The 144,179-nt window shown below is 45.1% G+C and overlaps 1 protein-coding gene across 1 annotated transcript; it reads left to right on the forward strand.

The window, feature by feature from the left end:
* Positions 1–28,851: 28,851 nt before the first annotated feature.
* On the forward strand, positions 28,852–99,026 carry GFRA4 (GDNF family receptor alpha 4). The gene is made up of 8 exons (XM_052681852.1): positions 28,852–29,378; positions 82,428–82,706; positions 85,566–85,646; positions 88,641–88,986; positions 91,971–92,080; positions 92,977–93,111; positions 93,200–93,357; positions 95,321–99,026. Exons 1-8 carry the CDS (start codon positions 29,339–29,341, stop codon positions 95,465–95,467), a joined length of 1,296 nt encoding a protein of 431 aa, XP_052537812.1. The 5' UTR covers positions 28,852–29,338; the 3' UTR covers positions 95,468–99,026.
* Positions 99,027–144,179: the final 45,153 nt, after the last annotated feature.

The following is a 144,179-nucleotide window of genomic DNA, read 5'->3' on the forward strand; positions in this document are numbered from 1 at the left end:
GCAGAGGATCAGGACACTCTAATACAGAGCCCAGAAAACCTGAGGAGACATTCAGCAAGGAAAAAATGGAAAGAAGGTCGAGGGACATCTTCATTTGCAGTCTGCTGTGATTTGAAGTCATGCCCTTTAGGAGGACTTGGGAAGAGCACACGTGCATTATCCCTGCTTGAATGCCCAACACAAAGTCAGGCTGACTTTGCAAAGCTGAGTCACGAAGCGCATAGAATGAAAAAGACAACATACTTTACTTTACATGCATGAGATATAAATGTGTGGAGAAAGGGAAAGCATGTAGATTCCTGAGACACTGAAGTTCAGCCTGCCCAGGGCTCCATCCAGCCAGGCCTTGAGCACCTCCAGAAGTAGGGCATCCACAGTTTCTCTGGACAACCTGTTCAAAAGGACAGTACATGGCTTTCAGATCACTTCTGGTTTCCCTCTCTGGGCACTGAACAGGACCCTCATTATTTCTAACCAAGGTTTATCTTGATGGGTTCTCAACTCTGCTCACTGACTCCCCTTTCCTTCCCCACTTGTCTTTTAAGGGCACGTCTCTTCCTCCACACTGATTTTACAGCAGTGGCTTCGGTAGCTTCTGTTCCCTGCAAAGCTGCATGAGCGCGTAGCCAAGAAAGCAATGCTAATTGTAGCAGTAATTAAAAGCCGAGTGTGAATACTCAATGAGGGGTCAGCCTGGGTGAAGCCACTGAAGTGGCTGCTTCAGGAGTGAAACATGCCTTGTGCCTCAGCTCTCAGCACTGAGAGCTCAACACAGAGCTAATTGCCCCTGGAGCAGTGCTGAGCTGGGAGGGCTGCCCGGCTTTCAAGTCCTGAGCCAGGCTCTTTACCTGGAGCCATGTGGTCACAACAGCTTGTCCTCCTCTTGAGCACAGAGACTGCATGGCAGCATGGAATCACTTGCTAAGAAAACTTTGTTTTGCTTGGGGCTTCCTAAGTTGAGTCTTATCGAAATATCGACTGAAGCAGACGTTCAGAGGGATGTTTTCTTCAATTGGTACTTCTGGGTCATGGGGAAGAGTTGTCCTAATTTCTGGAGGTAATTGTAGCTTTTGGGGCTCTCTCGGAATAGCTAAAGGTTTACTTTACATTTTTTGGTCAGTTTTAAAGGAGTGGATCACGTTTTACTCCTGGGAAGGTCAACCATTCCAATAACTTGAGAGCAACCTGTCCACAAGTCAACATCTGTGCATTTGCATTGTGATACATTATTAAAAAATGCACATTGCCAAATTTTTACATAACTTCCACAGAAGGATCAAGAGAATGAAGAGTATGTGACTTTGTAATAAAGTCTCTAGGACCAGCTCTGGCTAAGAGCTACTCCCAGTGTAGCTGGAAAAGTGCCCATCCAGAAGTGCAGCCAACAGGTATCAACAATTTTAGCATCCTTTAAGGGAAACAAGATGATTTCGTGAACCAAGATGAGACAGATCAGCTAGCTATGTCAGAATAGCCACTGATAAATTTGGGGTTTTCTCTGCATATGCCACCCAGGTAACCTACTTATTTCCTGCCCCTTGAACAAGAGCAGTATCTCAGATCCCACGTCTTGATCTTCATACTGTTTTATCCAAACCATTTTGAGACATCAAATGCTGGATTTAGGCAATGCCAAAGGCTACAGTAAACCCGCATAATTGGTACTTAACCAATAATAGTTACAGCTTTGATTAAAAGTGTGAAATTTCACTGTTTATTACATCAGGGTAATGAGGACTGATCCTCTCTCAGTTCTGAGTAACTCTGCCATCAGCCACCACCAGAGGGTCTCCAACGTGCACAAAGTATTTTCTTAGATAGTGATCGCAGCCCTGCAGCGTTGAGACCCTGACTGAGTATCTGTCCCTCCCATGTGTGCTCCCACTCAGGCACAGCAGAGCTTGGAGAAGTCACGTAGAAGCAAAGAAAACATCTTTTGTCCTGTTCTCATACTCCTGAGCCTCTTCCAGGAAAAGATCAGTCAGTAGATGATAACAGCTCTTGGGTTGACCTGGGGAGGGCAGGCCTATGATTGAGATATAGGTCTCTGGGGATGGCAACAGTTGAAGTCTTTCCAATTAGCAAGCTGGATCAGAGTCAAGAATTGTCAGGGTTTTAATTTACTAACCTGTGTCCCTCTCCCTGTATATTCATGTGACAGCTCGTTCACTTAAGGTTGATAGAGTGTGTGGCTGGCCTCTAACTGATCTCACATCCATCTCCCCTTTGCTCCAGTGTTCTTCCCCAAGAACATTTTCCAAAGTGGAACTTCCATGACTTGTGGACGTCCAGGTCTCTTTATGCCAAAAAGTTATTCTTGCTGAAAAAAACAAAAGCTCAGGCCTTTGTGAGTCCTTCAGATGTTTTGATGTGGGGATGTTTTGTTGGTGTCCACATCATGGAGAGAAGACAATATTTTTCTGGACTCCATGTTGAATGTTCTATTATTGAGCACTAGCTGGGCACTATTGAGCTTAGCACTAGCAGGACATGGGAGCACTGCTGCTCCTGTTCTGTAAGATCAAAGTAAGGGTTGAGCAAATGGCAGACAGGTGAGTGTGTTCCCTGGACTTCCTTGGAAGCCAAATGAACAGCATGTTCATCACGTGTAGATTAGGCTCCCACCTGCCTCCCATGAACCAGCATCTCCCATGAGCATCAACACCGAATCACCATCAGGATGAGCAAGCAGTAATACCCTTCTTTATCTTTTTCAGCATCTGTTAAATGTCATCACCTCCCAAGCCTGGCACAAATGGTAAATGCAGCTCAAAATTTAAGGATACAACAAAACACAAGTTTCCATCTGTATCTTCCTGAGATCCTTTGATAAGGACAGGTGAACAGCTGAAACCAGCAAACCATTGGTAGATAAACACTAGAAACTCTCCTGATTGCCCTGACGTTTCCATTCCTGTCCAATCATCCTTACATCTTTTTTAAACACTTCACGTTTTCCAACTCAGAGCTGTCACTGTGTTTTCTCTTTAGAGTGGTACACATCCAGCAAACTTTTCAGTGTCCTAAGTGACAGTTATAGCTGAAAGAGCCTGCTCAGAAAGAGCCACTGTCATCACTGTTTGTGATGTTCATGTAATTCAGACTACCAAGTCTTGTGTCTCAGTGTCCATCCCAAAAGCACTGGTTCCACTCAAATCTCCCCCAGGGTTAGATGACCTCATTGTACACATCTGCTCTTGAGCCAGTCATCTACAGTGGGATTCCTCTGGCCAAGCAGGAAGGTCTGAAGTACAGATGTCTGTGTTGGATCTAGCCCCTTGGGCTCCTTTTGTAGCCAATGGATTGAAACAGGATACAAGCCATCTGGTCTACTTCAGAAATGTGCTTAGGAGGCGATGAGTCATTCCTAGAAGTACCCATTTTGCTCCCTTGATTAGCAATGGAGGGTGGGCAGCTAATTCGGATGGAGATATATACACTGATTTCAAGTCTTAAAGTCTGAAGACTTCAAACGATTTGAATCCAAATGACCGTAATTACAGCGCAAATAGGAAGGAAAGACACTCCAGCATCATTATGAGGCTTGTAGAGTAAGGAGCAAGAATAAAAATACAGAGCCAAGACCACATGTTCTGCTATTACAGAGGCTTCCTAGGTTATCTTCCCAGCTGGTGGAAACCTGCTGCTTCTTTTCATTTCCATACTCCTTGACCCATGAACCTGAGTGCTGAAAGGATGCTGGGAGGAGGCAGAACAAGAGCAGTGTGAGGATGAGTTCGAAGATCAGCCTAAGATCCCACAGTTTCCCCACGTTGGTGAGATTTCAAGGGCACGGAGACACCTGTGCTTCAACGGAGACTGACAGGAAGCAAATCCCTCACGGTCCTCTGTGCCTTTGAATCTTCCCTGTTCAGCTGTATTACAACAAAAACTACAGTAAACTGAGAGCTGGGAGGGGGAGCAGGGATCAGAACGCAGTGAGCAAGATCAGTCTTGTTAGTTGTTCGAATGACAAGAATAATGGGACGGAGGAGGAGAGGGCATGAGAGAATACAAAAGCATTAGGCAGAAATTCTGCGAAGCTTATGCAACCTAAAATAAAATGCGATTTGCACGCAGCGCCGTTTAACCTCGTGCCCCTGTGACTAATGAATTTCTGTGTTGGGGGACAGAGAAAAAAACAAAACAAAACAAAACAAAACACCACCACAACAGCAGCAGAAGTATAAAAAAGAAAAGGAAAAGTGGCACCAACCCACAATTAGCTGACAAGCCGCAAAAAAATGGTGTTTTCCCCAGTCTACTTTGCAAAGGTTTCTTAGCAATGTATCTCAGGGGGCATCAGTGGGAGATGGGCAGGCTCAGCACAGGACTTTAATTCTCAGGCATTGTCTGACCGATAAAGATTTTAATTGGAGTATTTATGCTTCCAGTCCTCCAGCAACACAGATTTGCTCTGATAATGTGTTTTAAGGGACCAGAGGTAACATTTGGAAGATAAATGTGGTATCAGCTGCCCACAGGGTTACACAGACATTATAGCCCGCTGAGGATGCATTATGCATTGTATTTTGAGGGGTTTTTTTTAATGAGTTTTCCAGGCATCCACCTCTGATTTTATGGAACTTTGCCTCTTTCCTCTGCTGTTTGACAGCAGACTGGATTATTGTGTGATGTAAATCAAGGCCCTTCCTGTGATTGATCACTGTGAGCTATCAGGTACTATCCTGATCAGCAGAGTTTCCTTGAAGACAGGACAGTAGTCCTGAGTATCACAGCTCACATAGCTAGGGATGCCAACACCACAGAGTTGAGGAAGAGAAACAGCTCTTTGTTCTCAGTTATTGGACACAGCCCATATCTACAAAGGGGCAAGAGTCACCTTCTACTAGTGATAAGACGAAAGGTAATGCATTTGCACCAGAGAAAGTTCAGTTTTGATATTAGGAAACGTTTCTTCTCCTACAGAGTGATCAGGCACTGGCACAGCTGCCCAGGGGGTGGTGAGGTCACCATCCATGGTGAACTACGGTGATGTGGCGCTGAGTGATGTGGTTATGGGCATGGTGGGGAGGAGTTGACAGTTGGACTAGATTGTTTTGGTAAAGTGATTCTATGATAAAATGGCCTCTGTAGCCATCGGCATCTCGGAAACCATGGGTCAAGGGACACAAAATCCATGGTTCAGGTTGGATATCAGGAAAGGTTTTTTCACCAGATGGTGGTGGGGCACTGGACTGGTGGCTTCCCAGGGATGTGGTCATGGCACCAAGATTGCTGGAGTTCAGTAAGCCTCTGGACAACACTCTCAGAAATATAGTCTGATTTTTGTGTGGTTCTCTGTGAAGACAGGAGTTGGACTCAATGACCCTTACTGGTCACTTCCAACCCAGGATATTCTATGCTTCTATGGTTGCACTTCCACCACCAAGCAGTGGAAACAAGTTTGTGTCTCTAGACAGTGCTGGGTCTTGTTTAGGGGTAGGATTGGCTGTGCAGTGACATTTGGTTGTGCTAACACAGTCATGAAGCACACAGAGGTGTTAATTCAGGGATGGGTGCAGGCACTGTGCCACGAGTCTGGCCATAATTGGGGGGGGGTAGGAGTGCCACTGCCTCCCTGCTGAACACAAGTTCACAGGCTGTGTCCCACAGCATTTGTCTTCACATTCTGAAGTGACTTGGTTAGCATGAGAAAGTTGATCTCATACAGATTTGTTTATTTTAAGTGAATTTGGGACACGTTCCAAAGTGCCACATTGACAGCCTGGGAAAAAGGTGGTCCTGTGTTTACCCTCAGAAAAGGGACAGAAGAGAAAAGAGCCATACAGGCCCACTGTTCTCTGCCTACCATCCTTAATGAGGAGAAACCAGCTAGGAAGATGCACTTCCAGGTGTAAAATAATATCCCCTAGTACTTAAAGCCAACTTGCATTTGATTCATAGCAGCTTGCTGGGGTTCCTCTTCACCAGGCAGATCATTTCAGATGAGCAAGAATTTCCTGTGGGTCCTCAGCACCTGGATTTCAACAGCAGTTTATCAACAGGAGCCCTCCAGTTTGTCCCCCTCCATCTAAAAGAGGTAAGGAAACAAAAGGAATATTTTCCCTTCAGAGGTGATAGGAAATGCTTTTCTTTTTCTGAGATTCATGGTCTTTTCTGGTTGTTTCCTTACAGCTTACCAGAGCTGTCAAACTCACTTGAGCTTGGGAACATGGGGACATGAAATATTTAGGACTGGCTCTGGCTTTATTTTCAGTCTTCTGAAGGCAGTCCAGCAGGCAAAGTCAGACTTTGAAGATTTATGGGCTCTCTGAATAAGCACCAAACAGGGCTTTCAATTGGTTGCAGTTCATATTTTAAGTGAGTCGAACCCTTGGAAATCCCAGTGTCAAGGGCAAGATTCTCTCCTCCTGGAAAATTGCTCCTCCTAGCCTAGAGTCCCTTAGGGAGAACTGAGCTGGGCCATAGCACACCTGCAAGCTCATGGGGTAGATGCCATGTATCACAAAGCTCTCTTGTTGGTTGTCCCCAATGAATGCATTGCCCTCTCTCACTTTGATGCAATTATAGCAAGATGTGTGTTAGGAGCAAGAAAACCAGTAGAATAATGGCCTGTTTACAACAAGAGGAAGATTTACTTCAACCCAGATGATTATCCAATTTTAACTTCAGCCTGTGAAAGTGCTGCCTGAAGAGGGTTGTTAAAGGAAAAGACGTTAAAAAGAGGAATTTCACCAAGAAACAGACATTCTCCTTTACAACTTACTCCCGAGAGAGAGAATTCACCATCCCATTCTTTGCAGTCAGGGTGGCTGGTGAGGGTTCTCCACTTGCATTTGACCCCAAACTCAAACACTGGGATTTACAGGTCAAACATACCCCTGACGATGGGATTACCAAAGGAAAAGCTCTCCTCCTGCTTGTACTACCTTGGGCTTTGGCTGAGGAAAGAGTTTTTTATGTCATTTATCATTTTTTTTTCCTTCTTCTGTTTTCCACAAGGAAAGGGAGTGAGCTCTTCTCCCTCTCAGGTTGGACTGTGGTCCAACATCCACTAGCCTCATGGTTGCTGCATGACTGGTAAACTCCAAAAGAAGAAAACAGCAATTAGAAGTTCTTGTACCCAACGTTGAATAGAGCTCAGGGAGTCATTTTTCTCAAATAATTAGTCTGATGAAAGACGGAGGGTTTGGGGGCACTGGATTATTTGGGAGTATGGGTTGAGCGTGGCTGATGGCTTCTGCTGGAAATGAAAGCATGGGGATGATGGAAGGGAAATGTCAAAATCCTTCGTTTCACTCTGCCACATGTTTCACATCAGGAACATCAGGGTGATTTCAGAGCAAGACTTTTCAGCTTCTATTTGTCATTTTGGAGTGAAATTTCTCTCATAATGGAACTGTTTGTTTTTAATAGCTTAGAAATAAAGAAAAAATAATTAGGTGGCCAAGGGAAATTCTCGGGGTTGTTTTGTTTTGTTTTGCTTTTTTTTTCTGGCTTCTTTTTTTTCTTTTCATTTCTCAGGAAAAAAGAAAAAAGAAAAAGAGGGGGAAATGCTTGGGCTTGACTGACACCACTTTTTTTCTGATTTCCTAGTAAAACAGGGGATGTCAAAAAGAAGATTCCTGAGCTCTGAACTTTGCTGCATTTCTTGGTAGCGTGAGTGGAGTACCGTCTCCTGCCTATAAATAGTCTGTGTTTATAGACAGTAATTGAAAATACAAAGATTTCAGGAAAAGAAATCTAGTCCTTGTCTCTGCTGGGGCTTTAGCTGGAAGCACATCAGTTGTAGAATCATAGACTCGTAGACTCATTTGAATTGGAAGGGACCTTTGAAGGCCAAGTGGTCCACTCCCCTGCAGTGAATGGGGGCACCCATGGATCTGCCAGCTGCTCAGAGCCCCATTCATCCTGACCTTGAACATCTCCAGGGACAAGCGACAAGTCTTTAAGTGCTGGACAAGGGGGCAGTGCTGGGGCAAGATAATTGACAAGGAAAAGGTAAGGTGACCTGCCCTGGGGTTACTTTAATGAGCACAACTATGGGACTGCCAGATTGTTCTCTTCCTGTGTCAGAAGGAGCATGAGGAACAAAAGAACACATCTACAACAGCTCCCTGATGAGACCACCTCATCCAACTCCATTCTTAAAGAACTGGGATAATTTTTGTCTGCTTATAGGTCTTCTCTCTTCCTCTCTTCCTCCAAATGACTCCTGAAACTTATTTATCAATTTCAAACAATTTCACAGGGAGATGTTGAAAAGCTAACGAATCTTGGGAAAAGAAGCAGTCAGGTGTAAGGACAGAGACCCATAATCTCAGATGAAATAGGTGAACACAGGGTCCTGTATTAGACTTCATCTAGAATCATCATAGCCTGGCTTGAATTGGAACGGACCTCAAAGACCGTCAAGTTCCAACCCTCTGCTGTGGGCAGTATTGCCAACCACTGGATCAGGCACTAGTTCAGGTTGCCCAGAATCCCACCCAATCTGGCCTTGAGCACCTTCAGGGAAGAGGCATCAGAGAATCCACAGCAGGCAAGAGACCTTACATGTGTTTCCTAAAGAAATTCAGTCAGCTATGGGAAAGAGAATGGGAAATGCTATGGACAAAGGTCTTGGTCTCTACTGTTGTAAACAAAAAGGATCAGTGGATTTTGCTCTCAAACACAGGGATTTATTTGCAGAGGGATGTGGTTGACGGGAGAATGGCGTTCATATTTCATGACCTTGAGCCTCTGTACGTTCCTGCTTGTACAGCTGAACAACACAGACCAGCCTGGCTTTCAGTCACTAAAGGCATGGTTTACAATCTTCCCTGAAGAATAAGGCTGCATTTTGGGTATTTTTATTTATTTATATATATATTTTTTTAGTCCTGGACTTTGCTTTGTCTTGGCCCTGTGTAATCAGCACAGGACAGATTAGAGTGCTAAATACTACAGCACCACATTTAGGATAGAAGGAAGTCGCTGCTCTCCTGTTGACACTGGCTGTGATTTTTGGGACATGTCCGGAGCAGGATCTGGCCTGCTGCCATTGACAATGGGACAATGCTGTAAAATCTCCCATCACACAAATAAGGGACCACAAATATGGTGGTATTCAGCCGTGACGGTGAGAAAGAGAAGATATCATAGATTCATAGAATCATTAAGGCTGGAAAAGGGCTTTGAGGTCTCCAACCCCAACCCCAACCCATCCCACCATGCCCAATGATCATGTCCTTCAGTGCCACATCTCCACAGTTTTTGAACACCTCCAGGGACAGTGATTCCACCAACTCCATAGTCAGTCTGTTCCAATGCCTCACCACCCTTACAGAGAAGAAATTTTTCCTAACATCCAACCTCAACCTCCCCTTTCAGCCCCACCAATCCAAATCTCCTCTGTAAATCTCTGACACATGCTAGGGCCATTAGCCCTGAAATTCAAGCAGTCTGGGATTTCCTTTCCCAACGCATTTGTAGTGTCCTGAGAGAGGACTCTGTTCTGTGTCCTGTCAATTCAGCCATGAATCTACACTCAGCACCTTTCTTTTTCTACATACAACATTTTTATGTTCAGAAAATGAAAGACAGAAGGAAAGAAAGAAACGAAATACAAGAAGAATCATTGGCAAAACAGAGCTGATTCTGTAGCCTCAGAGGGGAAGCACAGCAAAAGAGCAGTTTTTAGAAGCCAAAGACCAGCTAAACTGGTTGAATTTCTATGCACCAAGGTGGCGAGCTGCAGTTTCCCATCCTTGCTCTCAGCCTGATTTCTGGGCAGCTGCATCACCAGTAAAGCTTGCAAACTAATCAAGCCACACTTTTGCTGCTTCTAGAGTACATTTTGGAGAAATTGCTCTTCTGTAATGTCTACTGGGAAAAAAAAAAAAGAAAGGAAGAAAGAAAAAAAAATAACTTTTTTTTTCACAGGTGTGTTTTATTTTAGAACATTATAGAAAGGACTAAAATGGACTGGGGAGGAAGGAGGTCGATGCTCACCTCAAGTGCATATCAATGCCAGGGGAGCTGGTGGATATACACTCATTTACATCAACTGAGAAATTAATCCTGAGGTTCTCATTATACAGAGAACGCTGAATCCTAATTTACCATCCCCCAGGAATGAAGTAAAGGAGATGGAGGGTCAGGCAGCATAAAATCCAGATAAACAGGAAAAGAGAGTCATCTAGGGTCAACTGGTGTTGTTAAAGTTTCAGGACAAGCCAAGAGTTTACTGCAGCACACCCTCCTTGTGCCAGAGCACCATGGAGTAAGGGAATGATGTCTTTTTAGGGTCAGGGAATATGATGTTGGAGCTGGGAGGCAGGGTGAGCCAGGTTTGTTGGGGAAGATGGAGGATGGAGGCTTCATCCTATTGTCCACGGAGCAAGGCCAGGTGTCAAGTGTGTTGATGGGAATACGAGAAGCCCTTCCAAATGCTGGAAATGGGGTGAGGGTGATGGAAACAACACAGAGTCATCAGAGAGAGATGTATTAACAGAAGGGGTTGGCTTGGAGATTCAGAGGACCCTGTTATTGCACCTCTTTAAAGAGACAGAAAAGGTGGCTTTGATATAATATTCAGCTAGAGGTCCTCTGGACTCTCTTCTCAAATTGTAGGAACTCTGGAACATGGCATAGATCAATTTTGGCATAGTTCTATATAAGTATGATATCCCTGACTCATCTCTGGCCTCTGGGGGTGGGAAAGGACTGGGCAAGCAGTATATGCCAAGTTGCAAGCACTGTTTTCCTTGGCTTTTTTTTTTCTAAATAAAAGAGAGAACAAGACGTAGATATCTTTTGTTGACCATGAGATGTGACTTTGTGCTAAAGTAGATAATTCAGTCATGGAGCAAAGCTTGGAAAACTCACATTGACACACAGCTCCAGGCTGGACCCTTCAGAAACATGCCCTGGAACTTGTGAGAATTATAAACCACATCACAGGAAAGGAGCTCTCTTATTTTTGAACCAGGATTTACTCACACCAAACCAAAGTGTATGAACCACATGACTTCACCTAGCCAGGCATTTTGGAACAGGCTACCCTGTGGGGTGCTGGGGTCACCATCCCTGGGAGTGTTCCAGAGCCATGGAGATGTGGCACTGAGGGACATGGTCAGTGGGCATGGTGGGGATGTGTTGAGTTGAGCTTGGAGATCTCAGATCTCTTTTTCAGCCTTTGTGATTCTATGATTTTGTAGGTTGCATCTGGAAAATGCTGAACGGACACTGGGGTGAGTGAGCACAGAGGAATCTGTTGGCTTTTTCATCTTGACAGAGCATCCTGATAAGGTTGAAAAGCTGATGACAAAGCTTAGCAACAGAAGAAAATCATTAATTTTTATTCAATAATTCTTACAGAAGAAAACCACAATTAATCCCAAGAATAGGGCTGAGGAGTCAGGCTCTCAGAAAAGTGGTGCCACATGAGGATCAGGGTTAGAACAGAGTGCCTTTCCTTTTGAACTGCAGAAAGATCTTTAGGAGTACAAGGAAGGAAAAAATAGCTCTTGCAGAGCTCCTGCTGACATCCTTCTCTGCTTCTGTTCAGCTTCCTGGAGTAGGTAGAAAAATATCACAGCTGATGAAACTCTGGAGCAGGAAGCCGTGCTTCTGTGCTGCTATCCTCCAGCCCAGGGGGGAGATGCACTACAAGGGGACAGAGTATAATTGCAATTGGAAGCAAAGAATATCCTCAAATGCTTCCCTGGAGGAAAGTCGTAATGTCACCTAATTTTAAAAGCTGAGAGAAAATAAGTTGGAGAACACAGGCCTTTAAAATAATGTTTTCCTTCTCTACTGGAGTGGTTATTGGAAACGTTAATGGGAGAGCACAGGGTAAGATCGAGGATGCCTCATGCTTGAAAAAGAAAGGAAGAAAAAGCCAACACTCACACAAAACAACATTCTGGTTAATGAAATGGAAGATTCCCAACTAATAAACTGGAAAGCACTCTCTGAAGTCGTAATGCAATGAGTCATCCTGCAGGAGGTGTTGCACGGAGCAGGGCTGTGCCCAGAGGTTCGATGGGAAGCCAGTAAAGGAGCAATTATTTGGGCACTGGCTTTGCAGAAAGCACAGAGTGCCAAAGGGGATGACTGTGGTGTGTGTGATGCAGTGAGCAACTCAAGAGTGAAGAGGAGTAGATATGACATCCATCAGCCACTGGATGCAGGATGAAGAAGGCCAGACAGTCAGGATTTAAGAAAAGCAGAGTCAGGCAGGGATTCTCCTTGAAGGTGATTCAATATGTTCAAATGTAACATTTCATCCAGGGGTTAGCTGTCAAAATGATCCCAATTACAGCATTTTTAAAAAAAAACATTTGAAAGAAATGAAACAATCCTATTCTATTTTATTTTATTTTATTTTTTTATCCTTTGCGTGTGCTAAGTGTCTGCTTCCTTTCAAAATACTCCCATTTCTCATCCAAGACTGTACTCAAGGCAGCTTTATGCCAAAACCTCAGAAAACACCGAGTTCAATGCAAGGTTGATTTTTTTTATCCTTGAAGAACAGAAGCTTTTCTGCTTTGATTTTGTCCCTGTTTTCAGGAAGGAAGAAAACATTTGCCAGCCAAATTCACCTTAAAGGATGGTTAGGGCAAAGGGCTGGAATATATGAGAAGGCTTGGATGGGATCTCAGAAGATTCAGTTCGAACTTGCCTCTGGGCTGTACTTACATCATTTGACATAATGAATCAATGGATGATACTATTATCAAGGCCCCAAAGACAAGTGGAAAAAAAAACCCCATGCCAGTTTCAGTCTCTGAATTCTTCAAATTGTGGAGGCAGCTGCCAAGGGCAGATCCAAATTCCCCTTAATCCCAGACAAGATCTGAGTGTTTTGAAATGCAACTTGATTCAAGGGCTGGATCTGAATTCTACTACAACACCTCCTTCCCATGCAACATTGTCTTCAAAAAGCATCAGAGGCTCCAGAGCATCCAATGAGAGCAAACACAGCTCATCCAGAAGTTTCATTGCTGCTTAGTGAGAGGGAGGACAGGAGGCATGACGAGTAGCATACACAAGAAGGTTGCCTGCCCAGCATCAGTCTTGGTTTGCTTTAGCAGCTTGCTGTCACAGCCACCAGGTTGATCAAACTGAGTGGTGTTCAGGCTGACTTGGACCTAACATGCCTTCTGCTGCAATAGATGACCCCTCTCAAATGGGAATGGGACTTATCCTGCTGCTGGGGAAATGTGGCCATAGGCAACTGTGCAAATAGGGAAACCAGGCTTCAAGGCTCTTGAACGGAACTCTCTGAGACACAATCACATCTCAGCATGGCATGTATCAACAGCCTCAAAAGTTATAGCTGGGCTCACAGGGAACTCATTTTGAGTTGTTCTTCGGGGTTTTAGTCATGTTAGGCAAAACTGTTAATCTGGAAAGACAAGGAGTAGAACTAGGAGGGTGAGTTTGTTCTTGCACAAGACACATAAGAGTCACCAGGAAAAATCCAAGAGTTCCTTAAGTAGGTGCATTGGGGAAGAAGTTCAGGGGCAATAGCTTCTTGGAATCAGCCTTTCCTGACAAACTGGTGACCCTCCCACATCTTTTCCCTTACCAGATCTGTTGGTTATATCAAGTGTATAACTACCTTTAAAAGTCTGAATTTGAATGTCTGAGGATGGGGTAATTTCAACTCACTTCTCCCAACTGTTTTCTAACCCAAAGAAACTGATCAGCTTGGATCCCACAGCATATTTCTCCACGACAAGGGCCAAGAGATGAAGAGTGACACCAAAACTGGCCACTGCTCTACCCCTGCAGCATATGGGACCAGTGGGTTACTTCTTTGCACCCCTCAGGTCATTCTCCTGGAGGTTTCCTTGCCCCATTAGGATGCTCCTTAGCACAGGGAAGGGTTGGGACTGCAACTAAGCATATCTGAATGCAACACCATGACTCATGTCTACAAGACTCAGCTTACTTTCCAGGGAGCCCAAATTCACCTCCTGTAGCTGCATGTACTGTTAGCAAAGCCTTTTCATGTGCAGATTAATATCCAACATTTCTGCAGGATGCAAACACAGTTAATCCCACAGGTAGGCTGTGGGCTGTGGGATGGAGTGGCTGGATTCTTCCCCACCCTTGCACACTACTCCATGACACTGACTCCATCCACTAAATGCATTTCTAGAAATTGCCCTGGCCCCAGGATTAGATGAAAGGAGAGCAGCCATAGGAGAGCCTGAACCTCCTTCACCAGCAACCTGAAAGGAATGGTGCATTTGCAGATGCAACTCTCCATTATTCAGGCCTGAAAGACAGAAAATAGGGCACATTATGATATCAAAACCCAGCCTTTAAAATCACTGGCTTTGTAGTCTGCAATTGAAAACATATATCTGCCCAGGTTAGGATGGAGAAGTTTCTTTATCCAGAGAAAGCCCTCCCTCCTCAGAGCTGCACGGGGTGCATCTTGCTGCCCATGGCTATAAATCAGAAGGTAGAACAAGACAGGGACAAACAGCTCTGAGCATCACAAGTGTGTACTTTTATAACAGACTCACGGTCCTTCAGGATTGATTCATTACAGATAGGATTGGGTTTGATTTACCTACATCATAGAATCATATCATAGAATCATAGAATCAACCCACCATAGAATCAACTCTTCATAGAAAGGTTTGGGTTGGAAGGGACCTTAAAGAACACTGAGTTCCAACTCGCAGTCAGAATCTCTTTTTGTTCCCTCCCAATGTCTCCAGCCATTCGCCTACCACATATTTTGAGTTTCAACATTGTCTTCCTTGTTTACCCAAAGAAGACAAACTGCCAAGAGTGCCTCTGAGATGCTGGGGCAAGATAGAGTAATGCCAGATAGAGGAGTCCTGGCAAAGAGGCACCTCACTGTCAGTTGGCTTACCATCCACAGAGACTGCCAACGTCTGTCTATTTGCAAACATCTGTAGGTGCTGACAACAACGAAATAGGAAGGGAATATCTCTGATGAAGCCTGGGAAACACATGGATTTGAGAACAACAAGACCGTTGTACAGAGTACACGTTTGTCCTCTTTCAAGAGCAAGTTTCATGAGCTTCTTACCTTCCAATAATTCTTAGCCCCCAGACATTCCTCCCCTTTTTATGAATTTTTATGATAGGGGAAACTGAGGCATATCTTATGGCAGGGGTCGGAACTAGGTGAACCCAAAGCCATTCTATGATTCTAGGTTGTGGCAGCAAAAGTGGTGGCTCCAAGGATATTAAATGTGGGGTGGTGAAGCTCTGTGCATGCTTTGAAAGTTAGAAAATGTGCTCCCCTGGATGTCACACTGCTTTCCCTCCACACTGGGAGGGAGAATATTGGCTGCAGATATCCTGCTGGCAGCAGCTGTATGGGGAAAAGGAAAAGGAGGAAGATTAAAGGACGAAAACAAAGCTCATCTCTTGTGGCACCTTTTACTCAACCATTTCCCATTACAAGGTCTCAGCCATACATTAAGGAAGCTTTTAGGAGCAGTCCTTTTCTGCCTGATGAGTGAAACCAGATGCCAAAACCCCAGAAGCGGCAGCAGCAGTAAAATAAACCCAGCCAGCAGATTCACCTCCTGAACCTGGCAGCAGCATGAGGCCACCTTAGCAAAGTCATCGTGGGACCATCCATCATCCCACAAAATTGCTGCTGCTCTAATTAAAGAGAGACTGTAACGATTTGGATTTATTTATCAAATATTGGAAAGCCAAGGCACTCACTTACTGCCAAAGTGATTAAAGGCTTCGTTGCTATTCACAAGCAGGAGTTGCACTCAATAAGCATCTATGATGGATGATAGAAGGTTGTTTCTCCTCAGGAGTTAAGGGGCCCAATCCTGGATGGACTGAGGCATGGATGGGCTTTTGCTCTGGTAGCCCTTTATGTTACTAGTTCATCTGTAGACCCAACATCTTATGGGAAGGGATTCCACTTCCCACCTTGCACTGATGTGAAACAGATCCTACATTTGTCCTTTCATGTGAAAGAAGTGTTTCAGAGTCGTTTTTTTTTCACTACCTTGTCCTGTTAAAACCTATATTCTCTCAATCCTTTCTACTGTTGCTGCAGCTTTGGCAGCAAGTGTCTCAAAACCAGAAACCTGAATGAAGTTTTGGGCAATCCCAGTGCAAATTCACACCTCTGGGTTTGGGGAGTGGGCAACAATCTCCTTCCAATAGCTCTCCTTTCCTGGCAAACCAGCTATTTACTTTCTGGTTTGTGAAGGTTCTGTGTCAGAGATGAAATCGTAAGCTTAAAAATGAGAAACGTTGGTTGTTTTTTCCTTTTTACTGGGAAAAAAAATGACTGTGGAAAAAGCGTTCATGTTTCATCATCAGAACAGGAAGCATCCTTCACTGCTCAGTGGCAACCCCTGTCAGCTTTCAGCAAATCTTTTGACTTGTGGAGGGGATTTCATACTTCCAACCATGTCACGAGAAGCCATTATTTCCCCCTCCTGTGATTCCACTCCCCAATCACAAACACTTTCCTGGCATCCTCCCCCAGAACCTCCTGCACACCACCTCTTTCTCCATCCCAATTCTCATTTTTCCTTCCCTGCTTGCATTTTTCCTCTTGCCTTTTTATTTTTGCTGCCAGGAGGGAGTTTGGGCAGCTCTTTTCCAGCTTTTTCTTTCTTTTCTTTTTTTCCTTTTTGGCAAAAATACAATGCTGGTTCATCGGGGATAAGTCAGAGGAACATTTCCATTTCACTGTGAGGGACTGAAAGTAACCGAGTGCCAATGCCCTTGAAGCCATGTGCCTCCCTCTGATTTAATATCGAGCCTTTATGTGAGTTAAGGACAAATACCTTGCCTTGCAGAACCACTCCCTGTGACAGCCTCTCTAATTAGTTGTTATTAACAGTGATAACAGAGCTATCAGATTTAATAGGCAGCAGATTATGGCAATTACAGTGAACTCAGCAGGTATGTGAAGTTGGAGGTTTGGCTGTGGGGACAAACGGGCACGTTTGTCAGGCAGGTCATGCAGGGCAGAGCTGCTGCACGGAAAGGCAGGAGTGGGATTGTGGCCGGGAAGAAATGATGGTCAGCCCTGCTGGGGGATGAGGGAGGGTAGGTGTCATAAACGTATAGGAAACCAGGCAAACTGGAAAGTGCAGGCTTGGAAAAGTAAATATTGAATGAAATAAAAATCTGGACTCATTCGGACTTCTGCTTTTCTTCCATCCTCCCTTTCTTCCTCTCCTTGTATACTCTTTTATTCCTTCCTGTTGCCTTCCTCCTCTCCTCTCCTCTCCTCTCCTCTCCTCTCCTCTCCTCTCCTCTCCTCTCCTCTCCTCTCCTCTCCTCTCCTGCCTTTGCTTTTCTTTTTTTCTTTTCTTCCTTTTTCTTCTTTCTCTTCCTTTTTTCTTCTTCCTTTCCTTCCTTCCTTCCTTCCTTCCTTCCTTCCTTCCTTCCTTCCTTCCTTCCTTCCTTCCTTCCTTCCTTCCTTCCTTCCTTCCTTCCTTCCTTCCTTCCTTCCTTCCTTCCTTCCTTCCTTCCTTCCTTCCTTCCTTCCTTCCTTCCTTTCTCTCTTTCTCTCTTTCTCTCATTCTATTTCTCTTCCTTTCCCCTTTCCTTCCTCCCTTTCTTCTTTCTTCTCATCTTTCTCCCTTTCACTCTCTCATTTCTATTTCTTTCTTTTATTTCTCTGCTTTCTCCCTTCGTATCTTTCTCACTTCTTCACTTTTCCAGCTCGTCTTTTTTCTTTCATTCTTTCATTCATTCTTTTCTTTCACTCTTCTCTTTCTTTTTCTCTCACACTTTTGCTATCCCTTTCACTATGTGCTCCTCACTGTTCACCTTCTCCAGGAGAAGATGAGCAGGGAAAAAGAAAGATGAGAAAATTAGACAAAACATTAGCATCTTATTATTTCGCTTAGTCCCTGCCTGAACTATTTCCTATGTGTGTGAGCTGTTTTCAGTCATGGTTGCAAATAGCAAAGCCAGTGCTTTTTGCAGGGTGCTGCAAAGGGCTGAATCCTTTTGTAGAAGGTGGAGAGAAGCAGTCTGAGGCCCAAGAACCACCTGGATGGAGGGATGGTGGTGTGGGAGGAATCCCAGTGGTCTCCTCACAATCATTTTGGCAGGTCCACCTGCCTAGCCCTGCCTAATTAAGCAGAAATGGGGGAATTCTTCTGAGGACCACCCCGTCCCAGCACATCACGTTCTCAGCCCCTCAGAGCAGCTGAGGCATTTCCTCCTGTATGCACTTTTCACATCTCCATGCTGAATTTCTACTCATTAAATCAGAAACAAACACGACACACGGTCTCAGCTGCCCATCGCTCTTCAGCAATGCATTTACCAGCCCTGGTTGCAGTGTTTTCCCCATTATCACCAAAGCTGATGAAGACATCCTTCTCTGGTTTCTGTAACACAAATCCTCATCCCTTATCCTTCCTTCTGTCTCATTCACCCTACAAGCAAACTGCTTCCATGGAAAGATGATACACAACATGAAGTCATGCTCACATGGACAGGTGCTGGGGCCTGCTCCTCTGCTCCCAGCAGTAGAACTGAGGGACCGATCCTCTCCTCCCCAGAGCTAAGGCCCCATGGCCTTTGAAATGCTCTGGGGAAGGTGGTTGGTCCCATGACCTATTGAGCACGTTGGGGAAGGTGGTTGGCACAAGACATGGGGGAAAGGCAAGAGGCAGAGGCAAGGCAGGTGTGCATCACTCCATGCTTCTATTTTGCACTTGCTTTCTTAATCATATTCCAGGAGTTTCCAGAGACCACCACTGAGATCAAAGACTTTGCAGCTGTGCAGCTGGATAAATAGGTAGAACCTACTCCAGAGAAATACTGATTGGAGAGTCAGAAGGGATAAGGGTAGGGGAGCTGCAGAGACACACTGTCTTGCCCTGGATCCGTTGTCTGGGTTACAGACAGGAGTACATCTCCCATGTCTTCTGAATCCTCCCCCTTATCCCATCATCTCCCCTGAGGCATAAAAAACTTTTAACGACAAACAAGGGGTGGTTAGAGAGAGTTTTACAAGGTGTGCTATGGAGAAAACCGTATCTATTGCATCATATCCATTGCACACACCTCCCATGAGAAGCTGGATGGCTTGAATTGGCTGCTGTGCTGCAGATTGCTGCGGCCGTGGGAGCTGAAGTGTCAGACTGTGCTATAAAGAGTGTATCAGCTGCTAACACAGTCCCACAGAGTGTGATGGAGCTGTGCTGAACAGGTGACATCCCCAGACCCGAAATGGGTTGTAAAGTGAGGTGTTAGAAAGTGCAGACCTCCCAAAGATGATTTTATGCAGCGCTGTGCTGGTTTGTGTTACAGCACATTTCTGCAAGGATTTTATGGTCTTCCATGTAAATTTATGGAGTCCTTTTTCTGCTCCTGTCTCTCTCCCAGCTGAAATCCCAAAACTTGGCTGACACTTGCCCACTTGCCATGGGTTGGGTAACTCAAGCTCTGAGGAAGCATCTGTTTGGTATATAGTGCAGAGTTAATATCTAAGATTTTAGTTCAAAGCAGATAGAATAAAGAAGGTGCAAATGCTGATAAATTATCCTTGATTTTATTTTTTTTTTCCTCACAAAGCGGGGAAAAAATGGCACAGACTCAATTTCTGTAACGTTCTATTTTCATCTGTAAGAAGAAGAATTTTCAAGTCTAGGTGCCAAAAGCAGGAAAATTAAATCTGTATTTAGATAGTTAAATAAGAGGTTCAATTTTCAAAGACAGCAATACCCTGCATCTCTAATTGCCACTAGAAGAGAGTGGGATCTTGCTTTACTTTTAAAAGAGTGATTTCCAAAAAGGAAACTGTCAGGGAATGAGGGGCAGAAGTCCATTGAAAGCTCAGTGTTCTCAAGCTTGTTCCTCCACTTAGTATCATAGTGTGAGATCTTGGCTCCAGGCAGATCTCTTTATTACCAATCTTAACTCACCCTCTGAAAGCAATTCGTATCAGCACATAGTGGACCAACTCCATTTATCATTCTGTCCAAACTAGAATGCACAGTGCACAACATTGGACACCACAGGAAAGCTGCAGTGTCTGCATGGGGATGGGGTTGTGTCAGCCAAAACAGTGCATCCCAATGGGAAGAACTCATGGCAGATGCTCCCAGATCTCAGCAAGAATCTCATGAGATATGCAGGGTTGTCTAAGGCTAAGAACTTTCCATCACTTCCCCCAGACGCCATGACCCAAGAGAGAACTCATTGGCATTGATGGAAGATAGCTTTTAGATAACTCTGAGATACTCTTAGATAACTTCATTTGTAGTGAAGTTGCTATCAATGTCCAAAAATAAAATACAAACCAAAATTCAGAAGGAAAATGGAGATATGTCACGGACCACTCAAAAACAGCCCGGCGGTGGAATGAAGTCCAACACTGGTTTTGGATTCCAAGGGCTTACCATTAGCTTTGAGGTCATTTAATCAGCCCTATGGTTTACTGAAAGGAAAAATAATTTGAAAAATAAATGCACAAAATTTCCAAGAGAGATCTCGGCCACAAAGAATAAGATTCTTTGCCCCAGGCCATGCTTTCTGCTGTGTTTGTGCTAATGCCAACCATGAGAGGAGGGCCTCAAAATGTACACAATATTGTGCAAACACTGAATGAGATAAATTCCTTTCTTGGAAAAGCCAGGCAGCTGGATCAAGTGCACCAAATCCACTCTGTAGCGTAAAAGTTGTTCAGGCAGCCATTATTTGTAGAAGAATTTCCCCTCACTGCAAGAAAGACATTGAGGCCCTGAAATGTGTTCAAAGGAGGGCAACAAAGCTGGTGAGGGGTCTGGAACACAGGCCATATGAGGAGAGGCTGAAGGAGCTGGGAATGCTCTCTATAACTTCCTGAAGGGAGGTTGTGGTGAGCTGGGGGTCGGCCTCTTCTCTCGTGTCATTAGTGATAGGACCAGGGGGAATGGCTTCAAGCTACGGCAGGGGAGATTCAGGCTGGACATGAGGAAGTATTACTTTTCAGAAAGGGTGGTCAGGCACTGGAATGGATGCCCAGGGAGGTGGTGGAGTCACCGAGCCTGGGGGTGTTCAAGGAAAGGCTGGATGTTGTGCTGAGGGACATGGTTTAGTGGGAGCCATTGGGAATAGGTGAACGGTTGGACTGGATGATCTTTTAGGTCTTTTCCAGCCTTGGTGATTCTATGATTTTATGATTCTACGATTCTATGAGCAAGTGAACAGGCTGCCCAGGGAGGTGGTGGAGTCACCAACCCTGGAAGTGGTCAAGAACCATAAAGATGTGGCACTGAGGGTCATGGTCAATGGGCAATGGTGGATGGTTGGATTAGATGATCTCCTCTCCAACCTTACTGACTCTATGATTCTAAGAACTTGCTGGCATATAACATTTTTCACAGAATCATGTTTTTTCCATAGTGTATGCTAGCTTTAATGATGAACCAGCTGAGGGTGTTTGCCTTCAAAGATCCTCTTGTGTTACACAAGTCAGTGAGCACAGCTAAATTATAAAACATGGTCACCTTGATTATGCAGTAGGACACAGGTTTCTCTCTTTGCTATTAGAAAAAAAAGCTTCAGAAATGAAAACAATATCACCGTGTTATTAAGGAAACGAGGAGGGAAGGATGCATTTCAGCAATAAAAATGTCAATCTCCTGTTTATTTAAAAAAAAAAAACACTAAAACAATGAGCTACAAAACTGGAAATCTCGAAAACTCCTTTGATAAATGTCACTATTTTTAAATTAGGACAAAGGAATTAGAAAAATGGAGGCTTATGTTTAATTCACTTGAAAGCAAATTAAAGGGTTCGGCTTATGGATGAAAGAGAAAATTAGGTTATTTTTTCCCCGAGAGTTACCAAGGCTACTGCAGACCAGAGAAAGCCACAGTTCAGCACACAGCTCCGTGAACTGCTATTATTGACAGGGCTGTTTGCACATCTTAAGTGGATTTAGAAGTGGCTCCATCTCGGGAGTCGGAAGCTGGACCAGACACTGTGTCACATCCTGCCATGGACAGCACTTGGTTGGGTTCACTTAATCCAGGGATCTTTTTTTCCCCCCAAATACATTCACTCCTCCCCCATACTTTGTAAGGCAGGTGCTGGTTGGATTAATGCGAAGCTCCCGGCAGCAGGATGTTTGCTTTTGAGATACTTTCTCCTACATTAGTGAAGCCAACTCTTGTGCTGTGGTTTCACCTGGTCTGAATGATGGGATTTAGCCAAGTACCCAGAAATGGAGCCCCTTGGTCTGTGTGTATCAATGTCCATTACGCTTTTTTACTGCCAAGGCTCAAGCTGGGAATGATTTCCAACAAAGAAATGGCTGAGAACAAATGCCCCATTTATGGGAACCCTTGCTTTCATATTCATGACTTCCCATTTCGTACTCTTTTGTTGTGTTTTTGCTCGTCAATGGGGTCTTCTTGCTATTCAGTTCCTCCCCACTGATGTCTCTCAGCTTTTTTTCAACCAACTGACTTCATTAGCACTTCATTTCTACCTTGGGGGCCAAAATCGTTATTGCAAACCTTAAACAAATCAATAGTAAGGAAGACCCAAGAGAAACTCCACTAATAGACGTGCTCCCCTTCCAGCACTGTTCAATATCACTTCCCATTAGCCACATTCTTCCTTGTCTCACAGTTCCCTCATCAAACTCTATCTTATCCTAAGGAACTAACAAGGTTACTCCATGGCACCTCATCAATTTCTCATTTCTCTGTCTTCCCAAAAAGGAGATTATTCACATGCCTACTTTTCATACTAAACTTTATTTCATCCAAGAAAATATCAGGTTCACATGCTAGGATCTCTTAGTTGTTCCCCGTGTCTTTAGTGCCTCTAAGTTGTAGCAAAGTGCAGCGAAGCTCTGAGCAGAAACAAGCAGCTCTATCGTATTTTAGATTTCCTCTCTCTTTCAGATACAAACCCTGTTTTCTGCTCCCCAGCCCAGAAGCTGCACCTTGACTCAATAGTGTTGACTCCTTACTTCTAAATCCAAAGTTGTGCATGATGGCCCTCGTATCCTAGAATCATTAAGGTTGGAAAAGACCTCTAAGGTCACCAAGCCCAACCCACCCCACCATGCCCACTGCCCACATTCCTCTGTGACACATCTCCAGGTGTTGTGGAACACATCAAGGGATGGTGACTCCACCATTCTCTGGGCAGCTGTGCCAGTGCCTGACTGCTCTTTTGGAGAAGAAATGATTTGTAACATCCAACCTTAACCTCCCCGGGCACAACTGATGGTCATTATCTCTCATCCTATATGATCAGGTAGATCATCTTGTAGATGTGTTGATGAAGAGTTGTTCTGATTTGAGCACTTTTTGGATTAGAGCTTCTCTGTAGTTCTCATTTCTGAATTCCCATACATTTCCATGACATTCTTGGCTTTTACCATCCTATTCTTCTTAACTGAATAAAGATAAAATACTTTCTTTGTTCCCCCAATACATTTTACCTACATTATGACAAAACGCATATATGGAGATCAACCATAATCATCATCTCTCATTTCACTGTATATTCCCTGCCTGGATTCTTCTGGGTTTTCATTTCAAAGTATCCCATGACTGAATATATTATGGTTGGACTTGATGACCTGAAAGGTCTTTTCTAAACATAGTGATTCTATATGAGGAATACAGGAGGACTGGGGTTCCTATCACTCTTCGTAACGTTCAGATGCCCTTTTCCTTTGGTTCACTTGAAGACAATTGCAAAGTGTGGCAGATTAATCCAGATGTATCTCACCCAAGGGCTGGTTGCACTCTAGTGGTCATAGGAAAGGAGCATACCATGAGGAGATTTGCTCTGTTTATTAATGATGTAATTCTGCAAGTCAGTGTGGTCCTCCAGCTGATTCATCTGAGAGTACAGGCTTTTTAGGATCTCAACACAGGAGCTCAGGTCCAGATTCTCAGCAGGTTTTGCAAAATGCACAAGGATTCCCAAACCCTTGCAGTTCCCTGTAAAGCAGCACTTGCTTGCAATGAGTTTAAACACCCTACAGGTGCTGAGACACTCTGGAGTCTTTAGATAAACGCTCCTGGAGTGTCCTTCTGAGAAACTGTTATTGCTGTTGTTATTATTTCTAGTTCTTAAATGGTAGCAATTAAGTTTCCTACTGTCCTCTCAGATCATTTTAACAGATGTGTGTGACTCTCCCAGAGGGTCAGCAGTCAGAGAACCCCAAATTAACTCATTCAAACAATAGAAAGGAGGTGGAAGAACACTCGAACACTTCCAAAACTGAAAAAAAAAAAAGCAGATTTAAAATTCACTGCCCTTACATGCTCATAAAACCCTGATAGCCAAGACCCACCTCCTGCCCTGCAGAGACAATACCTGATTAAAGAGGGAACACAGATACTGCCCTAGCATAGCAAACAAGGATGAATATGAGAGCAGCTTGGCCAGATCAGGAAAAATTTAATCTGTTTCTGATGACAGCCAGGCTGAGGTCATTCCATCTACAGAAGCTTTTCCATAGGCTGTGGGGTGACCTCATTGCAGCCTTCAGTACCTAAAGGGAGCCTACAAACAGGAGGGGAGTCAACTCTGTGAAAGGGTAGATAACAGCAGGACAAGGGGAAATGGTTTGAAGTTGAGGGAGGGAAGATTGAGGTTGGATGTGAGGGGGAAGTTCTTGACAGAGAGAGTGGTGAGGTGCTGGAACAGCTGCCCAGAGAGGCTGTGGATGCCCTATCCCTAGAGCTGTTCAAGGTCAGGTTGTTTGGGGCCCTGGTGTGGTATTAAATGTAGAGGTTGGTGGCTGTGCATGCAGGAGAGAGGTTGGAACTTGATGATCCTTGAGGTCCCTTCCAGCCCAAGCCATTCTATGATCCTATTATGATCCACATCTTGGATTGTATGGTATAGATGAAACGTGTGAGAACAACCTTACCCCCAACTGCAAGTGGAAATGGTTTATGAGAGATGTTATTCAGGAAAGGTCTAAAAGCTTCAGAATCCTACTGACAAGCATGCTATCTACATCACTGAAATCTGCTGCTTCTCTATGGCTCTGGCTGGCTTCTCTTGTCTCTGTGATTGGTAATCACTTAAGAATCCTACAGCTGTATGAATGCACGGAGGGGTATCAGCTGATACCAATAAAGTCAGCTCATCAGCAAGCCAATTTGAAGCCAGATGAAGGAATTTTGTAGAGCTGACCTGAAAGTGTGATGTTTTTTGTTTGGAGATTGGCCTATCTGTGTCAAAATTTCACCTCTTTCCAAAAGCTCCCAAGCAGTGAGGTCTAGGGGTGTTTGAGGCAGGAAATATTCTCCTCTCTCCTGGTTCTGTAGGCCAAGGTAGTGCTTGGGGTTTAATGTAGAGCTGCTGCCTAGTTCATCTTCTTCAGTTTCCAATATTCCCTGATTCACATTTCTAGACAGTTTTCTTCTTATTCTAAACAAAGATGGGTGGATGGAAGGATAGGGGATGGGAGGTTTGATGGATGGGAGGAAGGGGGGATGGAAAGATGCATGCATGCATTCATGTATGCATGTCCTGTGGTGATCCTGCCTATTTTCACATTTACTTGAATTGCATGGCTTGTTTAATATGTCTGTTTTCATTTCTCCATTCATAAAAAGAGACAATAGCAGTTCCACTGCCTTGTTTTTATGGCTACTTTTTGGATGATCTATGATCAAGGGAATGTGCAGAGCACAGAAGTGGCTTCCACAGTGATCTTACTCCAGGAAGACAGAAAAAAAAATGGTGTTCCAGTTTCCAGTGTAACCAGTTTTGCTTTTATAAGTGCATTTCTATTAATCAGCATATTTTGTGTGCTTTCCCTGCCCAGCAATTTCTCCATGGACTACCCAAACAATTCTTTCTTTCATTGGCATTGCTAAACCTCTCATCCGGAGCTCTGGGGAGAGGCTCTTTGGGATAGATCTAACACGAGCAACAATGGCATTATTTAGACCTGACTGATCAATACCTTGATTCCTTCGTAAGGAAAGGTAGCAGGTAATTTTAGGAGGGGTGTGTAGTGCGTGTGTTTGTGCATGGAAGGAGTGTTTTAATTAACTGCTCATCTCAGCATCCACCCAGAGATTAAGAGGAAGCCCAGATCTGATAAATAAGGCAGCAAGGAACAATGATCCCTCTCTCTTCATAGTATTTGTGGCATGTCTCTTCTGGGTGGTTTTTCCAGTGTTTGAGTCTCCCCCACATGCAGTAATCGCAGAAAAGGCAGGAAATGCCTCTGTATTGGGTTGAATGGTAGGGGTTGCCTATGTTTGGACTTTCCCCTTTTCCCAAAAACCCTACTATTTTTTTCTTTTTTCCTGCAAACTTAGGAAGAAATGTCGCTTTCATAGCACTAATTCCTTGGAAGCTTCCCATTCGTTCAGGCAGGAGAGGTTGGAGTTGGTTCATAGCCTGAGAGGGAACTGCAAGGGTTATGATCCTTGATTAGACTCATAGAAAGGCTTGGGTTGGAAATGATCTTCAAGCTCCTACTCTGTCTCCAGCTGTGCAAATGGAGGAGGTATTGGCAACAGAGATGTGGCCCTGAGGGACATGGTTAGTGGGGATGGGTTGATGGTTAAACTTGAAGATCTTAGTGGTCTTTTCAACTTCAGTGATTCTCTGATTCTACAAAGATGTTGATGTACCTTCTCTGATTTGACCTCAAGCATAGCAAGGGGACGAGATGTGGTGTCTTCACATCCATGCTCTCAGCATTGGTGAGATCCCTTCATTAATGAGTGGCCTTATAGGGCTCGGGTCACTTTCTTTGGTCCAGCAGCATCAGGTAGAACCACAAGATCATTAAGGTTGGGAAAAAAACATTAAAATCATGGATGCCCCATCCCTGGAGGCATTCAAGGCCAGGCTGGATGTGGTTCTGGGCAGCCTGGTCTGCTGGTTGGTGACCCTGCACACAGCAGGGGGTTGAAACCAGATGATCATTGTGGTCCTTTTCAACCCAGGCCATTCTATGATTCCATGATCATCCTTCTAGTCCAACCTCCAACATAGGACCTCATTCTTGAGGAGATGGCAGACACATTAAAAGGAAAATATTCTTTTATTTGTCATCGTAACACAAAGGATAACATATGTTCTAGTGACATTTATTTCATTGGTCAAATAGCTATGTCAAGAATAGCATGATAAAAAAGAATCTGCAAAATAATTAGAAATAATAATAAGCAGAAAAATGCAATTATTTCCCAAGTCTCCCAGTTAGACGTTTCAATTGCATCTCATTGCAATTCCATTTTGAAATCCGCTTAAGCATAATCATACTCTCTTTAAAGAAGTAAAAAAAAACAAAAACAACAAACAACACAACAACAGAACAGCTCAAGAGTAATGCTTTTTCCCTCCAAATGAGGCTTTATTAACACTTTATTTTTCCCCACTGAGTAACTCGGAAAAAGCTCGTTTTAGATGTGAAATACAGTTATTAAAGACATTCATTTATTTACAGCTTTCCCATTCTGACAGGGAACTAAAAGCTCACTAATTGAGCATCTCGAGACTGGAACACGGTAGATACTTTCAGAGGAGAGGAGGGTCAGGGAGCACCCCTTTCTTTTTGATCTGCCAGGGGAAATAAAATAGAGAAAATGTATTTTCTCAGCCTGCTTATGCTCTGTGCCTAAGTCCTACAGATGTGGCTTTATGAATTATTTCCCTTCTCTTTTTCTCACAAAAAAAAATTAAGTAGTGCCGTTCCTCTGCTTTTCCAGGAGGGTTTGCTGGAGGATTAATGAGGTGATGCCACGAGGAAGTCAAGTTAAGAACCCTGAACAGCTCCAGCAAAAAATAATAAATAATAATCCAAGAGCTTTTAAACATCTGTTTAGCCAAAATATCTGATCCAGCACTTGAGAAAATCTCTTGCTGCAAGTGTTCAAAAGCAAATTCCTGAGCTTTCAGGGAGGAAAAAGTGAGTGGTGCTTCTCTCCGTCCTCAGAAGATCCTCTGTGTTGGGAAGAGGGAGAGGAAACGAAGGAAAGAATGAGGGAGGGAAGAAGGGAGCAGGAGAGGAGTGGAAAGGGAGAAGTGAAGGAAAAGAAAGGGAAGAAATGGGGAAAGGAAAGGGCAAAGGAAAGAGGAAGGGAAAGGAAAGAAAGGAAAGGACTTTTGAAGCTTTAGGGCTGGAGGAAGAACAGGGGTAGCTGTATTTTAAAGGGTACTGAGTCTTCTTACTCTAACGGTCAGTTAATTACTGAGCGAACCTGAAGACATCACTTTATGTTCTGTGTCTCAGCTACTCCATGCATGAAATGGAGGTAGAGGAAAATGATGCTCACTCGTCATCATAATGATTAAGAGGTGGCTCGAGGAGCCAGGCTCTGCTGCTTGGCTTCCTACAGGAGAGTCTTATGCTGGGACATGGGGATGATAGGTGGGAGAGGCTGAGGACATGGGAGAAGCATAAGGGAAAGGTGGTGAGGGACATTTTGGTGGGGCTGTATGGGCTCAGGGCAGCACGGGGATTTGGGTGGAGGTTTATAGATTTATGGAGGTGGGAGAACATAATCTGAATTTACAGAGAGGGTTTGGGGAGGAGGTTTAGAGGATCTTATTCTAGGGGATTGCTTGAAGGAGGGTGTAGGGTTTGGCCGGAGACTTCAGGGCTCCAGCGTCAAGCAGCCAAGACCAGAATGCAGGTCACAAACGGAAAAAGCTGGTGTTGGTGCTAAGATGGGGGCTCGGGGACGCCGGGATCCCCAAAAAGGGCAGCAGGGAGGGGAGAAAGCACACCTAGGGCTGAAGGAATTAAATACCTTGGGATGCCGAGGGGCTTTTCTGAGACACAGATCCACCAGGCTGGGGGAAAAACCCCCCAGGACCACAAAGCAGGGGCCAGGGAGGCGGGGAGGAGCGGGGCCGGGCCGCCAAGCCCCTCCCCACGGGGCCGGGGCCGCGGTAGAGGCGGGGGCAGCGGCGGAGGGAGAGCGAGGAAGGCGGCGAAGGGCTGCCCCGGCTCTCCGGGTACGGGGTCGGGGCGATCCGAAGTTTATTGCTGAAAAGGGAGGGGGAAAAAAAAAGGGAAAAATACTAATAATTACAGAAGAGAATAAAATAAATACGGGAAGAATTGTAGATAGATACGGAGAGAGAGAGAAAAAAAAAAAAAAAAGAAAAAAAAAAAAAGAAAGGAAGAGCATCTCCTTGCAGTTGCCTCGGAGGGATGCGGCGGAGCGCGGCCGGCGGGACCCCCCGCTGCCCGGGCAACACCCGGGGCCGGAGCGGGGCTGAACCGTGAGTCCTCACCCCAGGAGGGCCGGACCGGGGCGGCGGGGACTCCTCCCGCCCTGCTCAACCTCCGCGCATCCTCCGGCGTCGCCGTGCCGAGCCGTGCCGAGCCGTGCCGGGCCGCTCGGTCCGAGCCGTGCCGAGTCGGTGTGAACCGAGCAGTGCCGAGCGGTTAGGATGAGGGGCATCCTCTACTTCTGCACGCTGATCCTCCTGGGTGAGTAACAACTTTCTGCCGGGGTTTGCTTGTCCGCCTCCGGGTATGGGTGATCTTTCCCCTCCCAGTACCCCGGGAGCATCAGCCCGCTTTCTGTTGTGCTCGCTCTGAAGCCAAGCGCTGGATCTTTGCTACTGTCACTCCGGATAGTTCTGTTTGCCGCGGGAATTGGCTAATTAGAGAAGAGAATGAACGCACTTCTCGCTGGGGAAGAGGAGCTTAGAGGGAGGTGTTGGGTGGGTGAGGATTTAGTACGGCGCCGGGTGGTGGAGGAGACGGAAAATGTCGGGGTTCGGTGCTGGAGGGTGATGGCAATGCGTGAGCCTCAGCCCCGCAACGTGTGGAGCTGTGCAGCGGGTCTTCCCGCAGGTCCTTCCCAAAACTGGGTGCCCTCAGGGCTTTTTGCACCGGCAGCTGCCTTCCTTTACTCCTATGCGAGCTATAAAACGGCTGGGAGATGCTGTCCCCCGTGGGATGCTGCTGTATCTGCTGCGATGCAGTCCGCTGCATCCGTGCTTGGAGCATCCCACTTATAACCCATATCTCTCCCATGTGCCATGCTTAGGGGTCCCCGAGTCCCCTGAGCAGTTTCCATGTGTCCGGCAGCGGGCAGCCACAGCTGGGAGCCGCACTGCTTTGGTTACAACCTCGACAGCTCCTCATAGGGTGTGTTTCCCCCTTGCTCCGTGCTTCGTTGAGATGGCAAACCCCAAAACGTGGGTTCGAATAAAGCAGGAAAGGCTGCAGAGAGGCAGGGGGTGGGATGTGCTGGTCCTCTTCGAGTGCCTGTTGGGAAGAAGGACTGGAAGTGGTTGGGCTATCCTGGTCGACCTGTATGTACCTTGAGCATCCCCGTTCTCATCCCACGTCCTGGGTGAAAACCACAGTAGGTTTTTGGTTTTGTTTTGTTTTTTTTTTTTTTGCTCAATGAAGATGGCTTTGTCAGAGCTCCAGTTGACTCCTCGTGCTCGCTTTCCCTGTCACTAGATGTCACCAGCAGCAACTCATGCAAGTCCCACCAGGCAGTGGGAGGTTTCGACTCCCAAGAGCAGCTGTCTCCAGCCCTGGAGTGGTTCACTCCGTGGGTTTGGGATGTGGACAGGACCCAGATTAGTTCAGCTCCTGATTGCAGGGACTGGAGCTGAGATAGGGAAGGTCTCAGGCTGCCACAGAGGTGGAGATCTCTCCTGTGAGGCTCGTGGAGCATCTGGGTGGGAGGTCAGGTCTCTGCATGACCCCTTTTCTATGTGGTTCAGATTGAGTGGGTAACTGATTGAGTGCCTGATTGACTGGCTGGTGGGCTGATTGATTTTCTCTAGAGAAAGCCGAGTTAGAGAAAAGAGCTTCTGCAAATGGCCAGCTTTCCATTGTCAGCAATGCAATTGGGATTAGTGGGCAGGATTTAAGGATTCGCCCATCATCTCACATCCAGACCAGAGCAAAACCATCAGATAGTATTCATCTTCTGATCTCAGGGACTCCAGAAGGACCTTTCAACCTCTGGACTAGTATTAGACTCTTGCAGGCTCAGTGCAATCTCAGCAGATGCCATCCCAAGCCCTCCATCTGCTCTATAGATGTTTCCTAGATGTTTGTGTTTTGGATGGACAAGAGCTGCTTGTTCAGATGTGGAGATATCTGTGATGGGGATCAGGACTGCTGAGGTTCTGGGCTGGTGGTGGAGCCTTTGCAGCTATAAGCACAGCACTATCCAGCTTTCAATATCCTGCAAACCGTGAGGGCTGCAGTGGGAATGCCTCCCTTTTTGTGTGTCCCCCCCCTGTTTTGGGATGATGCAGGGTGAAGGAGGCAGGGCTGGAAGCAAATAGGTTCTCTGGAGTGGGACCAGGCAGAATCTCCATCAGAGATGGAGATCTCCTGCTGTCACTTTGTACCCAGCTCCCCATTGGCACAAGCACGCAGGGGAAACCAGACAAAAGAAAAGAAAAAATAATGGAGTTGAAGAGATTTTTACTTTCTCAGCTACTTTTCATCTAGATCAGCTCCCTGATCTGTCTCACCAGCAGCAACGAGGATATCAGTACCAGCAGCAAGGAGAATGTAAGATCACATCACTGGGGACAGGGCCATGGTTTGTGGGCATTCACTGCTGACTCAGTGTCCCCTAATACTTGCTTGTATCTGTGGCAATGGTTGGAAATCCCACACGCAGAATACTGGTCAGATATATTCAGGTAACTGTGGAAGGTTTTATGAAGGGTGGTGAATCTAGTGGTTGGCAACCCTACATTTGGTAGGGGGGTTGGAACTCAATGATCTATAAGATCCTTTACAACCCAAACCATTCTACTGTGTATAGATATATATTCTATGATAAAACCCACCCTCCTGAAAGCATTAAATACAAAGAATGTCATTAATTTTGTGAAGATGTCAGACAATACCTCTGACCAGCTCCCAGAACATTGCCCATTCCTTATGCAGTAGTGGAACATTGGGATGGAGGGTGGGATCCCAAATGGCATCTGGGAAGTCTTCCTCTGACAACAGCTGAGTTTACCTGGGGAGTTTTATGGCTCAGGGTAGTTAGCATCATTCCTGGCCTATATTAACCACAGCCTCTTCACAGATGTGATCAAACACAAGGGATCATCTGGCGGATTTTCACCCGTTTTGAGAGCACACATCCCATGGGGAGAGCAAAAATCTCAACAAAAATGCATCTGTGTGCACAAGAGAGGGAAACAGTCCCTATATTAGTGCCTTTGTCAGCTCTGACAGGAGCAGTGCATTATTTGCATCAACAAGAATGTGATATTTATGCCTGTTTATTGGCACGGGGAAGAAACAAAACTTCTCTCTCCATGGTGCAAATTCCTCTGCAAGGAGATTGCCACACCCAGAACACATTCATTTGTTTTGCAGAGCTTTGGGCCCTAAAAAAAATAATTACTTCAGGGTCAAAATTAGTACTAGTTAAGTCTAATAATTAGTGTGAATTACTGTGTAATTCACACTAAAAGCAGTGCTTTATCTTGTTTGGGAGAAAGCAATGCCTTCTCTGCTCTCCTGGTAGTTTTCACAGAAGGTCATTATTGTGCCTGAAATTCTCTTCATCATTTCTGCTTGAGTTTTGTCACTTTCATAACTTTGCATTTGGTCATTTTTAAGCATGACTTTAATTGTGGGTGAAGCCAGTCACGTTTCAATGAAAAAACGTTGCAACCAAGACATCCGTGTTTTTTTTTTCCATTCAGTGGGCTTCATTTTCCTTTTGTTTTTTTTTTTTTAAAAAAAAGAAAATGGACCCCTTTTTTCTCAGCCCAAAGGTGGAAGAGAACAAATTCTAAGGGAGTTCTGCTAAAAAATAAAAATTAGAAGGGTACAGAATCATAAAATGATCAAGGTTGGAAAAGATCTCTAAGATCACAAAGTCCAACCCCAACCCATCACCACCATGACCACTAAATCATGTCCCTCGGTGCCACAAATATGCATTTCAAGGCACATTTCCTTGAAAGAAATAAAAAGAAAGCTTGTCCTTGTCAATCTTCAGTTCAGTCCTGTTCCAGTTTTTTTCCAAATACATCTGTCAAAATCCCCTTTGGTAATAACTTCTGACTTCAAGCCTGGCTGGGCTGATGCTGGGAGCTGTGTTGGTGAGTGAGGGAGCTGGGAAGCCATGCCCATCATTCTGTATGGACAGCATGCAACTCTTGTGGCTATCACAGCCTTAAAGGCTTAAATAGAGGTGTGCTGGGATTGGGCTCCCGTTGTAATCGTATTTGAAAGCCAAGGCTAGGAGGATAATATTGAAGAGGTGGATGGGAAGTGGAACCACAGGTGGGCATTGGGTCCTGGAGATGGACCAGGAGGAAACACATCTATGATGTCACTGTGGGTGATTGTGTCCCAGTGTGTTCACAAGCATCCATATGTGTCCAGGAGGAGTTGTGATGGTCAAGGTGATGTTGGCCTTGGACTCAGTACTGCTGTATGGAGAGCAGGATGGCTCTGCAGAAGGTGGAAACACCATTTCTCCTGGGTAAGGAGATCCTGGGATTGCCACAGGGAAGAGAAATGAGTGTGCAGAAAGAGTAAGCATCTTTTAAGGTCACACTGTATTCAAATCACCTGTGGCTCCTCCAGGATTTTGGTCTAATAACAAGTAATGCCACAGCTGGCATCCTTTGAGCTGTAAAGGTTTTGACAGATGTTCAGAAATGTTGGTGTCTTCATGAATATTTCCAAGCATCTTGGGTGAGCTATGCAGGTAGGAAGCTGTCATAGAGTGGCTTGGGTTGGCAGGGACCTCAAAGATCATCTAGTTCCAACCCCCCTTCCCCTGGGCAGGGTTACCAACCACTAGATAGGCTGCTCTGGAAACCATAAAGCTTGGCTTTGAATGTATCTCACAACTGAAGATCTGCTTCAGGGGCTCAGCAGTGCCACATATTTCCCTGCTGCTGGCATTGGCATCTATGCAAGACATAGGATGTAGTCAGAGCCCAGTCATCTCAAGCCTTTCCTTGTCCATCTGACTGGAGCTGTTGGGGTAACTGGGATTTAGATACCTGTAGATGCAGACCACAGAAACCTCTCTGGGCTGCTGCTCGACTGCCTGACTGTCCTCATGGGGAAAAAGTGTTTTCCTATATCCCATCGGACTAGATCTTTATTTCCCAGCTCAGGACTGCCTTGGCTGTATCTTGTCACTTATTTTTCACCTCCCTTCATGCGAATCCCTGCTCTCGCTCCGCAGGCAGCTCCTTGCTGCACACGTTGCTCTTTCTGTCCAAAGCCATCTGGGAAGCTGTTTGCATGAAAGATGCAGTCAAAACAGTTGTGCTGTTGTTCTGATTTATTGAACCCAACTGGTAAAACCTGTCTCTGATACCTGCCCTCGCTGAGTGCTTTGACAGGGCAATTAGCAGTGCTCCCTATGCGACTGCTGACAGTTGCATGGGTCATTTTGACATGCAAGTACAGGCAGTTGGTTTTAAGTTCATGGGTTCCTGTTTATCGAGGAGAAAGGAATGGTTTTCTGGTGCTTCTTCCAAAAGTAGGATCAAGTTGCTCATCTTTCACGCATGGCTGGGTCCTGCCATCTATTCTTGGTCCCCAGTGGGATGGCAGTACGTTTTGGCTATGGGGCTTTAAGTCCAGATGCTAAAGGTCTGGGAGTTACGACCAGAGAAACCATTCAGCTTTGTTTTTATTTTTCACCACCTCTGCTTCTTGTGCAAAGAGCAAAAGGGCATCACTCAAGTCAAGTCTCAACACTGAAACTTCTATCTGAGAAAACATATTGAGGGTGCACTCTATCCCCTCGTCTAGGTTCATGCTTGAGGCTGGTTTGCAGGCTGCCCTGTGAGCATGTGTTTCAGGTCTCTTCTCCCTTGGAGGAGTTTAGCTGCTAATGGCTGTAAATCCCACGAGGAGCGGAGGTGTCTGTGGGAAGTGCTTGTCTGCAAGAGGAATGTGTTTGGGAGTCCAGGGCTGTGTGATTTGAGGTCTCGTGGGACTCAGAGCTGAGCTGGGCATAGCAAATGCTCAGGGCAGGTTCTGGAGGAAGTCCAGGGCACAGAGAGAGCACAATCTTTGCGAAGTCATCAGCCTTTGCTTCAAGTTTTGCATCAAAGAAGGCTTGCTGATGCTTCTGCAGCAGCCACCTGGGAAATCCCATCATCCTTGATTAAACACAGCAAAGGAAACATAGGGCAGCTACAGCCTCATGGGAAAGAGCCTGTACTTGGATGACAGCTGTGAGTTTTTTGGAGCAAATCTGGTGTCTGGGCCACCACTCATTCAGGGTTCATGTGGTCCTGTCCGTGAGAGTTTTACATAAGCAGTCAAATCAATCTTAAAGGGTTTTGAGTTTCTCAATTCATCTTATTTTACTGTGGCAACCTTTATTGAATGCTTTGTCTTCTTTTTTCCTCCTGCTCATACTGGACCCTTCGATGGCAACTGATTCACTGTGTTTGCAATTTGTTTTTTCTTTCTGTCCATTGGTCACCAGCATCACCTGTAAGTGGTGTCCAGGAGCTCCAGACCTGCACCCTGGATGCTGGTTGTAGGCATATTTCCTTGACTTGCAGCCCACCTGCCCCTCCTACCAGCCAAAAAGCTCAGATCTGCTTGGGGAGGGAGGCATGGAATAATAGAATATCCCAAGTTGGAAGGGATCCATAAGGATCATTGAGTCCAACACCTTGGGAAGCCAAGGGGAAACTCATAGCTGCTTGGAGCTACTTCTTTCTGTGACTTTGGATAAAAAAGTTCTTAATAACAGGCTGAGTATTTCTTCTGAGGCTTTAACTTCCATGCGAGCAAAGAAAAATGCATCTCCCCACGACAGCCTTCACAGCAATCTTTCAGATATTATACAGCTCACTCCATTACCTGCAATCTGGAAATAGGTGGCAGAAGTCTGCTGTAGCACTGCATGTTTTTTCTTTTCTTGCTCTCTGTGTTTTCTTTTGATGTTCGGTGTGTACAGCACAAGGCACCTTAAAAAGGTGTCACAAGGCAACATAAATCCACGCACACTGACTCTTCTGTAATAAAGGCTGCAGGTTAGGACGATGTGTTTGCCATCTCCTAATGGAGAGGGGAGCAAACCAGGATGCTGAGTTATTAGACAGGGCTTGGAATGAATCAAAGCCATTTGACCTGTTTGTATAAAACCTCAGACAAGGCTGAGTTTGCCTAAGTGTTTCCTCTGCACGGTGAGGAATTACACTCCTCCTCTCAAGGGTTGGTTGATTTATGCCCTGGATTTGACACTATGAGTTATAGCAATTTCATGGTAGACCTTTTTTTTTCTTTTTTTCTTTTTTTTTCACTTTTTTTTCCTCCCTTTGGCTTGTTTTGTTTCTTCCTTTTATGACAGAACATAACCCAGCAAGGCTGGACTGCCTTTGCTTTCCTTCCAGTATGGGAGAAAGTGCTCAGGAGTCACTAAGGTCACAGCCTACAGGTACCCTAAAAGTAATGGGTAAGAGTTATTCTCTTTGCAGGGAGGAAACTGAGCTGTATATTAGGAATATATGCTTTGAGCCAACATCTGATCACTTAAAGGAAGAAAGAGGGAGCAGGTTCTCCTTTAGAAAATGGTAGGATCACTTTGAGGCTTGTTGGGGTTTGTAGGCATTAACAAATCTTATTCCCATAACCTGTGCTGCCCAGAGAGCTTCTTGTTTTTCCCAGGTTCAAGTTTGTGCCATTTCTGTGATAGTTCCCTAGTAACTGAAGGGAAACAGGAATGGAAATGACCTGAGACCCAGTTGAGCAGCCTTCTCATAGACCGAGCCTGTCTTTGGGGTTCTCTAGGGGAAAAGATAAAGCATTAACCTTGAAACTTAAGACTTCTCCCCATGGACTAGAAGGTGCAATAAAAAACAGAAGAGATGGAGCAGAGCTGATCTAGGACAAGAGGTAATGACCTGAAGTTGTGTCAAGGGAGGGTCAGATTAGATATTAGGAAACATTTCTTCTCCCAAAGAGTGGTCAGTCACTGGTACTGGATGCCCAGGGAGTGGTGGGATCACAATCCATGCAGGTGTTCCAGAACCATTGAAATGTGTCACACAGAGACATGGTGGGAGTGGGTTGGGGTTGGACTTGATGATCTTAGAAGTTTTTCCTGCCTGAATGACTCTATGATTCTATGGTTCTGGTCTGGAGATGGAAGGAGAAGAGAAAAGGCTGGAAGGGAGTTGGAGATGAACCTTAATAGGGGACCCAGGAACTGAGAAGAAGGAAGTGTAAGTTTGTAAGGGTCTGAAAGCAATTCTGGAACTGAGAAAGCCATAAGAGTTGGACTCCCCCCTCTGTGAATGGTGACACGAGTCATGCTGGGGAAGTGGGGAAGTGCATGAGAACTGACAGCTGGAGGACCCATCCATCTGTATGGTGTGCGGAGGCATACACATGGCATAAAGCAGTTCCAAGTGATCACCCTCGTGGGAGTGATTTGAGGAAATTTATCTCCCTCTGCTGATATTGCTTCACTCTTCCTCCTGCAGACCCAGGCAGGGCAATCCTTAATGTCTGCTGGAATGACTGTTGGTAATTAAGTACCTGACTCAAGGGGGTCTGGATCTCTAGTTGGGTTCCTTATATATAATTGCATTACCAATTAATTATTGATCATAATTGGTAGGACTATAGCAAAAATCACTGTCACCAACAAAGAAACAAACAAAGAAAACAACAACACAGAACCAAGGCAAACCAAAAACGCTCTAGCAAATAACGAAGAGAAATTCAGTGGACTTGTGCATAAGTTCCTAATCTGCAAGGCAAATGCTGTCCTACACTCAGGAATTATGACATCTACTTCTGAGTGTCTCTCAGCATTTGGGAAATGATGCAAACTCACTGCAACTCAGTCTAAATGAGGGATATTTTGGGGGTAGACAAATTACCACGAGGCAGGAGCAGGTGAGAGTGGTGTTTGCCCTGGGATGTTGTGCAGAATGGCTACCTACAAAGTGGGACTGACATTACTCACTGTTGTATTAGAATGAATGTGACTTTCAGCAGCACCTGCTGCTCACACAGTCGACTGAGCTCTTATTTTGGCACTTGTGCAGCTGCTGGCTAATGTGCTCTGAAAATCTGCCTGCATCCCCTACATGGGGATCAGTGGTCCTACTGTGAGTTGGGTTTAGAGATGTGCATGGCTAAAGAGAAGGAGATGAATTCAGTGGTGTGCCATGGAGACAAGGGAGCAGCTCTGGTGTGCAAAAACTAAAAGGCTCTGATAGCAGAGTAGGCTGGAAAACAGCAAAAAAACTGGGATTTTGGTACAGTTTGGCTTCCAAACAACACTGACAAATCAGGAATAGCAGGAACTGCCATAAAAGATAGAGAACAGAAAATTAAATACTTATTGAGGGTAATTCCATCTGAAGAAAATCAAGGAGTAAAATAACGTATTGGGTGTGTTTGTTCTGTTTTACCTGCTTTTATTTAAAAAAAAAAAAACAGCTTCCTATTACATTGCTCCTTCTGGAGAGGCACTGGACATGGAGACAAATGGACCCTGTTTCTCATCTGTCAACTGCTCACTTCCAGACATGGATGGTTCCAGCAGAAAGCAGGTATGGGTTTCATCCTACCTGCTGTTCATCTGGAGCCTCTTTAGTCAACAGAGAGGGGCTGCTGGGTCCAGAGGAGCATTTATCCTCTCTGCAGATCTCTATCAACTCCAGGAATTACAAGGAGAAACAAGATGGCAGTTTTAATCCTTTTCCTTGAATGTTAGATGTCCTAAGCTCATATGTACCTTTCTTAAACCACCAAGGCTGATGTTCCTCAAGAGATGAACTGGTGATGGGGTGAGCAGCCAAAGAGTCACTCAAACCATTCTATGATTCTGTGATTCTATGACTCCTTTCCCCAGAAAGCACCTGTAAACCACACGGTGCCCAGGAGCCTTTGGGGATGTTGAACTTTGGTTTTCAAGCCCATTAAACTGTCAAATGTTCCCTGAAATGGTTTTGGCCAGGGCCAACTAGCCATCTCCTGGGCATGGGTCAGGATCCAGCATGAGCCAAGGCCCATTAGCAGCAGGTGGTTTGCATGTGGATGCTCTGTTTTGAAGGGGAAGGGATTTTAATAGCATGGATGAGGCAGTTCTGGACCAGCATCTCGAGTTGTTTAATTACCAATCTTAGACCATCCTTTCCCTCCCAGACACTGGTCGTCTCTCAGCCCCATCCTGCAGTTGCTGTTGAGCAAATGTGCTTCAAGCTTAATCTCAGCCCCACACATTCATCTTCCTTTCTGCTGTTTCCAGTTCAGAAGGCAGAACACTGTCAGTGACATGAGATAATACAAAATAAATGATAGTGCTGCCTAATTTGATTGGGAACAGATAAATCCCCATTTCTAAAGCAAGCAGGTGCATGCAAGACCACACAGTGCTGGCAAGGGGCCGGGGCTGTGCATGCACACATTAGAAGCTCCATAGCTCTATCAACTCTGAAGTGTCCTCTCCATCACCAAAGTTTTCCTTGGCTTGTAGTTAGCATGACCTCATGAAAGATAAGGCACATGAGAGAAGTCTGAGGATTCTTGAATTATCTAGAGTTGAAAAGGGAAGAAAGACACAGGAGAGAACATGATCACACTCTATAAATACCTTCAAGGTAACAGAGCAAGGGGAGGGAGAGGATTAGTCACACTACTTTAAGACAGGGGATGAGGGGAGAGAGCAACAGTGTGAAGCAGAGGAAGAAAAAAGTTTTAAGCTGAGCAAAATGCCTAAGCTATTTTTCTTTCTCATTTGTACTGGAAAAAGAAATTGAAGTGCTGTAGTTTAGGCCACGCATGAAGCTTGATGCAACCATTTTTCAGGACATTTGGAGTTTCTGGCCATAAGGATTAAAGGCTACATCTGTTGTGTTAGATCTCTACATCATAGGTGCATCCATGAGCTAAACAAGGAGACTGTGTAACCTCCTAGACGAAGACAGGTCAAGGTCCCTCTCATTTGATTGAAAGAGAAGGTTGGCCAAAGTTCCTTCACCACCTTTTTCCCTCCACCCCCCGTATCCTACACTCATATTGAAGGTATCGTGGAAAAATGGTGCTGCTTGACCAAAGGTCTTCATAGTTGTGTGATGGTGGCTCAGTGGTGGGTGAATCTGGGACAACCAAGAGGTTTGGCTAGCCTCCAAATCTTGTTAACAGGTGATGAGGTGGCTGCTGCTCATCTCTGCTAAAGCAACCTTGCTTTTAGTGCCTCAGATCCAGCCCTGTCCTCCTTGAAAATGGAGATGGGGAAGGCAGGAGTTTGGATGCAGCTCCCTGATGGACTAGCTCCAAGACTGGCTTGGACAATCATTCTTATTGTCACCTTCTGTTATTCTGGGACTCAAAATTAAGCATTTTCCAAAAAATGCAGGTAGCTCCTGCCAAGATTCTTTCCTGTCTCCCCACGCAAGTGCCAAGAACTCCTTCTTCTCATAACAAATCAACAAGCCAAATATAGGTGTCCCTAGAGAAAAGCCTTCAGGCTAGTAAAAACCAACAAGTTGGTCCAACTAAAGATAAACAAGTTAATTATGCTGTTCTTCAGCCTGTGGTTTCCTGAGTAAGTAAAGCTTGTAGACATATCAATCATCCTGTCCACCTTAAATAACTTCTGAGCCCCCCAGATAGGTTTTATACATATTTGTACATATATTTATGCGTATCATTATGTAGATATATATAGATAGATATTTGATAGCAGTCTCCAAAGATGTTCAGGTCCCATGGAATGATGTGAAATCAACTGTGGAAAAAGAAGTGAGCTCCTCGAGTTGCCCATTGAGGGAGAAGTTAGTGAAATTCATGGCAGAAAAGGTGCATGTGTGTCCTGGCTTCAGATGGGACACAGTTTGTTTTCTTCATAATATCTGGTATGAAGCTATGATGTGTAGAGGTCTTAGGAGGAAAACAATGATGATATGACACTGAGAGACTGCTTTTATACTGTTGCTTGTTTTATTTCCAGCTAACCAGTAGGATGCATGGCACAGATCTGCATGTTGCCAAAGAAATGACTTCCAGGGTTCGAGGTGAGTGTTGGGTGAGATTGGCGAGAGCCCAACACCTGTTAACATAAAAGTAGTTCATGCAGTTCACAAATCCAGTGAGGGAAGGCAAACTGAGAGCTTTGTGTAGATCCAGGACTGCTTCTAGAAGGTAAAAGCTGCTGAGAAATGCCAAAGGGGAAGGATGGTTCTGTGGAAGCTAACCATGACGTAGTACCATAACTGTGGATGCTAATATGATGTGACTATAGAACGGTTTGATGGTAGGGACCTTTATGGCCATCTGGTCCCACTCCCCTTCAGTGAACAGGGACACCTACAGCTCCATCAGGTGCTCAGAGCCCCATGCAACCTGACCTGAGTGTCCCCAGGAGCAGGGCATCCACCAGCTCCCTTGGCAATTTCAATGCCCAGTACCTTTCTTTTGTGCCAGCTGCACATTCTAGGGAGGGCTTCATTTTCCAGAGAGATGGATGTTAGGATGGAACTCTGCAGGAACTCCTTCAGGATGGATTTACTTGCCAGGGTGACCCCTTGGTCATACCAAGGACACAGGATGCAGAAGGTAACAAGTATTGATGCAGGGAAATGAGGAACATAGACTGACAGACCCCCACTCTACTCTGCTCTTGTGAGACCCCATCTGAAGTACTGTGTCCAGGTATGGAGCCCCCAGTACAAGAAAGACAGGAAGGTGTTGTAGAGGGTCCAGAGGAGAGCCACAGAGATGATCAGGGGACTGGAGCATCTCCCCTATGAAGACAGACTGAGGGAGCTGGGCTTGATCAGCCTGGAGAAAAGAAGGCTGTGGGGTGACCTCATTGCAGCCTTCAGTACCTAAAGGGAGCCTAGAAACAGGAGGGGAGCCATCCCTGTGAAAGTGTATATAACAGCAGGACAAGGGGAAATGGTTTGAAGTTGAGGCAGGGAAGATCTGGGTTGGATATCAGGGAGAAGTTCTTTACTATGAGAGTGGTTGAGGTGCTGGAACAGCTGCCCAGAGAGGCTGTGGATGCCCCGTCCATCCCTGAAAGTGTTCAAGGCCAGGTTGGACCGGGCCTTGGGCACCCTGGGCTGGTATTGGTCTAGTATTGAATGTGGAGGATGTGCATGTGGCAGAGGGCTTGGAGTTTGATGATCCTTGAGGTCTCTTCCAGCCCTGGCCATTGTGTGATTCTGTTTTCGTGATTCTGTCATCTTCAGAGGATAATGCCAAGCTGCAAAACCCTCCAGGACAAGGAAAAGCCCCCCAAGATGTTTCCTTGTTGGGCAAAGCATGACAAGTGGGAACATGTAGTTGTAAGAGCTGGACTCGATGATCCTAATGGGTCCCTTCCACCGTGGGACATTCTGTGATTCTGTGATGTTCTGGCAGCCTCAGTACGCATTTCAGCACATGCCATGATTCTGCTTGCACCTCCCACGTGCTGCTCCACTCAGATGTGACACACAGCGTCCTCGTTCTCCGTCATCTGACGTGTTGGGTGGTAAAGGTTAATGGCATGGCATGCAATGGTCGATAGCTGTCAACTACAATAGTTATAGCGACAGCTTGAAGTGAGGAAGGGACAGGGATTAAGTGAATTGGCTGGTGCTTTCTCCTCTCCTGTGCACATGATTTGTGTGCGCCCATCTGAACCTCACTGCTCATTGCCGTGGTCCCATGTGCTGCTGCCTTGCAAACCCAGGGTCTGATCTCAAGGCATGGAGGCACGCATCTGCCCCATAGCATGTTATACAGAAATCACAAGGTAAACGATCTGAAATGAAAGAAGAGAGTGGAAGAGAGAGAAGGGGGGGAAAAAAAAAATTGTTCATGGTGCTTTTGTTTTCTAACAATGTTGACATTATGTAGAGTAACCGAGTATAAAATCTGCCTATCGTTTGGGAGCAGTGTGCAGAAAAGATGCTATTATGTGAGCCTTTTATGCCTCTTTACCCTGTCTGGATCAGAGGAGATAAATGCGTAGATAGGAGCTGAGGCTCCTATCTTTATTTAAGCTGTCAGGTATCGCTACGTTATTTTATGCTGATTGTTATAGAAAGCCTCCACAAAGAGATATATGTTTCTATATTCCCCCACGTTTGCTATTTTAATCTATAATTTAATAATAGAAGAGATGTATTTCCCTATATTATTTTTATTTGTGGTGTCAGTGCTCTTATTTTTCAAATAAACATTCGCAGACACAAAGCACTTAAAATATGCACATAATCAATCTTCTCTGTTCTCTTTTGGGTTCCCTTTTGACTATTATTGCAGTCATACTTTAATTTACGCACAAACACTGACATATTTTTAGTACCAGATGGGTTCCCCATTGGGATGGCAGACTTGCAGTGAGCACATACATGCGAATCCATGACTGTGGTAATATTCAAACATGTTCACATCTGAAGTTACATACATACAGGCATGAAATGGCTACACATTGGTAGATATGAAATGGTCAATAGGGCCAGGGCTGTTATCTAGTCTGGTACTGGCCAGTTTCGTTTGGTGGTACAGATACAACCCAAGCTTCCATCAGAAGTGAGAGGTTCACCTTCGTTTCCCCCAGAAATGTTTTACATTTCTTTCCAGTGCTTCCCAACAGAGTTAACCATTTCTCAGCTATTTCTCAGTGCATTGTGGGCACTCTGAGGCCAATTTACAATCGAAATAACAGCCAGCAGCTATATGGAGCAGAAAACTTTGCTTGGGCGGGCCCATGTTTGGTGTCCTGCTTTTTCATAAAAAACAATAGGACAGATTTTATCTTCCTTTCTCTTGGCTGCTCTGCTGTGTATGCAGAGTATACACCAATCCACGTGTTCACACCTAGATGACCAGAGCACCCAGAGACCGTTTGCATGGGTCAGTGCACATAAAGGCAAGCACTTCTGACATTAACCACTCTCAGATACTTGGCTTTCCATGTTCATCATGAGCAAGCGCAGTTCTGAAGCAGGCACTTCAGAATGTAAGCTCAGTGCTTAAGGAAGGGATTTCTGGAAGAGTAAATGATTGAGTCATCAAAGAGGAGGGAAAACACTGGTGCAGAATACTGAAATGTTGGGACCAGGAGGGACGATGAAGAGATACTGATTTGAGTAAATAACCAAAATTGCACCATTTCTAATCACAAAGCATTCAGAGGTCACTTGCATATTAAATGAGATTATTATCAGGTGGTCTAGCCATGAGAACTTGGGCAATATCTTGCAAAATATTGAGATTTCTACATGACATTAGGGCACTGACCTTCTCAGAGTTGTCTTAAGAGGAGGTAGGTTCATGAAGTCCTATGAGGCAAACCAGATATTGGGTGTATGAATTTGCTTCATTTGAGCCCAGAACCATGAATTCTCTGCAGATTGCTTTTTTTTGAGGCTGTTGTAACCTCATCTTCTGGAGACAAAGTCAAATGGCTTCAGGCAACACTGTAGGACCACTGATAATTGAGGAAAGAAAAGGGGCTTATGAGCTAGCTTTGTCTCAGGTTTAACAAAGCTGCTTGAAAACATTTCCTCTCACTTCTTTCCTCTGCAAAAAACAAGTCCTTCATCTGAAGCCAATAAGAGTCACTTGTCTTTTAGAAGAAAGTATCTGCTTTCAACCATAACTATTTAAAAACATATAATAATCTTTACCGACCTCAAATTTTTCAGTGAGCAGGTAGCACATCTTGGGAATCACAGTTTGATTGAGTTGAGGGCTAGCCAGGTTAGGCTGTATGACCAGACCACATCTCTTGAGGTGTGAGATGAATGCTTGCTATGCAAAAGTCCTACCAAGGAGCCCAGCCTTCAGAAGAGAAGGGCAACCAGAGCTGTCTGAACAATTCCCAGGCAGCAACCTGGCAGCATTTCAGATTTAAAATAGTGAGACAATTAGTGGAAGTAGTTTCAGTCTCGATTATTTTCCTCTTACGGCAGAAGAATCTGCAGAAAAGTAGGATGGTTTCTTTCTGAATGTGTTGAAATCGTATCAGAAGTGGAAAGAGTAAATGAGGGAATCCCAGCATTGGCCCAACACCTCCTACTCCTGCACATCTGAGCCCTGTGCTATCCAGCACCCAGCTCTGTTGAGCATCTTTGCACCTCTTGGCACAGGAGAAGTCAGAAGGGCTGCCTGCAGCGTTTTCACTCTATCTGGTCTAAAAACAGCCTCTAATTTCCAACCTGTAGGAGTTACGTATGTAATAATAGGAAAATCAAACAGCTGTATGAGAGTTTCCTTCTGCTCACTTGTAAAATGTGCAGAGAGTCTGGAAGGGAAAATTGCAAGAAAAAGCAAGCAGGAGTCATCCAGTCTTACAGAGATGTGTCTCTGTCTACTGAAATTCTTGTTCCTTGGGTCAATATTTCTGTGTTTAAGCCTCATGTTGTGCTACTGGTGTCAAGTCAGCAGGGCTGCAGGATGCTTCTGGACCTCCATCACTCCTTGTGGTAGCAATGGGAGGGCTGTTCATGAAGAAGTACAGGAAACCTTGTTCATGGAAGGACCGAGAGCACAAAAACTGCCTGCTGATTCCTTCATGCTGTGGTCGAAGCAAGGAACAAAGCGAAGTTGGAAAGGATAGCTTTGTCCTCACCCCACTGATACATAATTGGCATTTAGACTGGAAAGATTCACAAACCGCCTTTTCCAGCACATTACCCAAGTCCTACAAGAACCCATAGTGCAAACTATCATGTGGATGCCCCATCCCTGCAGGCATTCAAGGCCAGGCTGGATGTGGCTCTGGGCAGCCTGGTCTGCTGGTTGGTGACCCTGCACACAGCAGGGGATTGGAACCAGATGATCACTGTGGTCCTTTTCAACCCAGGTCATTTTATGATTCTATGATGCTGTGGTTCTATAAACAAAAGATCCTTCTATAAACAAAAGATCCCCTACACATGATGAATGCTCCTGCACACGATGCACACCCCTTGCGGTGTGATTTCAGCCACACACCCTCCAACAACGCACACCGATGACCTGATCCTCTGATGAAAAATGTGTATATTTTGTGCCCACACAGAGAGAGAAAACATGTGCCATTTGGTTCCGTGTGGAAGCTGAATCAAAAGCTTATGATTCAGCTTGGTCCCACTTTGATCTCCTGTCCTTCTCCACCCTTGGCAGCTCATGACAGCCGATTGCTACCCAATGGCTGTGTCACAGGCCCTGAAGGCCACCTGTGCCCCCACAGCTTGCTGAAGTGAACCTCAGTGTTCAGGTCTAATCAGCAAGTTTGCAGAGAAAATGAGATTTTTTTTCTTCCTGGCTGACTTCCATCAGCAGCAGCTCCAGCTCTCCAAGGCACATCTCAATTAATTAATAGAGTCAAACTTTGTTAGAAACAATCGTTGGCCAGAAACTACCCAGTCCCAAGTTCTCTTCTTTGCTTTTCTCTTTGTTGTTTCCCCCTGATGCTTTCTTCCCTCCTGCTTTTCTCAGCAGTGAAGTATATCCTGACAAAGCCTAATGCAGAGAGTGGGATCTTCATCAGTTCAACCTTTTTTCCAGCCCATTCAAAGCTGTGCTGGAATACTTTCCCAAGCAGACCTCAGCACAGAAGCTGTGCAGTCAACTGAGGGCAGGCTGCAGTGTATTACAATATTGGGTTCCTAGAAGATCTTCTGTCACTTCAAACTTGACATTATCTCCTCCAGTTTGGTGATTCCATGGTTTATGGAATAGCAGGAAGCTGTTTCTTGGAGAAAGTGACCCAGAAAGCTTCTGGGACAGAAATGCTGAAGGAAAGCTCTCTAGGCAGATTGATCTGAAGGTTTCTGAGGCTTGTAGAAAAGGAAGGGAGGAAGGGAGAAGGGAGGGAGGGAGGGAGGAAGGCAGGGAGGCAGGAAGGAAGGCGGGAAGGCAGGAAGGCAGGCAGGCAGGCAGGAAGGAAGGAAGGAAGGAAAAGTGGGGAAGGGAAGGGAAGGGAAGGGAAGGGAAGGGAAGGGAAGGGATGGGAAGGGAAGGGAAGGGAAGGGAAGGGAAGGGAAGGGAAGGGAAGGGAAGGGAAGGGAAGGGAAGGGAAGGGAAGGGAAGGGAAGGGAAGGGAAGGGAAGGGAAGGGAAGGGAAGGGAAGGGAAGGGAAGGGAAGGGAAGGGAAGGGAAGGGAAGGGAAGGGAAGGGAAGGGAAAGAACGGGAATGAAAGAAGAACGGGAATGAAAGAAGAAAGGGAGGAATGAAAAAAGGTTCACAAGAGGATCAGTGAATATGCTGAAGATGGGGATGGGAAAGAGGCTGAGATACCCCAAACCCAGACACACAGCTCACAGGTGCTCTGGCTGCCTCTGAGCCTGGCAAATGAGGTTGCAGACAGTAGAGATGTGGAATGGAGCTCACCCTCAGCATAGATCGATCATGTCCAAACCTAGGCTCATCCCTTCTGAAACAGCAGTCGCACAGCAGGAGCAGAGGTTGCTTCACTTCTGCAGGTAAATAAAAGACATTCTCCAGGGCTGTCAGAGAAGCACTTTTCATCAGCCTCAAATTATTATTATTATTTTCTTTTAACGTGAATGCAAATACGTCAGCTTTCCTAGGTGGCTTCATTAACTGCTCAGCACATCACTCAGAACCTTGTAATACTTGTCAAATATCAACAGCCCTGTCCCATGATTGTGAAGTCTGAATTCCTCTATCTCATGACAGAAAACCAGTTTAGGGGAGGATTAAAAAAACCCATATATCCAAAAGATAACAGCAATTTTTCTTCTTCCTTGCAGTTACTTAATAACAGGGCAGATACCTGCTGGAGTCACAGCAGCTTACACCCAGAGTAATTCATTGCTATATCGTGGTGATATAGGTAAAAATTTTGAACCATCCTTGTTTTCATTTTTTTTTAGGTTCATGTTGGAAAGACAAAGTGAAGCAATGTCTCATCCCCTGTGTGTGTGGGAAGATGAATTTCTTATATTCCCCATTTTGCCTCTTGAATGCCAAGGAGGGAAGCAGGAAAAGTGTTACAGGGTTGTTACAAAAGGTGATCAAACTTGAAAAAAAACACAACTGATAGCAATAGAAAGTCCTTTTGTTACGACACGCTGTTGATTTGTCTGCGTATTTTTAGAAATGTAGCAGAGTGTTTCTTGGAACCTCTGTACGAACCATTCCATTCCCCAGGAATTTTACCCATGCTCTGAAACATCATTAATTAAGGCACAGAGCTCTTGGATTGAGTCCAAAGGTGGGCCACTAAGATGATCAGAGGGCTGGAGCACCTCTGCTATGAAGAAAGGCCGAAGGGCTTGTTTAGCTTGGATAAGAGAAGGCTCTAGGGAGAATTCATTGTGGCCTTCCAGTACTTGAAGGGAGCTTTTAAACAGGAGGGAGAACGGCTGTTTATGAGGATGGATAATGATAGGACAAGGAGAAACGGTTTTCAACTGAGACAGGGGAGGTTTAGGTTGGAAATTAGGAGAAAGTGTTTTATACAGAGGGTGGTGAGGCACTGGAACAGGTTGCCCAAGGAGGCTGTGATGTCCCATCTCTGGAGGTTTTCAAGGCTGGATGTGGCTCTGGGCAGCCTGGTCTGCTGGTTGGAGACCTGCACACAGCAGGGGCTTGAAACCAGATGATCATTGTGGTTCTTTTCAACGCAGAACATTCTATGAATCTACGTTCTATGATTCTATGCTTCCATGATCATCGTATAGATTCACACCACTGCTAAAAAGTGTTTGCAGAATGGAACATGAGCAAGAAATAACGACCGCCCTTCCATTGCCTTTGGGATGCATAAAACCCTCCCGTGTGCCAATTCCTTTCAAGATATTTCCAGGATGACTGCTTCTCCAGCTGCCTTCTCCTCTTGGCTGCATGCCACCAGAAAGACCTCCTTTAAACTCCTCAAAATATGGGAGGATTCGATACATTTCCTGAACAACTGAAGTGTGAAGAGGTGGTTTCCAAACCCCCTTTGAGGCCTTGGAGCTCCTCTGAGAGATTTTTCAACATCCTGCAAGAAAACACGGCTGAAGAGGAAGTTTTGAGGAAGGGAAAGCTCTGAGCAGCTACATTTCAAGCCAGAACAGAGAAACGTAGCTCAGAGATGTTGAGAGAAGACCAAAGTCATCGCTTCAGATGTGCGTGGGAAAGAATACAACAACTCACGTGCAAGGAGAGGGAGTGTTAAGGGTTTTTTAGCAGCTGTGTCTGACTAAAAGGCCTGAGTCTTGGTCTTCAGCTGTACAAAAATCGAGATGCAGGCTCTCAAGTCTTTGATACTTTAATTCATGATGAAGGCTGGGTACTCCAAAAATCTTATAGCCTGATCTGGCAAAAGAAATGAAGATCTGAGATGCTAATTAAGCCACACTCGCTGTTTCGTTACTAATAAAGCCATGAAAACTTCAGAAAGCTCAGTCCAAACTTTACATTTGTTGCTGAAGTGGTGTTTGGCAGCTGAAGCAGATCTGGCTGCAGCCATGCATTATCAGCCTTCACAGAGCTGTGCCTGCCTCCCAGAGGCTGTGAGCCCCCTGCTCCCCATAGGGATGGAGAGCTGGCCCTGGTGACCCTGATCCAATGCAAGCATGCCTTTAGAGAGGTTCAGAGCATGTGTTTACAGATGAAATGTTCTTTGTGTGCTTCTTGGTAGCAGAGCAAAATGAGTGGGAGAGCACATTGCCAGCCTTTAAAAAAGTTAGAGCGCCATCATAGAATCACAGAATTGTCAAGGTTGAGAAAGAGCTCTGTTATCCCCGAGTCCAACCCCAGTCCATCCCCATCATGCCCACTGACCATGTCCCTCAGTGCCACATCTCCATGGTTTCTGGACACCTCCAGGGACAATGACTCCCCCACCTCCCTGGCTAGCCTGTTTCAATGCTTGACCTCTCTTTGGGAAAAGAAATCTGATATCCAGCCTGATCCTCCCCAATAAGGCATATATGAAAAAACAAGAGGAAGTCACATAGAGCTTGAACCATTGCAACATCCATTTGGTTGCACAGGGAGAGCAGCAGCCACCAAGACCAGATCCTGGTAGATGGATAGAACTCCTCTGAAGGGTTCCTCCAGTCCTGATACCATTCTAGTGCTTCATCCCCTCTTTCACAGAATCACAAAATGGCCTGGGTTGAAAAGGACCTCCAAGATCATCTGATTTCAACCCCCCTGCCACGGGCAGCGCTGCCAACCAACTCTGTGGTGCTGCCAGTCTTGCAGAGCTCCTATTTGTTTCATTAGATTACTGATGTTCCTTTGATGGAACAGCCGTGTTCAGAGAAGCATAGAATCACTAAGGTTTGACCTCTAAGCTCATCCAGTCCAACCATCCACCTACCATCTATATTTCCCCACTAAACCACATCCCTCAGTACACCACATGTATCAGACACTTCTTGTCTCTCAGTCTGAAAGAAAAGAGATTATTTTTTTTTCTTTTAGAAACAGTCTGGCGGAATGAAGATGGATTATTCCAAATCAATTAAAGTAGCCGTGTAAAATTTCAGCACAAAATTTAACAAGGTCGTGAGTTTTTCTTTTACAACCCGTAGCTACTCATCAAAGCCCCAAAGAGCAAAGGAAACCTCACACTCTCCTGACTCACCCACTGCACTGCGATTATAAGAACCGTATCTTTTAATGCAGGACCGGAGGCGGGAGCCTGTGGCTTTATGGTTTTTCTTTGCTTGTGTTTAGACCTTAATGTGAAGATATTTTATCCTTTGAGCCTGAAATAATTTGCCGTATTCCTCACGCAGCCCCGAAAATACTTTGTTTGAGAAGTGCTGCCACGCATATTTCCTTGCAGACTACTGCTAAAGGAGGTTTTTATCTGCTCTGTAAGCAAAGATAGGGACTCTGGTTAGCAGAGGCAATCCATGCAAAACCCAATTGCTGCGTGTGCAAACTGAGCTGTAAAGACGGTTACAGCTATTGCAGGGCAAGGAGCAGGAGCAGCTCAGGGAGCTTCGGGTTGGGCAGAGAAACAAATGAGGTGAAAGCAGGGATTTTACACCCAGCCCCCAAATGGAAAACCTGAATCAAGGCAGAGCACTGAAAATAACGAGAGGAGATGGGCACGGGCTGTGTGGGGAGAACACCATAGAGACCGGGTGCCTTCCATCCATTTCTGAGCATGGAAAACACCATCCCTTGGTGTAAAAATAGGAACTCTTCACACTCTTTTAATAGCAAGGAAACGCTGAAAGAAGCCACTGTTTTCAAGGTTATGCCCAGGGGGCCTGTCAGAGTGTATTTAATGCAGATTTTCTCAGCCATCCCAAGACTAAGAACGTGATGGGGTTTGAAAGGAAGAAGAGCATTCCTCTAATCCAGCAGAAGGGAAAACCTTTTTGATGCTGCCAGTCCTGCTGCTTCAGGGGCTGCAGCTCCAGGATGCCCAGTCTGGGTGGCAGAAGGACCACCTGCAGAAGGCTCTGGGTTGATGTGCCATGTGCCAGTGCCTGATGTAACTGATGGCAGCTCTCAGTGGGCCTGTCTGGGTTTGGGGTTGGGCTTTTGGTGTTGTTTTCACCTGTTTCAGTTCAGGTCTCCATGTCCCATTGGGAAGTAGAGTTTGTTCTGGGCAAATCTTGCCTCTAATCCAAAATCACAATGTGTTTCACAAAATTTGCAACGTATTCCCTCCTCTTTACATCCCCATTTTCACTCTTTTCCCCTAGAAGGTCTGATCATGACAGAAAGAGAGAAAGATACCGAGCCCTATACTTATGGCTGGAGCTGTACTGCAGCTCAGGAATTCAGGGCTGTTATTATCCAAATATTTCTCAATTTTTTTCCCTTCTAAGTTGATTTTTCCACAACTTTGCAGATGAGATCCACTAACCAAAGCCAAGTAGTTAAATCACCCAGCTCGTTTTCCCCCTCCTTTTCCTCTTGCTTGCACGGGACAATTCAGTTGGCATCACAAAGCAAGCTTCCTTTTTCAACTTTTCCAGGTTTTTTTCTTTATTTAAACTTCTTTAAGGTGTCTTTCACTGTCCCCGTTACACAATATTTTCTCTGCACATTGTATCAAATGTCCATCAGCTTTGTATTTGTATTGTTTCAAAAGTTGGGAGGGCTTTCATCCTCCTGAAAATCTTTTGACAGGGACAGCCCCAGGATCAGATGATCACAGAACAAATGAATCATAGAATGAGTGAATCATCACAGAATGACTTGGGATGAAAGGGACCTCAAAGATCATCTGTGTGGGTTTAATGTGAGCAGTGTGTTGCGTGTCTGAAAGCAGTAGTGGTGTTGATGAGGCTGAGCACATTTCCAGGTCATAGTTCTGTTTACAAGAGTGTTTTTGAGTGTTACTCAATATACACTTGTCTTGTTTGGAGATGCCTTGCCCATGAGAACCTTTGTCTTCCAAAGATCTTTCCCCAGAGAAGTGGTGGAGTCACCATCCCTGGAGGTGTTCAAGGACCATGGGGACGTGGCACTGAGGGACGTGGTCAGTGGGCAGTGGTGCAGGTTGGGCTTGGTGATCTCAGAGGTCTTTTCCATGTTTCTATGATTCTATGAGCTGTGGAACTACTTGTGGCAGGGTGTGATGGGTGTTTACATGGATTACAGGGCAAACAGACAAATTTCACAATGGCAAATACACTGAGACTCACTTCTTGTGTAGATAGCACTTCTGGCTCAGGATATCCATAGCCTGAGGGGTTTCAGAGGGCAATATTATGTCCTGGACCCAGTGTCTTGTCTTTCTTAGGCATATTCTGTTGGTCACTGCTGGATGACAAGTACCTTGGAATGGCTGTTCCTACGTAAATCTGGGTCAGGGAAGGTTAAATGCTACTTTGTGGAGTCAATGAGTGATTTAATGATGTCAGAGCAAGGGTCAGTCCAACAGGAGCCTTCACTGCACTTCCAGCTCAGCACTGATAGAAGAGAAACTTTTTAACACAGAGGCTGTACGGAGGCATTTGTAATAGCCCCAGGGGATGGTTCAGCTTCATCCCACCAGGACGGGTATCCACAACATTTTGCTTTTCTCCTTGCTTTCTGTGCATACCCAGTCCAAATTCCAAGGATGTTCAGAACCACATCTGCCATCCATCCAATAACAGGGGACCATGAATAGCAAAAAAAAAAACACGGAGCAGAAACACCAGCTCTTCAGACTCGTTCTTCCTTCACATCTCTGCCTTTGTAAGAAATTGATTACAAGCAGCAAAGCACCCGCACTCCAGAGAGGCTGCTGGGGGCTCAGCAATGCAGGTGGGGTGAGGCCAGGCTCGAGCACAAACCCAGCTTTGTGCTACAGTCCTGCTGATTCCCAGCTCAGCAGGGAGGGAAAGTGGACGGAGAACAGATGGAGAGATGAAACCAGCAGGAGGAGAAGATGCTCGGAGAAGAGGGAGGAGGGGGAGGAAGGGAGAGGAAAAAGGGAGAAAGGGGGAGGGTGTCAGCACAGGAGAAGAAGACGCGTCTTTCAGGATTAGTCCTTAGGCTGTTTGTGCCCAGAGTGCTATCTGAGGCTGATCAGGCAGGTGAGGGAAGAGAGAAGATATCAGCCTCTCTGCTGGGGTAAGGAAGGATGTGATATCTAACTAAGTGGGGAACAAGAAACAGCACAGCCACCTGAGGTCCTTGGCAGCTTGCACAGCACGGAGCCCCAAGTCAATAACTCGGGGCAGGAGGGATGGAGGGGTAGGACTTAAAGAGCTCTTTGATAAGCCTGGATTCAAAACAGTTCTTAGAGGCTCTGATCAAAGTTAAAGGCAATCCCTTTGGGACAAAGCTAATGACCTGCCTCTGAACCTGCCAGCCCCATGCTGTTTCCCTCCCCACTCCATCCTTGTCAAGCTGCATGGGCTGCTCCTCACTGGGCTCTCAGCTCTTTGCAAGGATGCAAATATGGTGGAATGGATGTGCTCAGGGCAGAGAAAAGTCCCAGGAGCTCATGATGTCACTAGGGAGGGCTTTAACCTGATACGTGTGTGTAAGGGTGGCTGCAATGGTTCTTGAATGGTTGAGATTGGGCAGGGTGTAAGGAGACTTTTATAAGCTTCTCTGGAATTATTTGCTCAGGACCATTGTCATTTTTGGTCCCAGATAGGGAATATTGCTATTTTTCTCCTCCATAAGCATTTATCAACTTAAGCTTTAGAAATCCAACAGGGAGCCCATGCATCATGGCATGTTACTGGTGGTTTCTTCCATGGAGTTCAGAATGATGCTAGGATTTTTGCTGGAGATAGAAGCAGCAGTTCCTACCCCAAACACATCATTTTCTAAGTACCTAAGTGTTCCCTAACTCAAATAGGGGAAGTTGTAGCAACCTTGCAAGGCCACAGCTTTGCAAAACTGCCCCATGGGGTGGTTTTCTGTTTGGCACCAAGTCTTCACAGTGGTGCACCATGATTGCATCTGCAGGGAGGTAACCTATCTCAGCACAGGGCCCTGGATCTCAAACAGCTGGGAGAATGAGGAGGGGTGAGGGAGAGCTGGTCTGGAAAGCCAAATTGAGCACAAAGAAGACAAACAAAACAAAGACTTCGGCTCGTGTGAAAAGTGGCACTGAGTGACCCACGCACACTTGGAGAGGGTGGAAGGGAAGAATGCTGCTGTTCTAGGATGAAATCAAGTCACAAAAATGTGAATGTAAGCAAACCAGTTGATTTCCAGTGGCCAGGAGAAAATAAAAGCAAATGAAAAAAAAAAAGAATGAAAACACTACAAAAGAACCCCACCAAAATATACCTTCCAATGAGAATTTGATTGGCACGTAAATAAATGTGGGCATCTCCAGCTGCAGCCCCAGCTCCCCAGCTGAATGTTTAGCTCTTTATCTCCGTATTTATGAAGGATCTCTGCTGATTCACGTCTGCCCAAGTTCTGGCTCACCACTTTCAAATGGCCAGCTTTCCTTTAAAAGATAATCAGCACCTCCACAAGCTTTTCTTCCTCCTATACACCTTCCCACCAGGATAAAAGATTCCCTTGCATAATAATTGGCCAAAATGGAAATTGCACACGTTCTTTTCCCTAAGGTATGCACAGCTGAGCATCTGTGGTCTCAGCTGGGAAGTTCGATTTTATTCAGCCATTCAACCCGGGTGCTCAATAAAAAATGCAAGAGCGACAACAACCAAAAAAAAAAGAAAATCAGAAATCAAAGGGCAAAGGAAGGTAATACTGCTGCCAGCTAAACAGCTCCTTTTAAGCTGGGCTCCGTCCTTTCCCTTCCGAAGGGGAACAATGTCGTTATTAAAGCCAGATGAGAGGGAGAGATGGGATCCTGGGTGTGTGGGGCTGGAGTGGTTTGCAGAGATAAGATTTAATTTCCAGAGCCAGAGGCTGGAGCTTTGTTATTGCAGAAGGATGTGCGTGTGCTGAGGGAGGTAATGGCGAGGTGGGGGCATACTGAATCTTCCCTTGGTGATCGACCAGAGGCAGACCCAGCTGTTAAAAAAGAGATTACTGCAGTGATTTTTGGGGGGGAGGGTGAGAATTTGGTTTAAAAGCTTCTTTTCTTTATTAAGAAGAGGTGGAGCTCCTGGTGATGTAACAACCCCGGTACCCTGTTTGTCTTCCCAAGGCATTGAAAGTGCATGGAGCACCACTGTGTAGGCAGACAGATCCTTCCCAGTCTCTCCTCTGGTTATAATGGATGCTGAGACAGCTGTGCAGCCTTTCAGATCTGCTCAGTGATGCCGAACTCCATGTTTCAACCTCAAACTGATGAAAGAAATCCCTTCTTGCTGGTGACAACAGGGATTCCTTGGTCCTACTGGCTGATGGAGGCTGGAGGGACATTCTGCCAGTGATGCTGGGGGTGGTTGGCCTGTTATTGCGAGGTGCTGTGAAGGATCTAGAGCACAGGTCTTATGGGAGCAGCTGAGGGAACTGGGATGGGTCAGTCTGGAGAAGAGGAAGCTCAGGGGAGACCTTATGACTCTCTACAAGTCACTTAAAGGAGGTTGGAGTGAGGTGAAGGTCAGCCTCTACTTCCAAGCCACCAGCAATGGGACAAGAAGTGATGGCCTCAAGTTATGCCAGGGGAGGTTCAGGTTGGATATTAGGACATGGTGAGATTCTAATCTTACCAAACTGTGACAGCTACCAAAGCAGACATTGGTATGAGACAAGGAGAACCTGCTGGACACTGGAGGGTGTAACATTCAAACACCTTCCTGCATTCATAAAATTGGGGTCAATAACTCCATTAATGATGCTAACTACTGCAGCCCCATTTCCCAGAGCACCAGCTGTAATAAAATAGCTCCCCAAATGTCAGCCCGAGCATAAAGGATATTAGAAACCTAATGGAGCACATTCATAGTTCTAATTGTGAGTAAAATATCAGCAAACAACTGGATACTTTGACAGGGTTATTTAATAATTAGGCCAGGATGCAAGAGACAGCATTTGGGTTGCTGCTGAAAATGAGGCAGGATTAAGATGAGGGAAGTAGAGAGAGCCTTTTGCAAAGGCATTTTGAGACTAAATATTGCTGGGAGAGGGCTGCAAAAATGTCACTGGATATAGACTCAGTGTTCAGATTCAGTGGAAAGGTGAGCTTGCTGCACTGATTGCCCAGGGAAGAGACTGCCAGAACAAGATGTTGGTGAATAAGCTAAGTTTAAATAGGAACTTCGTCATGTTTGCTTTCATCTGAATCATAGAATGGCTCGGGTTGGAAGGGACCTCAAGGATCATGAAGCTCCACCCCCTCTGCCACATGCAGGGCCACCAACCCCCACATTTCATACCAGACCAGGCTGCCAAGGGCCCCATACAGCCTGGCCTTGAATATCTTCAGGGATGGATGGAGCATCCACAGCTCCTCCTCTCTGAGCAGCTGTTCCAGCACCTCAACCACTCTCATAGTAAAGAACTTCTCCCTGATATCCAACCCAGATCTTCCCTGCCTCAACTTCAAACCATTTCCCCTTGTCCTGCTGTTATCTACCCTTTCAAAGAGTTGACTTCCCTCCTGTTTATAAGCTCCTTTTAGGTACTGAAAGGCTGCAAGGAGGTTTCTCAAGAGCCTTCTCTTCTCCATGCTGAACAAACCCAGCTCCCTCAGCCTGTCTTCACAGGGAGGTGCTCCAGTCCCCTGATCATCTTTGTGGCTCTCCTCTGGACCCTCTCCAACAGCTCCCTGTCTTTCTTGTATTGGGAGCCCCAGACTTGAAATTTGTTTTTTTTTTTACATCAAAGACCTCATTTATCCTCTTTGAGTAAAAAGCTACAAGAGGCAGAGCCATCCTATCACCTGAGCAATGAGGAAATGCCAGCAGCTTTGAGCCAGAAACATGAAAACCTATCTTTATAACCCATCTTTGACAGTCTCTCGAATCCTCCTCCTCCCTTCACTTCCGTGCTTCTCTGACTGCTGCCATCCCACTATGTGACTCTTACAAACTGTTGGTGAGATGTTTGCAGCTGTAGAAATACGAGAAGTTTTCTTCGTCCTGCCTGGAGTTGTTGCACTTGTATAGAATCACAGATTCATAGAATCATTAAAGTTGGAAAAGACCACTAAGATCCCCAAATCAACCCGTTCCCATCATGCTCACTGACCGCGTCCCTTGGTGCCTCATCCACCCTTTTCCTGAAAGTGAATATCTGAACATGAATATCTGTGACAGATAGAAAGATGTCTGAGAAGATCCCATTGGATTTTAGGGTACCATCGTCCCTGCTCCATCCAGTGCAGTGCCAGCTGGACTTCAGAACAGGCAACCAGGCATGCTTTTGCCACCGCTGACTGTGCTTGTGACAACTTCTGTGGCACTTTTGACAACATCAGCGGAGCTCATCTGCTGGTATCCTTGGCCCTGTTCCAGCAGTAATAATTATGTCTCCCCACGTTCCTCCTGTAGTCTCAATTAGAAAGAATTTTCTTCTTTGCTTCCTGACCCGAACAGTTGCCTCGATTAGTTGTGCAATGTTGATTAAACAAGCCAGTTCCTATAGACGGTTTCGGAGAGGGTTGGAAATCCATGGGGATTCGAGCACTGATGGAATGCACAATATTAATAGAAATCAATAGAATTAATGGATTAATTCCATACTAATACATAGTGCTGGAGGAGAAGTTAGGCTAATGAAAATGCATGTATTCCCTAAACTCTTTCATTTGCATCAGATGATTCATCCACTACTGCTTCTTTCAAACAATATTAATGAGATTAAAAGCACATTTGCTAAATGCACATGACCAAGAGGGGGAAGGGAGCGCAAACTTGCTCCCAGGGAGCCCTGCTGTATCCAGTTCTCTAAGCAAAGTATCCTCTCTGTACCTGGCTTTTTGCAGGTTAGTTAACAAGCAGAGGGAAACTGAGGATCTGTAGTAAAGGGGGAATTTTCCATGCTGAAGTCTGTGCTACAACTTGCCTTGCATCAGATTTAATTTTCTTATACTAAATAGACTCACTGAAAAACAGTTATAAAGTTTTACCTCCTCTGGTACTGGCTTGTGATTGCCAGTGGGTCTGAGAGTCTGAGGGTAGTAGTTGCAGATATCTGAGGCTGCAGTAAGAAATGCATATTTCTCATCCAGTTGGACATCCCTGGCTATCATTGAGCCCCGTCCCTTAGCACAGACTGAGAGGAAATTCTTTCAGAATGACGTTGCTTCTGCTGGAGAAGAGGTGCAGGTAGATGTGGTTGCAGCCTTGAGCAACTGAGGGATCATCCATCCATTGCAAAGGGCCAAGACATTGTGGAGTAAACATAAGGCAAGATCAGGAGTTGCAGTTGCTTTCCATAGAGCCTGTGATCAGATGCTGAAGTCACTGGGTGCACCAAGGGCTGGGTTCCATGTGCTGTGCAGCATACATAGTATTGCATGTGCTATAGAAGGCGTTCACACTGTTGCATCCTTACAATCAAAGAGCATTTTGGCCGTGTCCCTGTGTGGTCGCTCTGATAAAAGAGCCCTTTGTAGGCTGCATCCAAAGGCCACCCAGGCAGCTTGCAACTAAACAGCATCACTTGAAAAACAAGGCAATTGTTTGCTATGGGGCCGCCCAGATGTTGGCTGTGGGGTATCCTCAGCCCTATGACCAAACCCACTGAGCAGGCATTTATTCTAACTGAGCAGAACAGGTTGCAAAACCTTTGGAGTTTGTTTTTCCTCTGTGGGAAATATTGACAAAACCAGAGGCAAGAGAGGCACTCACGCTGAATTTTTGGCAAAAGAGAAAATGTTTTTGGCTGCAAACGAGGTGATTTGGATCCTGAACTGCATCTGTAGAGCATGCTGGGAGAAGAAATCCAGCTGTGAAACTCAGAGCAGAACTGAGCCCGATTACAGGACTCACCACGGCCACAGTTCAGTAGTTCAGAGACCACATTCATCTTGGTCTGGGGACATTTGGGCATTCAATATAAAGGTAAAAACATCCTTCCTTTTGTCTGTGCATCTCCACTTGCTCTGTGCAAGCCCATTTCACTTCTACATTCCTTTCCCTCAAACTGGAAAAGGAAACAGTCTAATCTGGACAAAAAGCCATATTGAAAGCACAGTGTCCCACACCTCCAGTTTTCCTTAAATCTCCTTTCCACCTCCACTTCCAATTAAAAAATGCCTTCTTTTGACCCTAAGCTATCCCAGCACATGCTTAAAACTGAATGCAGTTATCAGAGCTGATGTCAACGTACACATGGATTAACTCTTTACTGGCAACAGAAGATTATTCTAAAGCATTTGCTGCGTGGGATGGCATTTTCTCCTCAAAATATGCCTTGCCCAAAGTAAAACATAGGAAAAAGGTTGAAGAATTGTTTAGAGAATGTGAGGAAGCTTCCTCTCTTCTGGTCTGAATGAGATTTTTAGCCTGGGTCCCTTTCCCCAGTCACGTATAAAGTCAATGCAGTTATTTTCCTTAATTTACTAAAAGTGCCATTGATTTCCTGCTTGATCTATTGTTCTTCTGGACCTCAGCACCGCTGTGTTTTTCACATAATGAGCTCTATATTCAGAAACACTTACGTGATGCAGGCACCTCAATTTCCATAGGTGTTTTACGATTGTAGGAGCATGTGAATCCCAGGCTTTGTATAAATTATTAGATCATGGGAAATCTTTCATTGCTGTTCCCATTGGTGTACCTTGACCTGTCCCACCAAAGGCTCACCACACGTTGCTCTTTACTTTGAGCCACCCTTTATCTCTGTAAGAAGAAAATTTGGATGTACTGCCTGGAAGAATCTAGGCAACATTCAGGCCAGGAATGCTCATTCCTCTGATTGTGTGTTCGTTCTCTTGATGACATATGAGTGAGTTAGCAGTGTGCAAGTGTACAAATCTACCTTCACTGGGGCTACATTGAGTGGTAACTGCTGGGATTACTCGTGGATGGAATACCTTCTTGTGCATGAAGTCACATCTCTGTGTTATTAGGACTGCAACAAGATTCAATACTTGAGAGGTTTCTACATTTTCACCTGGATATGAGCAGCGTGCTTCCAAAAAAGAAGCTGCTGCTTTCTCCACTCCCAAGCCAAAATTCATGATCCCACATGCAATCCAGTCATCATAGAATGGCTAGGGTTGGAAAGAACATTGAAGTTCCAACTCTGTGCTGTGGGCAGTTGCCAAATTCTTTACAGAGGGAGTGGTGAGGTGCTGGAACAGCTGCCCAGAGAGGCTGTGGATGCTCCGTCCATCCCTGAAAGTGTTCAAGGCCAGGTTGGATGGGGCCCTGGGCAGCCTGGTCTGGTATTAAATGTGGAGGTTGGTGGCCCTGCATGTGGCAGGGGGGTTGGATATTCATGATCCTGAAGATTCCAACCCTGGCCATTCTGTGATTCTGTGATTCTGTGAACCACCAAATCAAGTTGCCCAGGCTCCCATCCATGGCCTTGAGCATCTGCAGAGATGGGGCACCTATGGCTCTTGCTGGGACTTCCTTGCCCTCTGAGCAAAGAATTTCCTCCAACACCTGATCTAAATCTCTCCTCTATTAGTTTAAAATTGTTCCCCTTCTGCTATATCACTGTGTGCCTTCATAAAAAGTTAGTCTCCCCATGACCTTAAAGTGGTGACACCGGGGTAGAGCGTGGCTCGTGGTCTGTGAGCTCCATGTGACTGATAGGAGTTGGCTCTGGTGATGCAAAGAGTGACAGACAAACTCACTGCATGATTTTCCTGCTGCTGAACGTAGCTCAGTCTGCTCTCAGAGCAGCCAAACATCTGCAGTGCTCAGCAGGAGGTCACTCTGCACTACTTCACCAGATACAGCCCTTTGTAAATGAGGGTCAGATGAGAACTGGCTGTCCCGATTTTCATTGTCATATCACTTACTTCTGATTTGCAGCACAACGACAACATCACTGCATATTCAGAGCAGAGACTGTGCAATAACCTTGCTGGTAGGGCCAGAGCCTCCAGAGGAGGAGACTGGGCATTGGTGGCCCTGCCTGTGGTGGGGGGATGGAGTAGGAGCTTGATGATCCTTGAGGTCCTTTCCAACCCAAGCCATTCAATGATTCTGTGATACTATGATTCTAAGAAGAGGAACAGAGCTGTCCAGTCACACCAGCAAATCACTCAACCCATGAAGGATGTCTTTAATCTCTTATTTTCTTTAATATTTGTGCTACGCTACTGACTTCACTGCAGAATTCACACCAGCAAAATGAGACGAATGGCTGTTCTTTGTATACTAGAGGCATCTGCTCTATTAGCAAAAATCCAGTCACCAGGCTGAGCTCTGTGGAATTACTGCAGCTTTAAAGTTGTGTAACTGCAATTAAAACCTTGTCCTTACATTAATTCATATTTCATGGGCCTGTTTTGGATGTTTCACACTGTGACTCCACTGGGGAAATTCCAGCTGCATGTTCTAGATTCACGAGCTGTTTTATTTTGTCATCTATTCCGTCTGTTGTCACTGTGGCTACTCACTCAAAGGAGAGGAGAATTATAGCATTGTTCCCCCGGGCTGGTGTAAATCAGCACAGCTTCAGGAGAGCAGTCTGAGTCAGTCGCATCCTGGTTCCTGGTCTCATGGAACTGGGAATTTTTGGGCATTACAAGAAGCTGGGAGTGCACAAGCAGCAAAAATTTAGCACAAAATTCCCCCCTGGAAAGGTCGCCAAAGTGATCTAAAGAGGGGCTATTTGATAGAGTTAGATGGAAAGGAATGGTGCCCAGTTCAGGACCTGGAGCTGGTGAACAGTTAAGTTTGCAATCTGCCTAGAATCCTGAGAATTTAGCTTGGAGAATCTGTCTTTAAAGGCAACTCAATGATCTTAAAAACAAGTAATCTTGCAGCCAAGTAGAATCCTGCAGCCCATCAGCGTTATCCCAGAAATGTTCTTGCAGTGGCATTCTTGAAATCTGGACATTTATAGGAAATTAAAATTCCCTTCCTAGAAGAAAGGGCATTAGAATCCAAGACCAGCCTTGGCACTGACATTCAGGCACCTTCCATAACATTACGATTGGGAACTGATTTTTAGTTTCCTCTGGCCAGTAGGAATGGTGGAATGGTTAGAGTTGGAAGGGACCCTTAAGGCCATCAGTTCCAGCTCCTCTGCAATGAAAAGGAACAGTCACGGCTCCATCAGGTGCTCATAGCCCTGTCCAGTGACCTTGAATTTATGTGCAGTATTACGTTTGACTCTTTGCACTATCCTGCATCACTGGTGAAAAGGTGATGTAATTCAATGCTTGGGTCCCAACCATTAGCTGGACTTGCAGGAGATAAAGGACATTTGAAGATAATTTTTGCTGAGCCTAGAAGAGCTAAACAGGCTGGAAGAAGTTCAACATTCCTCCTATTTAGTCTATCCCTAGGAAAATGCCCCACAAAAGCTGCAGGAAAACTGGAATTGGCTGCTTGTGAGATGAGCATTTCAGAGGGGATGTCTGTGATGTCTGTGGTGTGAGACAGAAGCGCTATGAAAGAAAGCAGATCCAGGTCCAAATGCAGCCAAAACCAGGTTGAAATGATCAAAAGCCCCTCAAGGATATAAGAGCTTCAATCTCATTTCATCAGATGCTTCTGAAATGGCTCCTTTAGCACCGGAGGCTCTCTGTGCCCCAGTGCACATCATGTCAATGGCACAGTCAGGCTATGTGAGCAAACCTCCTTGGTCAGGTAAATCAGCCGTGGATAGTCACAGTCCTGTGCCCAGAACTAGACATAAAACCATTAGGGAGCATCCAAAGGAAGGCAAAGGGGCATGCCACGACAGATCCAAGGCTGCCCATACTATTTAATTCCTTTCCCCTGGTGCGTATCCATTCTGGTCTTTCATTGCACGATTAAAGATACTGATATTGACACGATAACAATCTGTAGCGTGGAGGTATTGAGTAACTGAAGGCACAGATCCTCAGCACAGATTACACAAGGAAGGCAGCTGCAGTGAGCTTTTCCTTCAGCTGAACACAAGGTCAGGCTTCTAGGGTGGGAGGAAAAAACTCATCCCTTCTCACAGAATGAGGATATTTTGGCAGAGGGAGAAGGATTGAGAGGCCATGGTGAACAAGAAATCCTGATGGTTTGCTCAGAATGAGTGCAGGGCTGAAGCCCTGCGTGGATGCAGAAAGAGAAGCTGGTGGAGATCAGATGAGCTGCATTGGATGCCACTGAAGTGGAGACAGGAACCCTCCGTGTACCTGAGAGCAGGTTTTGAGCCACTGAATCAATGGAGCAAAGAGCTGCAGAAATAATTTGTAATTCTGCATTAATTTGTAATTCCAGAGGGCCAGTGGTTTCGAGGAAAAAAGTTTGTTGCTGAAGGGAGGTGTGTGGTACAAAGACTTTTTGCCAAAGGTTTCTCAATAGAAGGAAAAACCTGAAAAGTGTTACTTTCTTTTTTCTTTTTTCTTTTTTATTTCCAAATCTCCTAAAGAAAGCAATGACAAAGAAAGCAGGGGAACAATTCGGTCCAGATGCAACCAAAGGAGCCAAAAGAAACACATGGTTGCAAGAGGGGTAATTAACCATTGGAACAACCTACCCACAACAACAGATTTCTTTGTCTCTTGAGGTCTTCCAAAAGAAGGGTGGGTGCTTCTTTGGAAAAGGCACATGAGCCAAAGAGAAATTACAGGGGCCATTACCACCGCGAGCGGATAGAGTCCTCTGAGCTGTGCTATGGAGAAGGTCAGCTCAGCCTCCTGGCCTCTGAACTTGTGAATCATACAGGCCTTTGGCTTTCAGAAGGGCCCCTGTCTCACTCATGCACACAGCACTGATGGATTTAATCAACTTCTTGCTGACAGCAGCAGAACAGCACTGCTCACGCATCCTGGCTGTAATGCAGATCCTGATAGGAGAGCCACCGAGCTCCAGACCTTTCCCCTCTTCTGTTCCCTTGGTGACTTTTCCTCCTAAAACCTGACACTGACCCACTTCTAAGCTGTGCATAACAACTCTGTTCTGCCTCATGGTCATATCCCTTATCTGCAAAACCATCAGCCTCCTACAGTCCCAGAGCCTTGCCTAATTTGCTGCCTCTCCTTGGACTCATTTGCTCTGTAGCAGCTGCTGACAACTCACTATGAGACCACACAAGCTTGCACCCACACCGACATCCTAAACTTGTCCATCGTCTGCATTTCCAGCAGGATCCTCCTTTGAGATTGCACCCTGCTATTCAAAGAATCATGGAATCATTAAGCTCGGAGAAGGCCTCTGGGATCACCAAGGCTAACCATCAACCTGCCACCATTATTACCCACTAAACCACATCCCTCAGTGACACATTCCCACTCTTCTAGAACACTTCCAATGATTCCATCCCTCCCTGGGCAGCTGTGCCAGTGCATCACCACTCATTTGGAGAAGAAATTTCTCCTAATATCCAACCTGAGATGGACGGGTCCAGTCTGGAGGTAGTCTCAGGCCCATTCCATTCTGGCTGTAATCTCTCTGACATGATTTCTGTGCTTTGACATATGGATAGCAACCTTCCTTTCCCAAGGGTGCTGTGCTCACCATGTCTTTTGATGGTTCCCAACCTTCTGCGTCAGGACCTTTCTGCTTTTGAGTATGGCAGTAGTGTTGGAATTCAAATCTTCCTTGGGCACTGGGAACTTTGAGTTCATCCACAGCTGAAAAAAAACACTTTTAAGATGAAAGACTGCTTTGTCTTATTGTTTATTTCCACACACAGCCAGGGATGCCGGCCCCTGACTGCAGTAGGGTTTGCAATGTTGAGTATGACTCTATAAGGTGAAAAGCAGCAGAGGATCTGGACTTGACTGGTGGTGTTGTCCCTGGCAGAGTCCCAGGCAGCTCTGAACTACTCTTCCCCACATGATGAAGGGATCCTCACAGCCAGATGCTGGCACAAATGTGCATTGCCTTCAGCAGAGTGGAACAGGGTTGAGAGAGAGCTCAATGTACGGTGACGTGGGGAAAGAAGGGTTATTGAAATAACAAATGCCATTCGAGGAGAGCTATGATTAGCTGGACTCCATGCAGACTGTTAGAGGAATGCTGAAGTTTATTACTGCTGGCCTTTTCTGCTGCCTCTGGTCTGTTCAAACTTCATGACGCTTAACGTCAGATCAAACATTAAACTTCTCTAAACTGGCCACATGAAGTCAAAAGAGAGCTGGGGAGAGAGACCAACCACACTGCTACTTACCTTGATTAGATGATAGAAAGTGTGATTTCCCTTTAAAGGTGCTGTCAATCTAAGGGTGTGAAATTCACTGATGTGCAATAGAGTTTTTAATAGTCCACATTTTCCTGTAAACCTTCATAATCAATTTCCCTTATGCTCATCTCTTCTATTACCCATCATCATCACCTCCTCTCAGCTCTCCCCAGCAAGCAATTCTGAATTTTGGGTTTGTTTGCAACCTGGTAACCTTCCCCCTGCCTACCCCAATATGAAACCCATGAATAATCACTGAAAGTATGATATAAATAATTGCATGTGTACTGCAGCCAACTTGAAGCCTGTAATTACATTTTAGGATTTGCTCTTGTCTCTGGGTGGACTCTCGCTTCACAAAAGTAACAGAAGCCTTCAAGCAAGTTACTGGACCTTTGTACAGATCAAGTTATCTTGGATTACAAGATCATTTCTTACAGCAAAATTTCTTTTTGATTATTTGAGCTGAGACCAAAAACAGATTTCCAGGACAGAAATAGGGAGGGCATAAGGAGAAAGTTCAGCATGAAAGTTCAAACCTTGCTTAATAACTTATTATTATTTAATTTCCTTCCATCCCCTGGGATCTCTAGGATGGAAGGAATGTAATTTCCATAAATGCAGGTCTAATTCAGGTGAAGACATTCTGACTTTAGGACCATGTTTCCTTCTGTGGAATTTCAGAAGTGTTGCTTTCCCAGGGGACCCAGTCTTTATGGCAGACAGCACAACTGGCACTTTGCTGCACTGTGAAAGTCCAACCCACCCTGGACAATCTCTACCTCTTTGTATCTGGTTCCAAATGCTTTATTTAATTCCTGACACAAGCCAGAGGTCTCCTCTTTCATCATCTTGCTACTTCCCCCAGCAATGGGGTTGTTTGACACCTGGGGCTTATATTTTTACTGCCATCTCACTTTGTTTCAGAGCATCTTCAAACAAACATCCGGCTCCCATTTGATCAGGAGTAATCTCCTATAACTTCATATACATGCCTACATAGAGTTGAATGGATTCCCCACCTAATGCTCTACATTGTTATCAATTTCCAGTTACTACATCAGAAATATGCTTACTTCCCTCAGGACTGGATTGGGTGGATGATGATAGGACAAGGGGGAATGGTTTTAAACTGAAACAGGGGAGGTTTAGGTTGGATATGAGGAGGAAGTTTTTCACACAGAGGGTGGTGATGCATTGGAACAGGTTGCCCAAGGAGGTTGTGGATGCCCCATCCCTGCAGGCTTTCAAGGCTGGATGTGGCTCTGGGCAGCCTGGTCTGCTGGTTGGTGACCCTGCACACAGCAGGGGGTTGGAACTGATGATCGTTGTGGTCCTTTTCAACCCAGGCCATTCTGTGATTCTATAGATGTCTCATATCTGCAGTCTTATTCATGACTCAAGTGCCCTGTAACACTGAGCACCCTTACTTGGCTTCTCTAGTGACAGTCCTCTAGGACTGGAGATACATAGCTCAGATGTGAATAACCAAATGAATGCAAGATGATTCCCATCTTCTTCCACTGGAAGAAGATGATTCTCCCTCCTGTAGAGAATGAATGTTTGCCTTTTATTGTATATGGTATTTTTTAACACACTGCCCCATATTTCTTTATCTGCCCATTTCTATTTGCCTCCTGTCCAGTGCCTTGACTCAGCATCTGTAGTGAAAATCAATCTGACATCTCATTTTTTGGAACAACTGTGTGACATGGCAAGTCTTTTTTTTCTCTCTTTCTCACAGATTATTTCCACTGTTTCCTTGTTCTGTGGCCTCCACGTTGGATTTATGCCTTTTATTACTAACAGTTAGCTGGATGAAATATCTTTCACACTCCTTTTTATGAGACATATTTGAAAAGTCATGCCAAAGCTGCTTAGCTCTTGCAGTGCTGTTTCTTACAGCTTTGTGCAGCACCCCAAATATTAGCCCATACTCCAGATACGAGGCCTGCGTTCTTCCAAAGGTAGATTATTAACCCAAGTTGGATGGCTGAAATAGCACCTCTGTGCCAACATTGGCAGCTGATGTTCTGAGCAACTTTGATACACGTAATAAGAAGCATTCCAGCGTGGAAAAGTGTATCAATACACAGACCGGATTTATTATGGGACTGTATCAGTATAGACTACACCGCAGTGCTGGTTTGGGATGAGAAGTGTGGATGTAGGTCACCTTTTGCTTTACTCATGGCATGTCTCAATTTCTGAATCCTTGATTTTACAGCATCAATGTCCTTTTTATGTCTAGTTTTGCTTGCTTTAGTACAGGTTCTCATGGCTTTATTTTTCCCTTTTCCAGAACAGCCTCTTTTTTCCCTCCATCCTGCCTTGTGTTTTCTGCCTGTCTCTCTCCTTCAGCCTTGTTGGCTTTGGGGGCAATCACATCTAAGTGAGATTCCTTCATCTCTACCAGTAGTTAATGTAGGCATAGAAGTGCCTTTACTGCAAGTAATTACTTCAGTATCCTCTATCACAGAATTATATTCCAGAATCGTAGAATGGCCTGGGTTGAAAAGGATCACAGTGATCATCTAGTTTCAACTCCCCTGCCATGGGCAGAGTCACCACACCAAGTTAGGAAGGAGTGTTGATCTGCCAGAGGGGAGAAAGGCACTATAAAGAGACCTGGATAGACTGGATTGATGGACCAAGGTTAATTGTATGAGTTTCAATAGGGCCAAGTGTTGGGTCCTGCATTTTAGTCACAACCTGCATTTTAGTCACAACAACCCAGGCAACCCTACAGGCTTAGGGAGGAGTGGCTGGAAAGGGACCTGAGTGTACTGATGGGCAGTCGGCTGAATGTGAGCCAGCAGTGTGCACGGGTGGCCAAGAAGGCCAATGGCATCCTGGTTTGGATCAGGAATGTAGTGGTGAGCAGGACTAGGGAAGTCATCCTGCCCCTGTACTCAGCATTGGTGAGGTCTCACCTTGAGTACTTTGTTCAGTTTTGGGCACCTCAGTACAGAAGGAACATTAAGGTGCTGGAGCAGGTCCAAAGAAGGGCAACAAGGCTTGTGAAGGGCTTGAAGAATATGCCCTATGAGGAGAGACTGAAGGAGCTGGGGCTGTTCGGTCTGAGGAAGAGGAGGCTGAGGGGAGACCTTACTGCTCTCTTCAAATATCTGAAAGGTGATTCCAGTGAGAGTAGGATTGGTCTCTTCTCATTGGTGACAGGTTACAGTATGAGGGGAAATGGCCTTAAGTTGCACCAGTGGAAGGTTTAAATTGGTTATCAGGAAGAACTTCATTAAGAAAGGGTTGTGAAGCACTGGAATGGGCTCCCCAGGGAGGTGGCTGAGTCACCATCCCTGGATGTGTTTGAAAGCTGTTTGGATGTGGTGCTCAGGGACATGATTTAGTGGAGGGTTGCTACAGTTAGGGTGGGATGGTCAAGTTGTGGTTGGACTCAATGATCTTTAAGGTCTTTTCCAACCTGAGCAATTCTATGATTCTATGATCTACCCTTCTCTTGGAAACCTCCAGGGATGGTGGAGTCCCTGGATGGTGGTGGAAGATTCCACCACTTCCCTCGGCAGGAAGATGTGTATATAGATAGTGTCTACTTATATGCATATTTATATTTAAATGCAAACATACATCTACAAGAAGTTGTATATATTGCCACATACTTAAATCCTTCTTCACTGATCATTTCTCACTTCTTTTTCTCTTCCTTCCCTCTTCAGACAGAAGCTTCTCCTATTTTTCCAGCTTGGCTTCCTTCTCTAATCTCAGTTTCTGCCTTATTCAGCCTCAGTTACATTTCAGGCTTGCAAACTCTAGCCTTCAAGTTTAACTTCTCTTGTCAGAAGCAAAAAAAGTAGTCTGGGCATGAGAAGAAAGGATGATAGATGGGTGCAATGACCTGGACTGATACAGACATATACACAGTTTTGTCTTTGAACCTAAGGTTGCCTGGAAAAGCGCCACTGGAGGATATATTTTGGAACCCTGTGGTTTCATAAAGTCAGGACAAGGATCTCTGTTCCTTGATTTTAATCATCATTCATCTTCATAAAACTTCAGGGGAGGAGGGGTTGGGGGGCTAGCTTTTGTTTGAATGGATTTTGTGACTTCCAGAGAAAACAGAGGCAGGGGAGTATAATTGAGAGGTTGTTTAGTGCCAAATTCATCATAAAGCAGGGAATGCAAATCACATAGCAAGTGTTGAATTATATATGATTAAAACTGCTTCAGCCCCTGCAAAGAAAAATAAAAAAGAGAACCTTTTTATTCACCAGTTAATCATGTACAAAGAAAAAAGCGGATAGAACAAAAATGAACTTAATCACAGAAAAAGGGGTCACAGTTTGCTGCTTGACATATGGCTGGGTTCTCTATCATGACAGTGCGATGCAGAACGCGCTGTCATTACAGTGTTTTAAAGAGGCACATTAAGAAGGGAGTTCATTGATAAATGACCCTTTAAAAATGGGAGAGATTCATTTCTTAGAAATGAATGTTCCAGGTTTGTGCAGTCCATCTTGATTGCTCTTGTATTTTGCAAGCTAGGCAGGGTGGGAAGTTTTTTCAGTGCTTTGTTAGATGTCTTGATGTGTAGGATAGAAAAGAGTGTGTTGAACCTAATGAAGGCGTGGTGCTAACACTGTTCCATTTTGCTAACTGTTGTTAGGCTAGCATTAGGTCAAACTCGACATCACAGGTCCAAAAAGTGACAGAGATCAAAAAAAGAAAATCCAGTTTTCTCTTTGTTTCTCTACAGTGTGAATAGTAACCTGAAAATTGTCCTGGTCCCTGATGAACCAGCAATGTTGACATGCTTTTAGGATTGTTTGATTCAGTGGGCATCGTGGCTCCCTTGGATAGCTTGCTGAACTTCATGTACTGATTCCTCTGCCTTTGAAGGCATTGCACTTGTTATGCTATTGGCAGGAGTGTACAAGGGGATGCTACGTGCTCTGCTTTAAGATCAGGCCTGCAGAGATGGAGGATGCAGAGGGAACTACTGGGCTCAGCTTGCCCTTCATTCCCTCAGCTCTCTGGCAAAGGAGAACACAGAGCACCAGCAGGTGCAAAAATGTTCATCTTGAAACAAATGCCAGCCATCTTTATGCTGCTTTGGTGGTAGCATCAGTGTTTGGTAGTAGCCAGTATCCGAATACAAAGCTTTAGGAGCTGTGCTAGTGCCTGGTAAAGCAGGGAAGAGCTGCTCCTCTTGTTACAAAGTTGGATGGCTGAACCTGAGGGGTATTGGATTGCTGAACAAGGCAGAAGTACTCCTGGATCTGAATCATAGAATCATTAACGTTGGAAAGGCTTCTTGCCTTCAGCTTCGCAAGCCTTCATCTCAATTACTTCACTGAAGTTACTACTAACAACAGTTTAACTGTGAGAGAAATCACACGGACTTTGTTCATGAGGTTGCTGGGGACTGGAGCGTGATGATCCTTGAGGTCCCTTCCAACCCAATTCATTTGTGATTCATCTTTCATTTGGGTCTCACTCCAGCATGGTTTCTTTTGTTTTGAGGCAGTTGTTCTCACTTCACAAGGGCACAAGATCCAGCCCCAGGATCTTCCAAAACCACTGCTGGATGGGGTCATAGAAACTGGGAGCAAGGAGGGACTGCAGGAAGGCACATACACAGCTTTCTGCTCCAACAGAGGGGGAGGATGCAGGAGCCATTTCTGGCAATTGCTTCTGTAAGTGATTCCACTGCTGGGGATTGAATCTGTTCCACTTTTTAACTTCCCATACAACATTTTTCTTAATATCTAACTGTATCTCCCTTGCCACACATTTAACTCAAAATTACTTCTCATCATACATCCCACAACGGTGGAGATCTATCTATCACTATCTGCTTCTTGTTTACATATGCAAGTGTTTCTTCACAGCCATCTTCCTAAACTAAACAAACCCAGTTCTTTCAGCCTTTCCTCACAAATCAGGCCTGCAAAACAAAAAAAAAACAAAAAAAACCCTTGTAAATATCATTAAATTCATCTGAGATCTCTTTCATCTTCCTTAACACGTGCTGTTCAGCCAAAGAGCTGGACCTGAACTTCATCTAAAGCTCACTGCAGTGGAGAAGGTCCCTTCCAACACAACCCATTTTGTGATTCTGTGACTCTATGATTCCATGATATGCATTTGTGTCCCAGAATTTGTGTTTTCGTGTATGCATGCTGCTGCATTTCCTTTTTCAGCCCTTGGCCACTTCCCACCCCACGGCCACGTCTCCCCTGCTGCTGGACTTCTCCCTCCTGTCCTCTTGTATTGCACTGCCCAGTGTTGCATCTGCTTTTGTTCAACGTCATCCTCCTGATTTCAAACACTGCCTTCAACGAACCGAGATCATTTTGAATTCCGGTCTTGTCCTGCTCATTGCTTGTGACCCCCTTCTTGTCTTCTGTCAGCCACAAATTACATAAATCTATTCTCTATTCCATCATCGGAGTCATTATGAGAATATTGAACAGTGCCAGACTCAGAATAGACCCTAGAAGACCTTCTAGTCTGAAAATGTGCCATTTCTTTTTGAGCACAGTGCTCACAAGCACCCATTTTACCATGATTGCACAGGAGCCATTCTTATGGGTACATCACATGGACTACTGCCAAATGCCAAAGTAAAATCATACTGTGTCACCCTTCTGGCCATTCTTATTCACCTGGCTGATCCATACTTCACCTTGTTCTTTCTTCTGCTTCCATAAAAAGGATGTTTCTTTGTCCTTGCCCGCTCCTTTGGAACCACATTCTTGATAAGGTTTGGAAAGCTAAAAATGTTACTTTTCTGCCACCTCTTGAGGTTGGCACATGCAGACGTAAGGTAAAATCTTATTAAACTAAAAAATAAGATTCACCCTGGTGACAATCCAGAAGTGGGTGAGGTTGTGACTTGGAAGGATGGTAACTGAAAGAATGAACCGGATTGGAAAAAAAAAACTGACAAACCACAATAATAAAGAAGGAAAAACACAATGATACTGGGATGTCTTCAATGCCAATGGAGAACAAGGCGGAGAAATGCGTGCTCTCAGATTCCAAGCACTCAGTGCTGCAGCCTGCAGAAATGCTCTTCTGTTCATGAGACAGAAATTAAAAGGGCTTGGGCTATCTGCTAACACTGGGTATTGGTTTTAAAAATAGAATCTACTGCAGTGCGCCTGCCCCCGGGAACAGTAGGAAAGAAGGACAAGCCCCTCAGATCCCAAAGAGCTCAATAGGAATATTTAGAGAAAATATTTTCCTTTGCTTGCCGGGGGGATGTTTTCAAGACAATGACTGGAGATGTGTTTTCTTTTATGCTGTTAGCTGCCCTCTTGGGTCCTTGCAAATTGCCCTGACCGAGAAGATGCCGAGAGTCTGCGTTTCCAATGCCCTTGATGGGAGCTATTGCTTGAGTGGAGTTCCCTCTGGGTTTTAACTTGCTCCTGAAGTTTTTGACAGGAAAGTGCAAGAGTCATTTGAAGGAAATGAGGACACTGCAATACACATTGATGATATGCTGAAAGAGGAAGACAACAAAAGAAATGTTTCCTGACCCTGAAATGGGTCACAAAAAAAAAAGGATATGGCAGGAGAAATCTAATTTCAAATCAGAAATGTGAGATGTTTGGGGAAGAGTGTAAGTGTATACAGATTCTGGCCCAAGCCAGGCTATTGCAGATATGCTGCTTTAACAGATGATAAGAAAGATTTGCAGAGTTTGACTCCTGTAGCGAAAGGAGATTATGGTTCTTCTTCCTGGGCTCTTATGCAGAAGGACTCAAAATGAAACAGGCTTGCCAGCCTGAACAGGGAGTTCTGAAAGACAGAGAAGAAAGCAAGCACCTGAGTTTTGGCAAGCCATGTCACCTGGAGGTGAGCCATATGGCCAGAAAATAACACTGCCTCTGGAAGAAGGCTTGGGAGTAACATATCAATTCAAATCAGAGCTGTCTGTGTATAATAAGCGTATGGGCACAAAAATTAGTAGTGCCACAAATATTGCAGCCTGATGTATTTCATTGAAAATGTCTCAAGAAATGTACTGCAGTGGCTTCCAATGAACACAAAGGTGAAGAAGTACAAAACCTGTCAACAATTCCTACCTTAAAGAGGAAAGAGGTGATGGCTCAGATATAGCGGACCTGTTTCAGTATCCAGTCTATGCTGAGACTGCATTACAGAAGCGTTGAATAACCTGAGTTGGAAGGGACCCAGAAAGGTCATTGAGTCCAATGGCTACACACAGAACTGCCTAAAAATTAAACCCTATGTCTGAGAACGTTCTACAAACACTTGGGCAGGCTTTGTGCCATGAGCACTTCCTTGAGGAGTCTATCCCAGTGTCCACATTGGAGAATACTCTATTCGGGTATCTTGTGGGAATAAAAAATAAACCTGTAGTTTGGCAAATATGGGCTCTTAGAAACAAAACTCCTGCAAAACTCCATATGTATTGGTTGAGCATTGCAAGTTTTCAAAGAGTTGGCAAACACCAGAACATTTAGTCAAATGACTTGAAGAAATGTGGAGTTAAGGGAGTTTAAAACTACATATTATATAATTACATGTGTGTATAAAACTCTTGCAGGCTCTGAAAGAGATCTGTATCTCACTCTGGTGGGCAGAAGACAGCCTTTAAGGCACTAGCTGGAATTCCGCTCAGAAAGCCGAGCATTGGACTTATTCAAATCTGGGCTGAGAAGCTGATCTGATCTTGAGGCACACAAAGAGATAAATAGATGGATGAAAATGTATGGACAAAAATCAAATGAAAGCAGAGGAGTTCACTTTCTACAGGCTCTGTAGTCAATAACCCCTGGATGCTGTTTAAGTGGCAATCGACCGTAATTGGGGAAAAGTTCTGTTTGCAGAAGGGAAGGACTTATAAAGTGTTTGTGTTCAGTTTAATCTAGGAAAGACAATGAAAACATGTCAACAGCATGTTATCCAATCTCCTACTGACATGTGGGTCAATTTCAAATGCGTATCTTGCTACAGATCTGGACATTTGAAGACCCCCAAATACTGCAGTGCTAAGCTCTTTTGGAGTCTCATAACCCAGTGCCTGTGGGTAAGAGACATAGACTGATCACTACTTTCTCTTGAGAAGAGCCATTTCAAGTATCAGAGAAATGCCTGTATTAATAAGTGGTGCACATAGTGCTTTATTTCCTCTGAAGTTGGGAAGATCAGCTCCAAGGCAATTACTGGTAATGAACTTTTGCATGGAGTTTGTGTGGGGGAGACTATTGTAAACAGCAAGCACGTTGGTGATGTCACTTTGATTAAAATACCCTTTAGCTCTCCTAGCTCTCCCATCTGTAGGCCTCCATTTGTCTTTGTCTCTATTTTCAGGGATGCTTCAGATTCAGGATATCAGGAACAATTTCCTCTCGGAAAGAGCTGTCAGGCACTGGCACAGCTGCCCAGGGAATGGTGGGGTCACCATCCTTGGAGGTGATCAAAAATCATAGAGATGTGGCACTGAGGGACCTGGTCAGTGGGCATGGTGGGATGGGTTGGGTTGGACTTGGGGATCTTAGATGTCTTTTCCAACCTTAATGATTCTGTGATTCTGTGATTCTGTGATGCATAGAATTATGCCAGCCTTACCATGTGCCTCCTACACGTGCTTGCAGACACAGAGACTTTTTATTTCCACTCTGTGTGCCAACCCCAACATCTTTACTTGGTCATTGCCTTCCAGATGATGTCAAAAAACAAGTCATCACCAATGCAACTGTAACTGTTTTTTTAAAATCTCCTGCTTCCTGTCTTAAATTGCCCCTTCTTGCCACACGTTTCGTAACATCCTCCTCTCTCCAGTGAGGGATGGATTTTTATCTGTGGGGCTGTAACCACATCTCTCTTAGACAAGCACCTTGTCAGGACTGTTGCTTTCCCCATTGCACAAGAGAGCTCTGACATGTCACACACTCTTCTCAAAGATTTCAAAGGAGAAGAGAAAATTCTCATAGTGCTGGACAAGGCAAATGGAAGTCACCAGCATATGGAACATTACAGGCAATTGCTCTCCTTTTTAGATCACTTCACTTCATCGGAATACAGTGCCAATTGAGGTGATAATGATTCCTCTTTCAATGGCAGCTTTCACTGGAGGTATTTTGATATGCCAGTAAGAGTTACTTTAAAATGCCAGCAATAAATACACATACAAAGCAATACACTTAGTGCCTCAGCTCTGCAGTCCATATATGTTCCCATCAGCTGCATTTTTTGACTGAATAAACTCTAGGTATGAGCAGTACTCTCTAAATTTCCCTCACTGTGCCATGTCTCCAAGGAAATATGCAACTAATTCCTCTCTTTGATATGGGATGCCAACGATGCCTCCCTGGGATCAGAATAATAAGAAGAATAAATATAATTCTTACTGAAGGATTCTTGATGTTCTTCATGAGTCACTTTCTTTGGGATGTGCTTTCAACAGGACAATATCAGCCTTGAAGTCGTGCAATGCAAGGTCTTGTTTACCTTCATATTTTGGGTGAATATTCATCTTGTCACCATAATCAGGTATCAATATGTCTGAGCCATGCCCAGCACATTGGGAGACCTCTAGATGAGGAATGTGACAGTTCAGAAGGGGAAAAGAAGCACAGGAGACAAGCTGGTGCTCAAATCCTTTAAGCCTCCATTCAGGTGAGATGGATGAATCTTACTTAGGTGTACAACTCTTTGCATCCAGGTCACGCACTGAGCATGATGGTTTGATTTGCATCTTCGTTTTGTAAAAACATTGTTTATAGCTGAGTCGGTGATTAGTCTGGCTGAGTCAACTGTGTAGGATGGGGCTTTCCAGAGGCATCTTTACAAAACAAAGGCTTGTCAGAAAGGATGTGCTAATGTAGGGGAATAATGATAACTAGCGAGGCTTCACTCCAAGTTATCATGAGAGTTTTCAGGAAGAATTTTTTTCCTCCTTCAGGGTAATGAAAGCATGATGTGACTTCGCCAGACTACGGATATCCAGAGGGCTAAGGGCTTTCTTCCAGCCTTAAAGTTTGCAGACACAATCTGGCAACTGATGTCCCAACTCACGGTTGGTTGGCTGCTGTTGTGTTGTTTCACTTCTTTCTCCCAGTCAAATTCTAATGACTGGCTTGGTGAGTGACAAATAAATTGCTTCACCTTTCCAACCTTCAGCAAAGTCATAGTGACACTTGCCTCCTGGTAAATGGCTACAGGTGCTATGAATGAGAAGGACGACCAAAGACGAATTTGGGATTGTTGAGTTCATTTCCAAATGTTCATGTCTAAAACCCAACTTACCATGCCCTCCTTGAGTAATTCTTGCTTCCGTGTAACACTTATGGTCAACACATTTCACTCTCACTTTGCAGTCTTAGGGAGTCCCCACGGGGCAGGGAATAGCCCACCAATACCACGTCCTCATCATCAGACTTGTGCAGATCCATCATGCCAAGAGGTGGGTAGGATGGCTTGCTTCATAAATTTCCTGCCATCATGTCTAAAGTTTCAGGCTTCTCTAAAGATGTCAAGGTGAGATTTATTCTACAACAGGAAGACAGAACGGATGAATGAGGTTTCTTTATGTTTTGATTCTGTTCAGTGAGTAAATTATCTTCCACCTTGATCAACTATTAAAGAAGGAGGCACCACTTAGTGAATGTTATCACATTTATTTGTATATCCCAAATGCTTTTAAAGTCCTGCTTGAATGCATCTAGCCAATATTGATAAAAACTGCTAGTAACCTTAGCATAAGGGGAGAAAGGTCAGAGATTTAGGTACAAAGAATCAGCAGAGCACATTATGATGCCTGCTGGAGACACAGAGCTTGTTGCTGGCTCAAACTTTCTGGCATTGCTTTGACAGTCTCTCTCAAACATTGCATTCCTGAGGTGTTCTCAGCAAATTCCCCCAGCCCAACACTGACCAGGAAGATCTGCTAGCAAAAGAAGATCATTTTGCATTGGGGGATTTCATTCTGTGTATGTAATATTTGTAAACCCATCCAATTCCACAGGGAGTTGATAGCAATGAATGCTGACATCTTCCCTGCATGAGCTGCTCTGATCTAATTCAGCAAAACAGCATCCCAAAGGGCTTTGCAGGGCACTATGAAATCTGGATGACAGCTGTGAGTTCTGGACAAAGCATAGGGAATCTCCTGATAGGGCTTTTCTTTGACAGATCTGGGGGAAGGACCATCAACATTTCCAGTTCAGGCATGACATAGTGTTTTTGTCCAACAACACAAGGCCAAGTAAATGCACGAAAGAATTATGCAGACAGCCAAATGCCAGTGGCATTTCCACTCTGACATGGCCCAGGCTCTCCTAGGTGCCCCAGATTGGGCCCTTGGAGAGAGGGACACCTGAGAGCCACAGCTTCTTCCCCTCTTGGAGAAAACCTGAGGTATTCAGGTATGTGCCTCCAAACCATGTGCTTGCAAGGAAGACAGTCCACAGCACATTCTGCAGCTATTTCAACAGTAGGTGGGAAATTAATTCTGCATACAAAGGCTTGCTGCTTAGGTGACACTGAGCACTTGACTGTAAAATCTGGGTATGGAAACACAGTCTAAACAAGGTTAAAGAGAGACTGCCAGCATTAGTCACCTGTGCCCATCATTATTGGCTCATGGATACATGGGAAATATTATGACTATTTCTTCTGGACTCCCTTGGCCATCATTTCTTGCTCCAGGAAAAAATGTACACACACAAAAAAAAGAGTAACAACTTATTTCCAGCAGCTCTGGGTAAGCAGAAAGTCATTGGTTATCAGGCAGTTGCCTATTACCAAGCGCCAACCTCTGTGTCTGGCAGGGGAAAGGATGTGGCAAAGCAAGGGTGTGCCCCATAGCAAAGAGGATGGGTGAGCACAGGGGATTCAGCCTGAGCAGGAGCTTTTTGTGCAGGGCTTGTGCTCATTGTGCAAGATTTGGCAGGCCTGACTTAGGAAGAACTACGTAAAAGACATCCAACTAACCTAAACGAGCAATAAACCATTTCTGCTGATCTACAGGAGATTTCAGATGGCTGTTCTCCTTCAAGCAACAAACCATGCAAAAGACAAAAAAACACACACGAAAAAAACCTGATCTGGAGTCAACAGCTTGTCAGGGAAATAATAACAGTGTTCATCACTTCCTAGTACTGTGCATGGATTCACACCTAAAATATCCAAAATCTGGAGGGGATGGGGAGGTGTGCCAAAGTCTTAGGTTGAACAGCACCATGAATCACAGAATCATTCAGGTTGGAAAAGAGATCCCCAAGTCCAACCCCAACTCATCCCACCATGCCCACTGACCACGTCCCTCAGTGCCATATCTCTGATTCTTGATCACCTCCAAGGATGGTGACCCCACCACTCCCTGGGCAGCTGTGCCAGTGCCAGAACACTCTTTCCAAAAAGAAATGTTTCCTAATATCCGACCTGTCCCTCCCCTGGTGCATGACTGGAGGCCATTACCTCTGATGCAGTGTGATGCGGTGCCTCCTAAAGCATCTACAACACAGGTCCTGCTGCAGGAAGGATCAGAAAATCAGAGTGCAGGGTCCAAAGTTGTTGTGTGCTCATACAAAAGGATTTGTATGCTGTTTCCAAGCTGGCATGTGGAGTCACCTTCACACTTTTGTATGCTAGACACAAGCTGCATTTCCATGGTGAAGGAAACGTTTTCCTTGGAGGAGAGTCAGGTCTCCACGTCCATCCAAATGCATTTTGAGGTAGGTGAAGGCAATGGAAGAGTCAGATTTTTCTCTTAACCCTGCAGGTTAGGAGTGCCTTTGTGTTAGTGTCACCGAGGTAAGCAAGAGTCAAAACAGATGTGATGCACGGCTACAAACAGGATGGGAAAATAAACTCATTATCCCATCTGCCCACCGTAAACAGCGTGAAATTAGCAGCAAGCAAGGAATAAAAATCCAGACAAATGGGCTTTTAAAGAGAGCAGAGGGAGCTGGAAGTTGCATTATTAGAAAAGCAGAGGCACAAAAACTCCCAAGCCACGCACATATCCCCACCCCCACTGAGCTGCTGGGGACAGATGTGGAGGAAAACCCCACTGCAGAGCATCCGTAAAGTGGTGTTTGTGAAGGTGAAGTCCTAAAGAATCATAGAATCATAGAACCATAGAATGGGCTGGGTTGAAAAGGACCACAATGATCATCCAGTTCCAACCCCCTGCTATGTGCAGGGTCACCAACCAGCAGCCCAGGCTGCCCAGAGCCACATCCAGCCTGGATGCTGGAAAGGCTGCTTTGTCAATGGGATAGCAGACCTGATGCTGCTCTCTCCCTGCCTGTTAGGAAGCACCATCTATTTTATAGATCTCAGGGTTGTTTTTTTTGTTCCCCGAGAGGCGCTCTCTTAATGTTGCATAAAATTACTCTCTCAAGGGTAGCGCGAGGAGGAGAACGCAGCGTTATGTTGTCTCAGTTGCAAAGACATTGCTACCAATAAAAGCCCCTGAATGATTTGGATTTTAAGTGACATGATTATGGGGTGGGTCATTTGTGACGCTCCAGTTAAGGTTGCTTCAAACTCCTCTACCATAAACCCTGCACGAGGGTGTCTGACGCTCTGGGATCGGGCTGTAAATATTCACCCCCAGTCTTTGTTCTATATAGAGAGCAAGGATATATTTACTTAAAATTTTTGCAGATAAATTTCTTAAATGGTCAATCTGCTTGATTTATTCAGTGAGATCCCAAGGAGTTTTATGGCTTTTATGGGCTGGCTGTGTTTATAACTATCCTGGGGAGTATCTTCTGCCATTCACGTAGAGGAGTGGGGAAAGGAGGGCTGTAATTTCTATTTTAACTTACTTTTTTAGCAGCTGACGTGACACTGACAAAGTCATCTCCTCTAGAATAAAACCTGCCATGCTTTATTGGAGGCCAGAGGAGATCCTTCGGAGAGAGCCCGGGCAAAATTAAGTCAAGTGCTTTTTTTCCCCAACAGATTCTGTGCAGAAAGATTGCGCATGGAAAATGCAGCAGTGTCTGAAGGCAGAGACTTCCAGCTCACTTTATAGATCTGAGAGAAATTGCAGAACGAATGATATTTCAAGGAAACTGGTTCCTTGTGTTCTGAGTTCTTCAAGATATGACAGCCCAAGGCAGAGTTTTCTATGTGTTGGAAATAATTTCTCTCTCCACATTTGGCAGATCCAAGCAAGCCTTGAGTGCTAAATAAACCAGGTCTGTGAATAAATCAGAGGGAGGGGAACTCAAATTTGAGGTGTTGTGCGATTTGAGATAACTGAAAGCCTGACGTTGGCCATGAGGCACTTTGAAATAGTCTGGAGTTTGATGAAAGGTTTTACATTTGAGATGCCATTGGGGTATTTCAGGAGAAACCTCCTGGTGGGTTCACCCAAAGTTTGTAATAAATGTAATTGAAATATCTGAACTCCAGCTGCTACCTTCTACTCTAATCAGAAAGAGTGACAGAAGCAGCTCCTTCTGAGCAAATGCTCTGCTATTGCCAAAGGAGGAGGGATGGAGGGAATGGCTGCAGTGGGCTCTACATCCATGGGGAGAGTAGCAGAGGCAGTAGCAGAAATTCAAGGCCTGGAAGGTAGCAGGTGGAAGGAGGACCAAAGAACTCTGGAGAAATCAATGGACTCTTGGAGAAAGGGGAGATCTGATGAAGCCCTTGGTGATGGGAATGTTGGACCCACATTTTTCCTTGGAGAGATTTCTGTAATGTTGTCTGAGTTGGTTCTCACTCTGTAAGGGTTCAAAAATGAGAAGATTCCCCCCACCTCATCTACCCTGTGAAGCTGTAATGTGTTCCCATCCAGAGGGAAATAAGAATTGCTGGGACAAGGAGTTCCTCTGAGAGTTGTTTGAGAAGTCCTCCTTCAAGGTCATAGAAGCAGTTTCTGTTTTTATAGTACAGCAGAATCAGAAATTACATTGTAGACATGGAGACTGAACCTTCCCTCTCATAAACCAGGTTTCCATCTTCAGCACTCCCACAAAGTCATGGTGCAACCATCCTTGACCTGTATCAGTGTGCTCCAGAGCTCCACAACTGGAAGGAGCACAATTCTCTTGTTTTCTCTCCACCATTCCCCTCATAGCCCTGGCATGCCATTGTACAGGTCCCATTCCCTGGAGTCACTCTGGATGTGGCCATCCTGTTGTAGAGAGGAAGAGCATTTAATAGCATTGCAATGGTCTGCTCTGGGCATGGGGATTTGGCATCACCAAACCTTGCTGGGGATGCTTAATTTATTGGTGTGCATGTAGCAATGACTCCTTCCTCCTGTGCTTTTCTCTGTCCTTGCAGCATGGGGAACAGAGCATTTAGTATTTTCACAAGTAACTCTGAGGGGAATTTGTAGGCATTTGGTAAAAGGCAAAACAAAACAATGGGATTCCTGGGGAAGTGGTGGCAGCAAACAAGGGCCAACTCTTGGGACATGTGTGGGCTGGCTCCATGTCAAAACACCCCACACAAAGCAACTCAGAGCTTCAGGGAGGGTGTGAGCAAGATCAAATTTTGTGCAAGGAGAAGAGAGTGGAGTGTTCAACAAGATTGGGTTTGTGTTAATATCAGTTAGCAGAGATGAGATAGAGAAGTGAGGGGGGTGAAGGCCTTGGAGAGCTTTCTATGCTGCAAATGGAGATAAGACAAGCATGTACAATCTGGCTTCCAGGTTGACCCCATCTGGGGCCACTCTCTCAAATCAGGAAGGCCCTGGTCTCAAGGATGGAGTTGGTTTCTCCTTCTGGCTCCTCAGTGAGAGGTGTAGGAAGCAGGGGCTCTTCATCAGCTGGAGCATTTCAGTACAATTTCTTAGTAGGAGTGGTGAGCCTGGACATTTAAATCCTCCAGCTGATACCCTGGGGAGAGATCTGCCTGCTTAAGAACTTCAGAAGCAAGGTATTTGCTTGTAGAGTGAGTGGTAATGTGCCTGATTTCCACCTTCATATCTGAAGGTGGACATGCCAACCTGGTCCATCTCATGGGATACACAACTCATTTCCCAGCCAGGGTTTCCTCCATCAGCCTCACATCCCTCCTCTGTTTTCTTGCAGAAGGTATGGCGGAAGCTGTCAGCTCAAGCAGGGACTGCCTTCAGGCAGGTGAATCCTGCACCAACGACCCCATCTGCAGCTCCAAATTCAGGACCCTCCGGCAATGCATCGCAGGCAATGGAGCCAACAAGCTGGGCCCCGATGCCAAGAACCAGTGCAGGAGCACAGTGACTGCCCTGCTCTCCAGCCAGCTCTACGGCTGCAAGTGCAAGCGAGGCATGAAAAAGGAGAAGCACTGCTTGAGTGTCTACTGGAGCATCCACCACACGCTGATGGAAGGTCAGTTGGGTACAGTGCTCTTTTCTTAGGGTCTTCCCAAAAGCTAAGTCCCTCTGTAGAGCTCCCCAACATAAAGTCAGTGTGATGAAGGTCATACGTATCATATCCTGTTCCATCTCAGGACCTATGATGCCCCACAGTATTGGCATTTTTAGGAAGATACCCTGGAAACTTGAGACATCTCCTTTCTTTTTGTATGTTGCCTTCTTTTTCATGATGTTCCCAGTATACCTTGAGATATTCTCTGGAGAAAGGCATGGTGTGTTTTGTGTGTAAATAGAAGTATGCTAGCCAAGCCCTGAAGCTGCATATCTTACAGAAAAGTTTGTGCACCGAGGAAAAAAAATGGTGTAAATTTAAAACAAATCACTCTCTTGGAGGATCTCAAGTGCACAGGTGTCTTTGGGTTAGTGAAGATTTGGGGCTGGTGACATCAAGTTGGAATTTAAAGTGTTCCCAGTGTGTTTAGTAAGTTTGGATTTTGACGTTTTTTAAGAGTCATCATAAAATTGCACCTCTGTGGTCATAACTCTTCGTTGTCAGGCTGGTGAGTATTTTATGCACCATGAAAATTAAAATGGGGAATAAAACAGAACCTTCCAACCATAGGCTGCAAAATAGATTAATAAAACACTGCTGGCTGAAAGCTGGAAGGAAAGGTGCAGGGGTGACAGGCCAAAAGGTCAAGCAAAACAAAGAGGATGAAGACCATAAAGCACTAGCTTGACAGAATGGGAGCTGCTTGATCAAGTTCTCAGAAAGCTTTCAAGTAGTGAAAGTTGTGGCTCTGGGCAGCCAGGCCTGGTGGTTGGTGACCCTGCACATAGCAGGGGGATTGAAACCAGATGGTCATTGTGGTTCTCTTCAACCCAGGCCATTCCATGACTCTATGATAGTGCAGCTTGCAGGGCACAGAGCATGGTGGTACTATGGAAATAAGAGGCCCCAGCATCACCCAGGATCTGATCTTTCCCCTAATTACCAAGTGAAGAGGGTGGGGAAGAGCAGAGGGTTTGAGTAACAAGTGGTCTGAAGTAATGTGAGTGTGCAGGACAGTGATGCAAGGAGGATTCCCACTTCTGGAAGAGCAGGGAGAGGATGGCAGGGAGAACTGATAGTGGGCAGGGGCCAGGTGTGCATCTCCAGATGGATACAGGCCTGGCTGGATGGGATGTTGGTCCAGCAGCTTCAGACCTCCTCTTTTGGAAGGGCTATTGAAGAGACTGCCCTACTTCTCTGCTGTCATGTTCTGAGCCCTGCATTTTTGCAAGCATCAAGCTCACTTGCATTGCAGATTCACACTCTCAAGCCTTTGATTTCCTTACCTTAATTTCCTGGGGGAAATACATTTCATAATAGTCACATGTTTCAGAGTCCTTACACATGTTTAATTGACTGAGAAAGGAAGCCAATCTATGTGCTCCTTGCAGAGCTTTGTCTTTCAGTCATACGTACCCAGGAGGCTGTAAAAAGCTTCCTAGAAGTCCTCTTATAAAATCAATTGTGGAAGTGTGTGCTCGGGGAATTTATAAAGCGTACTGTTTACTCAGCTTCTCTTGTGTGTGCCTGTGTTTAGCCACCTTCCCATTTGGAGACACAATAACATGATGACAACCCGATAACAATTCTCTGATAAGGTGCTATATCACCAGGACATAAAACTGCTATGCTGGAACATACAAATGGGCCCCTCTCCAGTCAGTAACGATGCAAGATATTTCAATGAAGGTGTAAAGCTGCCTTGTAATGCACCTGTGGTAATTGCACAGTGCTGTGTACCCTGGGAGCCATTTCTTCCTGACCGCAGCTGGTGATCAGCATATGCCCAGAGCAAGAGGTTTGATAGTCCTTTTATCCCAGCCAGTACATCTGCTTCTGCTGTCCATATCCATCTAAATGTCTAATAAAAAAAAATGATACCGAGCTGTTTGCTTCAATAATATTCTCTAGTATCTATCAGGGTGACGGGGCATTACAGACCATTGAACGGATGAAAGGGAAGCACCAATTGAATAAAATTAGCTTCCCAGTGACTTAAAAATGAAGAGGGGAAGTGTCTGCGGGAGTTGTGGGTCATTAGCTCAGTGCCAAGTAAGAAGGGGCTGTAGGCAAGAAGAGAAGAGGTGTTAATAAATATGAAAATGAAATGTTGCTCTACTTGCGTCCTAGAAAGAGATGAGGACCACTGAACAAAGGAGGGATATAAAAAAAAAGTAAGAATAGTGTTGGAAAATGCATGTAGGCAATATGAAAAGAGGTGATTGCCCAAGTTGTGCCAAAAAGGGTCAGGTTGTGTATTAGGAGATGTGTATTAGGAGATGAAAGAGTGGTCAGGCATTGGCACAGGCTGCCCAGGGAGTGGTGGGGTCACCATCCGTGGAGGTGTTCCAGAACCATGGAGATGCAGCACTGAGGGATGTGGTCAGTGAGTATGCTAGGGGTGGGTTGGAATTAGTTTTGGTGATCCTAAGAAGTCTTTTCCAACCTTAATGCTTCTCTGACTCTATGATAGCATGAGCTCTGCCCATAAGCAAGAGCTTGTGTTGCGATCTGGTGTCCTCAGTGGCAATCTCAGAAAAGGGCCCAGGACTTGAGCTATACAAGGTTGTAACTCAGCTGCTCTCTGAGGGGTAGATCTAGTCCATAGTTACAATATATTTTTCAAACCTAGCTGCATTCTATTCTGTTCTCTAAGGATATGATCCCAACAGTTGCTGTGACCCTGGCTATCCATTTACTTATGACCTTTAGAGCACAATTATTCTTGGACCAACCAAGCCAACGTGTGCTACAACTGTTGAGCCTTGCACATCTCAGTCTCTTCTACTGCCTTCTCACCAGATGCTCTTTTCACACCAGGCATGAACGTGCTGGAAAGTTCTCCTTATGAGCCATTCATCAGGGGCTTTGATTACGTCCGGCTGGCCTCCATCACTGCAGGTAGGTGGCTGAGAAGATGCTCTTCAAAGTGGGAGAACTGGCTGTCAAGTGCTAAGGAGGAGGCAGTCCTCCGTGGTCTCTCATGGTCTCTACAAAGCATTGCATGGCTAGGTAGAAGAATATATCCCCCTGAAGAAACACTTGCAGTTTTTATCATTTTTGTCTTTCAAATGCCCATTCTGAAGGGCTGGGGCAGAGGGACGAAGTAGGAAGGCCTCTTGTGATGAGCCATCATCTGTGGGCTGATTCTCCACAGCAGGTGTATCACCTGTGCAATGCAGAAACCCTGGTGAGCACTGGATGGCTGCTTGCCATTAGGGACTAGAAGGTGCTTCCTCATCAATCACAGGGTCAGATACCCCAAAGGCAAAAAGGTCAGTGGTCCAACCTACTGGCTTGATCCCAATCACAACCTCTAACCCCACGCCCTGAGGTCAGCCTATGGACTCAGGCTCTGAATCTTGTAATCCCCTTAATAACACGAGCAAAGCTGCCCTACCTTTTAACCTCCTTGAGGGCATGAACCCTTGGCTCAGCAGCTAAAAGGTCAGTGCAGTAGCTTTTAGCCATCCATCACCAATGTCACTGCTGCCAACACAACCTGTACCAAAACCATGGGGAAGCTTTACCAACAGTGATTTTTTATTACCAGAATAGACACCTGGAAACAGGTGATTTGCTCCACTTGTGTCTCTGGAAGATGTGTCAAAGAGGCAGACCTCTCACATCTCTTCCTGAGTGTGCACCTGGCTCTGGAGTGGAGGACACGGCTGGAATGCACCCAAGCAAGCAGGGAGCAGCACATCCCTGCAGCTGATGGATGGCTGCAGTCCCCTCAACAGCGAGGCACTTGTTAGGTGAAAATGTCCAGGAGCAAATTAACCCATCAGCCCCTGACAATCTGACCAGCAAAGGGAAGGGAAATGTTCCCTGACCTCACATCTTCTTATTGACTCCACTTGACTGATTTGAGCATGCAAAGTGAAGCATGCACAAAGCTGTTTGCCAGGTCACGGCCTTCTTCACAAGAGTTTTTTCCTTTTTATTTTTTCTAGAAGTCCTACGGGGCACTTCAGAGCACGGCAAAATCCATCCAGGAACGGGGATTTTTATGCATGATTAACACACAGACAGGTTTTTAAAGCAGATTGAAACTGGTTGGGCAGCAGAGCCAATGAGCCTGGAGCAGCAGGGATACATACCAAAGGACTCAGCATCCATGGAGACGCATGATGTTTTTTGGTTTAATTTTTTCTTCCCTATTTATACATCAGAACAGTCCATAACACAGCTCATGACCTGTCATGTTGTGCCTGTCCAGTGCATAGAATTATAGGATCGGCCTTGCCAAAGGTTCCTTTTACAAATACACTCCAAAAATTCCCAAGAACTCGTTGAAATGTAAGACATTCCTATGAAGCCATGCCAAGTCAGAGTGACAGGCGTTTTTAACCCAGTTTTTACAAAAAACAATATGTGGCCACCATTAAAAACACAGAAGCAGAATGATATCCCTCCACTCTAATTGTAATAGTGAATGTTAAAAGTAAGTCCTCCGCTGTTGCGTGTGAGCAGGAGAACAACTAGCATGTTCCCTGTGATTCATTAGCTGATTGGGTAATGAAACCCTTCCAAGTAACATTCCCACACATTTTCTGACAGCTCCCCTGCGTAAACTGATGCTCTGAACAATATTTATCTCTGGGCATTTTTAAAGAGGAGCACTTATGTTGTAGAAATGCACCGAGCAAAATTGCCATCCATTGTAAAATGACTGAAGAACTTGAAATTCATCTTCTAGTAAACAGCGGAGACAAAACGAAGGGGAAAATAAACAGCTCAGAGATGGAGCATCTGACAATGGCTGCAAAAATAAAGGAGGGCAGCCAGTTTTGAAGTGCTCGGAGTGGCTGTCAATGCATCAGCACTTGTCACGGTGACGGGATGGTTTTAACTCCTGGTCAAAGACAGGGCTTGACTTTGCAGCACAAATTCTTTTATTCTGGGGTTTTTCCTCTGCAAAAAAGAATCTTCTCTGCTGGGGAAAACATCCTTCTAAGTGTGCTTCAGGTAATGGGCTTAATTCAGAGAGATGAAGAATTCAAATTCATTTCTCTAGCACATGGCGGACCCTCTTCTCATCTCTCCCATCAGCAAGAGCTTAATGTCTCAACAGATTCCTAGTGGTCACTCTGTGGCATTCTTCCTGATACAAAAGAGAGCTCCATCCACCTTTGAAATAGTTCCAGGATCTATCTGCACCTCCAGAGGCCTGAGGAAACTCACTGCACAGGGAAAAGAAGTTGTGATGCAAGGGTCTGAGCAGATTAGATGTGTCAGGAGAGCTGGCTTGGCCATTGACTTAGTGTTTGATGTTGGGCAAAAGGAAGTCCGTTGGAACAAATCCCATCACACTGGTGGATCCAGTCATGGTCATACATTGATGTGTCTTCTAATGTGGTAGCAAGGATAATTAGTGGACAGCTGGACTGGATGATCTTGTAGGTCTTTCCCAACCTGATTCTATGATTCTATGATTCCATGATTCTATGATTCCATGATTCTACAATTCTACGATTCTACGATTCTATGATTCTATGATTCTATGATTCTATGATTCTATGATTCTATGATTCTATGATTCTATGAATGGCTGCTGCCTCAGCAGGCCTTGGTGTTAATTCATGATGATCAGTGTGTGAGCTAGAGCAAAGATGCCCAAGGTAGAGCATAGTCTCCTTTCATTAAATGCAGGAATGAGGTAGAGCAGACTTGGGGTGTGAGGTTTGTTTTGTGGCCATGGCACATCTCAGGGAAAAAGGATTTGGCTCTACTTCAACACAGAGCAGATGTGGACTCCACATGGCCACAGCTTTTCTGAAGCCAATGGCGGCCACCTCAAGGAAAAGGTTGGGAGGAAGGTCTTAAAATGCGGCGCTGCTGCCTGTGGGAGCTGAGCATTAAACCCTATCACCATCTTACACCAACCCGCAGGCTCTGAGAACGAGGTGACCCAGGTGAACCGCTGCCTGGATGCTGCCAAAGCCTGCAACGTGGACGAGATGTGCCAGAGGCTGCGGACGGAATATGTCTCCTTCTGCATCCGGCGCCTGGCTCGGGCTGACACCTGCAATCGGTCCAAGTGCCACAAGGCCTTACGTAAGTTCTTCGACCGCGTGCCACCCGAGTACACCCACGAGCTGCTCTTCTGCCCCTGTGAAGACACAGCCTGTGCTGAGCGCCGGCGGCAGACCATCGTTCCAGCCTGCTCCTATGAATCCAAGGAGAAACCCAACTGCCTGGCACCGCTGGACTCTTGCCGTGAGAACTATGTCTGTAGGTACGTGCGTGCGGTGGGGTGGGTGACATGGAGAGACGGCGCCCAACCAAGCCTGGGGTTCCTCAACTGGGGGCAGCCCGGTGTGCAGAGCTGTGTATTTTCCTGTAGGATTCTGGTGGAGTGCACATATCTCACCATTTCCCCAAGGGAATGGCATGGAGCTGCGTCAATGGAGGGGCAGGTGGGATTTAGGGAAAAGCTCAGCCCCAGGTGGTGTGGTGGGCATGGAACAAGCTGCCCATGGCAGTGGTCATGGCCCGACCTCACGGAGCTCAGGGAGCACTGGGACGCCTCTCTCAGACATTGCATTTAGGTTTTGGGTGGCGCTATGTAGAGCCAGGAGTTGGAATCGATGGTCTTTGAGGGTCCCTTCCAACTTGGGATATTCTATGGTTGTATGATTCCACAGTTGACTCACCATGACCTGCTAATGTAGGCTGTTGTGTGAGTGGCTCCTTCCCATGATCCGTGACTTTGTTTCATACCCTGATATGGAAAGTGTTAATGAGCAGAACAAATTGATGTTGGAGCCTTATTTGAACTTTTCTATCAATTTTGGATTCATTCCAAAGAAAAGCCCACTATGGAAATATTTCCAGGAAGCTACGCAGGGATGCAGCGTGGAGTTCATTCCAAACTCATGCATGCACTCATGCATACACAGAAATATCTTAATTTGGATACTCACATGCACTCTCCTGATTTATTTTTCCCTCAGCTGCACTTTTTTTACCCCTCTATTTCTCAAAAAGTCTTTCATATTCCATAAGCTAGGGCAAAGGATAATGGTTTTAAACTGAAACAGGGGAGGTTTAGGTTAGATACTAGGAGGAAGTTTATCACACAGAGGGTGGTGAGGCACTGGAACAGGTTGCCCAAGGAGGCTGTGGATGCCCCATCCCTGCAGGCATTCAAGGCCAGGCTGGATGTGGCTCTGGGCAGCCTGGGCTGCTGGTTGGTGACCCTGCACATAGCAGGGAGTTTGAAACCAGATGATCATTGTGGTCCTTTTCAACCCAGGCCATTCTATGATTCTATGATTCTATGCAGTGATGCTCCCAGCTCCTTGTCCTGTGTGCAGCTCTTGCCATGAGCAAACACCTGGAGGAGAGTAGAAGAGCAAGGCCAGTGTAGGATATATTTCCCAGAACTGTTCCAGGCTCTAATTATTCTGGGCTTTGGGACTTCCTGAACTGAACACCTCTAGTGTGCATTAAAAAATTGTCTTTTCCTAAGAGAAGGTGAAGGCTGCTGCATGTAGCACACATCTTCTTGGAAGGGTGTCCTGGCATTAATGCACCCAGAAATGCTGATAACAGAAAAATTGAGATACAGAGCTGATGCTGACTCCAAAGTCCTCTAGTCCCGCCAGTTCTTGCTTGAAAATTCCCCCCAGGTATCCAGAGAATCAAATCAGATGAGTATTGCCCTCTCCCCAACAAGACAAGTGGGCCCAGAGGGAAAGAAGAGGTTCAAAGGGGAGAGTGCTGCTTCCCAAGAGGCTGAAACCATTTCCCACAAACAGCACAGCTGTTAATTATCCAGTTCCTTGGTCTCTGAATGTATAATATAAAACAACCTCTAGAGACATTGGCAGGAGCAAGGGGTGGAAGTGTGAGCCGGTCAAAGCCAGCAGTGCAGAAAGCACAAGGAGAGCCAAGAACAAATCATGGCACTTTGAAGGAGTAAAATACCCCACGGCAAATCCTGCTGCACTGCTAAGTCCTCTTACCAGTCCTAACCCCCTCCAGCTTCCCAGCTTGGAGGTGTGGGCTCTACTAACAAGAGTAGTGTAAAAATTGCAGTTGATCCCTCCCTCCTTCAAATGATACAACAAAGATTTGGTAAGCATACTTTGCCTGGCCATAGCACAGGAAAGAGAGGTTGATGAGATGGTCACCAGCTGTTTGACTAGGTGCATCTGTATCTCCAACAGTTCTATGTCCTACCTAAGAGCCCCATGTGAATGACTTAAATAGCTTGCCATGTCCAACTGCTACCAGACGTGCCAACAGTTGTCCCATTCCTATAGAATTAAGTGTCAAATATCTGTTTGGCAGCATGATGTATTGAGTTTTTCCTACCACGGTAGTAGGGTGGCCACATGCAAAGAGCTATCTGGCATGTCTGAAAGATTCCTCTATTTCCTTGCATGGAGGGTCCCAACAAGCTCAGATTTGGGTCTCAAAACCACTTTGTGCTGATAGATTTGATGCTTTCAGCCCAACCATACAAAAGCTGAGGCACAACTGTGGCATGCACCTCTCACTCCACAGACCCAAGGGAGTCCAATCTTCTGAGAGTGGGTGCCGGTAGCAGAAGAGATGTCAACAGCCATGGTGATGGAGAGAGCATATCAGAACCTTTGGGCACTGCCCTTAAACTGAAGATATCCTCAGCAACATTTAGAGCATGATCTTTGAAGAGAGAGAAAGCGGACCAGAGCGATTCTCTCTTTCAGCAATTCAGTCCAAAAATGAAGGCTTAGGTCTCTAGGGAAGATTAGTACTCTGGAGTCAGATAGCTGCAATAGAGAATGAATTATCTTGCTGTCTGCAACAGTTCTTCCTTTGAAAATCAGCTTTGCACATCAGAAAACAAACATTTCTTCCAAGACTGCACCTTTCTTGCAGTCCCAGAGGATGCTTGTACAACATGACCTACAGCACCTCTCCACATCTCCTCTCAGGGTGATTAAACTCACTTCTGGCTTTGCTGGAGGGGCAGGCGAGACGAAAACCTGTGTTTTGTATTCAAACTGGCTTAGCAACAGCTACAGCAGCACAGAATCTTGTGAATATTATCCCCTTCTGTGTGAATGCAGCAGACACCTCCAGTGTGCTATTATCTCTCTTTTCACCCCAAATATTTCTGCTCTCAAGTCCCATTTAACCGTGCCCATGGCAGGGGGGTTGGAGCTCGATGATCTTTAAGCTTCCTTCCAGGCTAAGGCACTCTGTGTTTTTGCATTCTTGCTCCAATAGGTCTCGTTATGCAGAGTTCCAGTTTAATTGCCAGCCATCCCTGCAGACTGCAAGTGGCTGCCGGAGGGACAGCTATGCTGCCTGCTTGCTGGCCTACACTGGGATCATAGGTAAGGTCCCATGTTCTTCCACTGCTCTATCTTTCACTCCCTGAGTGGGAAGCCTCCTGTATTGCAGCCAGTTGAAAGCTATGAAAGTAGAAAGGTGGACATCTGAGAGTAGGATCTCAAGGAGACCCTCTGCTATGTGAAAGAAGGAGCCTAAGCCATGGTCATGGGGTAACTTCATGATAGCTGCATCAGAAAGAGGGAAACCACACAGCAGGAGCTGCTGCAAGACCCTGCTTGATGCTCACGGTGATGGGTTTGTCCCAGAGAACCTGCTCTGCTGGGTGAGCTCTGATCTCATTGCTGGATTTCCCTGTCATCCTGCTGACCTCAGAGGATGTCAGACTGGGTTTTCAGATGCTGCAGAAGCCCTGCTGGCAGCTGTTAGCACAAGCACATCCAGAGTCCAAAGAGAAGCGCCGGTGGCTATTGGACTTGGTCCGTTCCAAAGGGAAGGGATAGATTGGCAGCTGTTCGGGTCAAGATTTCATTCTTGACCTTGACCTTCATTTAATCCTTCCTTTGTTGTCTCTGACCATTCTGGAGGCTGAGTTTGGCTTCTCTGATGCTAGTGTGAAAACCTCCTCAAACATTCACAAACAATATCTGAATGTAACTAGGAAATCTCAGCTCCTGGAAGTTGCCCATTCCTTAGACTTAGAGCACACTTTAGTTGACTAAAGGCTTTGTTGGTGGTGGGGTGAGCTAAGAGATAGAAAATGATCCTCTTCTCCCTGGGAGCAAAGCAGAGCTGTGACACCAGCACCAAAAGGGTTTTTTCATCACATAGGAGCATGATTGAGACTAACCAGAGCAACATAAGAGAGCAGCAAAGAGATGACATTGTCCCCTCCTTGAATTCCCAGCTTTGGGGTAACACTTCTCCACCCTTCCCACAGGCAGCCCCATCACTCCAAACTACATTGACAACTCGACCTCCAGCATAGCACCCTGGTGCACGTGCAACGCAAGCGGCAACCGGCAGGAAGAGTGCGAGAGCTTCCTGCACCTCTTCACGGACAACATCTGTCTCCGTAAGTATCACCCAAGGAAGGATGCGTGTGCTGGCCCTTGGGAGCATTGCCCTGATGGTGCTTTTTTCCATCTCTTCCCCACACAAAGAAAATGCCATCCAGGCCTTCGGCAATGGGACCTACCTGAACGCAGCCACAGCCCCATCCATCCCCCCCACCACACAGATGTACAAGCAGGAGCGAAACGCCAACAGAGCTGTGGCAACCCTCAGCGAGAACATCTTTGAGCACCTCCAGCCTACCAAGGTAAGAGAACCTGGCCCAAGGGTCACTCGGCTGTATCCATGCCTCTCCACGTCCTCCAGTCCTCCTCACCGCAGCTCCATCTTCCAACTGTGTCACTGCATCTACATGCAGATAATCAGCCTCCCCTCCACTTTCTAGACTCCCTGACTCATCTTCTTCCTCATACCATGACATCTTCTTACCCGACACCAAGCACAAGGCAATGCTATCCTATTCCTCATCCTCTCCTCAGTCCTGCTGATCACCATCTCCTTTCTTTCATGAGTGCTAATCGTAGAATCATAGCATCACAGAATGGCCTGGTTGCTAAGGAGCACAATGCTCATCCAGTTCCAACCCCCTGCTATGGGCAGGGTCACCAACCAGCAGCCCAGGCTGCCCAGAGCCACATCCAGCCTGGCCTTGAATGCCTGCAGGGATGGGGCATCCACAGCCTCCTTGGGCAACCTGTTCCAGTGTTTCACCACTCTCTGAGTGAAAAACTTCCTCCTAATATCCAACCTAAACCTCCCCTGTCTCACTTAAAAACCTCTTGTCCTATTACTGTCCACCCTCATAAACAGCCATTCCCTCTCCTGTTTATACTCTCCCTTCAAGTACTGAAGAGAGGAAGCTAATGAGAAAGATGGGTATTCTAGGAACATTCCTGTGCTTTCTGGGAGTGTAGAAGAAAACCAGAACCACTGGTTCAACTGCTTGCCCAGTTGTGGAGCATTCACATAGGTGCAGACAAGCTTTTCAGCTGCTGGAGGTCATACATTGAAACTTAACTGAGCAAGGATCACCAAGCATTGAAAAACGTCGGCTGAAAGATTCTACCCATCAGCAAGTTTTTAGTATCGAAGTAATATTAAATTGAAATCGTTCTAAAACAAATACCAGGTTAATTTACTGATGATGACAGTAATAAGCATTAAATATTTTATTATTAAATGAAAAGCAATGACCTTGATTCGCCGCCCACTAGAGTAATCTTCAGATTGAATTATTTTACTAGTGAATAATTAACTGTGACCCTGATTTGCTGAACATGCAGGTAACAGAAGCTGTCACTAGATTCTGAGGACTGAGCTTGTGCCTTGTGTTGAATTAGATGGTACCTCCTGGGAGCTTCCACATGCAGGTTTCTAAAACCTTTTCCCAAACCATCTCACACAACTTTGTTTTCACTGAGCAGTTATCAGGTCTTGCAGTAGGTGCAGAAGTGTGGCCTCAGCTTCCCAAACTGCTTTTCAGGGCATGGGTAGCCATGCATTTTCATCAGAGGAGATTTGCATCCAGGAGAGCTGGAGGACTTGCTGGTGCTCACCAGACCTTTGTGCAATCTGAGTCAAAGGCCAAGACCCTGCACTGAGAATTTTATCCAAGCCACCACTTGCAAGCAATGGAGAAGCTGTGAAACTCATTTGTGATTGACAGCCTGGTCCAGATGGCCACGTGCACAGTTCTTTCATAGCATCATGGAATCATTAAGGTTGGAAGAGACCTCTGAGATCCCCAGCCCACCTCCATCATTCCCACTGTCTGTGTCCCTCAGTGCCACATCCCCTTCTGGAACACCTCCAGGGATGACAACTCCTCCACTTTCCTGGGCAGCCTTTGCCAGTGCCTGATCCCTCTTTTGGAGAATAAATTTTTCCTCATATCCAACTTGAACCTCCTCTGGCACAATGTAAAGCCATTACCTATGGAGTAATCTACCCAGGTCCCAGCTGCTGCTTGGTGAAATGCCTGCTGATGCCATGGAGGTACCTCCAATACTTGGGGATATCTCCACCTGGAGAGGTCACTGCGTCAAGTCATTGACTCCACGGGCATGGATGTCCCCTGACCAAAATGGGCGTTCAGGCCCCCACTTTCTTTACAAAAAGAAACTTTCACCACCATCATCTCCAACAGAGCCGAGCTGACCACAAGGCTAAAAACCATAACACTCACCCATGCTTTTTCCTTTCTCTTGCAGGTGGCTGGAGAGGAGAGGCTCCTGCGGGGCTCCACTCGTCTGTCATCAGAGACCTCCAGCCCAGCAGCTCCTTGCCACCAGGCAGCCTCCCAGCTGCAGCTGTGGCTTCTCCCTACTCTTGCTGTGCTGAGCCTCTTTGTGATGTGAAGCAGAGTGGGATCACGCCGGGCAGTGACTCTCTTTGTGTTGGTTTCTTTAAAAAAACAAAACAAAACAACCAGACAAGGAACTTCTTTCAGGAGGTGGGGTAGGAGGAGGGAAGGGATGGGAAGGAGAGGTGAGTGTGTAGGTATCCCTTTCTCCTCCTCATCCATCTTCCAATTTGTTTGATTTTATACAATCAGCATCACCAACAACCAGCTCATCTTTGTCCTGGCCACTTTTCACCCCACAGTGTGGTTGCTGTCTCTCCAGCTCTCTGTGGATTGGGGTTGTGAGCCACAGACAGTTCCCTTGGAAAAGCCAAAGGAGAGAGCTGAGTCAGAAAATGAGAGCTGCAATGGAAATGGTTTCACCTTCCCCAGCCAAGAGGGGAAAGACTTTTGATGGATGAGCTGTCAGGACATTTCCTCAAGCCCCAACTCACGCTGTGGGACATTTGACAGGACAAGTCAAGCGTTGTGTCGTACAGATCATCTCCAAGGCTGCTCAGGACCCAAAGGACAGCCCATCTGGTTCATTCAGAGTGAAGAAACCAGAGAACCTGGTGAGAAGATAGTTGGTTCTGTTCACTGGAGAGGATCCTGAAGCACCTCTGGGGTGGAGCAAGCAGCCATACAACAAATTGGCTATTGGCTCACAGGGACCATCCACCTGCTTGAAACTACAGCTGACATGCAACCAGCACGCATCTCCAAGATGCCACCAGCTCCTTGGGCCCTCCTGTCTGGGAAACGTGTCATATATTGATCATGTTCAGGAAGAAACACGTGTGTTGCATTTTGTTAATGGCTGGCTTTCTTCGTGTCTCAACCTTAGCATCTCTACTTACCGGTCCTGTGAAGTGTTTGGGGTAGGTATTTTTTCATGACATCCAAGCAGCCAGGGGTCAAAGTCATTCCACTCCCAGCCAACCTCTCTATGTGCAGGATAAACTTGTGAGGCTACAGCTAGGACTTGATACGAGTGTAACACAATCCATTCTCACCAGCTACTTGTGCTCCTGTTGGTCTCACAGAGAGACAGAGGGACAGTTGAGGGATGTCATTATCTGTGTAAGGAAGAGATAGGATACAAAGGGTTTTCATGTCCATGGTAGGGAGTGGATTGTTACAGACCCCTTCCTTGAATAGCTGGAGGAGGAAATCCTTGTTAGCTTGTAATCACAGAATCACAGAATTGTAGGGGTTGGAAGGGACCTCCAGAGATCATTGAGTCCAACCCCCCTGTCAAAGCAGGTTCCCTACACCAGGTAAACCAGACCAGCACACTAATGACATTGCCTCCTGCCAAGTGCCAATTAGTCAGCCAAGGGGTGGCTTAAGCAGAGGCTGGCAAAGTGACCCAACCAGATGGAGCATGAGGACAAATGTCTCCCTGGTTGCTCAGGGCACAGAAGGGAATACACGTGACCTTGTTATACACGAGCATCCAGAGGTCTTCCCTTGAGGAAGTGAGGTGGGGTGTCCCAGAGCTTTGCAGGGAGATGAATTCCATGCTTGACCAAGACAATAAAGAAGGTGGTAAGGAAAAGTAGCAAGGTTTCCTTAGACAAATGCTTTCCCAGGTTGACCACTACAGGAGGGACAGGAGTGGCTCGTTGCTCCCTGTGAGTTTTACAGGGATTACAGGGATACAGCAGCCCATTCACCCTTCGGTTTCTGCCTCTCTACGGAACAACATCAGTTGCTCAGCATTTGGAGGCATAGAAAAGTTTAGAAGCAACTGAAATTTCAAGGTCTGGAGCTTTTTATTTCCATTCCCTGCAGAGCACTTTCCATTGCTTTATGCTTCAGGTTTTGCTGAGAAACAGCAGCGACTTTCTTGGGGGTTTGTTCCAATATAAAACCACACTTGTTTGCGAATGAATATCTGTGGAAGCATGAGACAGGTCAGAAACCCTCCTGGCTGTGTCCTGGCTGAAGTTCTTCACCTGGGGTTGTCCTAATCCAGGAGACAGGATCCTGGAACACACTGAAATCTTGCATGCAGTTTGCCAGGGGATGTGCTGAAACAAATCGTGTGTGCCAAAACTTCACGGCCAAGAGGATCTCCCAGTATTGGAAATGCAGGCGGTGGCACAGGTCCCATACCTCCCTTCATAGCCATGCCCTGAGCTGTTGTGAACATTTCCAGAGCATCAGTGGGGCCATCTGTGCAAGTATGTGGTGTAAACCCAAAATCCTGTGTCCTCTGAGCCATAGGTGAGAAAGATTAAATCCTACTGCAGAACGGCAAGGAACTTCCTCAATGCCGTGAGGTCGTGCTGTGAATTGCCTTCATCTGCTGCTTTCCGTTCAAGTCCTGTTGTCCAGCCTTGCTCTTTTGCCCACCTGGTTTCAGCAGATGGGTCTCCACCAGCCTTTGGTCTTCCTGTATCATGGGCTGAGTCTCTGCACAGGATGGGTGTGCAAGGGTTGGGATGTATATGTCAGGCTTAGAACATCTTAGGATGTTGGTTGTCTCTGAGCTTTGCTGGCCAAACAGACCCTCAGATCCCATTGTGGTGTCTTCTTGTGTCCTCAATTCTGGGAGGATGGCAGAAGTGTCCTGAGGCTGTGAAAAGCAACAGCAAATCACTACGGATCTTATCACAGAGGCCTTGCATGAGGGGGTAAAATAAAGGCGAATGGTCTGCTGGGATTCCTGCAGAAGTGTAAATGGGGGTCTGTTGGAGGGTTCTTTGTTGTGGTCTTGAATGAGGGGTCTGAACAACACCTACAGAGCTGACTTTGCAGGTCTGAAAATGCGCTCCCCATCCTCATCCCTTGTGCTGTGGTGTGAGTTTGGAAGCAGCATCCACCCAGCAATGAAAGCCTGCTGCTTGCCCAGGAGTTCCCTGCAGTCTGGGGATGCTTCCCAATGAAGAAAGTCACGGAGCTACAAGCTTCCACACAGCAGGAAAGGGCCAGTGGTTGGGATGGGTGTTAATATTGTGGGGGAATTAAAAAAAAAATCCAAAAAATCTGCATGAATTTTCCTGACCATTCCACCTTATTTTTCTTTAACGATACTTCATGGCCGCTCTCCCTCTAAGCCCATTCACAAACCAAACTTTGCAAACAAAAATAAGAGTCACAGCAGCAGAGGGAAAGGACTGAGTGAGCCTAAGGAGAGAAAGGGAGACAACTTTTTAGCAATCACTCCATACCTGGGGACTTCCATAAGCACAAAGAAGAGTCATGGGAAAAAAAGCAGTGGCCAGCCAACTTTCTGTAGCCACTGAACTCTGTTGTTTTTTTTTTCTGGCTGCTCAGCACCGTTTTGCAGTGGTTCGGCAGTTCCTCGCATCTGTGAGATATTGTGTATGTACAAATACTGCGTTGTTGTCCAAGCAAGAGCATGAGCAGAGAGGAAAAGTGATGCTGGGAGAGTACCCCTATGGGCGGCAGGGGATGCTGATGGGTGCTGATGGGTGTGTGTGTGTGCACATGGGGAGGATGCTTGGTGTCTGCCTGTACTGCCGGGGTGTAACCTGTACTTATCTCTTCTGTACGAGTTGATATTCAGACATATCCATGAATAAAGCACACATGCATTTTCCTGACTGCCTGCTGCTGTCTGTGACGCGGGGTCTGGCTGTGCCCAGGCACTGTGCATGAAACTCACTCCTCTTGCACTATAACAGAGCTGGAAAGAATGGGGGGATGCCCTAGGGGGAGATTATAGAGTACTGGGGCTCAGAGCCCCCACACTTGGCTGGAAACTCCAAGCTGGTGCATCCCAGCCTGGAGAAAATGGCTTTATGGAGACACAACCAAAGGAGAGCCACCAACGCAACCCACAGACCTGCTGAAGCTCTGGGGATGTGTGTGCTGAGCACAGAGATGGCACACGTGGAGCAACGTGGGGAAGGCTGTGCTCTCAGATAGGTAGGAAGAGGGTGAGGAAGGGCAGCAGTTCACATTAGCCAGCATGGAGATGATTTGTGCTACCAACACCTGTGGGCCATTTTTGGTACCTAAAAAAAGATGGAAAATAAAGAGACAGAAATCTTGAGTTGGAAGGGACCCATCGTGACTCTTGAGTCCAATGTTGCATTTTTTCCTCTGAAATTTGTACCTGCAGATACACGGAAAATTTTCTGCGGAAACTCCAGTCAGTGGAATCTGAAATGTGCCGTGAAAACACTGCAGGTCGGATGGATTTGTTACAGAATCACAGAATGGCCAGGGTTGGAAGGGACCTCAAGGATCATGAAGCTCCAACCCCCTGCCACATGCAGGGCCACCAACCTCCACATTTCATAGCAGCCCAGGCTGCCCAGGGCCCCATCCAACCTGGCCTTGAACACCTCCAGGGATGGATGGGGCATCCACAGCCTCTCTGGGCAGCTGTTCCAGCACCTCACCACTCTCTCTGTCAAGAACCTCCCCCTGACATTCAACCTAAATCTTCCCTTCCTCACCTTAAAACCATTTCCCCTTGTCCTGCTGTTATCTGCCCTTTCAAAGAGTTGATTTTTCCTGCTTCTCAGCCTGAGCCCAGCACACCAAAGCCCATTGGGCCTTTGCTGGAGGACACAGGGACAGGTGCCCCAATGGGGATGGACAGCAGAGGTGGGACTCAGCCCATGGTTTCAACAAGGACATCCTTAGGGATCTCCAAAAGACATCTTGAACGTGAACCTGGGTATCCCTGCTCACGGCAAGCTGGCTCAAGCATGCCTGTGAACCGCCCTAAATTTTGGGCAGAAAAGAGATACCAGAATCATAGGATCATCAAGTTTGGAAAAGACTGCTAAGATCATCAAGCCCAGCATTGACCCATCCCTAGCATGCCACTAACCATGTCCCTAAACTGCCCAGGAACAGGGACAAAGGCTGAAGCAAGAGCAAGTGAAGTGGTTTTCTATAATTTCCAGGAAAAACACCCATAAACCAAACATTTTGAGACCCCTAAAGGGTCACCTCTGGAGGTTCAGAGACACTCAAGAGTCTGGACAGGGCTCCGAGCACCTGATGGAGCTGTGGGTGTCCGTGTGCATTGCAGAGGAATTGGATCAGTCAGCCTTTAAGGGTCCCTTCCAACTCAAACCATTCTGTGATGACTCCATGAACAACAAAAACCCACAAAGACAAAACCCTCTGCAAATTTTTTTTGCCGAGATGGCAATCTGCATTAGCTGTGGTGCTCTGGCTCATTTCTTCATCAATTTCTCTTGCCCTTTTTCCCATTAATGTGGAAAAATCAGATGTTTGTTCTTCCATCATACCAAAAAGATGGCTTTAATACCAACCAGTGATGCGCAACCCATCCAAGAGCTGGAATATTCTGGCATTACAAAATATCCTGAGCTGGAAGGGACCCATAAGGATCATCATGTCCATCTCCTAGCTCCACATAGGACTGCCTCTTTTCTTAGCTACAAGCCTGGCTCCTGCATCTGGCAGGGCTGCAACGTGGTTATTTAGGGACCACAGTTAGTGAGCATGATGGGGATGGGTCAACAGTTGGACTTGAAGAGCTTAGAGGTCATTTCCAAGGTTAAGGATCCTGTGATCCTATGATGTTACGTGCCCTAGTGCACCCTCCACCCCAACTGGAGATGGAGGTGTGGGATGGTTTTGTCAGATGAGGTGAAGGATGCCACCATCCTTCAATAGTGAGAACTATTGGTGATAGGTGGACGGTTGGACTGGATGATCTCGTAGGTCTTTTCCAACCTTGGTGATTCTATGAAGCTCTTCTTCCTCCTCTCACGTCTGGTGCACAGCAAAAACACATCCCTAACTCTCACCCCTAACTCTACAATCAATTTATTCCCCCCTCCCCCCTCGTCTCAAGAAATAAGGTTAAGAAAGAAGAAAGAGATGGAAAAAAGAAAAAAGAAAAAAGAGTTTTTAACCAGATCGTCTACCTTTTATTTCAGAGGAAAGATTTGCATTATTTACTTTTATTTATGTACAGGTACTTCACATTTGTATTTAAAATGCACAGACCTCCCAATAATTTCCTCGATCCTGCTTTAAATTAGCTGTTATTTTACAATACAAAAAATCATACCAAAAACTGCAGTCCTAAATGTGTGTATGTATAACACCCACAGTCCCCAGCAATGAAATAGTTTACAATACTTGCTCATATTTACATATGAATGCAATAAATGCTAAATTATACATATTAACAAACTAAGCTCAAGTCTGAACACGGATAAGAATCGTAAATAATTACAGAACAACAACAAAAAAAATAATAATAATCCAGAATAGAGTTAATTCAAGGATCCTAGTGTAAAGAACATTTATTGTGCACAAATTTCAGAGTAATATAAAACCTGTATTTATGTTCTTTTTGCTTTCTTTGTTAAAAATGGACCGACGTTGTGTTACGCTCCTCCACAGCTTCTATCCTCCTGTCTTCTGGTGAGGTTTGTGGAGTCAGTGAGAGGAAATGCCTACAGAACTACAGTACCTGGAAGACGCACAACATCGCCCATGCGTAGTGTTAGGAGGTTACAATGGGAACCTGACACACAAGCAGAAAAAAAAGCCAAACCAAACAGTACATCCACAACGTTGTTGTATTCCCAGCATGGGAAACTCGCCTCATCGGAGCAGCTTGCGACAGAAAAAGCGTGGAGGTGACTGAAATTCCAATGGCATGGATGAAAACAGAGGGGTTCATCTCTTCCTCCCCTTCTCGTGGCTCCACTCCCAACCCCACAGCGCTCCCTCCTGTCCCCACACCATTCCCAAATGGAAAGAGGGAGCAGGAATAGAAGAGATGCCAACAAGTTTGCTGTAAGTTGGGTGGATTGAGTTGAGCGTCGCCCCCGGTGTGTAAGGAGCAAATCTGTACTTCCTTGCAAGCTCAGCGCCGGCAAATCCGTATTTGTGGGGATAGAAGGGGTTGCCAAGACTCATGGTGAAGGGCTGAGGCTCTGCCCCCAACCTGGGGTCTTGCAGGAAAGCAAAAGCAGCAAAAGCTGACTGATGGGGCTCTGTGCCGTGGTACTTGGAGCTGACACCACATTTTGGCCTCGTGGGTGGACGTGGATCTCATCAAAGCTCATCAACCTCTCATCGAGCTGCCTTATAAAACCACGCCACGAACCCGAAGACACGTTTTGGAAAACACTGAAGCACAGAGAAGACGATGTTTCGGAACAACATTCAGCGCTCGCAGCGTCCCAAAGGAAGCCCGTATCCAAGAATGGCTTTGTGCAGCCCCACGTGCTCCTATGGTAACACAGCATTGCATTTCGGTACATTATCCACTACGATGCTGATCACAGGCACCATCCAGTCACACAGAGGTCATCTTTTGGCATATCTTTCCATACGGCACATCTTCAGCCCCGTCAGAGCGGCGACGATGCAAAAGTTGTGTCCCGTAGATTTTCTTCTACCCAACGCATTGTGGCAAGGTCTAGGCTTGTGGCAACTTCTAGGCTACACGATGGGCAATGCCAAAGGGCCAAATGTGTTATCTGGAGACGCAGTGGCACTGCTGCTTCCTAGGAAAGGAGGGCTGCAATATTTCTTCGCTCTTTTTAATGGCTTCTCTCGAAAAAATAGAATGGGTTGAGACCTTGAATGCTGAATTTCAGCCAGTCATAAATGCTGGAAAATAGTGATTCTGAATGGAAATCGCTGGCACAATCTTAGCAGCAGAGGCTTAAACTGCTGACTTAATCCTCCACGTAATGACTACTTTTAGAACATTTATTACCTATCTTCAAGATTATTTTTTTTTCCCTTTCAAACAGAAGAGCTTTATTTAACTTCTCTTGTACACTTAAGTGAAAAGTATTTGAATACATACAGGTCAAATTCTGCCTCCCTGCCTTACACCGCAAGATATCAGGAATATAATCTGATGTTTCTTTAAAGCTCTGGAAAGTCATCTAATACTCATCATACGAAGAAGTTATTAAGACAAAACTCATACATCATTTAAAATGCATCAAAAATACATTCAATATTTTTTTTTTTCTGGTTTATATACATTTAAATCTTCCCACGTTCTGCACACTACTGTATAGTTTATGTACAAGTGCAAAATCGGTGTGTTATTTTCCATTTATTTACAGATTCTCCCACGAAATAACGCTGCTCTTTCCCCCCTCCCCTCCCACCACCTCCAAGCTGAATCACCCCACAAATCCTTCACTTGGGTTAATGGCCTGGTGATGAACCACCGGCAGCGCTCCCACCTTCGCCTCACTTCTACCTTTGAGCTGGGATGAAACTGTTTGCAGTGGAGATATGTATGAGAGTTCTCTCCTTTCCCTCATCAGTATGGAGATAAGACGCAGAGCTGAGCCACATCCACCAGGCGCCGTTGGGTTTGATTTATATCAGCACGCCTTGTTCCTCTGTTTACTTTTTTTGGTTCTGCCCACCGTCAATGTTGGATCATTTCTGCTCATCTTTCGCCTTTCTGACACCTCTGTGGCTACATTCCTCTTGAGACCAGACCACCTGGCTCCCTCTGGGGGAAAATCACATCTTTTTCTTAACAACGCATCACCTTTCCAAACCTGCAGAGTTCAGAACAGAGACTTCAGCACAAGAGTTTTCTCAAGCTGGGTTGGAAGTTCTCCTCTCCCAAAAGGGTTGGAGAAGTGGGAGAAGACACCTCAGAGCGTGAGGATGTGCATTAGAACCAAAAGCAGGAACATAAGCACAGGGGAGGGATTTTAGTCCAGTAGTACTTTTCTGGTACAGCCTAGTCCAGGTTAGCCCTATGCACATAGAAAGTTACAAAACAGCTTCAGGAGATGAATCTGTCTGAGGTAATTGTGCATCAGTTACGACTTCATTGCCTAAACCCTTCATTCTGAAAGACACTGCTCATCCCCTCAGGCTTCCCCAGTGGGCTTCTACACTTCTGGTATAGAAGCAGACTGTGGGATATACGTACGTACACGCATATATACATACACACCTATATGGATACATGCATTATTCCCACCACGTTTTCTTTCTGCTGCTCTGTTGGATTTGTCATGTAACACGTCGATGAATGCGCCCACCAGGGACTGATGACCCCATCACCACCAGCTGGATACAGACAGCAGCTCACACCTTTATTGCAACGCCGCGCTCCAAAAAGGTTCTCCAAAACACGTACTGACAGAAAGGAACGGGTGGCTGATATGTGAGTGATGACCAAAACGTGTGCAAAAAAAAAAAGATGCAGGTACTGGTTTTCGTTTTGGAGAAAAAGATTTGATAGCTCTTCCTTTTGCCCCCCCCCCTCCCCAGATTTGTCGCTTCTCCTTTCCCTAACCACCTGATGTCCTCACCAGAAACCAGCAACCTGAATGGAACCACGCTTCAAATGATCGACTAACACCTCATTTGGCACTGCAACATCTTCCCATTGGTTTCACTATCCCAACTTCTCATGGTCTTGGCACAGCATTCCCTACCATGAGCAGAAGCAGAGGGGATCTCACGTGGCAGTGTGGAGATTGATGGGCACAGCCCAAACTGGAGCCTCAAGCCAAGATCCCAACTAGTTTATTCTAAAAACCATGGGATGGTTTGATACGTCCTCCAAAAGCCAAACCTTCTTTTTGCTCTTTGCAAGCCCCTTCCTATCACCAACAAGCCAACTTCTTCAACACCTACAGCAGCTCGACCTGAATGGGGAACATCCAGAATTAATCACAGAAATCATAGAAAATTCAAATGTGGCCCAATGAAGATGCTCTGCCTTTGTTTAATTATTATTATTATTTGAATTCTTCATCTTCAAGCATCTGGCCAGTGCAGTGCTGCTCTTTACACCCACTGAGGAGCTGGGACAAAGTCTTACAGCTGAGGAGTGGTGCTTTTGTGCACCAGCACAGCTCAGCTCATACCCATAAAAATGGCCCAAGGGAAGGAAGAGGGGAAGAGGCCAAAGAATGTAACATATCTGACCCAGAACACAAAGTGCTTCTATTAAAAGCACTAGTGAAACCAGGCGTTTTCCTGTGAGATACTGAAACACTGCTTTCCCTCCAGATATTTGCATCTGGCAGAGTAGTTTGCTGGTCAGGAAAATGCCATTTTCCCCTGACCACATGTGACATAAAGAACACAGGTTGTCTTGGGTGACTACACATATATATGTACGTGTGTGTACACATATATATATTGAAAAGGAATATAATTATGTTAAAAACAACTGTGTAGTAGTCTCCTTGCTCCCTAGATCTGTTCAAGTCTAGGCACTTGTGTGTGGTGAACTCCAAGTAGGTTAAGACTATGTAAACACTGAGTCCTTCAGCAGCGACGTTGCACTTCTCCAGGTGTAACAAGCAGTCTGAGCAACACACAAACTCACCCTTTGAGCAACTCTAGCTTTCCCCTTCCTTATGGTGTGGATCAAGGTGACAAAAACTGTATCTGGAAGAGAGTTCCACTTAAATAATGTGGGAATTAAAAGAAAAAAAAAAAAAAGGATGAAGATGCTTTGAAGATTAATAGTAGTGTTTATGTGTTGAGAGCTGACACCTGTAAACACTGCATCTTTTTTTTTCTTCTTTTGTACAGTTTGATAAATACATGAACTACAAAGCACTTTCCATGTATAAACCTGAGTGTCATTCATAGGACTACTGTTCTATTTACACTGACCATGAATGGTGGCGACTGGATGTTACTGGACCTGCAAGAAAATTATTTTACTTTAAACTTGAAGAAAACAAAGGCGCAATCTGAAGCCACGTGTCAGTAAAACTTAAGTGGAGCAGTTGCCAAATAAAGCCAACTATCACGTAGATGAGAGAAAAGGTTGGGTTCAAGGAAGCTGTGTTTTTCTGAGTGCTTCTAGTCTCTTGTGACACACAACTTGAGAATCTTCCTCCTCCTCCTCCTCGGTGGTACGTTACCATTTTGATTAAAACCCTATAGAGTTTCTGATGTCCATGCATCAAATACAGGTTCCTGGCTGTGCAGGGGGTTGCTGTTTCCGATTTCGTATTGCACCCGATTTCTCTTTGTAGGCAATTGGCATCTGTTGTGAAATGTCCACCAGTGCACTGGCCACAGCAAGACCTGAGGCAACAAAACAAAACAGTCACAGAAACAAATTCTTCCACCCCAGCTGAGAGAAACCCTCTGAGCCACAAAACGAAAATCGTGCTTCGAGTTCTTAAGAAAAAAAGCAGAAAAACATCCTTGTTTAGAGATTAAACTCTAGTGGCTATACTGAAATAAGCTTTTAAATCATGCCTGCTCAGTTGAAAGCAAATGCTGTAGAAAAAAACTGGAAATAAGATGAGTAAGTAATAATGGAGTTAAACCCATAATATTCAAGGGAGGAGTCCTTTTCTACACCAGTAAATGCACTGAAATAAATGCTCAAAGCACCTGTGCACAGTGGCTTCCCTGCACCTCCTGGACATTCTTCAGCTCTGAAGCCTCCTCCCAGCATAACCACAGGCAAACACCGTGGCCATCTGAGGTTCAGCTCAATGCAGCTCCCAGCCAAACCATCCCAGCTCAAAGTCAACTAATAACCTCTGAAGATCAATGCTCACCAGTCATTGGAGAAAGCTCAGTTAAAACCACAAACTCCCAAGCAGATTAAGTCTCAGCAGTATGACATGAGGTTTAGGTGAGAAGGGGCTGGGAGACCTTAAGATGGATGGAGAAAACTTCACGGATCTGCTAAGAGGATGCTTTGGAAGGTAACTGCTCCCAGGTAACAGCAATGGGATGAGAGGTGATGGCCTCAAGTTGCGCCAGGAGAGGGTCAGGTTGGGTATTAGGAAACACTTGGTCTTGGAAAGAGCAGTCAGGCACTGGCATGGGCTGCCCAGGGAGGGGAGGGGTCACTGTCCTTGGAGGTGACAAGAAACAAGAAATATTTCCATGGTTCCAAGAACCATGGAAATATGGCACTGAGGGGTAAGGATGGGTTGGAGTTGGACTTAGGGATCTTAGTGGTCTTTTCCAAAATTCTATGACCTGATATCCCGCTGTGGATGGAGCTGGGAACGCAGAGAACAGGCTTGAAGACAAGTTACCTTCATGACTAATTGCTGAGAGTCTGACTGCAACGAATCTCACTTTTTCACAGCAGTAAATGGAACTGTAATCCAAATACCAAATGTTCATCCACCAAGTGACCCAAGAAATGGAGTCAAACTATAGGCAGGAAGCTAGCAGATCCCAAGCCAGCTTCAAATAACCTAAGCACATCCACGCCAGCTGCAGTGTGCATACAGCAATCGCCACAGGATCAAGTGAACAGCTGTAAGGTGAATGAGGCTGGGGAGGGAGCACAGAGGTTAATAACAAGGCAGTGGAGACAAAGGATATTCCTCACCTGACTGTCCTGGTGGTGGGATACCCCCAACCCCTCGAGGCAACCTCACAAATACAGAGAGAACAGCTGCTTTGTTACCAAAGCACGGCTCCAGCGCTATCGGCTTCGGCACAGTCTGCAGAGAGGAAAGGAAGAAGAGAAACAAGTGTTAGAGAGATCATTACACCCTCCCTCCTGCTGCAGCATCCTCCTTTTTGAGGCTGTACAAGCTTCAGGGCATGACCTGTATATTGCTGTGCTTGGCAAATTTCCAGCACGTCGCTCGCAAAGCTAAAACCAATGTTAGCAACCACCAAAACCCGAGTCATCATAAAAAACACATTTACTTAATAAAATACAGCTATTAAAAAGTCAAGCGCTGCACAGGGCTTGTTTTTCTCCGTAAATTCAATAACAAAGGAGCATTTTATGCTAAACAATGGGATGAAGCTTTTTTTTCTCTTCAAACCCATCAGCAGTGTTATCATGACCGGTAACCCCACGCTCCACGTCCCACTGCCAGAGCTCAGCCCCACGTGCATTAACATGGTGAAGAACACTGACTCCCATAACTCTCATCTCCTTTTCCTTTGCTCTAAGCTGTTCTGCAGTTCTGTCTTCCAACTCAGTTTCAGGCTCACTGGAGGTGTTCAAGGACAGTGAGGATGTGGCACTGAGGGATGTGGACAGTGGGCATGGTGGGGTGGGGAATTCAATGATTCTGTGATTCTATGAAGGTTTCACACTTAAATCACAGTCATGACCATGAAATAGATTTCAGATAACAGTGAAGTGACAGCTATGAAGATACAAGCAGCCAGGCCTGTCCTCATCACTGACCCTTTGAAAGCCCCCCTGCTATGATATCATAGAGTCATAGAACGGCCTGGGTTGAAAAGGACCACAGTGATCATCTGGTTTCACTGATATGCGAAGGGTCACCAACCAGCAGACCAGGCTGCCCAGAGCCACATCCAGCCTGGCCCTGAATGCCTGTAGGGATGGGGCATCCACAGCCTTCTCTTCTTCACCATCCACCCTCACAAACAGCCATTCCCCCTCCTGTTCATACGTTCCCTTCAAGTATGGAAGGCCACAATGAGGTCTCCCCGCAGCCTTCTCCAAGCTAAACAAGCCCAGCTCACTCAACCTTTCCTCATAGAAGAGGTGCTCCAGCCCTCTGATCATCTTAGTGGCCCTCCTCTGGACTTGTTCCAAGAGCTCTGCTTTACTCTAACATGTTATTAGAGAGAGGAAACACAACAGTATTGCCCAGAAACTAAAATCAGACCTTACCCAAGCCAGGCCCCAATACTACCCCACAATCATGTGTGATCAGCTTTATTGTGGGATTTCACAAGAATAGGTTGTGAGTGCAAGCTTCAGTCCTTAAGTGCAGGTTCAAGAGACTGCTTGCTTTTGTTTCACGTTAGCAAAAAAGCTGAGAAACTCTTTGACTTGATACACTCAGTGATTTCTTGTTTGATACAGACAAACTCTAAACTCTGCTCTGATATTAATGAAATAATTATTGCTTTTTTCATTAGGTATACAATTGTACTTCTGTACTTCAGTGCTCGACAGAAACTCAATATGAGGCACGACACTGAGAAAAGGAACAGGAGCCAAACAACGCAATGAAATCACTGCTGTGCAATAAAAACAAAAGAAAAACAAAGCAAGGAAAACAAAGCTTCAAATCGCTTTCATATCTCCTATCCACTGTAATGATCACAAGAGCCATTTGTTAAGTCTGTGCAAGGTGGATGAATACGTATTGCACAGACTAACAACGTCAGCTGCAGTCTGCCTGTTTTATGACTGCAGATTTCTCTGTCTTCTCCCCACCCCCAACAAAGGGCTCCAGCTTGAAAGAATGCTTTTCCCACAAAGCACCCAAGCATACCCTTTGCTATATCCCACGGGCAACTCAATTACCAGAGGTAATGGAGAGAGCACGGAGGAGACAACTGCAGAAACACAGTGTGGAGTGGGAGTGTGCACCGAGCACAGAGTTTATTTCCATGCAGGGAGCACCAAGCGCCTTCCCACCCTCATCCTCAGCAAAGATAGTGATAGGACAAGGGGAAATGGTTTTTAAACTGAGATAGGAGAGGTTTAGGTTGGATATTAGGAGGAATTTTTTCACTCACAGGGTGGTGAGGCACTGGCACAGGTTGCCCAAGGAGGCTGTGGATGCCCCATCCCTGCAGGCATTCAAGGCCAGGCTGGATGTGGCTCTGGGCAGCCTGGGCTGCTGGTTGGTGACCCTGCACATAGCAGAGGGTTGGAACTGGATGAGCATTGTGTTCCTTTTCAACCCAGGCCATTCTGTGATTCTACGAATAAGAGCAAGCATGGGGGGGAAATATGAAGGAGTGAGCAAACAAGCCGAAGAGATCATCTTCTCTAACCTCTTTTTAATGTATTTGCTTTTAAGTCCCACTGGATTAATCACTTCTGCACCTCTTCTGCTTCCCAGCACCAATTGTTCAATGCAAGCTGATGTGAACACTGGCACAGCAATACTCAGCCCTTCTTGTGGTCGCTGAACCCAACCCCTGCCGGGGCAGCTGGCTGCACATGAAAGCATAATGCTCTGCTTCAAAAGCAGTCACTCCTCCTACCTGCACTGTCCCCTATGCCAGCCCTTTCAATAGACCCACTGCTCTCATACCACACACTTCTTCTGAACCTCAATTCTCCCCCATCAGAATGCACTCACCCAGCTCACGTTCTCAGCACCCTGATGCTCACCCTGTGCTGCACAGACCCACATTTCTCTGGCTCATCTGAGCACAATTTCTCCTCTTTCTCCACTTCTCCCAGGAGTGCCTCTCTGCTCTGGATGAAGAGTGAACTGAGAGTGGTATCAAAGCATCCTGATCCTCCTGCACACGTTAAGAAGGTAAGGAAGGGAAAATCAAGTTCATTATGCAGCTCTCGGTCAAAGAGCTGAAGGGACTCTGAGGGTAATTTAGCTCATCTGAGCCCCAAGCAGGATCCCTTCTCCTCCTCTGCCCTTTTCAGCTAATGAACCTGCAGAATGCAGCAGAAACTTTCATTATGAGTCCCTGTGGGCACTATCTTTCTATTTCCATGGTTTTTTTTTTATGTTTATTTTGTTCCTCAAGGTCACACGCCTTCCTCCTATCTGTTCCCCTGATCCCACGTGGGACCATGGATCCCATGTGTCCCCGGTGCTGTCACCAGGTGTAGCAGCAGTCCTTGGCCATGTGGACACATAACCTCGGTGTTATTACCCTGGGCTGAGCCCAGCCCTCGTGCTGCCATGAACTTTCAATCCATCTGAAGCACCACAGACAGCTGGGGGCAGAGGTTACATCTCTGGGTCTGCCCCCTTCCCTTGTTGCCCTGCTTAGAAAAGCCAAACATTAGTAAGGAATTGTTAATACTTCACTGCTGGCAGGATTCTATTTATCATGCCAAGCAAGGACATACACTTTATATTGAGATGCACCCAAAATCTGCCAGGCAATTGCAAGCTAATTTGAAGGGAATACACTAAGAACAAGATTATCTTCTTGTGGCTAATCCTTCTCTTAAATCAAGAAGTGGAAAAACAGTCTCGTGTCCATCAAAACCACCCATTTTCCTGAGAAAGCTGCAGCCAGCAACAGCAAGTGTGGCATAAAGAATGAAGTCCTGTGAATTTATTTTTGATAGCAGCAGTTGAGGCAGCAGCATTTTGATCTGTGACTCACATCTCATGGCAGAGCACAGTCCCCAGGCCGGGTGACAGAGAGCAGCCTGGTGGGATGAGTCACAGCCAAGCAATGGGAATGCTCAATTCCATGCAAGCAAGAGAATCAATGAACCAAGGAATCATTAACGTTGGAAAAGACCTCTAAGATCACCAACACCAACCCATCCCACCGTGCCCACTGAACACATCCCTCAGTGCTACATCTCCATGGTTCTGGAGCACCTCCAGGGATGGTGACTCCTCCACTGGAGCCTGGTCCAATGCATTAGCTCTCCTTACAAGAAGAAATGCTTCCTAATTTCCAACCTACCCTCCCCTGGCTCCACTTCCTTTCGGTGAGTTGTGCAGAGCCTTGAGGTCTCCCCTGAGCCTCCTCTTCTGCAGACTGAACCATCCCTGTTCCCACAGCAACTCCCCATTAAGACTTATGCTCCAGAGTGGATTTAGGAAGCAGAGATCAGATCATCATAAATGCTTGTGCTTTGGCCTAACAGGTGGCTTTTAATGGCCCACTTTAAGAAAAATAATAAAGGAAACAGTGGATCTCCAAACTTCTTAACACCTTTCATCAGACAGTTAAAGGCAGCCTCTGCCAGAGACTGTCATTTAGAGTGCTTTGATAAACCCATTGTTGAATTATACAAAGCAATTCCTTTTTATTGAAGGCTTAATGGCACAATAAAGTACACATTATTCAAATCTATGCAAATAGGGTGCCTCCATCAGACACTTGGTACACGATGTGTGCTTCATGCTGTGCCCAAACTGCGGTGTCCCACCCCAAAGGGGGATGGCAGACAGTCAGCTGCTGTAGGGGTGCAGCTAATGGGATAACAAGATCTCGCCTTCGGTGCACTGGGTCAACTGAGAGCAGCTAAAATTCTACTTGAATATGAACAAATAAAGGAAGAGCAGAAAAACTCTGCAGGATACTTTGCCATCAGCAGTCCAGAGGCTGATACTTGGAACCAGCACGGTACAGAGGGGCCAGGTGGGTGGTAGGGGTATCCTGGAGTCCAACAGTTGGCCAACAAGTTGACCATGAACTCTGGTGGAGAGAGCCCAGAGATGGTGGGGGCCTGAAACACCTCCTGATGGGGTCAGGCTGAGAGCCTTGGGGATGTTCACCTGGAGAAAGAAGATCTTACCAGTGCTTATAAATATCTACAGAACGGGGGTCAAGTGGATGGGGCCAAACTCTCGAGGACAGAAGAAACAACAAAGACCAAAAATCCATGTAGCATCTGCTTCTTAACTGGGAAGCACTGTTCCCAGTTTTGCATTGGGTAGTGCTTGGAATCACTGATTCTGGATGGAAACAGAAAGGTAATGGTGTTTTACAGAGCGCTGACACGAGCCCATTTCTCTTGGGAGCAGTGGGAACCCATCCTCAGCAATTTCCCAGAGATGACTTTATTGGCCAAGAGCACCACTAAACAACCGAGCTATTTCTGCTGTTTATGGGCTTTGATACGTCCTTAATATGGGTAAAGCTTAAACAATTATAAGAGACAGAGGCTGGAAGAGCCCTATTAAGCCATCTAATTAGCCTGACAGTATGGTAGTATTTTTTACACAAATATTGCAATTTCCATTGCTCTGTTTGGGCTGTTTCGATGCGACCCAGGTGTAGAGTGCACCACCAGCTCCCCTGGGAGACAATTTCACAGCCAAATGCTTTTCACAATCAAGTTCCATTGGACGGCGTTCAACTCTTAAAAATTATTCTTTTTTGTAAACTTTATTTCCTGTCATTATTTCCCCCTACGCTGCTTATATTTGACAAACTCTAAAGGTTAATAAGATGTCACATCAAACTAATGGCCAGAACAATAAATATTTTGTGCAATTTAAAAAACACAGCATCAATTTTATTTAGGCTCTGTAACACACTGCCAGAATATTGCTTTTCAGAACGTATAAAAAATACTGTCGAGACTATTTTTCCTTAACAAGAAAACATATTTCTGTGGTTTGATCAAATAACTCTTACATGGTTTTCAATTTCCAGCAAGGAAATTAAAATAAAGCAAAAGTCTTACGGTGGGGGAAGAGAAAGGGAACATTATTGGAACAGTTTAACTTTATTATTTGATTTCGCTTCTTCAGATGATTTCACTTTGCCGAAAAAGGGTCAAATTCCATTTGCAAGTTTTTAAATTGTGCCATTAAAAGCTGGCTGAACATTTGCAAAATAAGTTACAAGCAATTTTCTACAAATACAGAGTATTAAGTTTTAAAAATCATATTCTCAGGGTAATGTGTATGTCCTCCGAGGCAGAGATGAATAAACGTCCAGCCATAATTTGTGGTAAATGAATCTAGATTAAAAATTCGTATTTACCTTGTCCCTGATATCTACCTTGGGAGTGACAAGGGGGTTGGGGAATGAATTGCTCATTGCTCAGCCACAACTGCCTTCCTGTATGCAAGGAACTCAGCAGCAGTCACATTTGTCTGGGGAAGAGGAGGCTGAGGGGAGACCTTACTGCTCTCTTCAAATGTCTGAAAGGTGATTCCAGTGAGAGTAGGATTGGTGCCTTCTCATTGGTGACAGGTTACAGTATGAAGGGAAATGGCCTCAAGTTGCACCAGTGGAAGGTTTAAGTTGGATATGAGGAAGAACTTCTTTAAGAAAGGGTTGTGAAGCACTGGAATGGGCTCCCCAGGGAGGTGGTTAAGTCACCATCCCTGGATGTGTTTGAAAACTGTATGGATGTGGTGCTCAGGGACATGATTTAGTGGAGGGTTGTTAAGAGTTAGGGTGGGATGGTCAGGTTGTGGTTGGACTTGATGATCTTTAAGGTCTTCTCCAACCTGAGCAATTTTATGATTCTGTGATTCAAGCCTTTGGATGAATGCTAACAACCTGAAACTGAAAACACAAAGCTGAGCAGAGAGTGCATACAAACCAATACCACAGGGCACAGAGTTTGCTCCTATTGCACTTAACGACCAAGTTGGCTCTTTGCAAGGGGATGGGATGGATGAGGCCATGGGTAGCAAATCTGGACAGAAGGTATATGGTGAGTGTCGATTTATTTCCATTTTTGTCTCTTTTCAACCACTTGGCTGGTTTGTGATGAGAAGTGCAAGCAGCAGAAGGAAGTAGGACAGCAGCTGAAGACTGCAAGCACGACACCCAAAAAACAACTACTTGGCATAATGAATGCAAACAGGTTCCCTATCGTGTATTTGGAAAGCTGCTGATATTATTGGTGTTTCAATCTGAAGAGGCAACTGTTGGTGCTGAAGGGAAAGAAAAGCTTAAAAATCCCTTTTTCTGTAGGAAGCTCTGTGCAGCTTCCTCTCCCTCCAGCGAGCTCCTCCTTATCAGCTAAAATCAGGGCTCTTCTGCTGAAAACCTTACAGCCTTCACATCTAAACCCAGCTTAATCTCAGCTCAATTATCAGCCAAATATTCCCTAAATACAGCACAGGCAGAACAGATGCTTGCGCTGATCTCACGTCCCTTCCAAATATTTACCATGTGCACGAAGTGGCAAAAGTTTTCCCTGAGTACCTCATCTTGCAGCAAATCCAAACAAGATTCCCTGAGGCCGTTAACTGGAAATAATTCATCAGGCTCAGGTTTTATCAGGTATTTTTGTTGTGGCTTTCGGAGCGTGGATGACAGCCAGGCTCTGCCCAATTTGAGTGCAGCTAATCCTTTTTGCATACCTCTGCTGCCCAGATAACACCTCCCTTCCTTCTCATGGCTGGCAACTCCCCAAGCACAGCACTCGTTCAAAGGGGAGTGGGAGCTTTGCTGTGAATGAGCAAGTGGCACAAGCAGGATTAACAGGGAATACAGAGTGCAAGCTGGGATGTCACTTCTCATTCCGTGTCACCCTGATGCACCAGGAGGGCTGCAGTGAGTGGAAGTGATTTCTGTAATGATGAGGGGACACGCTCTGATGCAAGGATAGGCTCCCAGAACCAACAAACATGAGTAAGCCTGGAAATTAATACAGTAGGAATTAACAAGCCTGAACTGCCTGTGTTGGACAGGTCAGGCAAGACAACACAGCGTTCTGGCCTCAAAGCTGTGTGTGAGCCAGCTCCAGCGCATGCCACATCAGATTAAGTTTATTCTGTTTTTATTTTCATCCCTCAAATTCACCCCCTTCCTCCAAACTCGCTTTTCTGAGGCTGTTCAAAGAACACTTCTCCCTTTCAGCTGTGAAAGATTTTAACCTGCACCGACCCCATCATGATGATCTCAATAGCACGGCTGTCTCTACTCAATGCAGCTTCTATGTCACAGCCCTTGCACTTTCCAAGTGTGCCATCCAAACACACTCACTTGCAAGAGGATCCTCAGCTCAACAATCTTGATGAGGGGACTGAGTGCACCGTGGGTAAGTCTGCAGGTGACAACAAGCTGGGAGGAAGCTCACATCAGCCTGAGGGTGCGAGGGCCCTACAGAGGGACCTGGACAGGCTGCACTGATGGGCTGAGGTCAGTGGGATGAAGTTCAACAAGACCAATTGCTGGGTCTTGCACTTTTGTCACGACAACCCCATGCAATGCTACAGGCTTGAGGCAGAGTGGCTGCAAAGCTGTGCAGAGGAAAAGGATCCAGGGGTGCTGGCTGGCAGCTGGGTGAATATGAGCCAGCAGTGTGCCCAAGTGGTCATGGTTCAGTCTGGAGAAGAGGAGGTTCAGGGGAGATCTCATTGCCCCTTACCATGCCCAGAAAGGAGGCTGGAGCAAAGCAAGGATTGGCCCCTTCTTCAGATAACAGCAACGGGATGAGGTGATGGCCTCAAGCTGTGCCAGGGGAGGGTCAGGTTGGATATTAGGAAGTATTTGTTTTTAGAAGGAGAGGTAAGGCATTGGAACAGGATCCAGTGGTGGAATCATCATCCCTGGAGGTGTTCCAGAAACATGGAGATGCTGGGTTGGGGCTGGGCCTGGTGATCTTAGAGGTCTTTTCCAACCTTAATGATTCTGAGTGACAACCAGAAGAGGATAACACCTTTAAATCCCATTGCTTTTTAAGTCTTTAGTTGTGGTTTAGTCCTGATGGTTGCAACTTCATTGCAATGTAAAAAGAATTCAACAGGAGCAGTGCTCAGCTGTGAAATACAAGGAAGCTGAGGATACAAATCTGTGGTATCCCCTGCCCACTCCTCCTTCAGCCCACCACTACATCTCTGTGCTTCTCGAACAGATGGGACCTTCTGGCAGTCTTTAAACCGCTCAACAACAGTCTCTTCTGTAACAAAATAAACTAATTAGGAGAGTAAGACGCTATTTTCCATCAAACTTCTGCTATTTTTAAGGAGTCAGCCAGCTTAGTGAGCTGATGCCTGATTAAGGATTTGCAGAGAAGCAATTTTGCCCTCGGAAACCTAACACAGCAGAATTAAATGCACGCCCGCACAAAGGTACAGAACATGCTGAATGAACTTCAGCAGCATTCTGCTCACCAAATACTCCTCTCCATTTAAGATTCCACAAATGCAGACGGTCTGTTGATGGCGGATGCAAAGATTATCACCTGTAAGCACTGTCTCCGCAGGTTGCATCTCTAAACACAGCCCAGCAAAAGAATAACTGCACATAACAACTCTGCTCAGCAAATGCTTTTTTATGAGAGTGTTCTTCAAAGTCTCTGAAAGCTTCTGTGGCAATGTTGTCCAACTTGAGCATAAACTTCTCTAATGCAACCATGCAACGAGCCTGTAGGTATTTTGCTCCAGATAAGCATTTGCCTGCTGCACTTTATAGTGTTTTCCCACAAGTGTTAGCTTTGTTATATTACCACCTCCAAGATACATGGAAATCACTGTAAAAACTAAAATCTTCCTGAATTCTTACAGCAAACCTTCTGAAAATCACTGCAGAGAACTGCAAAGCTTGGCTCTGGATATCCACAGATGTTAAATGCTCGTAGAAGAAACTGCAATGCACAGCACCTCAGAGTGCATGAAAAGCTGCAGAGAAAAGCCAGTGGGTTTTGTAATAACTAAGCACATTTAGAGGTAGGTTTGTGATTCATTAGGTATTTTTTGGTGCAGGAGATAAACCAAAGCAGCTTGTTACGTGTTGCCTAGCTGCAGCCTATGTTATGAATAGTTTTCCTGCAGGTAAGAAATTTTCTATTGCTTCTAAGTACCCCAGGAAAAATAGTAATTGAAAACGGTTCTAATACTGTCCAGCTGGAAAACATTTGCTTGGGATGGAACTAGCTTGACTTTGGCTGCCAGTTGGCTATGTACAACGGAAAAGAAAATTAATCTCTAGCAGACAAGACATCCCATTTTCCACTTTTACATTGTAACTCTCAAATAAACTCGTTATTAACCAAAGGCTTTGATTTGCATGGGGAAAGAAAAACATCAATGCATGTTTAGTAACACAAGCCCAGATTTTTTATGTATAAGGAAAGCTCTCAAAGTCTGACAGCAAGTGGTGCAGCAACCAGAAAACACTTTATGGTCCAACAACTTAACACTTTCCCTCACTCCTTCTTTGGCCAATAGCTGAAGAACAGATAAAATAAGATTGCTTTTTCACTTCTAAAACAATTCAGTTCTATGCAGCAGCCAGCAAGCTCACAACCCACAGCTCTCCTGCAGCTCTGCTCCTCTCTGCTCAGCTGCAACCTTGCTGAAACACTCCAGACTTCCATACATGCTTCCACTGAAAGGACTGAGCTGGAAGGAACCCTTAAAGGTCATCCAGTCCAACTTCCTGCAATGAACAGGGACACCTACATCTCAATCAGCTGCACGGAGCTGACCTTCAATGTCTCCACCCTCCACATTAATTCTGCAACCTAACAGAAAACAAACAAATAAATAAACTTAGCTCCTCTCCTTGCACAAAAGCATCCTCATCATGCACGTAGCTTTCAGCAGATGAAGTCACCTGCTGGCACAGACCTCGTCCACGTTCCCAGTTTGGCTTCATGTTGCTGCACACAGTTTGTGCCATTTGCCCAAATTAGATTATTTTGGTTTTTGTCTGATGTAGACTAAGAAATGTTTGCACAAATTGCTTCAAGGACTTATCAGCACAGAGGGTAATTAGCAGTTGGTAACAATTTCTGGGTCTGAAAATAGGCATATGTCCATCTGTCCACAATCTTAGCTATTATGTTTGAAAATGGCTTCTCCATCTCTTCCTGAGTAACTGAAGGAGGTCAGACAAGTGAGATATGGAGGATGACAGCAGACATGGGAAAGCAAGGAAATGTAGCTGCTGGTGCCAGAAAGACAAAATCCTGTCTGCGCTGCTGTCCATGGAAGCACTTCAAAAGAGAGTTTCACATTCCTCTAATCAAAGAAGAAACTGAGAAGAATAAAAAGAGCTACAGAGGAGAAAATGTACCACAAAGCCCACATGAAGAGAAACAAGCACTGCTGGCTGAACAAGAATAACAACACACACGTTGGAATATTAGAGTCAAGGCTTAGCATCTTCTCTGCACTTACTCAGTGTAGACAAACTTGCTGGAGATCAAAAAGATAAGGACAAGCTTTGCTCTGATCTGATTCTATGGGAGAGGTGCATTAAGTTAGCATGTTTAGCTTGGATGGGGTCATGGGTAATCTGATCTAGTAGGTGGCAACCCTTAATCTCTAGCAGACAAGACATCCCATTTTCCACTTTTACATTGTAACTCTCAAATAAACTCGTTATTAACCAAAGGCTTTGATTTGCATGGGGAAAGAAAAACATCAATGCATGTTTAGTAACACAAGCCCAGATTTCTTATGTATAAGGAAAGCTCTTGGGGTTGGAACTGGATGAGCTTTAAGGTTCCTTCCAACCCAAACCATTCTATGGTTTTAGAATTTCCAGAAAAATAGTGTTAATAATGGAAAGAAAGGGAAGGGAAGGGAAGGGAAGGGAAGGGAAGGGAAGGGAAGGGAAGGGAAGGGAAGGGAAGGGAAGGGAAGGGAAGGGAAGGGAAGGGAAGGGAAGGGAAGGGAAGGGAAGGGAAGGGAAGGGAAGGGAAGGGAAGGGAAGGGAAGGGAAGGGAAGGGAAGGGAAGGGAAGGGAAGGGAAGGGAAGGGAAGGGAAGGGAAGGGAAGGGAAGGGAAGGGAAGGGAAGGGAAGGGAAGGGAAGGGCCCCTGCACAGGCACACTGTGGCCCCAAAACATCAGCACCCAGGCAACAGTCACACAAACATGCTTCCATCCCAATGGGAACACGTGTACACATCCCATGGCTTCTTTGATGAAACAATGAAGAGAAGGCTCTAGTTTGTTGGATGACAGCCAGATTTTACAAGTATGCATTGCAGTGCCTTGGCAAGCTTTTAGTGGCTAATAATTCCTATTATCTGCCAGGTTCATAATAAAATTACAGAAGTTATAAAAGCAAAGGAAAACAGAGTGATCTGGAGTCACGTGGAAGTCCACGGGATGAGGGTCACCTGGTGCCTGCCAGGAATGGTCCCAACTAAGCTGACCTGTGCCACTCCACTACCTCCAAATGAGTGTCTCTGCAAATTTTCCTTTATTTTCACTGCCTATGAAGGTTCCTATCTGCAAACCAGGGCAATAACCCCTGACTTCAGAGAGAGGCATTGATGATTAATTCATGAAGCATTCAGCTCTGGAGCAGTGACGGGAATCATTCACATCTTGGGACAAAAGGTACGGATGAAATACAGCGAATAACCAGGAAAAATAATGAAACTATGACAATACAGTGAAATCCTTTCTCTTCTGTTCTCCTACCCACAACACACTGCACGACAAGAATCAGGAGGAAGAAGTACTGCAGCTTGCGATGAAAGACTATATTCACATCTATGTAAAGAATTGCCAGGGCTCCATAGGCACCCTTAATTGTGGTGTTCCTTGATACTGAGGCCAAGATTTAATTACAAATATTCACCAAACAGAAGTTCTGGGGTCAGATTTTTTTGGTACTAATGAAGGCATTGAAAAAACTGAAGTCTAGATAAAATTAAACTGCTATCTTAGATAGGGGGAAAAAAGAATTTAAACCAGGATTCGCAGGTTCTTAACTTTTCCTTTTTGAGCACAAGTCTGCTGGTGAAAGTATGGCATTAAAAAGGACCTTTTAATTAACTTGTTTCCCTTTAAACAAGCTTTTGCTAAATCCACAATGTGCTGTGACAAAGAACGTGCCAGGCAGGTTTAACACAACCACTTCTCCACAGTTCTGTATCACACGATGTATTTGAACATGTATTTATAGCCAGAAATATGTTGATACTATTAGAGTACACAGATACGATGGTATTCCTGTTTGATTTGAGAGATCAGAGAAAAACGTTTTCTATTTGCAGCACCTATAGCTATTTCTGGCCAAATGTTCTGCTGTGTAACACTGCATTCTTCTCTATTACAAGGCATAAAAACCAACAAGGCAAGCACAAAACCCCACAGCCTTCAAACAGCACAGCTTTCAGCTAAGCTGGGCTGAAAGTTGAAAATGTGCACCTGAAGGTACAAAAATCAAACGAAACGAGATCTGTCAGCCCGTGGAGATTTACAGTTTCTCAGGGATACGTAACAAATTGAAGTTGGATTAAGGCATTAAGAGCAGTTTAAAAGAAGCAGCCATGTGATTAATTGTGGAGAGGACCATCCTCGAGCACCAGCTCTCACCTTTACGCTTCCCCCAATGAGATCTGGCGGCTCTTCATCTGTTTCTAAGGCAACGTTGATGGAGGCGAAGGGGCGACTTGCCATCTGTTGCATCTCACGGAGTAGTTGCTAATGTAATAAACAGAAAAATATTATTATTATATTGTTCCAACACGAGGGTGAGAAATCAAGCAGCCCAATGCAAAAGGGTATCAGCGGATGTGGAAAAAATAACCTCCTGGTGCTTTAACAGGGTTTAAGGGTACAGAGGGCTTATTGTGAATATTCAGCTTACTACAGCTTAACAAGTCAGTGCAAGTGAAGTTGTGCAGCACTGCCACAGCCAGACTTGTTGGTGGAGGAAAAGACATTGCCCTCAGTTCATAGAATCATCACAGAATCACAGAATGGCCTGGGTTGAAAAGGACCACAGTGATCATCTGGTTTCAACCCCCTGCTATGTGCAGGGTCACCAACCAGCAGCCCAGGCTGCCCAGAGCCACATCCAGCCTGGCCTCGAATGCCTGCAGGGATGGGGCATCCACAGCCTCCTTGGGCAACCTGTTCCAGTGCCTCACCACCCTCTGAGTGAAAAAATTCCTCCTAATATCCAACCTAAACCTCTCCTGTCTCAGTTTAAAACCATTCCCCCTTGTCCTATCACTATCCACCTCACAAACAGCCGTTCCCCCTCCTGTTCATATACTCCCTTCAAGTACTGGAAGACCACAGTGAGTTCTCCCAAGAGCCTTCTCTTCTCTAAGCTAAACAAATTGCCACAGAGGCACTTTTTAAGCTGTGTTCCCTCTGCTGTTTGTCATCACCTCTCTGGGACACGAGGGGACTCCATAGGATCTATGGGAAGGCAAAACAGCTGCAAGAAATACTCTTGCATTACTTAGAGCAGCACTTGCAGAATGTTGTCAGGCAGCTATTGAGTAATTATCTTCTCCTAATTGTTTCTTTCCTTCCTAAACATAGCAAACGTATCAAATGGCAAACAAGTCCCTGCTGCAATGTGTTTCATTAAATAGAAAACATTTTCCTTCTTCTCATGTTCTCTTAAGCAGCCTTAAGCGCTGGGATGCAGCTGCCTTTTTTAAGACAAAAAATGACACTTCCTATACAGCCAAGCTGTGGGCATGCTCCTCCTTGATTGCAGCCAATATCTGGATGCAGAACCACAACCCTAACTCCGAGAAGCAATAGGTGTGGATGTAACAGTGCCCCTTCTTAATAAGGGAAGAGAGGTATACTGTGCATTGCCAGCAGTCGTGCCCTTAAGTGCAAGTTACCTAAGCCCACTCAAACACAGCATTAGGCTGTGTACACAGCTGCAGGACCACTACTTATACACAATTTAAGCTAAATGGAGGCACTACCAAATGGTATGCACCACCAGTATCCTTATTCCCCCTTTAATATGGGGTGATTTGATATTTCAAATCCTGAAGGATCACTCATAGAGTTAAAGGCAACAACACAAAATGCATCAAGATCCCAATAAACCAGGGGTGACATGTCCATATTCACCAGGGCAGAAAGGGACACTGATCTACAGAAACAGCCCCAAATAAGAAAGCACATCAGGGCAGATTGCAGATACTGTCACAATGTGAAAAACCCACTAAATTCACCCAAATGGAGCTGCACAAAGTATTTGCAAGCAAACTTGTGCAGACCTCACACTTGGGTAGAAGAAGTCGCAGCGCTTTCAAATATTAAAAGCACACCAGCAGATTGCAGACTAAAGCAAGTGTGAAACAGATTGCTGGGTTGTTGTTCCTGCAATTGTCCCCTTCAGCTATCATAAAGTGCTTTGTTTAATGGCTGTAAAATCAAAGAACAAGCTGTCCTGATGAAGATGTCCAGGAGACTCATGAACTGTGAGCTGTTAGCTCTTTCGAAGGAAGTTTAGCTTAGGAAAACGTGCCATTTGGCAACACAGCTCCTATTGAAGTCATCAGTAGCTTCAAGAAACCAAACTCTGAGCTGAGCGGCTTCCGTGTGAGCGATGGGAAAAGCAGTGGTGATAGCAATGTTTCTGCTCTCATCCTTAAAATTGAGCAGGGAATGGCATCCATGAGCCCGTCCCAAAGCCAGTGCCCAAACCAGGCAAAACCAAAGATCCACACTGTCACCAGAACAGCAAAGGATGAAGGAAGAACATCCTTTCTCTGCTAATTTCTTGTTACAAAAGCAATTCCCTGAAAATTAAGAATAAATGTGAGAAATAATAGCTCTCAAGCCAGAATGTCACTCTTTCCCCCAAGGCACACACCGTACGCGTTTAACCTATGCACGTGTATATCCTTCCATGTTTGTTTGGTGTAACAAAATGTTAATTAAAAAGTTTTATAATGTTGTAAAGAAGAAATTGTGGCATTTCCCTAGCCAAGATGTGGAGCGTGTCATTAGAAATCAGCAGCAGCTAATGTCAAGATACCCCGAACCTTGCTAACCCTTGTTCCTAATGATTCACTTTCTGAGGTTTAAAATAATTAACCTGAACACTCTTCCTTCAAAGATTTGGTTTCTTGATCACACAATTAACAGAACAACCTGGGAATGTTTGAAACTGCTTTGATCTGAAGAGGATCTTAAAGGCAAAAAGTCTGACAAGCTTGCAATAAAAACACATCCAAAAGAGTGTAATGCAACACACCATGGACCTCTAATACCAAAGGAACTGCAAACTTAAAGGGAGAACCTGCACAACTTTTATTTGCACTGATTACTCTTTTTCTTAGTAGAAAAACTATTGCCAAGAACCACAAGAGAAAGCTGTGGCAGAATGAGGAGGGCTGAAACGACTCTTGAAAGCTTTAGTGCAGCCAAAGAAGCTGTGGGTGTCCCATCCCTGGAGATGCTCCAGGCCAGGCTGGATGGGGCCCTGTGGAGCCTGGTGTCTGATCAGGAGGGTGGGAATCCTGCCCACAGCATGGGGGGGGTTGGAACTGGATGATCTTTAGGTTCCTTCCAACCCAACCCATTCTGTGATTCTACAACCAAAGGCTTGGACTACCTAATAACTGCTTACAGCGGAGGAGAACATCAGGGAAGAAGAGAGATCAGGGCTGCTCATCTCATATTGCATAGGACTAAACGTGGTGCAGAAACATAGCGTTTCATCCCGACAGTTCTTTGTATGAATAACCACGGAGTGATGGGAAATCCACATTGAACAGCGTGTGACTGATGGGAGAAAAACCACCCGAGGAAAACCATTCCCTTTGTGCAACAGCACAGACTCTCATGCAAAAGAAAAACAGCTATTCGGGTTACCAGGTTAATTGACTAATATAAACTGTGCTGTGTTTTCTGACAAGAAGAGCCTGAACATTTTATTTACGGTAATAAACCAGTCATTGGTTTCTGTATAAGTGTCCTGCTACCATCAATCTCAGCAATTGCCCCCTGCGGAGCCCCTTTTATGAGCGTGGGGCTCTGGTGCCTCTCAGGATCAGGCTCAGATATTTTCAGGCATGAAAGGATGCCATTTTTTTTCCAGAAGAAAACCACACAGTTTGTATTTGATTTGCTCCCTATAAATAACAGCATTAAAAAGCTAACCAAAACAGCTGTCTGTAACACAGGCTGCCCTGGAAGGCAGTGGAGTCAGCCTGACGTGGTCAAGAACCATGGAGATGTGGCACTGAGGGACATGGTCAGTGGGCATGGTGGGGATGGGTTGGAGTTGGGCTTGGTGATCGCAGAGGTCTTTTCCAACCTCAATGATCCTGTGATTCAAAAGCCAGGATTGCCTGAAATATGTCATGTGTTTTGAACCACTACCCTATGCATACTGCAAAGATAAACTGGTTTGAAGAGCTGAAACTCAGAGATCTCACGAGCAACAGTGAGTCTTAAGAACTGCCTATTTCCAAGCACTTCTGCTTGGCTAACTTAGAAAAGCTTGTCTTGAGAACCAGTCCCAGAGCTCTCCTGTAATGACATCTGCTGAAATGACAGCCTGTGGCCTCCCAACAGCCAGTGTTGGAAGGGGATACCTCGCAAGTCTCATCTTGAATTTCTAAGCAGTCAACACTGACAGGTGCTTAGGCTTATCTTGAAGAAACACTTACTTTCAATATATCACAGAACTGTAGGTGTTGGAAGGGACCTCTGGAGCCCAACCCCGCTAAAGCAGGGGCACTACTGCAAGTTGCATGGGAAAACATCCAGGTGGGTTCTCATTATCTCCAGGAGAGGAGACTCCACCATCTGTCAGGGCAGCTTGTTCCAGGGCTCTGAGACCCTTAAAAGTCAAGAAGTTCTTCTTCCTCATGTTCATATGTTCTGTGTTTCAATTTGTGCCCACTGCCCCTTGTCCTGTTGTTGTGTGCCACCAGAAAGAGCCTGGCTGTATCCAACTTGACCCCTGCCCTGTAGATACTGATAAGAACCAATAAGATCTCTTTGTAATGCACTCCAGGGTCCCATTAGCATTCTTGGATTGACTCATGGTCACCCTGTGGTCAAGCTTTGGTCAACTGTTGGCCAACCATTGGGTCAATCAGCTCTATCTCCACACAGCTCCTTTCCAGTAGCTCAGCCCTCAACCTGTACTGATGCACTCGGCCATTCCTTCCCAGGTTTAGAACATCTGCCCTTGCAGAACCTCGTAAGGTTCTTCTCCACATAACTCTCAGCCTTCCCAGCTCTTGCTGAATGGCAGCATGGCCTTCTGAGGTGTCAACCACTACTCCCAGCCTTGAATCATCAGCAAACTTGCTGAAGGTGCACTCAATTCTTTCACTCATGTCACTGATGAAGAAGTTGAACAAGATTGGATCCAGCACCAACTGGGGAACACTGCTATCTATAGGCCTTACTCTGAGTCTCTGATCACAACTCTGAGTTCTGCCCATCAGCAAGTTCTCAACCCACCTCACTGCCCACTCATCTACACCGGTACAGGAACCTTTGCTTTTTGTTACAGTTACTTGGTAACTTTGGGAGAAATGGGAGAAGATCAATCAATATGGTGCTACCCATAAAATAAGAAGGGGCACCAGCAAAGACACAAAGACATAAGAAACAAATATTCCATGAAGATGAACAAAATTGTTTCAGAAATAAGTGATTTAAAGCATTTAGCTACAATTACATCAACTGCCATGTAAGTCAACAAACAAACAATTTTCTTTTGACGCTTCCATCATCACTGAAAATTAAGTTTTTACGCCCCTAGAGCAGTGCACATATTAATGTTAGCTAATTAGTTTTGTAACTGACTTTGCAGGCTATGTTGAAAGAGAGAAGAGGAGAGAATTAATGTTCAAATGCTTCTCAACAGGCATTTCCACACTTCAAAACTCTAACAAACCAGAAAGCAAAGCTGCTGGGAAGTTGCCTCATGCTGAAATGACAGAATATATTTAATCCAAGGCTGATTAAGATAAGTAAGTTATTTATCATAATCATGCCCAGTAGGTGGGCAGAAACAAACTGACCTTTAATATGAATAAGATATCATTCATTTTGAAAAGAGCAAAAGTATATATGGTGTATACAAACTAGAACATATACCAATCCCAGATAATTGCACAATAGCAGAGCACACCTTTGATTGACTGGAGCTCTTCCAGCATAATTACACAGCGCTGCTTCCCTCCCCAAGTTTCCCAAATAGCTAAATTAGATACCTGTGCCACTGATTCCTATCATCAGAGAAAGACCCGGGAGCCTGAAACAACAACAGCTTCAACAAACATATAGTTGTTTGTTTCTTTTTAGATGAGGTTGAGCTCTGCTATCACACCATCACCCCAAATCCTGTCCGATGGCTCTTTTTTTCTTCTTCTTTTTTTTTTTAAAATGACATATTACAAGCAATTGCAGCTTGTCTTAATTTTCTGGCAGGGACATGATGTGAGAAGTGCTCAGCTGGGTGCTGTCATCTACATGTCATGGTGGCACCCAATATGGCCATGTTAAAGCCACAAATGGTCAACTGTAACCAGCCATCTGCAAGTTCAACCAGAGATGAGCTCAATTAGGCACAGAAGTGGCAGTAGCATGTTCAAACAAAAATGGACCATCAATTTCCCCCTAAGCTGGAGTCTCTTGTCAACATTAATACGTTGGGCTGTTTTTCCTCTTCAGGGCATCGCTTATCTCTGTTCTAATTTCCTTCAGCTGCTGACAAAGACACATAGATCACTACAGAGAGCACTCAGCATTTGTATTTTGGAAAAAGCCTAGAGGCACTATGACTTGGTTCCCATTCATAGATTTTAAATTCAGGGGTAGCACAAAGAGTTACGATTATTTGATCCGACCTCCCGTGTAGTACGAGCCACCAAATTTCACCATGTCATTTCCACAGCCACGTGATTTGGACTGACCCAGAAAACATCTTTCCAAAAGCACTCCAAGATCCGTGTTTTTAAAACGAATTGCTAGCATCGCTCCTCAAAGCAGCAGAAAAACAAAGCAGCTTTCAACTTCTTCAGCCCCAGTTGCAGATAGCTGGGCATCGTGCCTTTGGCTGATTATTTAGAAGAGACTCATCCCATCATGAATCTTCTATGATTCTTTTTCACAGACGCTCACTCACATCATCAAATCTCAATATGTTTTCCCTTGGATAGAATGAGTGATTCGTGATGCTTTCGTCTCTCACTTATCTTTTGGATAACAAATGAATCTCGTAGTGTTTTTCTGAACCATCTGCAACACTCAGGGTATTGCTGAAACCAGAGTGGACACAGCATTCCAATAAGCAGCTGCTGAAAATGCTAACCCTGTGCTCTGAGTTTATTACTTTACTTATAAATGCAGGACTTGGGAATTTACACACAGCTGCTAAATCAACACGACCACCATCATTTCAGCCCATTTTCCAGGATATGGATCATCTTGGAAGTAAATCTCCTGCAACTGCTGAAAAAGAGATATTGCATACAGACTTACATTTGACACTGTAATAAGACAACCAAGCATGCTGACCACATCATCCTGACCTCTGCAGAAGTTATCTGCTTGCTGTAGTCCCTCATCCCTCCAATTTGTGTTTCATCTACAGCCAACAAACTCGTACGTTATTCTGAGCTGACAGATGTCAAGCAGCATTGTCACTGCTATCAAACACGATGGTCCACAAGCCAAATGATGGCTGGAAACATGATGAATGCAGCAGCACATCCAGCACCAGCACATCCCGTTTCTTATATGCCTTCCAAAGGTGCTGTGATGGCCCACTGTCCATTCTGGGTATAGCTGTAGTCTGAACTTTCAATGTTCTAGCACAAGGTTGATATGAAACCTTCTTCAAACACCAGCAGAAACTCCAGGTGGCAATGAAGATTCCAATTTTCAGTTACTGTCTGAGAATACGCCAGTTCTGAATCTTTCTCTTTGAGAAAAGACACCCTAAATCACACCCTAAGAGGCAATATACAAGAGATGAATGTAATGCTAACAGGTGAGAGCTGGAAGGAGATGGAAGCAGAGGCAGGGCAATAAATAACACCCAGCACACATCCTTTGGAAAGTCTTTGCTATGCAAGTGAATATAGAAAAGAGCCTGCTGAAATGTTATTCAGTGTTCATGGCTGTCATACAGAGGATGCTAGTAACAACAGAAGCACTGCTACACTTTGAATACACATGGGATGGAAAAAGATTTCAGCAATGAGGTCATCAAGGAGAAGGATAATCCCTGCAGTAAATCAAAACACACAACCCATCCTGAATAAGTTGGTTACTGCACAGAGCGAAAACATTCAGTACTGGATAGTCCTGACAACAAAGAAGGCAAAGCATAGATAATGTTATGTACATTAAGGGTGGAACTGAGCTCTGGACACTTAAATGGAGTTATCCCAACACAGTGGGGCACTGAGAGCCATCCAGCTGACCCTCATGCAGCCAGGTGCCAAATTGCTATCCACGCTCCATTTGCTGGGCACGTTAACAGGAGTTATTTCTTGCCCAAAGTGGAGGAGCAGGAAGCAGCCTGAGGGTGAAGAGAATAGGATTTGGCTGCTGAGATAAAACAATAGATGGAAAAATCAAGAGAGCAGATGGGCATGTTAAATTTCTAATGCCACTCTCATATTTTGCACATTATTCTCTATGACCACCTTGATACATTCAACATGTCATTTTCCAGAGACGAGACAGAAAAGCTTCCTATCCCTATTTCCTAATGCCATTCACTTCATTTTAAGCCTCCTATAAAAGCTGCCTTTTTATTTCCATTCTCCCTCTTAAGGTGTCCGAAAATATTTAAACTTGGTGCTCGCCGGACAGGCGATAAACACACAATTTACTATCCCATCTCCTCCCCGCTTGATATGACACAGATTGCTCCCATTTTTACTTCAGGTCAAGTTTTATACTCTGCAAGGCCTGAACTCAGCGCTCCAAACTCATTTTCCTACACATCAGATACACATCTGCTATGCTGAATCCGATCACCCAAAGACCTTTTCACTATTAGGCTGAGGAACATCAGCACTGATACGTGCAAGCAGCTGACCGAAAACCTGACCAAAGAGTAATAATAATAGCCTGAATAATTTTGGCTACCACATCATCCTACTTACTCTTTTTTGTCCTAAACATATTTTGGATTAAGCTTCACCTATCTATTTTTCACCCAGCACTGGGATAAGAAGTGGAGCGCTAGCGATGCTTATATTGGAAAGAGTGATTGATAGCTGGGAATTATCTGCAGATTGCATCATATTTCACTTTCCTTTTGGGTTATGATTAGACAACAACAAGCACAGAATTACTGCAGCAGAACCCATGGGGAAGAAGCAACTCTAACTTGAACACCTCTAAAAATCAGAGAATTTTTTTCTACCATGGCTGCAGCGTTTCACACAGCATATGCAAGCCAACCAAGTGACCAGACAAAGCCAGTATGGGTTTATGAAGGGCAGGTCCTGATCTCCTTCTATGAGAAGATGATCAATTTAGCAAGAGAGGGAAGGGCTATGGATCTGCTGTCCATCTGGATGGCAGCAAAGCATATGACGCCATTTCTCACAGTACTTTCTTGGCTGCTTGTGGCTTTGACAGATGTATGGTTCACTGGGCAAGGAACCAACTCAATGGCTCCCAGAGAATGAGGTTCATTCCAGTTGATGCTTGGGCCAGTTTTGTTTCACATCTTTACCTATGATCTGGCTCATGGGATCAGCGACATCCTAAGATCCTGGATTATGTGAAGTTAGGTGGGAGTACAGACCTGCTTGACAGTGGGAAGGATCTGGCTAGGATAGACTTATGGACTGAGCGCAACCACTGGCATTCAACAAGGCTCAGTGCTGACTCCCACACTTGGGTCATAACCTGAAGGAGCGGTATAGGCTTGAGAAGAAGAGAAGGATGCCCAACAGAAAAGGATTTGACAGTGCTGCTTGACTGATGAGCCAGCAGTGTGCCCAAGTGGCCAAGAAAGCCAATGGAGTCCTGGCCTGCATCAGAAATAATGTGGCCAGCAGGAGCAGGAAGGTAACTGTCCCCTTGTACATGGCCCTGGTGAGACCACATGTCAAGTGTTTAATTTTGGGCTCCCCAGCTACAGGAAGGATACTGAGTCACTTGAGTGCAAAGCTCATGGAACGACTAGAAAACAGGACATAAGGAGTCACTGAGGGGCTGTTCAGCCTGCAGAATGAGAGGCTGAGGGGAGACCTCATCCTTCTCTACAACTCCCTGGAAGGAGGCTGCAGTAAAATGGGTGATGGTCTCTAATCTCAGCTGATAAGACATGAGAAAACAGCCTCAAGTTTTGCAAGAGATGGTTTAGATTGGATGTTAGGAAGAATTTCTTCAGAGGGAGGCTGATCAAGCATGAGAACAGGCTGCCAAGAGAAGCAGCAGAGTCCTCATACCTGCAGTATCCAAGAGCCATGCAGACGTGGCACTTACTGACACTGTATAGTGATGGGATTCAGAAGGCTTGATGACCTTGATGGACTTTTTCAACCTAAGTGATTCTATGATTCTGTGCATTAAGTGTAAGCTTATAACATATTGTCCAACTCAGATGTCTTGCCACCACTGCTTCATCACCTTTCCCTTCACCCAGCCTCTGAACTGTAACACGGCAGGAGGAAGTGGAAGAGGTGGTCTCCAAATACATCATCACTTCATACATGGAGGAAAAAAGGTAATTAAACAACGTTTGTTTTCCCCAAGTCGGTCTACAAACTTTGTGACACAAAGTTCCTGTAAGAGTAAATGGAGAAAAACAGAGAGCAGCCACTCCCAAAGAAAGGAGAAATAGTGAACCTCAAAATCACATCCTTCAAAACCATTGTTACAACAGAGGTATAAACTTTTGGACACTTAAAACGTTCAGTGTAGCAAACTGCTGTTCATCATTTTAACTACCACTGTTTAAAGGGAGCCCTGATAGGATTTATTGAAGTTGTGCATGAAAAGAACATCGTCAGCTATAAAATCATCATAGTTTCTACAAAAAAGCCAAACAATTTTTTTAGCAGACTTTCATTTCGAGGGACAGTCTTTATTAATATCTTTAATCAATGCATGGCAAGGATTTAAAGCCGTTTCCTCATGTTTTACAACAACAGAGGGATGCAATAGCAGAGACTTATGAAGTACCAGATAGATGCAAGGGATGTAGAGAAGGAGCACGGCAAAGAATGCAGACAGACTGAAACCTGACAAGAAAAGAATGTCCTGATGACCTGCCTTGAAAGTGCCCTTGTGTTCAAGAAACATTTAGATGTTGCACTGAGAGACATGGCTTCATGGGAAATATTGGTGGTAGGTGGACAGTTGGACTGGATGATATTGGAGGTCTTTTCCAACCTCGATGATTCTGTGATTCTATGAAATAGCTGCACGTGTAAACTGAGTTTAAATAGGCTCAAACATGCCTTGTTGGCACTTCGGATTTTTTCTTTCTTAAAAGACAAATTAGACTCAAAATAATTTAAGGAGAAATCTTTCATTTGGGCCACTGCTACAATATTTTAACTGAGCTCGAAAGCACAGTATTTATTTCTCAGTCTATTTTTCTTATACATTCCTTGATAACATTTAACCCCAGGAGCCAGCAGGGAACGTTATGTTTACTCCATTTTCCTTTCTTGCCAAGAGAGATAAAGAAAAAAAAAACCAGCCATGGTAGTCAAAATTTATCTACCTTCAGAGAATATGAAAAGCCTCAAAGACTTAAATTATTTCAAAGATTAAGGGTTATCTGTTTGAAAAACACTGATTACATTATGCATTTGAGTTCACTACTAAGAGCAAAAACAACTGAAGCAGAAAGAGGAAGAAGGGGAGAAGAGTTATCAGACATCACCCTGCTTTATTACACAAAAGGAGATCCACAGATGGAGTAATTTTATAATACTCCCACTCCTGCACTGGAAAGCACAACCTGATACAGGTTTTTAAGGTATGCAAGAAACAGTCTCTTGCACAGAACTTAATTTCTGTGCCTGCAACTGCCCTCATCCCAGATTGCAGCTGGGAGGAAAAGCTATACCAGTGGACAGATTTCACCTCAAAATCCATAAGCAGAGGAGATGCACAAGATACCTCTTGGGAAAAATATCTGACGAGGCACAGACACCTACATTTAGAAATTGCACATGGATTCACTTGGATAAAGCATAACTGCTCTCTCGTTTGCATACAAGAAAACAGCACAAGGCAAAACTCCAAAATAACCCTATGCTCAGCCCAGCCTAACCTCTCTTGTATTCACACATGACAGCAGGCTTCGCTTTCCATGGTTTCAGTTGAGTTCTCATACCACAGCATGAGAACCCCAGGAACACGATGTGGCCATCTGTATGGCAGCACACAGGACTTGCTTCTCCACAAATACAACTCACTCCACTACACGTTTCTACATCTGTGCTTAAAAAATGAGAAAGAAGGATATATTCTTTATGTTCTGGGGTGACAACACATTGACTGTTGTATCACTGCAGTTGGACTTGATGATCTCTAGTCCCTTCCAACATGGGTTACTCTATTGGTCACTTTGTGTCTCAGGATGTAATGTGTAATGACAGCTCCAGCTCAGAAGCAGAAGGGGGGTGAGGAAACACCACACACATCAGGCACAAGCAAGGAAAAACACTGTTTTAAGCAATTAATAGCATGCATTTTCATATGCTGCAACACAAGAAAGTTGGGAAGTTGCTATGGGCCCCAGCTTGACAAAAGGAAGAAAGCTCCAGTACTAAAAACTGCTTTCTATGAAGTGCATTAATAGCTTTCCAACATCTTGTGTGGTTCCTTCCACCTTTCTTTAACGGTAATATGTTTCTGCAATTAAAGCATATGAGACAGAATTCCCCCTCAACAAGAGTACAAGCTATTCACTTGACAAAGGGAATTGTCTATTTTCAACACACTCACGTGTGAACTCACGTGCCCAGTGTTGAAACAGAGATAGTTCCTCTCTCAAAGCATATCTATAGTATCCTAGTTTGCTGGTGGTTTTATCTTTATGCTGTCTAAAACCCAAGTTCTGGGAATACAGGACATTCGCCCCTATTTTTTGTGCTTGGCAAGAACTGCAGTATCAGGATAGTAAAATAGAATCATTTGTCACTGAAACTGTAATGGAAAATACACTATTATAAATGCCTAAACAGAAGCATTTACAGATTAGTGGAGCTTATCCTTAACTGAAAGTTAATACTGTGCATAGGTGAACAAACACAAGGCAGGAGGACTATAAGGAAGACATTTAAGAAATAGCATTCAATTTTGTCATTTCAACCTCTCTTCTTCGCGATGCCCAGCAACTCTGCTTAATCTTCCAGACCACAGCTGCCACCAGGAGCAGAGACAGGAAACAACTGTAAAAGAGAAAAGAAAACAAATATCTCACTGTCCTTGCTCATGACATAAAAGCGGACGAAAAACTCTAGCAAATCAAAAAAGACCAGACTTAATGTTCATATGGCACTTAGAGGTACTTTGATGAAAGATAATGTGGCAGTGCAAAACGGTTTGCACAGCCCAGTGCTCGCTACACCAGGCGAGGAACGAAACTGCTGTTCCAATGTTACCTATTTGACCTCCTTACATGACACAGAATCCTAAGATATCCACCAGCTTTTCCACTGGGCAATCAGAACAGTAAGGCACAGAGATTTAATCATATTGGAAAAGCCAGTTATCGACTATCTTTGGCAATACATAAACGGAGACGATAACCCACAAGAGAAAAGCCTTGAAAGCAGCAGAGAAAATTGATTTTTTTTTGTTTTTTCATTTCCAAATTACAAAAAATAAGATGAAGTGTAGAGTTGTTGGATTCTTTTTAACTGGTTGCTGCAGAACTATAGGCATTGCTTGGTTTCCCCAAATCTGTATTCTTTAAGTCTAAAGAGGAAAAAATGGATGAATGGGTTTATCGACTTCCAGGGAAAATGCAAAAAAGAGGATTTAACAAAAAAGCAGCTATAACAATAATAATAAAAGCCGACTTTATTGACAGTGATGATGTTATCAGGCTGAATACTTAACAAGCAACTTCAAGGCACGCAGGCTTTCTAAGATTAAAACTTATCCTTTTGTGTAACCACCCCAATGAAAGCCTCTCTTCTCAAGTACCGCAGTGATGGGTAAAAGAAAGTTCTTCCTCTGGAGTCTAGAGTGCATTTAAACAGAGTGCTTATAGGAAGATTAACCAGAGCAGACAACTGCTTTCCTGAAGTGCATCATTTATGGCAGCTGCTGTGCTCTGGAGGGGGATTTCTGTGGGATGGGCCATGGTTTGGTTCTCACCATTCTGGGGCTCCCACAGAGCCCATAGCAGACGGATCGCTCACTACTCCTTGCCTTCACCAATAAACATTTCCATTTATTTAATATATTTACTATATTTCCATATATTTAATATTTTTTTATGTAATGTTTCCACTGCTTCCAAACATACATCCACCCTTCTATGGTTTCCACTGTGCTCTCTTGCCCGAGGAGGCTGTGGATGCCCCATCCCTGCAGGCATTCAAGGCCAGGCTGGATGTGGCTCTGGGCAGCTTGGGCTGCTGGTTGGTGACCCTGCACATAGCAGGGGGTTGGAACTGGATGAGCACTGTGCTCCTTTTCAACCCAGGTCGTTCTATGACTCTATGATTCTTTCCCATACAGATGCCTACAACCCCAATGAGTTTCTCTACTTGCACACAAACCATGGTTGTGCCACTGACTTCAAGATCACCGTTTATGATGACCAATGGCATTGCATCCCACCACCTCCCTATCTTCTCCTCTCCCTTTTGTGCTGTTTGCCTCATACAAGTTATAAGGGACTTCACATTTTGGCCTCTGGGCAACTGGGGGTCCTCTTTTCAGTGGATGTAATGTAATTCTTTAGCAGAGTGTAGTGCAAAGACATGGCAAATTATTATTAATTATTACAAAAAAAGACGGACAGCAGGAGCTGATCCCTGAGACGAGGATAAAGGAGGGTCTGTTCCTGATTCCATATCATTATCCATAGGCTATATATTATGAAAACTGCATGTGACTGGGCACTCAAGGAGCAGCCAGCATTTATACAATTATATTATTCAGTCTCAGAAATGCAGAGATATACGTCTTACTCTCATTTACCATAAGATACTAAAAAATTGGTGCCTGCATGGCTTCAGCATTAAAACATCTGCACAGCTTTTACAGACTCCTGCAGTGCCCATTTCTTTACAAATTTAAGCAGACCATGGAGAGATTTGTTTGGCCTTTTTCATTTCAAGAGGTACAGATTCCAAACCATTTCTCCCACATTTCCTCTGAATATTAAAATCTGACACTTGTTCACTCTAACTGTTCACTCTGTTTACGAGGATGGATGGTGATAGGACAAGGGAGAATGGTTTTAAACTGAGACAGGGGAGGTTTAGGATATGAGGAGGAAGTTTTTCAGCCAGAGGGTGGTGAGGCACTGGAACAGGTTGCCCAAGGAGGCTGTGGATGCCCCATCCCTGCAGGCATTCAAGGCCAGGCTGGATGTGGCTCTGGGCAGCCTGGTCTGCTGGTTGGTGACCCTGCACACAGCAGGGGGTTGGAACTGGGTGATCATTGTGCTCCTTTGCAACCCAGGCCATTCTGTGATTCTATGAAGTTTCTGTATTGCAGTTAAAATGGACAAACAGTTTAGATGTGCAGTTTTAATGGGAATTTTATTTTTCCTTTTGAGAGGTAATGGATTACTGTTGAGCTTTGTAGTGGAAAGCACTGTGCCACTCATTAATTAGTAAAGTATATACATTAAACCTTTAATTGCTGCTTTGGTAAAGAAGCAAACACGCATGACTGATGATTAAGGATGTCATACCTTCAGCTTTCCCTTTTTTCCCCAAAGCTCCCTCTTGCTGCATTAAATGTGAGAGCAGGCTGTACCACTCGGTAACAGCATTTCTCTCCTGGACAAGGTCACACTTCGACTAAATGGATTTCCACTCATACCACACTTCAACAGGCACAAATGAATGATGGACTAACAAAATTTCTGAGTGCCCACATTTGTCTTGGGACTCCCTTTGGCTGCCCACAGCAGGAAAGCCACCACATTCATTCAAGGGCTTTGATGAGCTTTTCTCTTTTTATAAGCTTCCTTTCCCACTAAAGAAACAAACTCTCAGGTGAAACATCTGCTTTATCTTTGAGGCCCGAACAGGACAGTGCTCCCTGATGAACAAAAATCCAAAGTGCATCCAAGCAAAACCAGCACAGCAAGGACCACACGCTGAACCTTTTGTCTGTCTTCTGTTTTGCTTTCAGGAAAATAATCAGCATCCATGTACACAGCAAGGGTAGAGATAAAACTAAATCTTCAAGGCAGTGGGGAGAAGTGTCCTGACTGTCTGTTTAATTTGACCACAAAAACACCACCACTCATAGCACCTGTTAGAAGAAGTATGTGCTCCATTCTGCTGCATCTATCAGAGACACACACATCAAACCAAAGATGCATGTCAAAATCTACTGAACTTCCCTCAGGATGGCTCTTCTCTAGGATAGAAACATGCAAGATCACATCTCTCTGCACATTCATTTATTCCCTTGGAGACAAAGGCTAGGGAGTGAAGAATTAAGAGGACTGTCTTTATTCTCATAGAAAATTCCACTTTGGAAATGTGCATCTCCTAACTCTGCACGTGCCAGAGTCTTTCCCTGTTTGCTTCTTCCCTCGCTTCTCTCACCACAGCCAAGAATTTCTGAAGAAAGGAATTAACAATTAAAGACCAACGAATTCTCCTCCTAAAATGCTCACCACGGTACCCTGTATTTCAGAGGAACAGCACCATGCATCTTGGTGCTGTCACAAGGAGGCAGCAAATACCCACAAAAGCCATAAAGCCACTATGGAAATATATTTCCCCCTTGCACTACCTCTCCTTGGCAGCACCTGGGGAGGAATAAACCTCAGTGCCTGTTTGCTGCACTGCACTACATCATCTGCTGGAAGAGTCCCAGAGCAGTCAAGTCAAGATCTGTCTGCTCATCTTGTCTTGACCAGCCTAAACCATCCTGAAATAAGAATACCTGCCCTCATGCTAGAAGCATTTAGGTAATTTTTTATCCATACCTTTTCTCTGAAAGCAACTGTGTAAGCATGGAAGGAAGGACAGAATCAGCTGGGTGGAAGAGTGCTGTGTCGGAAAGGGATCTGGAGCAGGAGCCTATAGATGGCAATGTCTTGGTTAAATACTGTGTTCTGCCCCAAGGATCTCCGTGCCAGTTAGGAATATGCACCCATTTTAAAATGGCTTTAAAAATAAACCTTTGCTTCAGGACTTGCTTTACCTTTTCCTTCTGTTTCTTCCTTCTCCAAAAATAGATCCCACCACCATCGTCCTTCGCTCCCTGAAATCCACTGTTTGCTCAGATCCTCTCCCTCCATCTCCTCCCACCTTAAACAATGCTTTGGTACCACTTCTCCTCATCTATCATTCCTAAATGACCAACTCTTACAGTCCAGTTTTCCTAAATCCAGAGATGAGTTCAACTTTAGGGCTGGAAAACTGAGTTGCTCACCAAGATAACGCCAGAAAACACCAACGTGAAATCAGATAGGAAAGAAAAAGAACCATCCAGAGTCATCTGAGATCCTTGGAGACATTTTCATTCCAAGGAAATGTGAACCTAACTCTGCAAATGAGTCGGGTTCAGTCAAATGCAGCTTTCATTGGCCTACAGAAATTCTAGAAGTCCCTTATGCAACATAAACACTGCAATCTAGGGAGAGGTTACATTAACATCTCATGGAGAATTTTCAATTTGATAAACAGCATGTTAAGTAATTCTTAATTATTTAATCAATTATGAGCAGTGATTGTAAGTAATCTTCCCTCAGTTGGTCTCAACAAATGCATGAATGGTTTCCTGGTATGCAACCAGCACGCTTCATGCCATGGGTTACTTCCAGCTCCAAACAAAAATATGAACTTCAACACCCTGTCTGGTTTTATATCGTACCCTTAAACTCCTTTCCATGGTAAAAATCATTTTCTCTCCACCCCAGGTACCCTTAAAGCTCTCCAAATAAGCACGCTTTCAATTTTAAATGGCAGGAAAACTTCATCAGCACAACGATGTGATGCATTCTCATGAAGAGAGTAGAAAATCCATCTGGCGTATTAGGGCCCAATTATTAAACTCTCCTATAATGTTTATCTACATCAGAGATGCTAGTAAAAATGGCAGCTTTAAATGCCAAAATATACAGCAGCTTGAATACTAATATGTCTTAACATACACTGGTCGTTTAATAATTTCAGAAAGCACTGCAATGATTACTGGTAGCACATCACAAATTGCTATCTGAAAGAAACTTTTAATGGGCTGGTGAGTTGTAGGACACATTTTTAACTACTCAATGCATTAAACCTCAGGGTAATTGGAAACAAATACAAAATGCTGAAGGAATTGCCCATATGATGACGCTAGGCAAAACCAGCCTGGCTGAATGCCTCTCTTATTACTGTGTGTTGCTGATGGGCTCTGCCTAACAGCTCTCTGCAGCCTACAGCAAACCAATAGACCTGAGCTACGGATTAATGACCTTATCTTTCTGCTGAAGACAGTGCTGACGTTGAACAACCCAACTTAGATGTGGCAGCTGATTTTTTTTTGTACTTTAAAAGAAAAAATAGATCTACTTATTCATAAGCACAACCAATCATAAAATCATTAAGGTTGGAAAAGACCAAGATCGTCAAGTCCAACCCCAACCCAAGCCCACTGACCACATCCCTCAGTGCCACATCTCCACGGTTCTTGGATACCTCTGGGGACAGTGACTCACCATTCGTGGGCAGCTGTGCCAGTGTCTGACTGCATTCTTTTGGAGAAGAAATGTCTCCTAATATCCAGCCTGAATCTCCTGTGGCACAACTTGAGGCCATCACCTCTCATCCTATTGTGTTACCTGGGAGCAGAGGCCAACTCTCACCTCACTTCAACCTCCTTCCAGGCAGTTGTGCAGAGCCACAATGTCTCCCCTGAGCCTTCTCTTCTCCAGACTGAGCCATCCCATTCCCTCAGCTGTTCCCCATAAGACTTGTGCCCTCAAATCCATCACAGCTCCATTGCCCTTCCCTGGACACGCTCCAGGGCATCAATGTCTGTCTTGTAGTGAGGGGCCCAACACTGAACACAGCACTTGAGGTGCAGCCTCACCAGTGCCAAGAACCATGGAGGATTCTACTATCATGGAACCAGTTTGACTAGAGCTTTGAGGTCTTTCTGGAAAGCAAGTGTTAACAAATTTGTCTGAGGGGAGAGGGTCAAGTGGGAGGAAGGGAAAGGCTCTGCCCTACAGGGCAATGGGCTTGGAACAAGGTGCCCAGGACAGTGGGCACAGCCTCGAGCTGCTGGAGCTCAGGGACCATTGGGACATTGCTCTCAGCCACAGGGTTTGGGTGGTGCTGTGTGGACTCCTCAGTGATCACCATGGGTCCCTTCCAACTTGGGATATTCTATCATTCTGTGATGTTATTATGAACTTTTGCATCCGCACCTGGGGCCACCAGTACAGGAAGGACGTGGAGCTCTTGGAGCGGGTCCAGAGGAAGGCAATAAGATGAGCAGAGGGCTGGAGCAGCTCTCCTGTGAGGAAAGGTTGAGGGAACTGGGATTGTTTAGCTTGGAAAAGGGAAGGCTGAGGGGAGACCTCATTGTGGCCTTCCATATTTGAAGGGAGCGTATGAACAGGAGGGGGAATGGCTGTTTACGAGGGTGGATGGTGACAGGACAAGGGGGAATGATTTTAAACTGAGACACGGGAGGTTTCGGTTGGATATAAGGAGGAAGTTTTTCACACAGAGGGTGGTACACTGGAACAGGTTGCCCAAGGAGGCTGTGGATGCCCCATCCCTGCAGGCATTCAAGGCCAGGCTGGATGTGGCTCTGGGCAGCCTGGGCTGCTGGTTGGTGACCCTGCACATAGCAGGGGGTTGGAACTAAATGACCATTGTGGTCCTTTTCAACCCAGGCCACTCTATGATTCTATGACTCTATGAACTCATGGGAAATGCCCCAATTAATTGTTGTCAGTGGAATGTTGAGGCTCACCTGGAATGGACACAATGTCTTGTAACTCACTGCTCTTTGATTTCCATCACCTGTATCGACTAAGATAAGAGCCAGGGCACAACACATATGCAAACCTAAATTAAACTCTACAAACCTGTAAGCTAAACCCACTGAGTCAATAGGTTTAAAAGAAAATAAAAAAGAGTGCTTATACCTCACCCCAAGCCCCTATGTCACCATGGGAGACTGCAGAGGCCAAAAGCATAAATAAGCATGGGATTAATTAATGGAGCAGAGACCATATGGCTCTTATGTGCTGCACCATGTGTGACCACTGTGGAGAGGTAACTGAAGAGGGATGAGGAGAACATGGAAAGAAGGAAGTTATGAACAGCAAATTCTTAATTTTCCTCATCTTGTCAGAAATAACACTGAGATATTTCCAAGCTTTTCCTTTACCTTGGGGAAAAAACAGAAGGAAAAAAAAAGATCCAGACTGTATCTTAGATATGTATCTCTGCTGCAGAAAGAAACTATTTAATAAGCAAAAAGATTAAATAAAGTAGCTGCAGCACGACTTCAGGTTTGAATTATTGCAAACAGGTCATTCCTAACTAATAAAAACACTGGGCAGATGCTTACAGCCATGAAAACCAATATAGAGCACCTTAAACCACCTGCTTGACAATCATATAAACACCATTCCTTTTTTCTCTTTTTGCACCAAAGCAAACTACACAACTTGATATGCAGACCTCAGCACAGGCCATAAATGTTCACAACAATGCTGTGGTGCCATGAAAAGACAAGATTTGCAGTGGACTCTTATCTTGAAGCACCGTGGTAAGACTGCAAGGAGACTTAGATAGAGGCAGCACTGAGCATCCCAGGGAGGATGTTCTGAGCACAGATATGAAAGATGGAGCAGCCAAGAAATGGGGTGAATGTTGCACATGAGGACACAGAGAAGAGCAGTAGGAAAAGCATGAAATGTATGTGAATGGAAGAAAGCATAGGGTGAGGTCTTATGGAAGGAGAAGGTGATTATAGTTCACAAAAGCCCATGGAAAAGCAATGATACCCTCTTGCACTCTTAGACCCCAAACCTCCAAATGTCTGTGGCCATCTATCTGGCCAACCTTGCTTGTTTCCTGCACAGAGGACAAGGGATGCTGGCTGCCATGCCCTTGCCATACCTCCTGGCTTCTTCCCTGGACACAGCAAGCATAGTTTGCAGTCTTCCACACAATGTAAGGCTCAGCAGCTTCTTTGGAAGACCCCTTTGGCCACAGTTTTGTTCGCTTCCTTCTTCTGACCTTTCAGGCAAGTCAGTGAAAGAATGCATGTCTCCTTGCTTTGAGTTTCTTAGGACTGCTATGCTAACAGGAAAACAGCATTGAACAGCAATGACGACGTGCTGTGACCTCGCTGCCACCCTCTCCAGGTTTTGGAGCACAGGGGTCTCCAATCTGTGATGAATTGGAGTTACAACCATGATCCTTATCATGTTATCATGATCCTTATCATACAAGGCACGCTTTCTCCTTCTGTTCTGCTGTTTCTTCTGGTGCTTACACGTGCTTTTCCACCCTGGTTTCCTTCAAACCTGTCAATATTTATCTTTTAAGTCTCTACTGAACATGGAGAAGCACTGATGAAATACAGATGCAATGTTTTACACAGAAAAAAAGGAAAGGAAGTAAGAGGACTGGAGGTCAGTACCGTGAGTTTAAAAGCTTTGATATTTTCACATCTTTTATATGCAATGAGATACTGGTGAAAAATACATCTTATAGACTGGTATGATGGCACACAGGGGAAAATAAAATACAGATACCAACAACAATATTTACCAAAACTCGAACTTTCTGCTGAAAGAAATTGGCAAGATTTGATATTAAAGAGTTGCACTACAGAAAACAGAGAAGGAAACTGGAGAAAGAAACGCTTGCAATTCATTTAGATTTGCAAAGGTTAACAATGCTTAGAATATCATTTCTCCTGCAGCTCCAATTATAATGCAATATTAACGACCCTGCAACTTCACGTTGTACCTCAGCCTTTATCCACTGACATTTCCTTTGCTTGAAATAAGCAGTTAACGTGTTGCAAAACAAAATAATGGCCACATGTAGCCACATTGACTCGAAAAGGAGCTCCAGGAGTCTAAGGGCACCTCCAGATGCAATACTCACCCCCTTGTGACCCAAAGTAGCCCAACTCTTAAATTAAATAGAAACCAAATCCTGATGTCACAGAAGTGCACTGCCTGGTTCCTGGCTTCTCTATGTGCCTCACAGAGAGCTGGGGCTCTGCAGCAGCCTGTGATGCTCCTTAAGTTAAGCTGCACTGGAGATACACCAAGTGGCTTGCACTCCAGTGCCCACTAGAGGGATTTACTTGACCTCAGTCACAGCAAACAACAGCAAAGAAATGAAGACTGTAAAACACCCATTTCCCTGTAAGGCTCCCCATGAACCTCAAGGCACAGCTGTGTCTTTTGGTGGCATGGCAGCAGGGCACTTTGGGGTTGGGGTCACAACAAAGCACAGGGTGGCCCCTGTGGGATGGAAACATTCCACGTCATCACCAGCAGAGCAAATTCATATAAATGTTACTTGTAGGATAACGAAGTCGTTCTGAACATTCATTTTCCAGGACAAGGAGTCTGTTTTCACATCCATCACATTCAACGAGTGATAGGCGTTCCAGTTCTCGCATTAGAGATGGTCTGTATCTCCAAAGTGGTTTTACCAATGGCCTTCAGGCTTTGCAGAAAGCATTTCCATTGCCTCTGCTCAGCGTGCAGATTTTTCAGCCAACTTTATCTTATTAGCATCACAGGGGGCTATCGGCTCTTACTTATTTTATACTTTTGGACTCAACTGTGATTATGAGATGCACAGCAGAGCATTAGAAATACAAGAGTGCGTCCTAGAGCATCACAAATACAAGAGTTTCAATAGTTTTCCTTACACACAGAGATGAATCATGCTGCTGGTTCCTTAGCAAGTAGGAATGAATGTAAAATAAAATACTAGGAGAGGATCCTAGCAGTAGTTACAGTTGAAGAAACGAAGACTTCTTAATGCATTATGAATGTGTGGTTGGAAAGGATCAGTAAACTGTCTTTCTCCTTAACACATGCATTCTTATTCCTCTGGCATGTTAAGATGTTATTAAAGTGACATGGAAACATTACTTATTAGGGAGAGCCACGTGATAGCAGTGAGGGAAGGAAGGAAAATCACTGCTGCCTGGCTTTGGTGCACTTAACTTCTGTGTTTCCAACAGCATGAGCTCACTGAGGTATTTAACACATGTATCACAGAATTATAGAATAGCCTGGGTTGAAAAGGACCACAATGATCATCCAGTTTCAACCCCCTGCTGTGTGCAGAGTCACCAACCAGCAGCCCAGGCTGCCCAGAGCCACATCCAGCCTGGCCTTGAATGCCTGCAGGGATGGGGCATTTACAGCCTCCTTGGGCAACCTGTTCCAGTGTACCTTCTGCCTGAAAATGCTGTGCTCTTCCAATAACCAAACTACACACATTAAAGGGCTTCAAACTCTCATCTGCAGGTGGACCTCGGTCTGTGAAGAGCGGATGGCTAATTTGGAAAGCACAAATCAACCATGT

This window comes from Tympanuchus pallidicinctus, unplaced genomic scaffold (assembly GCF_026119805.1).
Source record: "Tympanuchus pallidicinctus isolate F22 unplaced genomic scaffold, pur_lepc_1.0 scaffold2, whole genome shotgun sequence".
Lineage (NCBI taxonomy): Eukaryota > Metazoa > Chordata > Aves > Galliformes > Phasianidae > Tympanuchus > Tympanuchus pallidicinctus.

Coding starts and splice junctions, on each gene's coding strand:
- GFRA4 (XM_052681852.1), top strand. CDS start 29,339: ATGAGGGGCATCCTCTACTTCTGCACGCTGATCCTCCTGG. Junction 82,707..85,565: donor CCACCACACGCTGATGGAAG/GTCAGTTGGGTA, acceptor TTTTCACACCAG/GCATGAACGTGCTGGAAAGT. Junction 92,081..92,976: donor GGCCTACACTGGGATCATAG/GTAAGGTCCCAT, acceptor CCCTTCCCACAG/GCAGCCCCATCACTCCAAAC.